The sequence below is a fragment of the Netta rufina genome, assembly GCF_964035555.1.
Source record: "Netta rufina genome assembly, chromosome: 16".
Lineage (NCBI taxonomy): Eukaryota > Metazoa > Chordata > Aves > Anseriformes > Anatidae > Netta > Netta rufina.
In genome coordinates this window covers 1,078,004-1,222,182 of record NC_140140.1, presented here as the reverse complement: position 1 = coordinate 1,222,182, position 144,179 = coordinate 1,078,004, and the positions used below count along the sequence as shown (strand labels likewise).

At 47.1% G+C, this 144,179-nt stretch overlaps 1 protein-coding gene across 1 annotated transcript; it reads right to left on the bottom strand.

Moving 5' to 3' along the window:
* Window positions 1-25,007: 25,007 nt before the first annotated feature.
* Window positions 25,008-138,003, bottom strand: KCNB1 (potassium voltage-gated channel subfamily B member 1; the record flags this gene model as incomplete). Its single annotated transcript, XM_084296501.1, has 2 exons — window positions 25,008-27,029; window positions 137,437-138,003. The coding sequence occupies 2 exons, from the start codon at window positions 138,001-138,003 to the stop codon at window positions 25,008-25,010; spliced, it is 2,589 nt and encodes an 862-aa protein (XP_084152627.1).
* Window positions 138,004-144,179: the final 6,176 nt, after the last annotated feature.

Genomic DNA, 144,179 nt, shown 5'->3' with positions numbered 1-144,179 from the left:
AATTGCTCAGCCCCTCCTGCTGGCGAGGAAAGCGGATGCTTCTCCGGCTCCTCTAATCCTCTGCTTTTCTGCTTATTTGTGAGCTGAGGCTGTTCTGTGAGCATCAGAGCTTGTGTCGGAGAGCACATCTGGACATCCTCCCCTCAGGGTGCAGGTGTGTCTGCAGCTGTCATGGGCCCCCCTGAAACAGAGCCTGTTACCCATGTCTGCATTGTGGGTGCTGGGATGAGCAGTCTGATGGGAGAGCATTTCCAGGAACAATTGCTGATTGTGTTAGAAGGATGCTAGCTGGAGAAACTCTGGGTTTCTCTGGGGTGTCAACAGGATGCTGTTATTGTTTGTGATTTTTTTTGCCTCTCTGTTTTAACACTGTCTAGCAGCTGGATGTAATACAGAAACAGATCTCTGAAGTGCTTTAACAAGAAGGGTGGCTTAAGGCTCGGTTGCAATTCAAGGGGATAAATGAGTGAGTAGTTTCACAAATGGTGCTCAGGCACAGTTCTGAGGCCCGTGAGTTACTTCTCCCACTCAGCTCCCTGCTGCGGGCATTGACAGGGCTCATTTGGGCACAGCAGTGTGAAAACTCAGCCTGTAAGCACAGGTGGAAGAGCTGGTCACGTGGAGTTGTAAAAGCCATGGAGCTTGTGTCCTGCCTGCCTTTTCCTGCTCTGTTTATCTGTCTGAGAGTGAATCCTGACAGGTACGTCGCTCTGTGTGCTCTCTGCATGCTGCCCTCCCAAAATTAATAATATCTGCTCAATATAGGAACCAAGTCATGAGGCATTCATTTTCCAAAACCAGAAAAAAAAGCCTAAGTATTTCCAAGAAAAGCACCACTGTTTATTATGCTGGGTAGAAGGGAAAGTTTTAGCTACACAGTGTCCTGAGGACTGACAGACAACCCAAAAGGACGTAAGCACATGGACGTGAGCCCGTGGAGCACTGCCACCACCCATGGTGACATACTTGTATGGCAGGGGACAAGTGCAGCACAAAAGCTGCCTCTTCTTACCTTTAACAAGGGAACAAACCTTGTTGTGAGAAAGGGAGAGCTCCCTGGGTACTGGGGGGAATATCAGGGCTTGATGCAGGAATAGGTTCCCCTGGAAATGAAGTTGTAACTGTCTGGGAGGTTGCCAAAATGAGCTGCTGATTTCCATGCTGCTTGAGTGTCTGTTGGACAGCTGGCACAGAATGACCCCTTACAGCCGCACGGCTGCTGCCAGCAAGGGGCTGTGAAATAATCACGCTGCTGGTGTCTATCAGTCACTGTTACTTGTTGTGTTCGGAGGTGCCATGCTGCTGGGAGGACGCGTGAAACCGCCCCTGTGCCCTGCCAGAGGTGCGGAGCTGCTGGCTGGCCAGGGCAAACCTCCCCAGCAAGCCCCTGCTGTGTGAGGCATGGTTCAAAGAGAAAAAGGCAGAAAACAAATGGCATGGAAAAGAATCTGCAAAATTTCCACCTTCTGCCATGGAAGAGTGGAGTGGGAGCTGCAGGACTCGGTGAACATAAACATCCCGGCTTCCAAAAACTGGTTAATCTTTTGCCATCAAACAGAGAACGTCAAAGCAGGGAAGTAAGTGTATATGGTAGCACAGGCAGCTCTCGCAGTGCCCCTGCATGTGTCACTGCGTCTTTGTTACCCACTTACACTCTTTCCTTATATGATCATTTTCTTTGAAAATACAATGTACTTGGAGAACAAGCAGGAGATCAGCTCTGTGTCCTATAATACAATGCTTGCCCTTGCGTTGCTGCTCCACTCCTTGCTTTAACAATGCCGTAGCTCTTTCCCCATTCTTCATTTTTGAAGGTCTCAGTGCAAATGAGTAGGGCCTCAAAACTGTAAGGAATTTCTAGCTACTCTGAAAAGTAGTCTTCTTGCCTGTAACAGGACAGCCCATGTTGGTAAAGCTGACTGTGTATCAAGCTAGCAGCAGCAGGGACAGGAGGTGGATGTGTTTGAAGGTCAGGTTGGGCAGTCTCTAATGACCATCAGTTATTCAATATTTATATTACCCTAAATCCACAGTGTATGGGTAGAACTTGCTGTGTGCTTCTCATCTCACAGGTAGCCTGCAAGTCAGTGGCAGACTTGAAAGATGGATCCAGGAGATATGTCTCCTGGTTGAGATGCTGCAAGTGGCAGAGGAAAGGCTGCGTGTGAGCCCTGGGGGGGCTCATGTAGGCGAGCTTTTTTTTTCTTTTTTTTTTTTTTTTCCTTAAAATGCATTTTCTTCAAATGGTTTGATACTATCCCTCATGAACAACAGACCTACCTCTGTAAAATCATAACCAGGCCTTCGGTGCAGGTTCACAGGGCAGGTGTGGGTATTTCTCCAGCATGCCAGCTGTGTGGCTCTGTTTGCGTTATGACACAGCAATTGACTGATGGCAGATGGGAACTTTGGGGCTGAGGATTCAGTCTGCTCCATTAAGTTTGTTGTTTTTTTTTTTTTTTTTTACATTCAGACCTGCATTATTAATGGTGGATCACGACGTTTCCTGGAAACAGAGATGACAATTAAACACCACAGTACAATAAAATTGATATGGTTGTGGGTGTCAGAGGAAGGGGAGTGTTTACCATAACTGGAGTCAGTCATTGATGGTCCTCACATAAAAACGACAATGATTGACGTGTTGTGGTGCACTGCAGCTGCCCTCAGCTGGAGTTTGCAAAAAGCAGTGTAGTGCCAGCAGACCTGAATGCCACCTGCATGTCATCTGCGTGTTACCTGCATGTCACCTGCCTCCTCAGAAGAGAAGGGAGCACAACGAGGGGAGAAGCAGGGTTCAGGGTTCTTCACCACGGAACAGCCACATCAGCCCTGAGCTCAGCAGGGCACTGTAGTGCCCTGGGAGATTTGGGCACTGTCCTGTTGGGTGGCCAGGCAGGGAGGATAGCTGGTGGAACAGGCAGGCAGGGAAGGGCAGGGAAGGAAGTGTCCTGCTAATAGGGACAATGAGAACTGCGCTTGAATATGGTGTATTTCCAAATGCATTTCCATCCGGCATTTCCAACAGCCAGAAATGGCTTCCAAAGCAACAATGCAGGTTGGTTGCTACATTTATGTGTTTGGAATGGTTTATTAAACAGCTGTAATAGTGCAAATGCAATGGCAAATATGTTTGCTTTATGGTAGCACATTGCAGTAAAAATGGCTTAATGAGTGTATTGGAGTCCTTCACTGGGAAATGTGGAAGCCATGCAATTAAGTAAATGCATTTTCCAGGATTATGATCTTTTTTTTTTTTTTCCCTGTATATACTCAGTATGCCTGCACTGGATTCATTCACTCCTGTGTACCTTTGCTAAGAAGTGAATAGATGCAGCATAAATACAGCATTCTCCTTCTAGCTCATGGATATGCAAAAGCAGTTCTCCCTGTCTTCAGCCCAGAAAGTAACTTCACTTACAAGCAAAGATGTGTGAGAGGTTTAGATTTCTTTAAAACTACCCAAATCTTTTAACCCTCTCCACAAATGCACATCCTGGGGCCAAACTGCAGGGCAGTTGCATGGGCTCAGCAGCTTCTGTGGTGCTGGAAGGGAAAACATGGGTGAGACAGACTGCTGCAGAAGAGGCACCTCATTTATTTGTCTCTTGGGCTCTTCTCATTTGCTGTTTTCAGGATTTGATGAAAAAGCTTCAGTGTGTTTAGGGGCTCTGAGGGAAGCTTGGGGGGAGATGATTAGGAGAAGCAGTTTTTACCTAAGATAAGGGAGGAAAAATGTCTTGTGTGGAATTGACAAGTAATGTTCAAATTCCTTATTAGCTGCAGAGGTCTCTAGAATGGAGCAGTTTCTTCTTTCATGCTCTGCGTTCTGCTGTGGATTTCCATTTTAGATTGAATCCCACCGTTCTCAGAAGAATCCAAATTGCTTGGAGCAAATTGCTTGGGAGTGGATTTTCCAAAGGTGCCCAAAGGCTTTGAGGCAGATCAGGCTAAGCCGAGCATTTTGTTGTGTTCAGTGCTTTGAGCAGCCCAGTGCTGTGCAGACAGGACCCCAGAGGGAGGCACTGCTCTCCCCAGGGGCTGCGGCTGGCCATGGGCTGAATTGCAAACGTTGTCACCTCCTGGACATGGAGGCAGCTGCACAGTGGGGTCAGCTCTGTCCACCCTGGATTCACAAGGGGTCTGGAGGGATATAACATGGCTAGATCCACAACAAAGCTGTATGTGCCTAGGATTAGAGAGAAATGTGAGTTAGGGAATGGTTTTGTTGATGTGACTCTATCGCCTGTTGATCAGAAGTGAATGAGAAGGGGCTCAGAGGTGATTTAGGATTCCCAAACTGCAATGACATCTGCTTGCGCTCCGATCCCAGTCCCTTGAGAACAAAGGGATGGGAATCCAAAACAGTTCTCCAAGCAACTCACGTTCAGTCTCCATCTTGCCCTCTGGCATGAGATGGTAAAGGTTAATAAGCAAATTACTTTTAGACAAGATCCTGGGCCTGTAGATAGCTGCGTTATAATTGACTCTGTTAATCTCTGTGCCTATTTTGCTCCTTTTTTAAATCTTTGAGTCTATTAATTATTGTGGAGCAGTTCTTACTGATAACTCCCCAGCAGTTTGCACTGTTGTTCTAAAATTATGAAACGATATAGTTGGCAGAATGGGTGCAGACATGCACAGTTAATTGGGTTTTTGCAGGAGGAAATTACACAGTATAATAACGTGCCCGGGGTGCCATGGGAAGTGCAATTTCTTATTGCTGTAGTAAATAAGATTGGGAGAATAGGATGTCTGGATCGTAAAGTGCCTTGGGATTTATCGTAAAGGTGCAGAGGGTTTGAAAGCCCCATCATTGAGCTGCTCCTGTCCCTGTCACCACAAACCTATTGCTTCCCCACTGCTGCTAGGCCCCTGCAGTTTTTTCTCCAGTTCACCAACTTGGGCAGTGGTTTCGCTGTGGAGTCCCTGGGCAGCAGTTTTGGTTGGGTGCTCACTGCCTGAAGTCACAGGAATCACAAAAAAAAACAAGTCATGGTCCTAATGAGAAGTGGGCTATGAAAACCCAGGGCTTTGTGGGGCGAAGCTGAGAGTTTCTGTTTCTCACCTCTTTTTTAGGAAGTGGGACTGGATAGAAGCAGTTGAGGACACATTTCTAAGTGAGAATGGTTGGTGAGAATTAATGTTTTTCATTTCCTGCTAAATGCAATTCTCAAAACCAAGGCTTTGTTGTTTGTTTCTTTTTGCTTTGTCTTCAACCTGAATGCACAAATTTGGGTCAACTTGAAAGGTATTGCACAAACTGGGTAGCTTTGGTTTCTGCAAAGTCTTTATTAAAAGTGTGAACAATTTGAAGACTAAATAGAGATTTAAAGCTTATTTCTAGCAAAAAGACATTTTCATTGAAAAGAACAACTGCCCCTCCCAGATTTTGAGTAGCAAATCTTGATTATCTGTTACCTTTGCTGGAAATAGCAATAATTTGACAGCTGCCTCAGCACTTGGATGTCTCATGAATGTTTCCAGCTATGGCAGGGCTGGGAGCTGGACCCCAAGTTCAGCTCCTGGCTCCTGCTGCAGCTCTGCTCCTCCCTGCTTCAGCTTTTCAGCCAGGGGGTATATGAGGGGTTACAAACTTTGCCATTTTTGTGAAGGGGTCAGAGTTCCTCAGCAAGGTGCCCTGGATGCAGGCAGCACACTCATTTCACCCTGTGTATACAACGTACAATCCCTTCCAGCCGTCTCCACTAATCTCATTAAAGCTCTGTTTTTACGAGTTGGAGATTTGTAATGTTGTTGTTGTTGTTGTTTCTGCTACCACCGGTGCCTTGCATCAGTGCTCATTCTTATAATTAAAGTGACAGCTCTTGAACTAGGACGTCAAAACAGCACGACTGAGGCAGAGAAATGCTGGGAGGATCATCTTTAATCAGACAACAGTGATTCACATTGAGTGGGGTAGATGGTAAGTCCTGTGGCTGGCTAGCTCGCAGTGAAGTTTCCCCAAGGACAGGGGGTTGTTAGAAGTTTTGAACAACTGCCAAGGCCCCACCACTTGGGCTTTTTGATGGAAACTCTTTAATATGCAGTTTCTTTCAGCATGTCAGCACAATAGCTGGGGAGCTGTGAACCCTAGCAAATCTTTTCAGACTTATTTTCTAGAAGCTGTATGGGAAAAAGAAATGTAAAGGAGGTGATCTTGGTTTGAAGCTCCCAGTGCCAAGCCATGCCAATCAGTTGGAAATTCATTGTTTTTTGGGAGTCCCAGCTCCTTGATCCCCAGAGTCTCCGTGTCCCACAGCCAGGTATGCACATCCAGAGCATCCCAATAAAGTCCCAAATGCTGACGATGTTTATGGCCGCAGCAACCCTGCCTCTTCCACAAGAATTGTGCTGTCATTCCCATGCTTGGTGCCTGCTCTCATTCTCTTCCCACTTTCTTTGCTGTGTGCTCCCCTAGCACTAGCCCATAGGCTGTAGATACTATAATATACATATTTATGTATACCAGGTTTACCCCTGTTCCCTGCCCCAGTCTTGTCCTCCTTTGCAAGTCCCGCTGCTCAGTGTGGCTGCTTTCCTACAAGGGTTTCTCTTTCCTCCATGCCTGGATGTGGGGCTGCAACCAGACAGCTGCAGTCCTTAATGCTGCATTATATTCCAGCTCCAAAGCAGCTGGTAGCATCCAGCTGAGAAGTATTTACCTTCACCTTTGTACTCTAGGGGGGGAGAAGTCCTGTCCCCACCACTAGGGAGCTGCTGTAAGATCCTGGGGCAGCTGGGGACAAATCATGGTGCTGCTAAGACACCACAAGGGCTTGCTGAGCCTTTGGAGACCCTAGGTCTGAGGATAGGGGTTTAGCCTTGGGGCTGACACAGGGAAGACCATAGTCAGCTCTTGCTCTTTGAGGTTCTTATGTCTCTCAAGGTTACTAATGCTTCTTATTATGGATTTGCACCTGAAACTCTTCCCCCTCCTTTGAATTTCTCTATCTTTCTGCAAAGGCTTTGTGAATGGACATATGGAAAATACACAAATCCCTGTGTGTTCAGCTGGGCCTGAGTAACTGATCTTTAACACAGGCCCATGGGAACTGGGAGTATTTTCACTGGACATTTAAGATGCCTTCTGACTCTGCACAGAGCTAGCACATACAGGCAGCCAGTATTTGGGGAAGCTTTTAAGTTTATCCGTCTAGTAATGGCTGCTCTCCAGATTTCTGTTTTTTAGGGTACCAGAACCCTAGATTAATGGTAATATTTTTATATTGCCATAAATAAACTTTTATTCTTGACCAGAGCCCTGTACTTCATTGCATTGGTATGTTAAACACAGTATTTATTGGCTGCACTATTCAGCCTTACAATAATAAGATCTGATGCTGCTTAAGATTGAGGATCTCAGGTTTCAAGAGCTGAAAGCATTCCTAGCTGGCAGGAATTGACCTGCCAGTGCTTAGATACCAGAGCACCAACCTGAGCTAAGGGTGCCCACATAATGCTAACACTGGAGCTGCTGACCTTCATAAGAAGAGCATCGGGGTGTTTAGCCTGGCATTGGGCTGCCACAGCACCTTCTGTGTTACTTCCAAGACCACGTTCTTCCTCTCTCACTCTATACACATGAATGAAATCTTTGATTTCAAAAGCCCCCAAATACTCCTGTTTGGTAAATCTGTATGGTTTAAGTGAAAAAGGGGTGTAAGTGGGCTGCTGCTCTTCCTTATGCATGTGCTGCCCTCTGAAGGTGACTAGAGCGGAGTTTGGTCCTCAAGTGCAGCAGCTGGAGCAGTGCAGTGGGTGCACGGGAAAGCTTTGGGCAATTTGAGCACTGCTCAGATTGCTGCCAGAAGAGAGGCGAACATACATGCCACACTTGTGAATTGCTCGAGGAAATTAGTGGGTGGGAGGGGAAAGAGAAGCAGGGAGGTGGAGCGGCCTTTTTCTACTGCACTCATACAGTGGAAGCTGATGACTGGGAGCTATTAAATGCTTATAATTGTCTCATTATGGACAGAAAATGTAATTAAAAGGGACAGCAATCTTTCTCCAAATTCAAAACACTGCAGTCTATCTTTGAAAGCAATTTCAGCCATTAGCACAGGTGGTAATGGCCCAGCAATTGAACCCAATCTAATTTCAGTGTCAAATCGCTAAGGGAAAAAAATGAGTTCTCTTCCTGATGCCACCCAGCACCGCCACCAGGTCTGGAGGGAGGAATGGGAGAAGAGGCAGGGCGCAGAGCCAGGCTGGGAGTGGGGTGGGCAAGACTCCAAGACAAGACAAGCCTCCAGCATGGGGTGGGCACCCACCAACAAGCAGAGCACCTCATCTCTGCCGGGTCTGTTCCCCTGCCCTGGTGCTGCATGGCCCCAAGATGAGACTACCACAGTGGGCACGCCAAGCAGCGCACACTGCTGTCTGCAGATGGCATCCATCGTGCTGTTTTTGCTGGGGATGAGCCACGTGCTCTCCAGCACAATGCGCTAAAATCACTCTGGTCTTTCTTTGTCTTGCTTTTCGTAGATGTTAAAGCAACTCTGTGTCCTGGGAGAAGGACTGTTCCCTGAATTGGCCAGCAAAGCTGAGACACTCGTGGGAGAGGCAGCTGGGTGGGAGCACGCACTCTGTGCTGTTTTAATGCGGTGGTTTCCCTCTCCTGCTAGGAGAGGGCTGGCTTCAGCTTTGTCCCTTCCATGCAGAAACAACATACATTTCTGCCAAACCCCTTTCTGTGGGCAGCCACTGAGATGTGGGGAGCACGCCTCTGGAAGCCAGAGGCCACTGCTGCAGTTTATCTTCTGCTCCTCAGTTAGGTAGGGACTGGCATTTCAAGAAATGTCAGAAAAAATGCCCATACTGGAGGAAAGTATTGCTATGGGAACTAGTGGAAGGTACCAGCTGATGGTACCTGGCCAAAACTCCTCTGAAATGTGTCTCCGAGGACTCTCAGATGTCGTGTCATGTCTTTGCAACCTGAAGAAAGGATGGGGGTGGTGCTGGAGAAGGCAGTGACTGGAAGGAAGAAAACAACAAGAAAATTAAAATAGCTAATTTTTTTTGTTTATTATTATTTTTTGTTTCGTCTCCCAAGACATGAAGGAAGATTTTTGCAGCTAATGAATTATTTCTGAAAACACTAGTAATAGCTGCAGGCAACATTAACTTCACGATTCCCAGTGAGCAAGCATCATTTATGAACAGATTTAAAATTCTAATGTATTTTCATTTGCAGTAGCTCAACTCCAACACGGCTGGGGTTCTGGATGGAGGCCAGAAGAAGTAGCCACATTGCTGACAATTCGGTAATCTCCTTAGATGCAGCAGTGGCCAGATCCTGTTGAAGCCTGGGGCAACCAATTATCTCAGCAGAGAGGTTCCTGAGCCCTTCGTTAGCACTGGGGACATAGGAAGTTGCTGCAAGCACAATGATGGTTTTGAGCTATGCAAAATAGAATAAAAATAAAAATAAATCAGTTGTGTCATAGGCTAAACAGCTCTGCTGCTGTTAAAAACCCAGGGTGGAACCCCAGTCCTGCTGAGAGTAGTGGAGGTTTTGCTCATGACTTCAGAGACACGAGGTTCCTGCCTTGTCTTCAATAAAGCCCCACTGCTGATCTGGAATTAAAACCCAGCCAGGACCATGGACCGGAATACATCAGGCCATCGGTGTCTGATTCCCTCGCTGTCCCCACATGGGGCTGCGTTGGTTTGAAATCTCACCTCACAGCTGGAGCTGAGCTGGAGGTGATCAGGGGCACGGGGAAGAGAGAAGGAGCTGCTCCGACTAGTTCTCCAGGGTTTGGTTGGCATCTCAGTGGCACTGCTCAGTGACTGAGGGATGTGTCATCCAAGAGAAAATGGGAAACAGATGGTAGAGGGAGTTACAGTGGGAGGAAAACCCAATTAGAAGTCCCAGCATGGTTTGTGGTAGGGATATGGATCTTATACCTTGAGTAACAGCCAGGAAAAGAGTGGCACCCAGCTTTTTCACCCATGGCGGAGAAAATTCTTGTTCCAGGCAGAGGTTGATACTGAAGAAAAGAAACATTTGCAGAGCTTTTTGAGGTATTCTTCTCCACAGAGAGAGAATACAGGCAATACAATGATGACAGACTTAGGTCCGGAATGCAGGTTCAGGATTCCAACACAGGTTGGTTTTATCCCCCTTTTTTTCCACCCTGGAAGGATGCTTAATATTTGAGACAGCAGCCTGGGAGCTGGAAATCTGTATTCCCAAACCCTTCTGACACGAACACCCTGTATCTCTGGAGTCCTTTGCTCTAGTTTGGCCACTAGGCTGTTCATTTTAAGAAGCAGTGAGCATTGGCCTGAGCTGGAGGTGGGCAGCCAGCACCTCTGGGCCTCAGTTTATGTAAAATACCCCATCTGTGACAGTTTTTGCAATGGCCAGGTGCCAGGCACAAGCTGGGAGGTTGTCACAGTGCGGTTCACAGCCTCCAGTGTGGGTTGTGACCAAGCGAGCCCCACGGGCTGCCCATGGTGGGAAGCCCGCAGGGTGCTGCTGGTATACAGGCAACGCTCCTCCCAGGAGAGGTGGCACAGCAAATGCTCAGCCTCTCAGAGTGCACAGGCTGTGAAGAGACTAAAGAAAGCACAGTTCGTGCTCTCAGCACACACTGGGGGAAGCTGGACTCAAAAACCAGCTGGGATAGTGGCTGTGTAAGGAAAACTGTTGTGAACAGGGGCTCCTGAGGAGGTATGTGTACTGGGAGGAGAAACAAAACCCAAGCCCTAGCCAGTTGTGCATCTCAGTGTTATTTAAACTGCAAAATCCAAACCTGGCATTTCAAAAAATACCCACCCTGTGTCCTCCTGTGCAATTCTTGCCTTGTCATCGCCTTGCTCATGCATTAGGATGGAGCACGGCTGCTGCTCCCTGCCTCCAGCCACGCCAAGTGGCCGGGCAGGGGGAGGTACAGCTGCTGGAGGGAAGAGTGTCTGTCTGAGGGTAAATGGTTCTGTCTAAGGATAAATGGTAAAGGGTAAATGTTCTGTGAGCAGGCTGCAAATGAGAGATTGGGTGAGGAAGAGAGAAACTCTGCCAAAAGGGCTAGGGAATAAAGTTAGAAAAATAATTCCCCAAAAGAATGAAATACAGCAGAAGTCTCATACGTTTGTTTATTCTTTATCACTGTGATAATTGCTTTCTTCCCATGAAACTATATTCCTTCTTGGTATTGCACTCCTAATTATCTTGCTGAATACATTATGCATTTTTTCTTATCAGATCAATAACTAATGTTAGCAAATAACTCCTCGCAATACTCTAATGAAATAGATATGGGTTTCCTTCCTACTGAAGAGTGCTCAGGAACAAAGGGTCAGAGTTAAATATAGGACTGGAGCTCAGGCTTCATCATTATGCTCAGGCCATCAAGTCATCCTAGATGCTCATAATAGCAGCAATAGTGGAAATGCATGTCCACACTTAAAGCTTTTTTGCTTTACATAAAGTCCAAGAAATGCTGTTCTGCGAGTTTATTCTGGAACTCTGTGAGAGTACCAATGGCACAGATTACTCGTTGATATAGGCATATATTAAGAAAAATGCGATACAGGATAGGATACTTGCTGTCCTGGAAATCCTCTTTAGGTGCCCAGTATGTCTGTAAAATCTTCTTACAGCTCTGGGTATGGTCCAGTCTAGCTCAGCTTCCATTCATCCACCCTGGCTCCAGAATGCTGAAATCATTTAGTGAGGAAACAGGCACTTGCAATATCCTTCCTTCACTTTCTTAATTTTTGTTATATAAATTCTATATATCCTGGAACAGAGGCTCTGAACTGCTGAACTCAGTCTGAAGTCAACCCAGCTAATGAGCTCATTTATGATAATAGGAAATCAACTGTTCCTTTCTGCTGGATTCCCAGGGGAACAGCTGGTGGTCTGTTTTTTTTCGTGCTGGTCTTCCTACTCCGTGCTGAAGTGCCTCAAAAATATTTGTTTGCTAGAAAATTTTAGTGGAAACCAATATCGCTGATGTGAAAAACAAGCACATGGAGAAAACCACAGATTCTTCTGGTCAATTAGACCTTTGGAAAATGGTCTAATCTTTTGTATACAATTAAACAGCTCTTAATAGCTATCTTCCAACAAACAGCCTCATGGCTTTTGATGACTAATCATTAAAAAAAAGAAAAAGAGAGAGAGAGAGTTAGAGCTATGGTCACATTATTTGGCATGAGCTTGTTTTTAGGAGCTTGGGTGTAGCTGCTGAAGCATATCAGTCCAAGTTTTCTTCTTCTTATCTTGCCCAGCTGGTCAGCACTAGCTCTTTGGGGATGACGTATAAGAAAGGCTACACTGGAGAACTTACAGACTAATTTATTCTTGGGAATTAATCATTTTTGCCTTATAGCAAAGGGTTTATATACTTTCTAGTTTATTGTCCTGTACTGTGATTCACTTCTCCATTTAGTTGCCTTTTTAAGCCCTTCCTAGCTGGGGGACACCCAGACCTGCCAGTGAGTGGGGACCCACCCAGGCCCTCGTTACCATTGTACAATGCTGGAAATCAGCCACGAAGGTTGGGGAACAGGCCATAGAGTAGCTTGGGTTGGAAGGGACCTTAAAGATCATCTAACTCATCTTCCTAAGCCTTGAGCAGGAGGTGCTCTCTTGGGCCTTGTTTCCTGCATGCCCAAGGCACTGTGCTGTTAGGGGGTCCCCGGGCTACCAGGTGGGGTGGCAAACTCAGTGACCCACTCTTCTCTTTGCCTCAGCTGCGATCACCTTCCTCGATGGCTCAGCTGAACGCCCGGCGTCACCCACATCATGTTGGCTGCACAGGGGCTGGAGGAATGCAAGGCAGCTGTTTCTATGTAGCCACATGAACACTGAGTGTTTCCAAAGGTTTGGAAGGTAAGTGCACTTTTCTGTAGCATTGTAAGTGTTTTGACAAGCTCTGCCTCACACTCGTGCACTTTGGGGACTTAAATTATTTTTTTGGCCTTGTCAGTCTCTCATGAATCAGAAAATAATGTCTCCAATTTATTGTATCATCTGGCTATTAAATACCCCTGTAAAGAGGAATAAAACTAGACCATGAACATCTATGGGAATTCATTTTTGTTAAATAATTTAAACTTACACTTTCTCATGCCTGGATCAATCTCATCTGAACATCCCCTCGCGTTTGCCTCTCCGCCATTCCAGAGAATGCTAGAAGCTACCACATTACTGAGGAGGTTGTTTTTAGACTAATTATTATCAAGGCATGAAAGCAGCATTTTACACCACATTTTTTTTTTCTGTTCGGCACATAGACCAATTCATTTTAGTTTCTATTACTGTTAACTACATATCTGCCAACACTACAAAATGCCACTGGGTATAGCAAAGTGTAAGCCTACATTTAGATTAGAGATGCGGGTTCTTTGTTCAATTATATAGGAATTAAATTGCATGATGCTATGTTGTGCAAATTTGCTCTTCTTTTCTACAGCTAAGGTTAATGCTCAGTGCTTGTGTTTCTAACCAGAAACCACAAACTTTCATTGCTGTGACACATTAGTCTCAGCTTCTGCTTGGATGGTTGCAGATGATACTTGAGGGCAAAGTTACCTCTAAATGCTCTTGCTTGCTGAATAATAATGATGTTGCATTTCTTAGTAACTCAATTTCTGTATGGAAGGTAGGAAGGAAGGTAAGTAAGCAGAATGAGACAGTATGGAAGAATCTACTCCATATTTTATAAGCAGAGATTTTCCTACAAAAAACCTTGTAAATTATTAAAATAATTACTGACTTTTCTGTAATGACCGAAATACTGAAAACCCGAACCTTTCCTTGTGTTCATCCATGCTGAAATGCCTGAGTGTCCTCCTAGGTTTCAGTGATACAAGGTGGAGGTACATGGGAACAGAAGTTTCCCCAGAGAAGGCAGTGACATCTGCTTAGGGACGTGGTTTAGTGGGTGATGGTTGGACCAGATGATCTTGGAGCTCTTTTCCAGCCTTAATGAGTCTGTGACTCTGTGATCCCTATGAGAGAGGTCCATGCTGTTTCAGCTGTATTTTCAGCAGCCCAGCTTCCAGCACTGCTGGCCAAGTTAAACTCTGGAAAAACTCCACTGGCTTTATTAAGGAGAGAATTAAAAATAACATACAAAAGAGCCTGTGGCCAAAGCTCCACATGTACTTACTAGAACTTTGCATAGTATACATTTAGTACTTGTGCCAGTGGTTGATGTAGAGCACCCCACAGCCCATGATACAGGCCTTGGGGACCGCTGGTGTATGCAGCAAGGTGCCACAAGGAGGGTGCCAGCAGCACAGGGTCCCCAGCAGCTGGGCTGTCCTCCTGCACCACTCTGCCCTCGATGAAAAGAGCTGGATGAGCCCCACAGGTGTTCAGGGGGGCTGCTGGGGCCCTGGGACCCTGACTCGGGGTGTGTGCTCCTTCGCCAGATGGTTTTGTTTGATTAACCTTCGGGTTTATTGGCTGACTCGGTGCAGGAGGATGCAGGCTTGCTCTGGGTGTTTAGAGAAGCAGTCTTCGTTAAACAGATACAGTGTTGTCGTTTTTTTAATAGGATCAGAGGTTGGTGTGTAACATGGAAAGAAACAAAAACCCTGCTTTGTTTAACATATATAAGAAAAATCACAGGAAAATCTGCAGGTGGGGAGAGAGAGTGAGGTTAATGCCAGTGCAGCCAGGGATGAAGTGGGCTGGAGGCGATGGAGGACATTTGAAATGTGACAAAGCTGCTGCATTTCATTAATCTGTGTAAAGTGACACACTCTCTGTTGTTGGTAGACCAGTAAATCTGCTGCTGTTAGCCATGGTAACTTCGGGTTGCTGTGCCTGAAGGCTGAGGGCAGTGCTAAGCAGGCAGCAACTGCTGAACTGCCACAGGTCACCTCGCAGGGAGGGACCCTGCTTTCCTTGTGGTGCTTCTGTCTTGGGGTTTGGTTCGAGCTACCAGCACATTGCTGGGGCATGAAGTATGTGCAAGTAATGGCTGGGAGTGATGTGGGCTAGGGGTCTAGGCAAAGCAAAGAATAATTTCTATAGTATACTTTAACTAGGACAAAAATATTTAATATCTGAATGGCATACAATAATGAAGCAGCACGCCTGAGGAGATAGATAGGCATTATTTTAATTTACTTGATAAAGTAAATCACTTCATAGAGAAAACCTCCTTGGACAGTATAATTACAGATACTGGATTATAATTCAGGAGCTTGCATGCTCAGTCTGGCAGGCAAATAACAAAAATCTCATTAGTAGAAAGTGGAAGAGGAAGACATATGTTGTAGGAATTTCTCCACTTTCTAGTTCTTCATTTGTAAACTTCCCTTCAAGTTCAGTGCCTTAATCTTATTAGATGTCATTGTCACTGCTTGTTATGAAACACTCAGGTGATCATTTAGATTTTCTGAAAAAGATCTTACTAAACTGAAAATGAACACAAGTAAATGCAGAAACATGCTCTGAAGAGGCTGTGCATGTATTTCTGTGAGGTTTGCCCACTTGCGCACTTAACTTTCCAGTCTCCATTTGCAACCATGGTGGCTATATAAAATAAGATGTATAACTGCATTTCTTAGTCTTTTCCATTTTCTTTGTATATGCAGTTACTCTGCGAGGTTGTGCAGCTTGCAGAACCACGCAAACAAATGGCCAGTCCATGTAGAAACATGTGCTTGCTTGTTCTTTCTACATTTTTAAATTAAAGTGTTTGAGTTAACTCCGAATGTCTCCATAAATCAGGGGGTTCAGATTAAAGCTTTGAGGACTCTTACATAAACTGAATTCCAGTATTAAAAATAAAAAATAAAAAATTATGTAATCAACTCAAAGAAAATATTCCTGAGCAGTTCAAATTACTTTTGCTCTGATGACTTTCATAATTTAACTAGCCCGCTACTTAATCTAATAGAGAAGAAAACTGCAGTGGCTCTATCAGAAACTCCAAGTTTTTGCCTCAAGCAGCAGCAAAAGCAGCCTGTTTATCTACTTTTCACACCCAAAGCTCTTTGTCTCCAAACCTCGGCTGTTCTCCCATATGTGTCTGGTTCTGCATCTGCACGCTCTCACGCCTGAGATGCCGAGGCAAAGGCGCCCTGGAGGTGATGGGCACCTCGCCGCGGCTGCACGGCACAGGGCAGCATACGGGGGGCTGGCAAATTCCCCTGTCCCCGAGCCTCGCCGCAGCCACGGTAGGTGAGGGTGGATCTCGTCCATGCAGGGTGAGGGCTGAAGCACACAGGTTTGTGCACTGAATTCATCAGACTTAGAACAGGCGGTGTCTAGCTCAGCACTGCTTTCCTGAATCACGGCTTTATCCGTGAGCAAATAACATATGTCTATACCTGCTGTCAGCTGCAATGAGCTAAAGCAGAAGCTCAGTGCCAGCTGATGGTAGTTATATTTTTGGCCAGCAAATATGACCATGAAACAGAGCAAATAAAGGCTTTGGTTTTATCCATACCTTTTTATTTATTTCTGTAGTCTGTAGTAAGGGACCATTGCTTTAAAATCCTCAGACATTTGGACATATTTTACAAGACAGTACAGTTTCTGAATGTCACACATTGATCACAGTTTCATACTACTACATGCATATAAAGACATTGATTTTTTTTTAATAATTTGTTTACGGAAACAACTGGAGAGGTCAATAAACTTCAACAAAGAATGACTAAATCAAAGTTACAAAAAATGTAAGACTCTAGGTACACTAGTATATGGCTAATGTTGCTGTAATCACCCCAAAATGCCAGGGGATTGGAAAATTGCTTAAATGAGGAGAAAACATCTGCCGATGCATTGCCCCTTGGGTTGATCCAATATAACCCAAAGATGAGATTGTGCAAGATGTGCAGGATCTGCTGGGCTGTAGGCAGAGGCAGGAGGCTCTGCCCATCATTATATACAAGCTGAACTGGGTTCCCCATTGCTTCCCCATTGTGCAGGGTAAAACATAAGTGAAGTGCGAGGCAATGGAGAAAGCTGTCATGTATTCTGCCCTTTCTCAAGCTGGGTCACAGTTGGTTTCAGCTTCCAGATACAAAAGCAATTCGATCCACACGCACTAGGAGAGTCACAGGAAACCTGCATTTTCCAGTTTTCTATTTGTTGCTGAATATCACATTTCTCTTTGAAAGGAACCCCACAACTTTCTTACCCTTTAGCAACTATGGGCGCTCTGCCCTTTGGAGCTTTCACTGGAAGCACTGGCTGGGGTTCGAGGGCTGGTGGGGCAACGCACGTCAAGCGGCCGTCCTATGCTTTTGGAGAAGGAAGAGCTGAGGCTGCTCCCCAGCGCTGTGAAACGCTGAGCAGCCATGATGTGCAGCACGCAGACAGCCCGCCTGGCACTTGTCTGCGGGCACAGAGGTGTCCTGGAGCAGCATGCGCAGCGCTGCCTTGGGTGGTGTTTTCTCCCCACTTAAGAACTGTTTCACTGGCCTGATGAAAAAGCAGACTTTTTCTGCATTAGTCGGGGCTTTTTTTTTTTTTTTTTTAATGCTAATCTAGTAGAAAAGCGAGTTTGGTTGGTAGCTGTGGATGGCCTTTCTGAGTGCAGTATCATGGCTTCAGAGTTCAAAGGAAGATGGAGATGCTGCCTCCCACCCCCCAAACTCACCAGTGGGGAATGTTTCAATGCAAAAACAATTTTGTGCGCCCACCACCAAAGAGCCAGAAAGAATGGGAAAAAAAAAATGTCCTCTGTCTTGCTCACAAGCCAACAAAATTGGTACAAACAAATCCCGTTGATAGCATGAGCCAAAGTGTGGCTAATGGTACTTGGGAGTAGTGAAAAATAAAAGGATGAGGAGGCAAAATGGGCAGAGATCCTAAATGAAATGCAGTGAGTAGAGGAGAACCGATGGATCCTAAAATGGCCTTAACTGCAGATTGCCGGTAAGACCAGAGGTTGTGACACAGTTGAAGGATGGCCCCTCAGCCAGTATTATCCTCCCAGCATCAGCAAGTCCCTGGACTGAGGGCTGCCAGGGTTGAACTGTGGCTGAGCTTGTGGTGCTGCTGTAGGGACAGTCATCTGTGAACCTGGGGCACTGCTTGCGGTATCAAGCCCACGAAGAGTGAGCTGATACAGAAGGCTGCTCAGTCAAGGCCAGGATGATGAGGATGGTTATTGTCCTCCTGCATGAAGGATTTCCTCCTTTCCCAGGCTTTCACTGACCTGTCTCTGTTCCCCATTCCCTCACCCCACCATTTTCCTCTTAGGTGCTGTGGACAGACACCTCCATCCCTGAGGTTCTGCAGAGCCTGTGGTTTTCCATTAGCTTTTAAAGATAAGGGTCCAAATTCCTTACTGGGCTAAATTGGGCACAGCTCCATTGACCTCAATGGGCATTTATTTATAGCAGCAAAGAATTTGGCATTTTTTTTGCAAATTTGGCTCCCTGGCTTCTCTCAAGGCTCTAGTTTGGGCAGATCTTTGCATTGAGCCCAGGTGGATAATTATTTTTTGAAGGTAGCATCACTACAGTCTTGAAAAGACCCCTTTAAAAATGTTAAAGGTTAATACTTGCTCAGTCCTACTGAATAACAATAGCATTATTTCTGTTTAAAAAGAAAAATGAAGCTTTATTTTCTAAGTCTCTAGACTGAAGACTTCTTGTGCGATGAAACCAGAATCAAGCAAAGCAAAATTCTGAGTAGTATTTACAGATATGAACACTTGTGGCACCCTACCATTGGTGTCAAAGGACACTTATTTGTGGCTCGGGTAACACCAGCAACTAAGGGAATACACATCCTGAATGCAAACGTTCAGTTTCCCTAAGGTTTCCTTTGTCTGGCCAAGACAAAGTTTCAGTGCAAGAGCCTACCTCTGATCAGCATGGGGTGCAAAACATTCTGAAAAATGATCATCTCTTCTTTGATGGGCTGGTTTGTATTTGGGGCATTTCTGTTGTGGTAGGAGGGCTACCTACGGGGGCAAATTTAAGACTAACATGATCAGAAGGTTTCTGTGGTATTGTTGAATATGCTCAGACAAACTTACTGATATGGAAGGTGCCTTTTGAAGAGACTTATGGGATCCTTGCTAATAAATATGATGAGCTATTGCAGTAATTGTGTTAAAAATAAAGAAAATAAAAAATAAAAAATCCCACCCAGTTAATAACCTTGTGTAAATGGCTATTGCTGACACGTAATCACATGCATACCAGTGTCTGCTGCTTACACTGCTCATTTGGGTGGTATCCAGACTTTCTGAACTACGTGTTTCCAAATTAATTCCATTTCAGATTTACTGGCTGGTGTTGTGAGCATGTAAGAAAATCACATAAGGAAATTGCTTTGGGCTAAGAAAAGGAAGTGGGACCAAAATTCCATCTTTGGGGAAAAAAAAAACAAAACAACACCTTGTCACTGACCAGACTGCTGGGCTGAATCAAGCTGCAAATCTGATGTGGAGTTTCAGGACAGTCTGAATCTTTTTGTCATGCTAGACTTCAACAGGCCATAAGATAGCTTCAGTATGCATGTTTGTCTCATGGATGTTTTATTCAATTTATGTGACGGATCAAGTATGAAGGAACAAGAGAGATTACTAACAAGGTACACAGGTAGTATTTACCTTAGCCAAATTCAGATCCAGTCCCTTTCTGAATCTTTTGTTTTGTTTTATTTTTAATATTATTTTATTCCCCGATACTTTTTTTTTTTTTTATCATTTCCTGATTTTATCTGGGACTGAAAGTAGAAATAGAAGTCTCGACCCTTCTGTTTTAACCCAGGGAAACCTCCCCTGGATGTGGGAGCTTTGGATGGACCTTTGCTAGGTCACTGCCCTTAAAATAAGAGTCCGTCTTTTCAGTTTTGATGTTTATCCCAACTCCAAATAATTATTAGGACAGTCAGATTCAAATCCCGTCTCTTTACACTCTCAGCTTAATTGATGTAAATCTGGAAAAACTCCACTGAAGTCCAGACTATGATTAATGCTGGAGCCAGTGGCACTGGCTGGCATTTATGCTGCCATAACCAAGGTCAGAGTGTGGGCCACTTCTTTGTTTCTCAGAAAGAACATCTTAATTTCCATAACCAATCCCTGGTTATTTTTAAGTACCACAAACAGGAAAATACAAAAACACGACAACATCAGACAAACTCAGTGACCTTTCACAGACACACTTCCAGGAGGGATGTTGCGGGTGTTTTCAGAATGAAGGAAAATAATGACAACAAAAAAGTCAGGGGATCAGCTATGTAAATGAATAACAAGAAAGCATCTAATATATTATTCTGTAATACAAAAAGAAGAAATCTGACTTGATTGCCCTATTATAAATTTGCTAAAAATACAGATATATATTTATATTTATATATATATATAATTTTTTTTTATCTGAACAGAAAAATAGACTACTCTGGAATGCATGAAAGTCACATGACTTTTCCATACATCAGATACTTATAAAGCCAACACAATGGCAAACAGAAGGTACAGAGGTAACTAAAACATCTGTACTTTATTCAAGAACTATTTAAAGCCATATTCTCCCCAAGTGGGTGATCCTAAAACAATCTAAGGTAACACCTGTTCAGTTCGATTGCCGTAAGCAGAAGTGACTGGCCAAACATGAGCGCTTTGCTGAAGAAGTTGGAGCTAATTTGGAGTTGCCCCAGAAGCCCACCTCCCCATCTCGCTCCCTACTGAGCTGCACGGAAGGGCGCCAGGGCCACACGGTCTCCATCGCTCTGCTGCTTTACTCAGTAATTCTACTATTTGCTTTAAAATGAGGCGTTAAAAACTATTGGAGATCATGTTACGTGGAGCTTACCAACAGAGAGAGAACTTGGCTTTAGAAACCTTGTCTTTGTAATGAGTTTTAAATACCCTTGTTATTTACTATAAACTGTACCAGTCATAATTCTGTCAAGACATAAATATACAATAGGTACAAATATTAACAATACATTACAATTTTACAGAATTGTTTTCCTTAGAAATGTGTATCTTATTAGCTGCAAGGGAAGAAAAGGCTACAGTTTATCACAGCCATAGTTGCCAAAGAAACCAACCGCCTTGGATTCGTTCCTGCATGCCTTGCACAGACATATATTCCCTGGCATTTGACACACGGCATGTTCAGAAAGGGAATGTGCGTTCCACGGGTTTTCTTTTCCTCGTTTTTCTTCTTTTACCTTTAAAGACTCTCAAACCTTTCAGTAAATGTGGATTTCACAGGAGACTGTTTTGTTTTGTTTCATTTTTCCGTAAGTGTGCTTAGGTGAAGTTTCTAAGAAAAGGCACTGAGAAATCTACTGCATTAAGTGACTGCTGTTTTCCTTTGTTCAAGGCTAAAACTCAAAGTATCTTTGCCTCCTGGTTAAGAAAACTGCACCCATTCCTTCCGCAAATATATATATTCTGTATATATATTTATATATATATATTAAAAATGGTGTTGATGGCGTAAGATACAAGCAAGAGCAGACATCACATGTACATAGTCCTTTCAGATACGATGTCTTCTGCAGCAGCAGGTGGAACTGTCAGCTTGCTCGATACACGATACACAGTAAGTTCACAGACCTGAATGCCAAATATCAGTGATTAAACTGCATACTTTAGCTTGATGCAAGAGATATTGCATATTTTCCCCTACTTTTATGTGTTTTGGGAAACATGTACCAAACGAACTATAAAATGAAATTGTCTTCTATTATCTATAGGATTTGGTGAGCATTATGTTTTCAAAGCACTGCCTTTCCTTTTGTAATGAGTACAGATTTAGTCTACCATAGCTTTATTTTTAGAGTAGATTTCCCAGTGCTTACATTATATATATGTGCATTATGTACACACACACATATATAGATACATACTCATATTCAGACTTTATTTCATTAAAATAAATTAAACATCCTTTTTAACTGGGCACAAAATGAGAGCTACATCTTCATACACAAATAAATGCTCTTCAAGCATATTATATGCTTAATTTTAAATTATTTGCTTTCTATAAGAAATCTATAGGACTTTGGCTATTCAGACTTAAAAGGTAGATTTTTAATGATACTTTTGAATTTGGCTTTCAAAAGTGACTCAATAAAATGCTACTTTAAAGGTAGGACTAAATAGATGATATAAGATGTGTGTCGTAAGTGATCACACAAGGCAGACAGAGGACCTTTGGTTACAAGGAGAGTTGCACCAGTTGATTATCAGATAAAAAATGATAGAATTGTCGATCTATACATTTTTGTCAGTGCCATCTATAAACCAAATACATCAATTTGGATGAAAAAGTGTGGTAAGTACTATACTATATGGCTATATTTAAATATGCTCACTTTTGTGATATGTAAAATATGACTTTTTTTCCACATGAAAGCATCAGCTTTAAAAATATTTAACTTGGAAATCACTATTACTTACTTTATCAAAAAAAATTTCCCTGATTTTTTTTTTCTTTTTACATTTGTGCTGATGGCAGACATGAATGATCACCGAAACATAGAGATTATGTTAAGACTGTTCTCTTTAAAATTTCTCATTGCCGCTCTATGGCCTTGGGAAGCCATAGAATAAATCAGTATTTAAAGCTTATCTGCTGGAAAGTCACTTTACTTCTTCTTAATGACTCAATCTTAACTAGCATCTCAGCAATATGTCAGTTCCTCTAAGTACACTTGTATTTACTATGGCCAAATCCTTAAGTCCTTTGCCAGGCAAAGAGCTCATTTGGACGAATGGTGGTTTTGGCTGAGTGAAGACAGAGTAAAAGCTGAGGAACCTCAGGAATTGGCCCTGCGTAAATACTCTGGAGAGTACAGTTTGCTCGCACAGATACATCTAACTGATTTTGAGTATCTTCTGCATAGCTCTCTGCATGACATGAGGTCTCTTCTGCTGCCAGTGGGCGAATTCGTGAGGTGGTGGCTCAGGTCTCACTTGCGCCTTCCCCAGGGCCTGGCCTTGCAGGAGGCAAGGAGGACTTCTGAGCAGGTGCCTTGGGCTGTGTCCCACTGCCAGGGGACCAGCGGGGACCACTGCTTCAGCATGTGTGCAGGTTTGTGCCAAGGAGAGACCTAACAAAGCTATCATCATAACCCATAACAGTTCCTAAAACAGATATGTGCTTATTGCTTTTGTCCGTACATGCTGCATTCACTATTACGGATTACAGACAGAAGTACTGTACAGCGTGGACGGAGAGACAGTTACATTCAGGACTAACCAACGGCTTTTTCACAGGGGGAAGGAACAAAACGCAGTGGACTCGCGTGGTTACGGTCTTCCTCCAGCGTGCGCCTCCGCTCCTGAGTCCCGTGCCTCTGCACACCCCAAGACCTGTTGCATGCAGGTAGCTACACGCCCCGGCAGGTACTCCGAAATAGGTCAGGAAACGCTTATTGACAGAGTTATTTACAACTGAGTTTTACAGTAGAAACGGATAACAACAAAAAATATTACCATCACAGTTATCACAGGACAGGTTGTGACTTGCTACCAGCGTGTAACAAATCACAGTCACGACAGGAGGCACAAATTAAAATAGTGCTTTGTTAAAGTGCTTGATTGTTACACTCTGCTATCCTACTCCAGCATCGCAACAACAACAACGAAAAGTCAACGTAAAGTGCTTTTCCCCCCCAATATTAAAAACCAAAGACAAATTATTTCCTACACAATTTGACATAACTTTATTGAAACAATGATATTTTAAAAACCTAGGCTGGTGGCTGCTAGTTCTGTTCACTTAAAATGGTCAATTTTTTTTTTTTTTTTCCTCGTTTCGCTTAAAAATGAGTGGATGCTATTAAAACATCAGGCCTGATCCTGCTGTCTCTGGCAGCCGCCCTGTCCTGCCACCACGCGCCAGCGTGGCAGGAGCTGCTCCCGCCCGACCTCCTCACAAGAGAGAGCACGACCAGGCCCGGGATGGGTAGCTAAAGAATCCCTCTTTTTGCATATTTATGTAACGCTTGCATATCTTTCACCACGCCATGTGGGCGCGAAAAGCTTCAGACCAACTGGTTCCTCTCCTACGCCAAGGGCGAGACTTCGGCCGAGGCCTGAAGTCGGGGCGCGGGCGGGAAGGGGAGGCCTGAGGAGCAGGCCCATGCCTCAGGGCTGGCCGCTGCGCCGGGCTGTCCCCGTGGGGCAGAGAGCTGCCACGGTGCAGAGTGGGGAAAGAAGAGGAGCCGAGCTCCCCTTTCAGCCCCGTGCTCCCCTGCTGCGGGAAGGGGCCTGCGATGCCGCCGGAGATCCCTGCTTCTGCATGGCTCCTTCACACCTTCCCAGCGTGGGCTGTGGGTGCCCCGAGGGCCACGCGCTGGCCCAGGGGCAGGTTTCAATTTTAGCAGAGGGTAAGTGCGAGTTTCACTACATCCTAGGGGGTGTTTGGAATTAGATACAAGTGGTGCAACTCACCCTGCTGATGTTTCAAAAGAAAAGGTCAGGTCCTACAGGATATTGTATTGTTAAACACACACAGAGCATTTTAATAATTGGTTTCTCTAGACTGCTATTTGTTTTAAATGGTTTTCACTTGGATTTTCCAATAATGCAAGTGTTCCCTGTTACCTTTAGACATAATATCCATCAGAGAAAGCTGTAGATGGGGAACAGCTGCCCTGAAGCAGAGAGCATTGTGTTTTTGATAGCTTTATACCAACCCCAGCAATTTATTCCAGAGTTCAAATCTGGCTGCCTCGGCATCCTTTATGGAACTAATGCAAATCAGGTGTTAGTATTTCCAAAAGGAGCTCTAGCGTTCAAGGGGAATGGATGGATATTTGGTCACATTGGCTTCACTGGACAACATGAAAGGAGATCAATGTGTGATCATGATTTGCAATCCTTATTTTTGACTGATGTGGGCAATGTCTTTAAAGTTGTTTCAGAGAAGGACATTTTCACAAACCCACACTGGACCTCCCCTCAGACTTTTAGAAACATGTGGCTTGTTTCAGCCAAGTTCATGCCATGCAGAAGCTCTTTTTTTTTTTTTTTTTTTTTTTTTTTGTGTTGACTGTAAAAGACATTCCTTTAAACTTTCAGTAAGTTCTTTTGGAGCCTGTCTCAGATGTTTTGATCATGTGTGTTAGCATGTCCTCCGCTGCCTGGTAATACATGGACTTCTGGAGAAATGTGATTTTCTAGTCTGACAGTCTCCTGATGGCCCTGGGTTCTTCCAGTGATACCTTCCATAGAGTAAATGCAGTTTTGCCCTATCAGCTTAGGGGAGGTGGGTAAAGCAGCAGCTTCTAAATGGTTCTTCTCTGTTCTATAAACATTGTCCTTTTGCTTTAGATAACCACTGTTTGTAACATTGTACTTGGGACTCACATTTCCGGGAGGACTCGAATCGTAAAGCAGCTGACCTTCATCGTCAGTGTCAGCATCTATGTATTTGTGAATACCAGCATCGTGGAAGTTGAAAGCTATGGCTGTCTGTGTCTCTGGTGACTTTGGGGGTGTTCTCGCACTCGCCGTTGTGTAGATCGAGGTTTCTGGGCTCATGAGAGATCTGTCAGAGAGTAAGGAAGTATCTGTGGCAGCAGCAGCAGCTCCCCTGCCCTTGAGAGTGTCTGGATATATTCTCAGGACATTTGATGCTGGTACCAATGTGCTGGTGTCCTCTTCCATGAAGTTGACTTTCAGGGATCTTAGTTTTAAAGGGTTACTGGCCTTTATGGAGCTTTTGGGACTTTCTATGAAAAAAGCAGAATGGTGGCTGCCTTCAGAGCTTGGGTTTATTTCCACAAATCGGGTACCACTTCCCTCCCCTCTGCTCTGCTCCTGAATCACATTAATGCCACCTTTGCAGGGAAGGGTAGCGAGTGGGCTGTGGGAAAATCTCCCAGAGTCGGGGAACTCGGCAGCACAACTTATGAAGCTGTCGATGCTGGACATGCTCCTCATGTCAATGATCCCATCAGCACGAGTTGTCAGCAAGGGCACCATAGGGCCAGGAAGGGTCTCCATTTCTAGCTCTTCCTTTTGCTTTCCAGGCTGATTCGACTCTTTAGTGTTCAGGTTTGGCTGCGACTGAGTCTTTGCCATTTTGTTATACATGTCCTCTAGCTGTTGGACATTCAGGTGCTGGGGACTTGACGATGACCTGGCTTTTTCTGGAGATCCTTGTTCCTTGGTTTCAAAAGATTTACTAGAGCTAGTTTCAGAGAGTGTTCTCTTGGTCCATTTCCATTTGCTGGGAGATAAATGATTGTCCTGAACCTTATCCTTTTTGGCTATGTTTTCTCCATTCTTTTCAACCACAATGTCCATGAGTTCTATACTACGGGCAAATGCATCCTTCATGTTCATGGAGACAATACTACCATTCCTTTTTGCTCTTTCAAGAGCTTCTCTGCGCTTAATGGCTTTCTCCTGCCTCTTCTGCTCTTTGTAGAACTCAGAAAAGTTGTTGACAATAATTGGGATAGGAAGAGCAATCACCAGCACTCCAGCAATACAGCACAGTCCTCCTACTATTTTACCTAAAAGTGTTTTGGGGTAGATGTCTCCATAGCCTACTGTTGTCATGGTGATTGTTGCCCACCAGAAAGAAGCTGGGATGCTCTTGAATTTCGTATCGTCCTCATCCTTTTCTGCAAAAAATACTAAACTGGAAAAGATCATAATGCCCATGGCCAAAAACAAGATGAGTAAGCCAAGCTCATTGTAACTCCTCCTCAGTGTAAACCCCAAGGACTGTAAACCTGTTGAGTGCCGGGCGAGCTTTAGAATCCGAAGTATCCTCATAATCCGAAATATTTGGACCACTCGTCGTACATTTTGGAACTGAAGTACACTTTTATTGGATTCTGTGAGGAAGATAGTGACATAATACGGTAAAATAGCTAGCAAATCAATAGCATTCAGTGGGCCTTTGAAAAACTTCCATTTCTTAGGCGAGGATAGGAACCGCAAGAGGTATTCCATTGTAAACCATGCAATGCACACTGCTTCCACGTGGGCAAGTTGGGGATTATCTGTTGTCTGCCCAAATTCATCCACGCCTTGTAGTTCAGGAAGTGTGTTAAGGGACAAGGCAATTGTAGATAGTACAATAAACATGATGGAAATGATTGCCAAAATCTGGAAAGGAAAGAGAAGACAGTGAGTTCGGCTCAGAATATATTACACTATCTACTGTCATCATTAACACATGGCTTTATTTCCATTTACACATTTCAAGAGTTATTCTGCTCTTAGTACCTGGAAATCAGATGACCAATGCATCCTGAAGTGATTTTATTTTGGAAGCTACTCTTAGTTGTATCAGATGTATAGAGCAGATAAAACAATTACTTCAGCTCCTGTCCGTTCCTCTCAGTGTATTCAAGGAACATGTACCAAGCAGCTAGGATGCCAGGAGGACTGTGAAGCAGTTCACAGCAGGAGCTTTTGATTTGCTGCTAATTAGGTGCCCAACAAAGCCCATCTGGACAACAAGCTCTAAAATCTAAGCAAGAAGGAGAGCAATTGCAAATGCAAGATTCAATCACAGCAATGTTGACCATTTAATGTATGGCTATATCTATAAAATGGGGTGCCTTTGGCTAATTATAGACAGACGTGTACAATTCTACTACATATAAGCATACAAGTAATACACTCTTTCTGAATGACTCATCTCTAATTTGAAACTTGACAGCTATGAAAGACGTGAAAACTTTCCTAGACTTTCTAAAACATCTTGAACTCTGAGCTATTCTGCATGTGACCAGCTGGCCATCCCAGCTCCTCAACACAGCCAGGAGAAAAAACAAACTGAAACCAAATTGCACAGTAGTGAGACAGTCAAGGCAGGGCAGGTCCAGCCACTTAAGAGCTCAGACACCATTAGAAACCAGGTCTTCCGATCCAGAGTGCAATGAGACAAGAAGGGTCTGCAGTGAGAAATTTAAACACATAAATCAGATCCTGGGCCACTGACCTTATGCAGAGCTGGAAAGCATAAAGTGCTGGATTAGTGTATTTGCAGTGTTAGATGCTGTAGGCAGGCTGTCCTTCCATATCTGTTTTATATAGAAATTAATTCTATACTTTCCAGCTTCCCTAATTACATTTTCTTTTAAAGTCATTTGAGGGAGGTTTTGGAGCTGACAGACACTTTGAGGATTTTTTTTTCCTACTGGTGGATTCTTTCTCGAGCTTGTTAATTGGGTAGGAATATATCTAGTTTCTTAGGTTACTGCCAAAACACAGGAATGATTTCAAAACACACGTATATGTGACTAATGTATTATGTATTCATTGCAGTGTAAGCTGGTCCCTTATGCTTGCTTTTCTTCTGCTTGATTGAAAAGAAGCATAAAATCAATTGCAACATGTGTGTGAGATGACTAAATACACAATATGCAGCAACGGATTATAAAATGTATGACGAGTTCTGCATCGTGAATTGCAAATCTGACATGCTCTGAGTCCATGTCCTTCCTTGCCCATGTAACTAGATTTTAGCTTTCCTCACTGTGATGTTTCTCAGCCAGTCTCACAATACCACAATATTCACTGTTACCACCTGGGGCACTGCAGAAAGAAATTCTCACAGGACTTCTTTTCAGCCAAGCCCAGCACTCATATCCTAACAGACCTCTGAAGGGACAGTCCCTACAGTGGAACAAGCCTTGCTTCCTGCAAGAGAAGCATAAATATCCAATATGGTTTGGAAACAGCCTGGTCTTCTCTGGAAGAGTCTCAGCTCTGGAAAAGCTGAAAGGCAGAAGTATTCTGCAAAGGTTGGAAGCTTCACTTGAATTCATATAGTAAGCCTAAGCTATGGTTTTAGGAGAGAAGCTTGCTCATACACCTTCAAAAAATCCAAATGTAATATAAGAGTTTCAACATTGATATTTTGATTTCCAAAAGTGTTTTAAAATCTACTTGCAGTTTAAAACAACCTTGCAAATCAATGTAATAAAAACATTTACCTTCTAACTCACTAAAAGTGTACTATATAACTTTGATTTATACATGACACTGCAGACATAGTAATTTAATCTGAAGAATGAAATCTAACTAGAAACAAACATTACCTCCATTAACAGTCTGGTTTCATTGCTTAAATTGGATTAAATAGAAAAAGTGAATGGTGTAAATGGCCTCCTGTGCAATTCTCTAATACTAGGATTTTTAGAATATCATCACTTTCAGTTACTTAATTCTTACTAGGAGAAATGCTGAGAAGATTCCCTTTCATTTTTAAAGAGATTACTTAAAAGAAAGTTTATTGTTAGCAGTATAAAGAAGCATTCACAGAAGACAATCCACTGATAGGAAACAAATAACCTCAAAATGAAGCTCTACGTTTAAGTGAATTGAGTGTTAGAAAGAGGTCATCAGAAATACAATCTGACTCATGAGCAATCAGAAGAAACAACCATTTAAGCTTATTCATGGATTCTGTATTTATTTGGCTGAAGGGAAAGGTGAAAAATGAGGCAAAACTCACAGAGATATTTTGATATGGGACCTAACCCTGTTGGCTTGCAAAGTGATCAGGAAATGAACCCCTACTGATAGAGAAGCTGTTACTTTTCCCTGTCATCCCCTGCATGAACTAATGGTTTCAAAACCAAGAGAATAAAATGAAAGTAAAGTGTCTCATGCTGAAGTGGTGGGAGAAATTTAGCTGTTTTCAGCACAGTTGGTTGTTTTAGAAGATCATCTGAAAACTAGAAAATATCCCCCAAAGCAGGGAGTCTGATTTGCTTTCCTAGAAGGCTCTTTCAGTGTTTTTTGCTGTGATTTTGTTTACAACCCAAGATGTCTGAAGGTGTTTGGGATGTTTTCAATAGTGATTTCCAATTTCTTGGTGGTTTTTATCTCTGCCGGCTATACACAGAAGGGCTTATTTGTAGACTTAGATGTACCTAGTGTGTTTTATCTCCTTCAATTTCAGTGTAAATATTAACACTTCATCGTTATTCAGTGGATGCCATCCAGCAGCAGTAATTGGTGTCAAACCTTCTGTTTCCTTTGATATACTTTACTGCTTTGAAGATCAAGGCAATGCCAGATGAACATAAATTTGAAAACTAGTAGATCTGAGTGTAAGATTTGTTTTTTGGTTTAGCAGATCTAGCCATGAAGCTAAGCAATAAACAGAGAGAAACGTTTATCATTTCTCCTGCAAGTTGCAGCAAGATGTCACCTGTGCACCTGAGGTACAGATTTTCCCCCTTATTGATCTACTGCAATCATACATCTTTAGAAACTTGTCAGGTTAAGAAAAACTTCTAAATGTGGGTTGACTGCCCTCAAGTACTCAAATCACTTTTCAGTTGGAAAGTACCGAGATGACGGAGGTAAAATCATCCCCACAGGGTGTTTAGAGGGTCCTTCTCTAAGGTATGTCTTATCCTGGTAGCATCCACCACCCAAAAAAGCCACTCGAGGAGCAGTTCTTTGCAGCAAACTGCACCCAGCTGCTGTTGTTGCTGGGCACTAGCAGTGCATTCAGGGGCACAGGGCTCTACTCTGATGTATTTACAGTCTTGGGTTTCAGATTACAGAAGTCACCGTCTGTCCTTCTAATAGGGTTTTCTATCAGAGCCATACTGATTCTCTGCCTTGGCAGCTTTTGTGTTTTCCACTGGCGGTAATGAGGGACAGGAAGCTGCAGGAACGACTCAGACTACCAAGAGCACCTCCAGAGATGCTGGGTGCAGGGGGCAATCTTTCCATTCGATTCCCAGCCCTTCCTCCTTCCTTTGCTCTTCCAGGCTCACCTGTGACCTGTGTGCTTCTGGTCCCACGGTCCTGAGAGCCGATACCCTCTGTCCTCAGCAGGGATCCATCAGAGCTACTGACAGGAGCCCTGGCAGGCCAGGCCTTAGTGGGCAGCTATCCACAGCAGAGCACCACACATGCTCTCTAAACCACCATAAAGCTCATAAGGTTTAAGACCGGTTATCCCCTGCCCAACTTCCAGACCATTTCTTCTAACAGATTGCGTGAAAGTAGCTGGGTAAGTTCTCTTTCTCTGTTTCGGCATTTGCTCTCACGTTTCGCCTGCAGCAGCACACCATAAATTGTGAAATTCCCCCTCAGGTGCTTTTCCAGGTGCCTTGCAGAGGATATTGGACTGGCTTCGAATGACAGCCCTGGCTTGGAGCGCACGCCTCAGTATGGATAGGCAGGATTCCAGAAAAAACTTCTCGTCCACCAAATCGACTGATTCGCAAAGATTTGTATTGAGTGAATCTGGGTTGCTGGTATGGTTCCTTTGTGGAAGCTAAATAACCCAAGGGCAGGCAGGGCAAGGTTTTGAATGAATTTAAAGCATTGCCTCGAAGTGATTAGCATGATTGTACATACAGCCTGGTTATTACATATGCAAATGAGACAAGCAAGCTGATTATGTGAGTAAGTGTAGCCAGTTTGTGTGCAACTGCTGCTTCCTGAGGCAGGATGGATGTGCCAGGCTTGCAAGACACTAACTCCCACCTCCTCCAAAACCCCTCAGATTAGGCAGGTAACAACCACCTTGCAGCAGGAGCTATGCTCCTGCGCTGGGCCTGATCCTGCTTGGGGGATGACAGTGGCCCTGCGAGTCATCCTTGGTGTCAGCAAGGTCTTTGCTTGCCCGTGGACAGGAGAGGGCTCCACAAAGGAGCCAGCATGCTCAGGAATCTCCTGCCTCTCTTCAGAGCGTGACAGCAGAATTCTGTGGGCAGCAAAACTGCGCATGCTACCTCCCAGACAGCTCAGAGTGGGGTAAGTTTAAGGCAGCATTCAGGGCTCGTAATAAACATTACTTGATTTTCTGTTCTTTGCACCGCTAAAGACTCTAACTGAGGTCAAGGCATAAGACTGGAAATTTTCAAAGCCATTAAAACTAATAAGAGTAGGCCGTTCAAATCCCATAGATGGCTCTAAAATCCCAGTGTAAGCATCTGAGATCTCTCTGCTGATGGCAACATGCCCTATACTTTTTCTGTCTTCATGCTCAGTGACGAAGCCGATATAGCAAGGAGAAGGGGTGGTGTGTGGGAGAGAGTGGGAGGGTGTTTGAATATAGATTCAATATTCTTGGAAATACGATGAGGAAATTGTTATGTAATCAAGAAGTTCAATAATGGTTTTGTCTAATGCACTTTTTTAGCTCCATCAGGGTCTTAAGAATAAACTTGGCATCAGGACCAGGCTTCATTCATATGCTCCATTTACCGAGGGATTTTTCCTGCAGCCTTCCTATTTCCCTGAGTGAGCAGTATGCTTTGAGTCAGGCTGTCCAGCTCCCTCCTGCCATGCCTGAGCCATCCCATGTCTCCCCAGGCCCCGAGGAACAGAGCACAGTTTATTTTGAGCACTATCCCACGTGCTGTGCGGTGCAGAAACAGATGGAGGGTTCCTTAATCTCCTCCCCGCTTCCCTGCACGTGGGGTAATGGCTCCCACTCATGGCAGGTATTTATTGACAGGGACTGGCTTTAGGAAACACCTCCTCACTAGAGAATGCCTATCTATTCATAAACTGAAGCAGTCTGCAGAAAGTAGCCACTTCTGATGCTGTGATTCTGACCATTTGAATTGTGTTTTTTTTTTTTTTTTTTTTCTAGAGGCCGTAGTGAAATGTAGCACTTCTTGGATCATGACAAGCAGATGAGACCTAACTTGGGGATAAAGAGGCACAGGATGCACGCAGAACCTTTAGTCTGCTTTTTTTTCTTTTATGGGGAAGGATGCTAACATGCAGCCAAAGACCTTGAATCTCCACAGCCCCAAACCAAACACCAAGTTCCCCTAATTTCTGTGGAAGGTAAGGCCATGCACAAGAGTTCCCCTGATCACAGAATCACGGAATCACAGAATTTCTAGGTTGGAAGAGACCTCAAGGTCATCGAGTCCAACCTCCAACCTAACGCTAACAGCCCTCCACTAAACCATATCCCTAAGCTCTACATCTAAACGTCTTTTGAAGACTTCCAGGGATGGTGACTCCACCACTTCCCTGGGCAGCCTGTTCCAATGTCTAACAACCCTTTCAGTGAAGAAATTCTTCCTAACATCTAACCTAAAACTCCCCTGGCTCAACTTAAGCCCATTCCCCCTCGTCCTGTCACCAGGCACGTGGGAGAACAGGCCAACCCCCACCTCGCTACAGCCTCCCTTGAGGTACCTAAAAAGAGCGATAAGGTCACCCCTGAGCCTCCTCTTCTCCAGGCTGAACAAGCTCAGCTCCCTCAGCCGCTCCTCGTAGGACTTGTTCTCCAGGCCCCTCACCAGCTTCGTCGCCCTTCTCTGCACCCGCTCAAGCACCTCGATGTCCTTCTTGTAGCGAGGGGCCCAAAACTGAACACAGTACTCGAGGTGCGGCCTCACCAGAGCTGAGTACAGGGGGACGATCACCTCCCTCGCCCTGCTGGTCACGCTGTTCCTGATACAAGCCAGGATGCCGTTGGCCTTCTTGGCCACCTGAGCACACTGCTGGCTCATATTCAGCCGACTATCCACCATCACTCCCAGGTCCTTCTCTGCCTGGCAGCTCTCCAACCATTCCTCTCCCAGTCTGTAGCTCTGCTTGGGGTTATTGCGCCCCAGGTGCAGGACCCGGCACTTGGCCTTGTTGAACTTCATGCAGTTGACCTCAGCCCATCGGTGCAGCCTATCCAGATCCTCCTGCAGGGCTTTCCTACCCTCGAGCAGATCGACACACGCACCTAACTTGGTGTCATCTGCGAACTTACTGAGGGTGCACTCGATGCCCTCGTCCAGATCATCGATGAAGATATTAAAGAGGACCGGCCCCAGCACTGAGCCCTGGGGGACACTTTCAGGCACTTTCCGCGCCACTTCTGCACCTTGGCTTGAGGAACCCCTTGAGACCAGCTTGCACCAGATGATCTCTCAGGATCATCTGAGAGGAGATCATCTCAAAGGAGAATCTCCATCCTTTACTGGATGTGGGGGGAAACTTAGTTACAAGAGATGAGGAAAAGGCGGAGGTGCTCAATGCCTTCTTCGCCTCAGTCTTTAGCGGCAATACCGGTTGTTCTCTGGATACCCAGTACCCTGAGCTGGTGGAAGGGGATAGGGAGCAGGATGTGGCCCTCACTGTCCACGAAGAACTGGTTGGTGACCTGCTACGGCACTTGGATGTGCACAAGTCGATGGGTCCAGATGGGATCCACCCAAGGGTACTGAGAGAACTGGCAGAGGAGCTGGCCAAGCCGCTTTCCATCATTTATCAGCAGTCCTGGTGATCGGGGGAGGTCCCAGTTGACTGGCGGCTAGCAAACGTGACGCCCATCTACAAGAAGGGCCGGAGGGCAGACCTGGGGCCTGTCAGTTTGACCTCAGTGCCGGGGAAGCTCATGGAGCAGATCCTCTTGAGAGTCATCATGCAGCACTTGCAGGGCAAACAGGCGATCAGGCCCAGTCAGCATGGGTTTATGAAAGGCAGATCCTGCCTGACGAACCTGATCTCCTTCTATGACAAAGTGATCTGCTGGGTGGATGAGGGAAAGGCTGTGGATGTGGTCTACCTTGACTTCAGCAAGGCTTTTGACACCGTCTTGCACAGCATTCTCCTCAAGAAACTGGCTGCTCTTGGCTTGGACTGGCGCACGCTTCGTTGGGTTAGAAACTGGCTGGATAGCCGGGCCCAAAGAGTCGTGGTGAATGGAGCCAAGTCCAGTTGGAGGCCAGTCACTAGTGGCGTCCCCCAGGGCTCGGTGCTGGGGCCGGTCCTCTTTAATATCTTCATCGATGATCTGGATGAGGGCATCGAGTGCACCCTCAGTAAGTTTGCAGATGACACCAAGTTAGGTGCGTGTGTCGATCTGCTCGAGGGTAGGAAGGCTCTGCAGGAGGATCTGGATAGGCTGCACCGATGGGCTGAGGTCAACTGCATGAAGTTCAACAAGGCCAAGTGCCGGGTCCTGCACCTGGGGTGCAATAACCCCAAGCAGAGCTACAGGCTGGGAGATGAGTGGTTGGAGAGCTGCCAGGCAGAGAAGGACCTGGGAGTGATGGTGGATAGTCGGCTGAATATGAGCCAGCAGTGTGCTCAGGTGGCCAAGAAGGCCAACGGCATCCTGGCTTGTATCAGGAACAGTGTGACCAGCAGGGCTAGGGAGGTGATCGTCCCCCTGTACTCAGCTCTGGTGAGGCCGCACCTCGAGTACTGTGTTCAGTTTTGGGCCCCTCGCTACAAGAAGGACATGGAGGTGCTCGAGCGAGTCCAGAGAAGGGCGACGAAGCTGGTGAGGGGCCTGGAGAACAAGTCCTACGAGGAGCGGCTGAGGGAGCTGGGCTTGTTCAGCCTGGAGAAGAGGAGGCTCAGGGGTGACCTTATCGCTCTCTACAGGTACCTTAAAGGAGGCTGTAGCGAGGTGGGGGTTGGTCTGTTCTCCCACGTGCCTGGTGACAGGATGAGGGGGAATGGGCTTAAGTTGAGCCAGGGGAGTTTTAGGTTGGATGTTAGGAAGAACTTCTTTACCGAAAGGGTTGTTAGACATTGGAACAGGCTGCCCAGGGAAGTGGTGGAGTCACCATCCCTGGAAGTCTTCAAAAGACGTTTAGATGTAGAGCTTAGGGATATGGTTTAGTGGAGGGCTGTTAGCGTTAGGTCAGAGGTTGGACTTGATGATCTTGAGGTCTCTTCCAACCTAGAAATTCTGTGATTCTGTGATTCTGTGATCTGCTCTGTGGAGGGGCAGGACCCTGCACACACCAGCTCACTCACATCCCTGCAGTGCCCCAGGTAGCTGCATCCTCAGGCTGGGAGAGTTCAGATTCCTGTGCTCCTCTGTAAGCATCACTGCATAGCAGGAAATCCATAAAACCAAAATCATGTCTATTTTGCTTTGTAATGCCTGAGATCTCAGTTTTGTCATTGCCTGGCAGGGCCCTGATTGAATATTGGTTAATTATTTGATTTTAGTTATAGCTGTAATAATTTTATCTGCTGGGAGAGTAAGTCTATTTGGTCTAAAAGGGAGTACAATACTTCTGCTGATCATATGCCAGTGCTTTGTTTAGCTGAAGGCACCCAGAAAGCTGCTGCTGCAATGGCTGCTGACTAAGCTAAAGTGGGCAGAAAAGTAGCCTTCAGGCATGGCTGCCTGTAAATTCCTTGGTGCTGTAAAGAACATGTTCAGTTGTCAGAGAGCTATCAAGCCCCGTTAAATGATAAATGGTGTCAGTCTTCCTTCTGAGCAAAGCCCAGATGCAAATGGTGCACAGGAGAAGAAAATGATAAATGAATGAAAACACTGAAAAGGCAAACTTCAAAGACATACACTGCCTTGAGACATCAGCACAGTGATAGTGCTCAAGAACGGATGAGAGGGGAGCATCTGTCCTATTTCTGCTGCTGGGGAAAGTTAAATAAGAAAACAAACACATGCAAGCTCAATGTTCCCATTTTTTTCCTGGCCTTGCCTTTTGTCCGGAAAGACTGCAACGCAGCAAGCAATGCTTGTGCAAGATGCCCAGCCCCAGATATCATCGGACAGACCCAAACTGTTTGCACATCCAAACCTCCTCCCCAGACACAACCATCCCTGGAGCTTCATGCTCCCCTTTCAGGTACCTCTCCTGTCCCGTCCCGTCCCGTCCCGTCCCGTCCCGTCCCGTTTCTATCTTGTATTCAGTTGCCAATGGTTTGAATTTGGAAAATAAAATAAAATAAATAAAAATAAACAAATCAATACCGTAACTCTGAGCAGCAGTGAACATCTGGGAACTGCTCCTCGAGGTGCTTTTGTGCTTTAACCCTGCACTAGGGAAACAAATGCTTGTGAACGACTCCCAGTGTCCCAAGCAGTGTGCTCAGCCTCAGGCACTATTTACAGAGTGTGCTGAGCTTAAATTGTTGGTGTTCACTAGTGTACTTGTGGGAGGTGCTTTTTATTTTATTTTAATGACTGAATTCAATCAGTAATGTGCCAAGATAGCACAAAATCAACTGAATGTAATTAAGCAAAAACTATTAGCTTGATTGCTAAACTAGTCTTCCTCTCATGAATATGCATGAGAATAATTGATATTAATTCTTTTCAAATCTCTGACACATACCAGAGTGTGAAATTTTTTTGGAAGACCAAACCACCGCCACTTCCTCACCGAAAGGTATAATTAGTTGTGCTGCAGGGCGATACACCTCGTCACTGATACCACACTGGGTTATCACCTAGTAAGGAAATTGGAACAGTGCTCAAGTGATATTTTAGCTGCAAAAACTTAACAATTTTTCCAGAAATGCATAAGGAAAAGCAGCAAATCTGTTTTTCAGCATCAGCCATGCTAATAACATGAATAAACAGAGTACCCTTCAATGAACAGCAAATCCCTGCAGATAAAAAGCCGGTGGAAATATCCTCTGCAGCGGTCAGCAGGTGGTGAGCAGCTGTAATCTGCATCACTTGCTTTGTTTATTCTTTTATTTATTTTTTAACTCATTTTCTTTCCATTTTCTTTCCTCCTCTTTGGTATTAAACTGCCCTTATCTCAACCCATGAGCTCTTGTTCTTTTCAATTTTCTCCCCTATCCCACTTTGGGGAGGGGACAAAGTGAGCAAACGGCCATGCAGTGTTTCACCATCTGCTGGGTTAAACCCAGCTGGGCTCCTCCTGCAGCACACGGGAGACTTCTCCATCAGGTTTCAGAGCCTTTTCCCATTCAGTCTTGGGACAAGGACACAACATTCAGGCTGAGGCATTTCTGCTGCCTTACAAGCTGGGGAAGATGATAGACTTCAGCGAGACAAAGCCTCTTGTACGAGGGCTGCAGCCCTAGCCGAGGCTGCCCAGAGCTGCCCACACACTTACAGCCTGATGTAAGAGGAGCTTTAGTTGCATCTCCTGCCTCAATGAGTAAGCTTTGTGCTCACACAAGGGATTACAGATGATAAGCATTTATTCCTTGCCAGTAGCCTACAAATAAGCTGAATACTAGTGCCCTTCTTTTTGCAAGAGGGGCATATGAAGGCCCCAGGTGATAGAAAATATCACTGCAGGGGTTCCTCCAGGCTCGCAGCACCTTCCCCATTCTCAGTCCTTTATTCTCTTGTTTTCCTGATCAGGTTCTCTGCTCTGCCTCACGCCCACCCCCACTTTGTGTTTGCAGAGAACAGGGCTTTGCTGTGGACACACATCCACGTGGGGGTTCATCCCTCCCAAGCCAGGGCTCCCAAGGCTTCCCTTGGGCAGCAGCAGAGCACACAGCCCTTTCAAACACTTCATTCAAGTTGTGTTTGCAGTCTCCAGCACGGATGATTCTTCCCTTTGCAAGCACTAAACACTGGATTAGATATCACATATTTAATAAATAGCAACAACTGTATACAAATCAAAGCAGCTAAAAACTAATCCTTGGCAATTATTCATTCACATCAATCTAAGATTAAGTAGTAAATAGAGACAGTAGATACAGAATCTGTTTGAATGCAAGAGAAAAGACAAGGCAGCTGCACATCAGCATCTCAACAAGAGAGTTTGATCTCAGCTCAGTGAGACAGTTTTGATGCATTCAAGTTATAAATATAGGAAATGGATCCGAGGTGCGGAGATATATATATATATATTTAAAATTCTCTTTTGAGCGCAAGAAAAAGCTCGAGCTCTTTGAAGTGTCAGCTGGCAGTCTGGAGGCTCTCATTACTTCTGTGCTCACTGACTTCTGGGAGCACCGGGCATGACACTTACACAACAGTAAGCCTTTCCTAACCAGACGAAATAAACATCTTCCAGTTTGGATAGCCCTAGGCTTCCTGATAGTTTCAAAATCTCTATTCATAGCCTTTCCTGTGCTGCTCCATCATGACATACCCCCAGCAGAGGCAGTCCAGCAGCACAAAGCACTGTGTCCTTTTTGGATAAGGAGCATACTGTTCCTTAGGGATTTACTTTTTTTTTAATGTCTGTTTTATTGATATTTTGCCCTTCACACTAATAAAAGTCACCTGAAACTGTTTGAAAAATGCAAGTGTGCTGCCTCTTAGTGAATGTCTGTTGGAGAGGGGTAGGTGGGAAGAAGAGGCAAGGTTTGCTGTAAATGGCAGCAGAATGGTGCCAGGTGGTCCATCGTGTGTTAATCCACTTGCAGAATAGCAAAGACCGACACTGAAGATTAAGGGGAATGATGCACTTCACTGTTTTTTAGCATGTTTTCAGTTGCCTGTTCCTGTTCAGGATCTCTATGTTAATATTGGATGACACCACACTACATACTGGCTGGCAGGAATTAATCTTGTCATGAGTGTACTTCTTTGAGTGGCTGAGCCTTCCTGAGCTCTTAATTTGAGCTGATTTGACTGTTTCATTATCATAACAGCAGATTTTGGAATAGCAAAGTTGAACCTTACTCGAACTTGTTGGCTACATGAGCAGTTTTCCCTTCTCCTCCCCACCTCCAGCCATGAATAATAATACCAGTATCACTTTTTTTTTTTTTTTTTTAATGCTACTGAGGCCTCCTAGTAACTGTTTGCTAAACAAATGCAAACTAAGATGGTGTGCTGGGGGAGCGGTGTACTCAGGGGGAGCCTGACTTCTGTTCACCAAAGATAGAACTTGGCATTCCAGGGAAATGCTCGCTTTCAATGTCCTGGGAAACTTGAGCTTTTCTGTCAGGCATGCGGTGCCTTTATCTCACACGTCGACTGGACTGTGAGCATGACAGCTCCATGGTTTGCAAAACACATACCACGTGTGGATGAGGGCCAGGTCACTTTGTGTTTTTTGTTTTTTTTTTTTTTTTTTTTTTTGCCCTGTTCTGAAGTTTGGTTGCAGCTGAGCTGAGCCGTCCCTGCCTCAGCCTGCTGTTTTCATCTCTCTGCTTGCCTCAGCTGTGCCAGCTCCCTGCTCGCTGCTGGGCTGCAGCCCTGGGATTGTTTGGATGTTTCCATTAGGACTGCACTTGGCCAGCAGAAAACAAGCTGTCCCTGTACACACATGGCCCATGACTTGTCTAACCGTGCTGGTTCCTGCAGCAGGGGCATCCGTCCTGCCTCTCCCCGATAACGCTCCTTGGCTAGAGTGCGAGCGGCTGAGAGCTGCTGTGCAGAGCCATGCCTCCGAGGGACACCCTGCGATCCAGTGCAAGGTCAGATGAAAGCCACCCCGTGGGCTCATTTAGCCACTGGATAAAGCTCTGTTTCCGATCAGGCTGCATTATCCCTAACAAGCTCTGGCAGACACTTCAGCACTCTGCTCTTCCAGGGAGACAGAGCGGTAAGACCCACCTTCCCCAGGGCAGTGCTTAACTCTTTCCATGTACGCTTGCTGGCCCATGGGGAAGCCCAGATGTTAGCTGGGTCCTGAACAAAGCACCCATGTGGCTCATGCCAAAATGCCAGAGCAACACAGCTGACTGCTGAACTGGGGATTTACCCTATGGACAAGTGTGAGCCATGGTCTGGTTGCTGCAAGAGGCATTCCTGGGGTCAGCGAGAGCTCAGCATGTCTGCAGAAATGGGCACCTCCTCTTCTGCTTGGCCTCTTGATGGCTACAGCACAAAGTGACAACAATCCCCAACAGAGCAAGGTTTGACAGACATCCCAGCTTGCTCCTAAGTGAATTCAGCATGTTTAGAAATGATATGTGGAAGAAGCCCAGCCCAAGGAGACACACAGTGCAAAGTGGGAAAAACAAACCCAACCTACACTGAGAAACATTTACAAAGGACAAAATACTGAGGAAAAAACCTCCTCAGTATGCCAGGTACACATGTTTACAAGAACTACCAAGGAGATCTAGGAATAACCTTTAAATGGTTGAAATCAGGCACAGAACAGCTGTGAATGAAAGTCCCCAGCAGCTGAGGCTCTCCATGGAGTGAGCTGGCAATTCCCAAGGCAGTCCCGGCCAGCCAGCCTCATCAGGGAAGCTAACATTGCCTTATTGTTTTCCTTTTCCTCTTAGAGAGGAAAAAACATCCCAACAGTAGCTGTACTGGAGCCGTGTGTCCCAATTAACCTGCTGCAGGTAAGGTCAATCTGCTCTCTCCTGTGTCCCCTTCAGAGGGCACAGAGCGTGTCTGTTCCCATGGCCACTGTCCCCTGGGAAGGAGAGGGAGGAAGGAAGGAAGGTGCTGCTCTATTTACGAGATAGTTCTGCTTTATGGCGCTGCCCTTCCTGCTGCCTGGCTGAACGGCCTTTCTATTCTTTTTTTTTTTTTTTTACCCTTCTCTCTCATTTCTCTGTCAGTTGATTGCTTGCTGCCAGAGGGTATTATTGGCTTCAAAAGGTTCATTTTCTGTTTCCTGAATTGCTCATCTTCTCCTGGCTCATTGCTGCTCTTGGAGGTGAGATCTGAGTCCCGGAGTCATTAGGCTGTTTGGGTTTGACCTTGAGAGCTTCCTAAGCTTGCCCCATCACACGAAGAACACCTTTGACAAGCCACTTTGATCACTTCAGACACACAAAATAATCTGATGACCAGAGACTACTTGATTATTTCAGTGGTAGGTAGAAATAAGCTGGAAGCACACCACTGCAAGGCAGGTTTCAGAAATGCCAATGTCTGGGGAGCATTTGTGCACAGCACACAGCTCAGCTTGCTGTAGAGCTGGGAGGCTCTGAGAGCACCCCGACATCCCAGCACATGTGGAAAATGTGATTCAGCACTTACGATCTGGTCCCAGCTTTTGCTATGGGTTAATTCATTGGTTGCAAGGTGCAGCCCTGCAGTTTGCATGAAACCACAGCCTGTCACGATACAGGCCTCTGGGGATGGATTTTCACCTGGACTGGAAATTCCCAAATTCCCAAACTGCAGCATTCAGTGAGCTTCTATTGAAAACACAGAGGAAAAACAAAAAAAAAAACAAATTCTCCATCGGATAGCAACCTTGCTGGCTATGCAGAATTACATCAGCATGAGGGAGATGACAAGCGGGTACGAAACACTGATAGAGCCTCAAAGAAAAGTAAGAGAAAAGAAGGGAATCACCAAGTGGTGACAGGTTACCTCGGCAAGGATGTGGGTCTGTTGCAAGGTGGATGGGGAAGAGGAGGGCCCTGCCCCTCACTGCGGGGGGAATAAAGTGGCTGCAGAACTGCTACCACTGCAGCTACGCGTGGCTGAAGATGCGTGGTTTGGGTTTGTCACTGTTATCTCATTTCCTCTAATGCTGTGTACCTCTGTAGAAAGAATAAATAATGCTCTGCTCTGGATGGTCTCATCCTGTGCCACCGCAGATGTGCCAGGCAGGATCCCAGCTGGAGGCTGTTAAAAGGAGCCCCAGACAGGTCGGGTTGGGTGTGTGCTCCCACTGAAGATGGAGGTGTGATATGCACTCTGTGAACAGTGGGGCTTCAACATCCCCCTCCCCACAGGCTGCAGATGTCAGCTCAAGAAGGATACTGAAGAACTAAAGCCACGAGAGAGACTGTTCTCCTAGGAAGCCTTTTATTTTCTACCAAAGCAGATTTAAACACTGGATCCTGCCTTTGCCACTGCCCTGCCCCACCACCCTGCCCCACAAGACCAGGGAAAACTTTCTGTTTGAATTCTGTTTTTGGGCAAGTTGGATGCCAAACCAGACAGAATTAGGACATCCTGGCTGAAAACCTGCTCCTTAAAGCACAAAGAGCAGCTCAGGCTGCGTTAAAGCTGCGTGTAAGATATGATGCTATTGAAAACCAAATAAAAAATCACAAGTACTTGGTAAGCAGCAGCTGCTTGCTTTTACCCCGGGCAGTTTGGGAAGGGAAGGAATGGCTATTTAAAGATGCCTTAATCAAATCCCATCCTGTCTACACCTCTAGATTTTGTTTCAAAATCCACTTAAACCACTCAGCTAACAAAGACCCCAGTTAGTAAAGAGAGAAGAAAACGAGCCAGCAACCCCATGCCTCTGGATTATTTCACTGCTCTGCGGAGGAGCACTGAAATGCTGACAGTTTACCTTTCAAATCCCCCGAATAAAACAACTCTTGAAAATTCCTAAAATACTATCAACAGCACCAGCAGCATGTCAGCAGGGTTGCTTTGTCAAAGTGGTAGCAGGGGCCGTGTCCCTGCTCACTGCCAGCAGTGGCATCTGACGGCCGTGCCGGGAGGGTTTTGCTGGGGGCAGGGGGCAGAGCCTCCCCGTGCCACTGCACCCCTGTGGGTGGGGGATGGTCAGCCTGGCTCCCACACTGAGCATGCCACAGCCTGAGCAAAACTGGGTTAAACACGGGATTTTTCAAAGATTGTTGTATGTGGTGCAGCAGATCTCCACCTCTCAGTTCGGTCTTTGCACCAAAATTGCACCAAAAAATAATTCTGAAAGCTTAACAAGCTTAAAACTGGTGTGGGAGCATGATCCCTCTGAAAGACAGCATGGAAAAAGGGGTCTGGAGTGCCTGTCGTAGGGTTCACCCATCTCTTCCAGCACTTCAGGTTTGGATGCCCAGAGGAAGACACGTCGGACCCAGTATCCTTCCAAAATTGCTGTTCACAGAAAGTCAATTTGGCAGCCAATTTATTTTTATGTGAAGATGGTGCAAAAATGTAGAAGAAATGGGGAATTCAGAAGGAACTATACTCAAAGAGAAATGACAAGTATAATTGCTAAAAAAGAATCTTTTGAAGAAAAAAATAACAATCCCCAGCTCCCTGTGTTTGCAGCACATTATCTGCTGGTTCAAAATCAGGATCTAGCTGATGTTATTTTGGGGGATTTAAGCCAGACTCTTGCTGTCACCATCTCAACGTTCTTGGCCTTGTTGCTGTTTCTCTGTTTTATTATTCTGAAGAAAATAACTCTTTTAGGGTGTTCTTTTTTTGGCAGATGAGTGGCTGTGTGAGCACCGAGTGGACAGACTCCAGGTGGCACAGTGGCTCAACGCATCGGTTGCTTCCCACTGCTCCAGTCAGGTGCAATGTCACGGGGATTTCCCTCCCGCAGCATGGGGCTTTATGGGCTCTCAGGGTATATCCCCGCATTAAGCACCTGCGCTGAGCTCCAGGCCTGTGGCCAAATCCTGCCAGCAGCTTGTGCAGCCTGGATGTGGCCCCAGGGAGAGGGGAGGTGCGCAGGAGCAAGTGCCTGGGTGCACGTCCCAGCCATCCCTCCACCACTCGTGGCTGGCCAGCCTTCATGAGACCTAGATTTCCCCCCAAAACAGACCCTGTGTCACATCTCAGGGTCCCTCCGTGTACATGCACAGGGCTGCTGAGCCTCTCCCTCACCTCCCACCTGCACAGGGCACTGCAGCTGCTAGTGGGAGCAGAAACTGTGGCTCTGCATGGTGCGAGCACATCCCCGCAGCAGATGGGACTATCCAGAGAACAGGCTGCAAGCTGACCTGGCTCCAGCAAGCTGCTCGTGGCATCACCTGTAAGAGCCTGACAGGGAGCCATGCATGTCCCCTCCCTTGCAGTTTCTCTCCTTTAAGCCCTTATTAGCTGCCCACTGCTGCAGCATAGACCAGCGGTGTTCATGCGCCTGCCTCCAAGCATGCCTTAATTGCCCCCTGAAAGCCTCAGGCCCCACAGGTACCTGGATAATTTACAGGCCAGGTTTCCATGCCTATATTTAAAAAAAGTGACCCTAGTTTGAGAAAGCATTTTTTGGGGAGGAAGGCAATCTGTAATTTGGAAAGGTTTAAACATGTTTTTAAGCAACCCTGCAAAATAATGTGCTGCCAGGCAAGAGCTTTGGGTTAAATTATACCTCCACGAAAATCACAGCATGTAAAGCCAGCTGCTGGAAGTTGACAGGGCCTTAATTATGGCAGCCCCGGTGGGCGATCCAGCAGCAGAACAATCAGCTGGAAGACCTCTGCTGGGAGGCCACTGGTTAACCCTGCGTGCCTTGCACACCTCTGCCTTGCAGCCATGCTGCTGGGGCTGGTTGCCGGGCTCCCACCTCATCTTTGAGGGAAACAGCTTCAGAGAAGCCTAAGGTGCCTGTCTGCTTGCTTGGGTAGGCTTCTGTGTTTTTTTTTTTTTTCCTTATCCTAGTTCAGGCTGCTCCAAAAAATAAACATAGAAACTGCTCTGCTCAATGTTTCTTGACACAGAGCCACCGCTCTGCTGTTTTGCTTTGCGACAGCAGCCCTGCGAAATGCATGCTCCGTGCGCTGTTCTGTGCTGACATGCCCAGCTTGTGACTTAAAAGTTGACATATTCCCCCTCCCCAGCCCTCTCCCACACCATCTCCTATGGAGCCAGGAGTGTAGAAACACTGAGGCTCATTGCTAATGGCCCAGGCAAACGATTTAATCACAGTGATGTAAAAGGAGTGAGGAACATGTAGGATGGAAAAAATGCTGGGTAGACAGTAAGACTAATGAGGTAATGTGTAAACCCTAGTGCTTTCTAACAGACAGAACGTGGTAGAGCTGACATGTATATTGAAAGGGACATAAAAATGTAGACAAAACAATAGCCGTGGTTGGCCACAGCCTGCTTTACGCAGTGGAAATATTTTTTCCTCTGAAGGCGAAAGGGAGAAGCACTGAAGGCTCCTCGAAAGCTCCATTCTTGGTAGTACAGCCACGGCATCGCCATGGGAGATGCAAAATGCTGGTGCACAGGCAGAGCAGCTCCAGGGGCTGTGCCATGTGCCTGTCTCACAGCCCCTGGTGTAACAAGTGTGCCAGGACTCGGCAGGTTGGTCGGCATCTGTCCTCGTTGAGCAAGGGGACCACATGTGTCCCCTTTCGCTGTGGGCTGGGTGAAGAGAAAAGCCAGGAGGTTTGCCTGCTTGCTTTTACTGGAGAAACCCCTTGGAAATTCCTGGGGGTGTCTGCAAAAAAACCCACCAAGCAAAAACTGCAGTCACCTGGTTCAAACTGCCACAGCAACTCCCCCTGCCAGCCTGCCTGAGCCACTGGGCTCTCATGCCTTTTCTCCATTTTCGAGTAGCCACGGAAAATAAAAACAATAATTCCAGATGATTGTTTATGGCAGATACTCAAACTGCAATTATTTGGTCAAATTCTCCTATGGCTGCAGCACAACTTGGGCTTTATATCATCCAGGCAGTAACATCAGCTACAACCAGGCAGCATGCTCTGCCTGCACTGCCACGCACCCTGAGCGTGATTACACAGCTCAGTGCTCTGCAGTAGCTTAGCCAGGGCTAAAAACATAAGAATTTAGTTATTAATGTCATTTCACATTGAGATAGCATGTGAAATCAATCTATCATGCTAAATCTACAAACTCCAAACTGTATACATAGGGTATATTAAGGGATTTGGAAAGCTTAAGAATAGCTCCTAAGTGTCTGCATGTGTGTATAAGCACTGGTTGTTCTATCTGTGAGTTACCTGCCGCTCTGCAGAAACAGCACAGATAAGAAAACCACCCCGCATCGGCCCAGCTGGGAACGGCATTAGCAGGATGATTTGCTTGTCCCTGAGCTCTGTTCCTGTGCTTTGGGGCAATGTGAAAGCCTTGCACAGCATGGTGCTGCTCTGCAGAGCCAGGGAACCCCAGAACCCCCCCCCCATCTCTCCACCCGCTGGCATTTCTCCATGCCCCTGCCCCGAGGCACTGTGTTGAGCCTGGCTGACCCCCAGAGGATCAAGGCACCCCCACATTTCTGCCATCTGCTCTTAGCCTCCTCCTCTAAGAGCTCACTGAAGCACCAATCAACCTGACATTAAAAAAAAAGATGCTAAGGAGCGGGCTGAATGTTGTGGTGAGCAGAGCCAGTGGGAAGAGGTCTCCTGCTTTCCATGGGTGCTATAGATGCCTTCTGGCCCCTCTCCACCAGTTTGGTGCTGCATCCTGATCTGCTAGGGTGTTTTGGTGTAGGCTTTTCAAGCTGGCAGCTCTTTTAAGGACCATAAGGACAGCCCAAGTGAGAGGTCAGCACTTGGTGCTTTTAAAAACATGTCTTGTATTAAGTGCAGCGTGCCCCTTTGTGCTCTGGGGGCATCTCCTGCAACTTCCCCCAGGAATGCAGCCATCGCCTCCTCCATCCATGTTCACTGGAGCTCCAGCCCCAGGATCAGCTGCAGGTGAGGTGACTAAAAGGAAAGACCATGCCACAGGGCAGCAAGCACGACTAGCACCCTCAGTGGGTTTTGTGAAGCCCGTGCTATTGCAGAGCGTTCACCTGGGCTGGTACTGGCAGACCGACATACAGAAGGATGTCTTTCCCCCAAACACTCATAGCGTGCGTAACTGTACAGTTTATAAAAAGCATCCTCTGAAAAGATTTTCCTACAAGGTAAAGGCCCATTATGAGGACTTCCTGGCTTATGTGGCTGTATATAGCAGCAGCAATCCTATTATGCTTATCCTAAACCGTCCTCCACCAAACAGTGAAATGAACTTTACAGAACACTAGAAGCTTAATGAAGCCTCCAAGCCTGCTGTGAGAAGCACAATGCCAGTAAAAACTAGCTGGGTCGCAGCAGCCCCGGTGCTCCCGTGGACCACTTGTGCTGAACATCAGTGCAAGCCTTGTGAGCACCCACGCGCGCCGAGAGCTGAGCAGCTGTGTCCGGCTGTACGGGGGATGTCAGGGCAGATCTGAATGTCCCAGCCACTTTGTTTCAGCTGCATACAGCTAGGTGACAAAATCCATGTTTCTCACCTTTCCCTTTCCGCACATGTAAGCCTTGACAGCCTTTGAATTGCTCTCCCAAAAGCCAAACGCCAGTGGAGCTCCTGGGCAGGAGCCAAGGGTTATGCAGGAGCGCACAGGCTGCGGGGCTGATTGTCCTGCAGTCGCACAAGAGTCTTGCTGTTGCTACTAACAGCATAAATACTGCTGTAACAAACCACAACACAGCTCACAGGGCTCGGTCCTGCAAGCAGCTCACCTCCGAGTGCCACAGCAGTCTGTGTGATGCATGCCCAGCCCCGCACAGGATGAGCCCCGACCTGGTTACATTGCAGCATGTTCAGAGCGCACCAAGCGGTGCTGTACCAGCCGGTGCATGGCTTAGCCACTGACCCTCACCAAATGTGGATTTTTGTGACCTTTTCAGGCCTTTTCCCTGCCTTTTCCTAATGGAGGGTGCCTCTGAGGTTTAGCTGTAGAAATTAATATCTCCAGATCCTTGCTTTTTGGTGTAACAGACAGAGACAAGTGAAATATTTTGTGTTTTTGCCTCGCCTGCCTGGTAACCCAGATACTATTAGCGAAGCACAACTGGGTCATGCGAATTAATATTAGCATCTGCGTTAGCTGCTTTATTTACATCACTGTAGCTGTCAAAAGCTGTAGGTAGCTTAAAGGGGATATGGTTTATTTATGTTGACACGAGTAGGAAAATAGCTAGATCAACGAGGCTGGCTCCTCAGGACCACGGGGCCGGGCAGAGCCCACAGGAGCACAAGGCCAAGGGGGACAAATGCCCAGGGAATGGTCTGGGCAGTGCAGGGGGAGGGCAGAAGCCCATCCCAGCTCACATGGGCCAGTAGCACAACCTAATGACATCTGCTGGTATTCTGTATTGTCCCAAACCAAAGTGTTTTAGAAATAACAGGATGGGGGGAGCCTGATGTTCCAGAGACCTGAGCTCCAGGTGAGCCCCATGAGCACCATCTGGGTGCTGCTGTGTGCAAGACATGAACTGCCTGTGTCCTTTGGGCTGAGCAGGGGGGATAGAGGTGGATACTGATTTCTAAAAGTGAACTCTCATGCTTCCTAATCTACTTTCATGTTTTCCGGGTGGAGATTTAAGTTGCTCCAAGACATGGACCTGGCAGGTCTGCATCAAAGTTCAAGTTGAAACTTTGCTTGATGGCTTTTCCATGGCTCTGGGTGCTGCTGTCACACCAGGGGTAAGGACCCAGGCCTCCTAGCTCCTGCTGCAGCCCATGGGGAAGGAGGAGGCTGCCCTGCAGCCCCCAGGGCACCCACCAGCACTGGTGCCCTGCCCTGGGAGCTCAGATCCTCTCCCAGAATCTCCCTGCACTTCACCAGAGCTGTGCCAGGGCAGGGGCTGCACTGGAGGCATCAGGTAGAAGAGGTTAGTTTTTAAACCTCTGATCACTGTTTTAATGTAATTAAGGAATTTAGGAACATTGCAGCTCAGTAATTATGGAAGCTTCAGCCGTATGAAGCAGTGCCTCTTTCCACAGGTCCCTGTGGCTCTCACAGAGGTCAGTGTCTGGTCCCATTATAGCAGACAGCGATGGGCTGTGGTGTCGGTGCTCAAAGGGATGGCACATGGCATTTGGGAAGAATAACATCTCTGCATCCAAGATGAGTGCTGAAGAAGCTGTCTGTGATGTGTCCTGGTGCCCACCTAGCTGAGTAATCACTACCAGGGCCCATGCAGCAGCACGTAAGCAGCATTCAGCTGGGCAGTCCTGGTAAAGGGGCCAGGGCAGGCTCAAGCGGAGCTTCCTACATCTCTGCAGGAGCTGCAGCCTCACCCGCCAGGTCTCCTCCTGCAGATGTGCCAGGCCTCTGCCTCCACCTTAGAGCCTGCTGCTGTGAGGAGCTGGGGCTGTCAGCTGCTACACCTCCTGGTGGCTTTGTGCCTGAGGCCACTAACACCACAAGTGGGTGCCCTGCCGTGTTCTGTCCCCTTTCCAAAACCCCCTGTGGTCAGGAGCCAACCGTCCTGGAAAAAAAAAACAGCCCTGGACTTTCATTTTATAGGAATTAAGGCAATAAGAATTTCTGAGTAACAGAAATCTCAGCAAGGTGTTATGTAAGTAACTTCTGGTAGGGTGCTTTTTATCAACAGAATTCTTAGAAATTCTTTTTCATATCTGTAGAAATTGTATCACTTTATTTTTTTCCAGTCTGCTCAAAAAACTAAAAGTTTTTCACAGACAGACTTTACTGGGCAACAACCCTGTTAATGCCCAGGGTGCTGAAACTCATTTTAAAACAGCAGAACAAACTTTGAGGGCACCACAGAAGCTTCTCCAGACAGGCAAGGAGGTCAGATTCTGGTGTTGCCAAATGGAGCTGCCTTTGCAGGCAAGGGTCTGTAGGGTGGCAAGAGCTCAGGAGTTCCCATTGCAGTGCCACCCTGCAGTGAACATAGCCTGGACCCCCTCAGTCACCACAACCGGATACTTTATCCTTTCACTGCCTTGATCAGAGAGATCCCCCTGTTCCAAAGACCCGCACCAGAGAGATGCAGTTGTTTGCTGGCTGAAGAGCCCAGTTATCAGTGAACTGACCAAAGCAGAAATGGCATCCTCCCACACAAGCCAAAGAAAACATTATTATAATCCTCTTACATTCCTGTCTCAATTGTTACATGGATAAATTCTCAAGCAACTCTATCACAACAAAGGCAACTGCTATTTCTTTAAAGCGACCTAACAAAAGGAATCAGGCTGTCCTGGAGCCAGAGGTACAGTTCTCTGCTGGATTTGGATACCAACTGTATTGGGTTTCCCTCTGCCTTCAGGAAGCACGAGTAGCTGTCTGGAAGCTTCAGCAACACACAAAAATTGCAGCTATAGTTGTCCTCGTTCAACAAAAGTCAAAATCTGTCCCCAAAAAAGCAAAGCTCTCCCTAGGACTGAGGATGTGGATGCTCCCCGGGCCTGTCAGCAGCCAGCAGTACTGGTGGGAAAAGAAATTGTGGCTGCATGAGAAGCAGAGGGGAAAGCCCCCCTCTACCCAGCTTTGCTGTGTGCTGTCCAGCCTGTGTACTGACCTTATTCCTCTGGCAGCCTGGGCTGGTTTCTGTATAAAGATTCCCTGGCTACAAAATCACACAGCGAGAGGCCACGGCTCTCTCTGAGCACATTTGTTGTTGGTGAGGTGCTGCCAGGCCGTGGCCCACCTAAGGCTGTGCAGAGAAGAGGCAGATGCAGGCAGCTCCACCCCGCTGCCTCACCCTGTGCCTCTGTGCTCCAGGAGCAGTGTGGGGACACCTGACCCATCAGTGGGATTGCTCTGAACGTGACCAGGCCAGAAATATTACAGCAACATTTGTCACAATGTGCTCATTTATCAAAGCAGGAATATTCTGGGAACAAGAGTTGGCTTCTCAAGGTCTGGTTTAAAAACACATGCATATTTTTGAATGTCCAGAACTCTCCCTTTCAACAGTGTTTAATGAAAAGTTCCCCTTTGAGCTCAAAATACCTTATTTTCCTAGTTTTATTAATTAATTTTTAATAAATCAGGATTTTTTTATTTTTTTATTATTTTATTTTATTTTATTTTATTTTATTTTTGAGATAGAGTGGTCTGAAAATACTGAAATAAAATGTCTTGAATACTCAGACTCAAAACATAGGGTCTGTGGGGGAAAATCACCCAATCTGGGAAAGGATAATTTTCAAATCCTTCTATAAATTATTTCAGACAAGAAAAGCGTTTCCTGCACCTCCTCACTCTTAACAGCTATGCCATAAGGATATTGCTCCATTGCCCCCACAGACTCCTCTGCCTTCAGATGGCTTGGTGCCCTTCCCAACTGGACAAGACCTGATCATGCATGTACCTAGAAATGTAGCTCCTGGGTGACACATGGTGCGTATTGTCTTTTCTTACTGTGTTTGAAAAGCTACGTTTTAAATGATGAAAATTTTAATGCAACATGAAAAAAAAAATTTTACATTTTTTGGAACTTAAATTTCTATGGACAGCTTTCAAGAAGACTCAGGAATTACACGGAAATTTCCAAGTTTCACCCCAATTAGCATGTCTCCCAGCAGCCTCTTCAGCCAACCTGTGCTGTCACGCTGTGGGAGCTGCTGGGACTGCGCTGGAGCATTGCACTGCTCCCTGCTGCAGCATTCCCATGAAAGCCTACTGCCTCCAGACTGCGTCTCCTTTTTACTTCACTAATAGCAAAAGGCAAGGCTTTTTTATCCTTAATCAGCTCCTGGCTCCATAGGTGTTCCCCCATCAGTCATTTCCAGCAGTAATCGCAGCGTTAGCCTCTTCTTGCCTCACACTAAATCTAGACAATTCCCTACCAGCCCCATGTCAGCTTTGCTCTTTGATCTCCAAGGGAAGCCTGAAATAATTATGAAATTGTGCTTTCTTTGCTGGCAGGTTTAATAACTCTCTGACTGCCTCTTTGGATGCCGTCCTGCCAGCTGTCACTCATACTTGGTAGAGGCGAATCTGTAAATATTGCCTCACCTTGTCTAAAACCCCATGGAGGATTTTTTAGTGGATGATTTGTTGGTGTTGGTTGCAGAGCCCTTTCCAGCAGAGCCCTTTGAGCTGACTCCTTAAGAGAGGACTGGAAAGGCAGCTTCTGAGTTCCTGGCTTCATCTTGTCTGGTAGCACCTACCAGCCACTGCCCCGGGAAAGGAGAAGGCACTGGTTCTGGAGCTAGTCTGATTTATCTTGCTTGTACACATACCTCAGTGTAAGACACCAGCTATACAGTTTGTTCCTTGTTGTCTTTCCAGAAATCCCACCCCACGTGCCCCCGATTGTCCTCACAGGACACTGAATGTATGTGAAGAAGAAAGTCCAGCAGATACCAAATCACTGTGCTGCATCACCTCCCAAAGGCACCTGCAAATTCCACCCAGCAATTACACAAACCTCTCTCCCAGCGCTAACAACTCCCAGGAGTGCAAAGTAGATGAAATTGGTAGGCTTGGGACTACCAGCAAATGCTGCTCCTTATCTGGGGAAGGAGTTGGAGCTGTTTTGCTGCTCTCTGCATTGCTGTTGGGGAGCCAGGCAGTTGGTTTGGGGGCTGCTCTCCTTGTCCTGAGATCCATGGGAAAGAAAACGCAGGGAGAACAGGAAATGTATGAAGAACTGGTGGAAAAAAAGAGTCAGCTCTGGCTGGTTATTTTTGACCGAGAGCTCTGAGCATCTGCTGGCTTTAGTTTTGCTAACTGTACTTTTTAATTTTGGCAAGGACGCACGGAGCCCAGGAGAGGAATGCTCTGAGTATAAAATTATAAATCAAAATATAATGCAATAAGTAAAATGAGCACTGAAAAACACCACTCACTAACTGTATATGCCATCTACCTAATAGTTCCAGGCCATGAGTCACCACTTGAATTAAAGAGGTGCAGCGAGGCCGAGGGCCAGCTCCACGCAGGTAGTCAGGCTCTACACCTGTCCTTGCTCCTACCGCTTGGTGAAGTCAACAGCTCCTAGATCCTAACCCCCTAGGACCCTGTGCTCATATATGGGTGTCACACCTGGCTGCCCCGTCATGCCAAGCTGTGCCTTCCAATTTCCTGTGTTATACAGGCACAGGGTTAATGGGGTCATGGGCTTGACTAGGCATCAGCAAAATGAACAAAAGAAATCCTGGTCTAGGTTAGGGCTAACCAACACTGTAAAAGGCAGCTGGAACTATCAGGAGATGGACACCTACACCATGGCAGTCCTTTCCTACAGAAAAAAAAAAAAAAAAAAGAAGAAAGAAAGAGGAGCCCTGAGGGCTGCAGCACATGTTTGGGACCGGAAGAGCCAGCCCAAGCTCTAATCCCTGCCCTTCCAGGCTGGGGCAAGCCTTGCAGCAAGAGAGATGATGCCTGCTGTTGGGCTGCAGTCCTGGGGTGCGGGAGGCTGCAGGAGCAGGGTGGCTCTTCAGAAAAGGTGCCTGCAGCTGCATTTTGGAAATGTCCACTCAGTGCATTAGTGAATGAAATGTGAGGGTGAGAGGAGCAAGGATGCAGATGGGAGAGATTTCTACTGCTAGCCTTAACACCCTGAATGCAAGATTAAGTTTCTGTGAAGATAAAGAGCAGGAAAGTGGTGTAAGGGTTTTTCACATGCACATAAGCACTGATTATCCCTGGTGTAACAAAGCACCCACCTACCTAGCTGTAACGCCCAGGCAAAGCCACAGACCAGGGCTAGACCTTCTCTCTGCAACTTGCACTTGTGCAACAGGAACTTACAAAAAAGAGCACTGCAAAATAATTCAGGACTGCTTCGCTGTGAGCTGTCAGGGTCCCGTAGTAATAACTCATGGTGATTTCATAGCAGCTCCAAGCCAGACAGTTTCCATACTGCTGGCAAGGCCATGTGTCCTTGCCTTTGGGCTGCTCTCCTCCCCACTGGAATTCAGCCACCTCCGCACTGGGACACTCTGGGATTTTAATCCTGTAAATGAGGGCACCAACCCTGACCTCAAGGCTTCCCTGGGAGTGAGGGACTTGCTGCAGCATCCTTTGGTTTAGTTTCCAGATGCTCAAGTATTCCTGGGAGTTGTTAATGATTAAGAAATGAGCTGGCTTTGGTCATTGTTACTTAAGTGGAGTGGCTGGCAGAAGGTAGGTACCTGAAACCTTAAGCCAAAAGGTGTGAATATCTCATTCCTCTACCTGTGGTCTGTGGCAAATGCACCAATGGCACAGTCTCTTGCTGTTCTGACTGGCCAAAAAGATAAAAGAAAGCCATTTTGTGACACGTTTTCCTTTACAGACTTCCAGAGAAGCTCTAGGTCTTTTTGAAACATTAGCAACAACTTGAGAAGGCTTCAAGTATTTTCATCCCCGTGATATTTGTTCCTTAAGTGCTTTACATTTCTTATGTTTGTTAAGGGCAATAATAACCATTAAACCTCATAAATCTGGGAGCGAGTCTCCTACCCACCTTGTGTGTAGCTTAAACGAAGCAGATTTGTTTACGGCATATTAAGGGCACTGGGAGGTTGGAACATTTTTTGCCAGCTGCTCCTTGTGATATTTTGGCAGCTCTTGGGACGTCATTGTCATTCCCAGCATATCTCAAGATGGCTCTCAGAAGACCAAGAAAAGGCAGCCAAGCACATCTGCACACTCCTGTGAGGTTCAGAGGGCCTTGCACACCCCTTTTTGTCTGCTAAAGGAAACATGGCTTCGCTGTGCCTTGGGGCAAGGAAGGTCTCCAGGTCACAAAGCTCCTCTCCCTGAATGCAAGCTGCAAAACCAGGGAGAAATAGTACTTTTCTATTTTTTCTTTTTCTTTTCCTTCTTCTTCTTTAACATTTAATCATCCTAAAGTCTCTCATTGGAAGCTTTTGAATTTCTAGGAAATGGTGTTAACTGAGATGCTGGAAATACAGCTCTTTGCTTCCAGGCTGAACATGCATGCGGGCTCTGGAAGGTCACACTACACACCTGGTTCATGCTGATTGCCCTCTAGTTACTGCATCTGGCAAAATTACACCCTGTGCCTGTGATCTTTTTATTTACATGCATTTTCTTTTGCAGGAAGTTAACTTCTAACCCTGGTGATTGCTCCTTCATCTGATAGACCTTTCTGCTTTTCCTAAGACCTTCACCACATCCAGGATTTCATTTGGCTGCTCCCTGTCTTGCACATTAAATTCACTTCTGATTTGATTCTGCAAAAATAATGCCAAAATGTTTTAAAAGTTTGATAATGTATTTTCTTTCCCGACTGACAATGCCTCACAGAAATGTGGCACATTCACCTGCAGACTTTGGCAGTACACCATGTGTTGTGTCCTGTGAAAAGCCTCACCCTGATAAAGCACCAAGGAGTTAGAATTGACCAAGATACTGCTGACGATCATTTGGATGTATTATCTGCTCTTGATGCTTTCACACTTGATTACAGGCAAAAGGGCCCCTGGCAGGGCCACCAGGACAACCTGAGTTATCTCCCACTTCGCCCAGGCAGCTGGAAGTGCACAGGACTGAAAGACTTGAGTGTGGCCATAGACTGAGCTTATCTCTCTGGAAATTTGGGCTGATGAAACAATCAGTTCCACCACTTTACAGAACAAGCTCTTAAAGCCCTGTCGTTATTAAAGGTTAAAAAAAGCTGTAGTCTCTCAGGTAGCTTTTACCAAAGCCAAGTAGAGCACAAATTAGTATAAATTGGCACCTCAACACAAGTGTGTAATTTACATTTAGACTACTAAGAGTCAAATGCAAATCTTACTTTGCCAGACACAATGCTACGAAGCTGGCTGGTTTGTGTGTACTGGAGCACTGCTGAGTCAGGAAGGCAGAAGTGGGATGGGTATGAAATGAGAAAGGGTCCAGAGAGGGGTGCAAGTGGATGACGGCATGCCCGAGGAAGAGAAAGTCACAGCCAGGAGGAAAAATAGCACTTGCTGCTAAAGCACAGGAAGGAGAATCAGGCATTCTGGGTCTTTTTCCTAATTATGGCATTTTGGATTTGTTCTGTGACCTTGGGTAAATAATTTATTCTCTTTGTGCACAGTTTCCCCATCTGTAAAATAAGGTTAATAGCTGCTGCTCAAATAGGTTGGCTTTTCTTGGCTTGGGCAAAGGAATGAGTCAGGGGAGACTTTGGCACACAGCAAGCCTGTGACGTGCTAAGAGACCACAGAAGTGAGAAGAGCAGATAGTTATTGCCTCTTTTACCTGAAGTAGCTGCAAGCCCCCGCTGGACCAGAAGAGCTGCAGCCAGGAGCTGCCAGGGGGCTCCAGGTCGCACCGGAGTGCACTTGGACCAGCCTCTGCTGTGGCTTTTGCATTTTTCTTTACTAGAGAAGCAACATAGAATGAAGCGAAGTGGGCTCTGACAACTTTAGAAGCACCATGAGAGGAATAGCTATTTCTCGCATTGTGCTGCAGCTTCCTCTACCTTCATTTCCACCCTTCATCTTGAAACCCATACTGCTGTTTTTGAAAGTGAAGATTAATGCAACATTGTACTTCTCTGATTTTATTTTATTTTTTTCAGCCAGCTATAGGGCACAGTAGATGTATTCTCCTTGGAAACTTGCTAGCTGGCTGCGAGCGATGTGAAAACACATCAAATGCAGCAGCTTGGGTCTGTCCGTACTCTCAGTCCCTTTTCTGCTGAAGCTGCCATACAACACACCTCCCCAGTATGGGCAACACAACTCCTTATAGAACTTTGTTTGTGTTTTAGAGCCTTGCAAAACTGGTGGCTTAAATGGATTTGTAGGATTAATGAATAACCATCCACACCACAGCCCAGAGCATCTACTCATCTTGGTAACGTGAGAATCACGCGGTGAAATGTGGAATATTCATATCAAATCCAATGACTTGATTAACACCGTGGTTGATGAAGCTGATAGTACGGTTTGATCAAATCACTGAATTTCTGTGAATACTCAACATTTGCACCAACATACCCTAGAAGAGAATTTAATCTAAAAATTATAAGAAACCCTTTTATGACAAGCTATAAATGCTCACATTCTGTGTAACTTTATATTCCCTTCTTGGTTTCTATAATATTGGTAAAGTACAGAGTCTCTTCGAGGTAGGTCCCAGTAGAACATCAACTACAAATTAGTTTTACTGTGCACCCAACTATTTCTTAGTGGTTTTAAAATGCAGCGCCCAACTCATTCATACTATATTAGTGCTGGCCTGAATCCCTGTGAAACTGCTTATTTTAATTTCAGTGCACAATCAAAAGAAAATTCAAGAATTGCACAATTCAGGAAAATTCAGCAAGGTGCCAACGTCCAGCGTTCTCCGTTCCACCAGCAGAAGCAGAACCGCACGCGAGGCAGCTGGGCTGGCTGGGGGCCAGCGGCAGCATGGACCTGGCTCCGGTGGCATGGTGCAGCATTGCTCCCTGCTCTGTTTGCTCAGAAAATAAAATAACCGCTCTGTTCCCCCGCAGGGCACAGTTTTATGCACTGCTAAGGTGAACAATAAACCAGCCTGGACAGCAGATCGGTTCTCCTGGCCATATAACAATGAACAGCATCCATATATTTTTAGTGAATTGCCTGGATTTCTCTATCTTTTATAAAAAAGAAGTGATGTGCACATATAAGGCAGCTCACCTTTTAGGAGTTTCCTATTATAGATGTCATTCCCAATGGTTAATAACTCATCTGAGTATGACTTGAGTAGCCCACATCATCAATATTAAATGTGACATTTACTATCAAGAACAAAGTTTTGGGGCTGCTGCCAGCCCCACTCATAGAGCTGTAAATATTTTGATCATTGAACAGGAAGAAAGAGGAGATGATCAGCCTGTGCTCACGCCTGATCCAGTAGGGAGTAAACGGGAGTAAACGGGTGTTTGCACAGAGCTCCGAGTGGCTCAGCACCTGCAGGAGTGCACCTTGGCAGGAGCATCCCAGCAGTGAGTGGAGCTCCTGTGCCCCCCTGCCCAGGCTGGTACCTGTGCTATGGAGACTGGGCTGCTACTGAGGCTACAAAGGGATGCACGGGGAGAGAGGAAGAAACCCCTCCAGGGTTTTAACAGCACTGCAATTGGGAACACAAATGTTCACGTAAACTGAACACTGCACAGGCTGGGAACTGAGCAACCCTGCTGCCCTGGGGAAGACCTCCTGGCCCCACAGCCACCACTTTCCAACAGGTCCCATGAATGGGATCAGTAGCACATCACCTTTCCTACTGGAAACCAGCAAGTAGGATGTCTGGCAAGTAATTCATGCAATAATTTCACCCTCTTATAATATTTTGCAGCTATAGTTTGCTCATGGCTGTATTCAGCCTGGAGCTCCAGTTGCCCAGGATGCCTAAAAATCAATTAAATCACATGTATCCATTTCTGCCCATAAACATTTTGGTGCCTACATTTTTACTATACATTGCTGTTGCTATAGCTACTTCATGGTCGGATTTGTTTGTTGCAGGGCCATCACTGCTGAATGTTACACACAGGTACAGACTCAAGAAACTGCTGTAGTTTGAAATGCCTTATCACTCTGTCACTATACTTGGCACACAGCTATGACACCACAGAGCTTACAAGAAGAAAAACCCTCGGGAAGGTCCCCCACATTAGAGTTTCTTCCTTGCATTTCACCCTTCCCAACTGAAAAGGCAGCAAGGGAGGCTGAGCCTTCGCTCCAGCTGGGAGGTGGGGATGACAGGAGCAGTGCTGCTGAATAATGGACTGTTCAGCTCAATGAATGTACTGAAAAACAGCACTTTGGCTTGACCCAAAATATTTTGCTTTGCCTAAAGAAAAAATTTTGTTTTGTTCTGGATTACTGAAATTAGGCTTTTATTATTATTGTTGTTGTTGTTGTTACTGTTGTTACTATTGTTGCTATTATTATTTATTTTCTTAACAAGAAAAGTTACCTTAGTACTATTTCAAAAAAAGGGAGGAACCATTTCATTCAGAAAATATCAGAACGAACCACTTCCTTTCACAACTGTCCAGAGAAAATGTGTAGACACCCCTGAATCACACATCTCATTGCTGCAACCTGAACAACTCCCCGTGGCTGCAAGCTGGGCAATGCCCCCAGCTCCTCCTGAACTGGAGTGTTTTGGCAAATACACAATTTGCTAAAAAATGTCACTCAACTACAGCAGTAAGAGAACATCAAACAAATAGCAGTGAATTGTTACTTTGATTTTTTATTTTTATTTTATTTTTCCAGAGACTATTATATTAAGGGGAAGGATTTCTGGAAGAGCACCAAACATGTTTTCATGACTCTGACCCTCTAACTACAAATGACAAGTAAGTATGGAAGGTCTCATTACTATGGAATGGCACTGTATAATACAGACTGCAAATAGCAAACAGCCTCATTACGCCCATTATCATCTTTTATCATTGTTTAATTGTGTGTATCAATTTTTAATAAAGAAACTTCATGTGCCTATGAATTAGACCATACTGAGAGGGGCCTTTATTGATTGCAGAAATATCACCAGGCTAGCTGGGTCATCTGGATTCAGAAGCAAGGTGGAGCAGAAGAAAGCATCTTCGTTATTCTGGGCTGCATGATGAACAGAAACACTTGTTAAACTTTACTCAGTGTCACTTAACGATATTAGCCCTCCTGGACCAGAGTGATTTTACTGCTCCTCCAAATAATGACAAATGGTGCAGCTGGACAGAGCTGAGCTATTCACTCCAGTGATAATTGCTGCACAATGATATTAAAGAAGCATTCACCAAAAACTTCCCGGTTAATGATGTTTAATTCATTATTAAATGCAGCTCATTACTGTTGGAAAGAAGGCCATTTAGCAGCCATCAGCTTTGCTAATATTGCTGAGTGTCTTGCAGTGGCCAGACAGCAGGGGGAATGGTATGTTTTAAAAATGTATTTTCACTTCGGAGTAAAAATGGAAAAATTTCTGGCGGTGTTTGGAGAAGAACTAATGTTGGCCACCATCAGAACCGCGTTTCCCTGTACAACCAGAGCAGGCAGTTGTTTGCTCTGGGAACTAAAATCTCCTTTACTCAAGGTATGAAAGGTGTAATTGCACTGCAGGAAAATCTCCCTGTGGTGGATCTGTGGCCCTCTTGGTGCCCAGCAGCTTCCCTGCACTGCAGGCTCGGGCACTATCACCATGGCCTGGCTGCATGGCCCTCCTCTCTCCAGCCCACGTTTGGCACTGAATTACCGTGTTTCTCTGGGGATTGGTGGTCCTGCTCCCCCAGCTGCTCTCCCCAAAGCAGCAGCCACCCAGGACAAGACTCAAAGCGCAAAGGGCTGAGCTGTGCGGAGGGCCAGGACACTTACCACCCCCCCCCCCCCCCCCCCCCGGGTGCAGCTGAGCACCGCAGGGTGCTGACATAACCCAGGCTGAAGGTGAGGCCAGATGGTGCTCCACTTTCAAAGCTCATTAGGGGAAGGTGTTTGGTGACTCATGTCTAATTCCATGCTAATGTTCCTGCAGGTTTTGATCCCAGCCCCTCTCGCCTGCTGGAGTTCCATTCAGCCCCCAATTGTTGTTGCCCTGAGAGTACTTCAGGTAAAGAACAAGGCTGCAAGATAAGCCCTGAGCCTGGAGAATAAAAACAGCCAGGCTGTAAACTCTCCCAGTAATGTGTCCTTGAGACTCCATTATCACAATGGAGCAGCCATCCTGCCACCACAAAATGTCACTGCTCCTTACAGGGAAGAATGAAGGAGGGGCTGGGATGCAAACCCCCTTCTTGGGGTGGCCGCAGGGGCTCACTGGAGCTGGGTGAATTCAATGATTTTTGTGAAAAATGGATGCGCTGATGCTGCTCCCTCCCTTCTCCCATAACTCATCCTGAAGCAGGTGGAGCGCGCCGTGCGGTCTGTTGCTGTTGTGCAAAGCAAATAGCAGCTGCCCCACTGATGCAGCTTGGGGCTGTTCGCCATATGTTTGCAGCAGGGCCTTCCTAGATACTGCACAAACACTGCTTAATTAAACATCAGGTAATTCTCCTGGAAGAACCGAATAGTGCTATTATCATCAACAGGTGCAGACACGGAGCTGGGAGGTAAAGGCTATCCCGTATCTGCTCAGGGCTGTCTGCAAACACGGGTGTGTGTCTGTGGGGATGGTGGGGACAGCTCCTGAGTCCAACACCCCCTCCGGGTCACAGCCGGCCCCATGTGCTCCTCTTCTCATTTCCCCATTCTGAAATCTGAAGCTTTACCCAAGGACTTTCTCCGTGACAAGCTGAGATAAGTAAGTGATCCAAACGCTCTTATCTTTAGCGGTATAAAAAAAGACCATATAACATTGTCTCTTTGAAATCTTTTCTCCTGTTTTTCCCCTTCTCATCCTCCCAGAAGCCAGATTCTAGAAAGCACTTGAGCAGGGTACAAGCTGTGCCCAGGCATTGTCCAAAACCACTCCAAAGGCCAGAGGACGCAGTGTGGGCAGCCTGCTGCACTCCCTGCTGCTCCCCAGGGATAGTCCCAGCTCCCTCACCCCATGCCTGGGTGCTGAGGTTCACTGCCAGGTGGCAGCTTAGGATGCAGAAATGTGGTTAAAGCTAACAAAACAACCATTAACCCACTGTGCTGTGAGCAGGTTAGGAGATAGATCTGGTAGTCTGCAATACAGTTACCCAAAGCAGCCATACAGCAGCACCAGAGACACTGGGAAGGAACTGGGCTGTGGTGGAGAAGACAGGTTTTGCCTCGTGTGATGGGCATGCCTGAGTGCTCTGCTGGTTTTGGAGCTCAGCCCTCCTCAGACAACCACGTTACCAAGAGTTGAGGGAACCAAGGTGCCAGCTTTCTCCAAGGAGGTATCTCAACACTAATTCACATCTTTGGAGCTCAGAAATTGTACAGGGCAATGTCAGGTTATGGAACAGGCCGCTGATCTGCCCTGGTTTAATTAAGATAATGAGAAGTGTAGGATGATGAGCTATGGTTCTAGACAGCAGGAAAAAAAGGAAGAAAAGGATGAAGAGCAATTACATTTGGAACAAAGAAGCATCTACAGAGTTAGGGGCTGGGGAACAGGCTGTGACAGAGGTGATGTCTGTGGGAGATTTATGGGGACCCAAAATAGACCAGGGCAGGACAGGGCGAATGGATCAGCTTGGTAAAGCAGAGCCTTCTGCATCCAGAATGCAGGTAGCAATGCAGCCTGCCGGGCCTCTCTGAGGGTGTTCGATGTGTGGAGGAAAAACAAGCAGGCAAAGCTCAGCACATTTCCCAGCAGAGACGATCAGAAGCTCAACCGTCCTATGAGCCTGGGGAGGTCCCTGCTGAGGGACTCCTTGCCTTGCTAGCACCACCACACTGCCACCTGCTCGCAAACCTTGCCCAGTGTCAATGTATGGTTTCCAGAGGTGAGGCTGCCAGCTGTAAGAAACCCCAGAGTACATGCCACATGTTGAGCAGACCCATGGGTCTCTGACAAACAGCTCAAGAACGTGTTTAAGTCTCACAGATTTCAACAGGACTTGCGTGGACCCAGCCTGAAGCATCTGTTCAAGTGCTTTGCTGAACTGGGTTTATCCACCTCCAGTACCTGGACACAAAATGGAAAATTTCCTCTTTAATGCAAAATGCTGGGAAACCCTGGATAAAATCAGTCTTACCATGAGGTGTTATTAACTCTGCTCTCTTTGGACCGAACCAGCAGAGGTTCAGTACCTTCTAGGTTAAACACAGTCAGTCTCATTTCTGTCCCAGCCAGGAGCCCACCATGATACAATTCTGATGAATACGTCTGCTAGAGAGAGCCCTGAGCATGTTATTGGTATTTCCTTAAAAGCAGTAGTGACAACAACAATAATGATACCACCACACTGGCACCACAAGTGGCATGCCTGCACGTCCCATTTTGTAGCAAACACTGCTTGCTCTTCCTTTGCCTTCCTTTCAAAACATTGCTTTGAAAAGAGCTCCACACCCCAGACACAGCCTTTCCCTGCAGCATCCCTTTGAGGGCAGCTGAAAGGTAGATTCCAGGAAATCCAGATCACATGCTGCAATGGGAAAGACAGAAAACTCTGAATGGGTCTCTGTGTGCAGGCTACATAATTCACCAGCACCATAATTAATTCAGATCACTTAGTTTTACAAGAAGTCCTTCAGCAGTGTAATTAAGCTTATCAGTGATCAAATTGGGTCTGACTTCAGCATTAGAAGAGCAGCCAGAGAGAGAATCAGTAACAACAGGAGCAAAGAGGATGGAGAGTTTAGACTAGAGACAGTTGGTCAATATCTGGGTGACGTGAGACTCATTACATACCTCCTTAATAAACACGCATTTAATTTCTGTTCCACTGTGTCTAATTCACTTCTCTGATGTTGTATTATCCTGTATTTCTATGCAGTTCTTATAGGTTGAGTCCCAAGAGCCATAATTTATTGACATTAATTCATAAATCTTTAAAAGGGCAAGAGAGACTGACTTAATCAGAACGAATCATTTCCCCCTTTGTTTGGACTTGTTTAAAATCAGTTGCTTTCTACTTGATGCAATTTAAGTGACTAATTATGACTTGATTTTCTCCCCTCCCTATCCTTTTGATTCATAATCAGCGCTTTCAGCTAATGAATTTCCCATTCTCAAAGAGCCATTAAAGACTTGGTCTTTTCCATGAATACTCTTATTTATGCAAGTACCCCATCGGCTTCAGAGAACATCAGAGTGATTAATTCACAAATAAGTTACACAATAAATGTTGGTTCTTCTCCTCCCCCTCCCCACCCTTGCAAACAGCCTGTGGGTGAATCCGAAATTTCTCAATTGTTCAGAGCTACTCATGAATTTTTGTCAGTAAATAATTTTTGGCCCCAAAATTGACTGGACCGATTTACCTATGTGAACACATTTTGTGTTCTGTTGGTCAGCTTCAGGAGCCACACAGCCTCACTTCAGCTCACGAACTGGTGTTTCAATACCTAACCGCCACAGAAGCAATGGAGAACTTTATTTTCTGACATTCAAAATGACAGCTAATTCTGTATTATCTTTAATTATTTACCTGTGAGCACACTTTGAAGTATTTTAGGCAAGAGTTACATAAGAGTGAAGTATTGTTATTCCTTCACGTGCCCTGCTTTTCCCCAGGACGGTGCTCCTCGCTCCCGGGTGTGCAGCGCTGCAGTCGTAGGCATATCATACAATCATCAGGGTTGGAAAATACCTCTAAGTTCATCTCATCCAACCATGCCCCTACAACCAATATTACCCACTAAGCTGTGTCCCTAAGTGCCAGGTCCAACCTTTCCTTGAACACCCTCAGGGATGGTGACTCCACCACTTCCCTGGGCAACCCATCCCACTGCCTGACTGTTCTTTCTGAGAAGAAACGTCTCCTCATTTCCAACCTGAACCTCCCCTGGCAAAAATATTTTGACTTCTGCTTGGGGAGGGGATGGGAGTGCACTGCAGGAATGGCCTCAGGCATTGACATGGGAGGGATTAACTTGATTTCAGAGAGCTGTTCTCCCCCAACCCCTTCCTTCCCCACTTCTTGCCATGATGCCCAGGACACTGCACACCTGTAGTGCTGGGCACACAGAGACTCCCAGAGCCACTCTTCGCATCTTGGGTACTTGAGCCCTGGCAAAGTGAAGATTTTATTAAAGGCAGGCTGTTGTGAGCATCTGCAAGGCCAAGTTAAGTGGAGTGCATGAGCTGTAAAGAGAAGCTTTTTATTTGTTGGGAGATTGGATCATTATCTGACAATGAATTCCAGGCAGCCACTTACTCTCATCTTTCTGTGGAGGGCTTTTCTGCTCTTTGGACTCAATATGTAAATAGAATTGATTTAGCTCCCGAGAAGACGCTCCTCCAGTGAAGGAAGATTTGCTAGGACACATGCCACATCTGTTCTCGAGCAAGGGGCCCTTTTCATGCAAAAATCCTTCACATGCAAGGCTTTCTGGTGGCTAATGGAGCCCCATCTAATGTAACAGAGATGACTTCCTCACTTTGTCTCTCTGACCTTGCTGGTTGCCATAGAAAATGGGCAGATGAAACACAGAAAGAATTTAAAGGAGAACTTACTTAGCTAAATTGAAATTTTAGCTATAGAACCTGTTCGTCAGCCTGGGTTTGACACTACGGATGCTGAGTTTTCTTTGCTGGCCTCACTATTAATAATTGAACAGTGGTATTGATAAAGCATACATTACTAATTGATTTAAGTAAAGGGTCAGATGAATGAAAGCAGCTTGGCAAATGTGACTTTGGTTAGTTACAGGCTCTGTGACTCAGCCTGCATTTAAAGGGCTGCTGGCATCTCCTGGGTGTATTTCCACTGCCCTTCTGCTGTCACTTGTCCCTGACAGATGTAGGGCTGCTCTAAGGGCAGTCATGGGGACTTGAACCAGATCAGCCTAGTAGCAGAGAAAAGAAAAGAGGTCTCAAAGACTTATTAACATGTGTATGGGTCTGGGGGTTTCCTATTCCATTTTATGGCCCCTCTGGCCCTTTCTCCACTTAAAAACATTGAAAAAAAAAGTACATATCTATTATGCATCAATAACCTTGTTGCCATAACAACAGCAGTATCTGCAAGCACTAGGAGTATTGTGAGCTTTTAGGTAAATGAGAAGTGACACCCTGCTCACAAAACGGATCTCCTGGGTTAAGCAGTTGAAGAAGAGCTCATGTCAGCCGCCAAAGGGCAAAGGGCTGGATAGATGTGTTTTCTTTCTTGAAAAAAAAATCCTAATCACAATAGATATTTTATCACCATGCCTTTGGAAAGAAACCAGCCTCTGAGGTGTCAGCTCCATGGGAGAGCATGCAAGACATGCGCCAGTGACAGAGCAGAGGCAGCACTGTGCCATCCATCACAGCTCTTCGACTATCTGCAGCTCACTGCAGTGCATGCCATATGTCTGTCCTGTCCTCATGTCTGCTGCAAAACCAGTCAGTAGTCCAGGGCCTCATTTTCCTAAAAGATTTGGAAAGTTTCCAAGTGCCATTTTTGACTTTCATGAATGAACGGTGAACAATGACTCATCTACCGCAGCGAGAGCCAGCGCGTAAGCACGGACACGAGCACAGACATTCCCCTTCCCAAGGGGTCAGCTGTGGTCCATGCCAGCATGGATCAGTTACACAATGGATCATCCGAGAGGCTGCGTTTGTCGTCAACTCCTGGAACAATCAGGAAAAAACAAGATCATCTGAGGTCTGTACACTTCTGCCTTTCATTTGCAGTTAGCTGCCTTTTTCTTTTCAGCATTCCGTGGAAAGGCAGAAAGGGAGTGCTGCAAGAAGTCAGGGGGCTGCTGAGACTTTGTGCTGGGAGAACTGGCCTCTAGAATCCTTGGTTGTTCATCCTTCATCCATTGTGTGTGTGTGTTTGTGTGTGTGTGTGTGTGTACGTGTGTGCTTATCAAACCCTACACCTTCCAAAAGCAAACCAGAACATGAACACTCAGAAATATTGCTCTGCCTGGTGCACAGTACAGCTGTATCCTGAAGCCTGGATGCTGTTTTTGCCTTGGTAATCCTGTTTTTGAAGTCCAAGGAGCAACAATTTGGGATTTAGTTTGACAAGCTCTTCCCAGCAAGTGGAGGTCTTCTTCCAGCTCAGGTAGCAGCTGAATGCAGGTACCACTGGGACTGGGTTTCCCTTGCCTTCCATACACAGCCTCTGTCTCCAGACACACACCTAATGAGCTTAATGACCCTGATTACATCAGTGCTGATCTGCTATTCAGTGCTGGCAGCAATAGCCGTGTTATCAACCAGCACCAGGAAGAAATCTCCCCTTTATACTGCATGTGAGCAAGCAAGGAAGAAAACACACCAGAGGCTCCCCCTCATCTTTGAAGCTTTGTTTCAGGGATTTTTTCTTCAAAACATTTTTTGAATAGGAGCTGCAAGTACTCAGTCCAACCAAGATTAATGGCCTTGGTTTTATCCCAAATATGCATTGCTCAGTCTCAGTTTTGTGCTTCTGGAAAAGGATTTCTGCATTAATGGGAACTCTGCAATGTTCCCTCCCTCCATCACCGCTCTCCATTACTGTGGCTGTTTCCATGACCATCGTGTCGAGCACTGGCGAACTTGGCCAGTGACTGCTTACAAATTTATTTTTAAAAACCATTTTGCACTGCATGGTCAGTGCTGCCAATGTAAATCTCTGTTGGTGCCAGCTGGGGGACAGAGGCCATGAGGTCATTCCTGTCCTCGGTGTGGGATGAAGAAAAGCCCCAACCCTTCCTTCACTTGCTTCGCTGGCACTGCTGTTCCTGTGAAAGGCTTTGCTGGTGGGGAGTGTACACGTATGCTGAACCCTGAACGTGACCCCTCTCATGTGAACTAATGATTCCCATTTTTCCCTGCAAAGTACTGTAAAAAAAAAATAAAAATCCCTTGCTGACCACTTCTGCCCTCCAGGGAGCAACTCCAAAAATGTTCCACTGAGCAGAGACCCTCAGAAAATCCCTCTCTGGGAATTACTGAAGTAACTAGGAGATATTCTCCCCAGGGAAAAAACAGAGGCTTTTTTTTCGCTAAACCATTTTTAATCCTAACAGAAAAATGCTCCACAACTTGAGTCTCAAAGACAGGGTGTAAATCTTTCTTTTGTGCCATCAACTGCTCCGTGGCTCTTCTTACTTTTCCAACAGTTTCTTAACAACCCAGCCACTGTAAGAAAGGGAACCCTTGGTTCACACCATCTGGATTTGGAGTTGCTCTCACGGCATGCCTTGAGAGCCATAGCTGGATGTGGCTCCCCCTGCTCAGCCTAAGAGCCCAGCACAGCCACCAGGGGACCAGGGAGATGTGCAAGAGGGAGCCTTGGCAAGGAGCTCTTACAGCAGGAGCATGTGGAGGCCTTTGCTGGCCTTTTTGGCCAGTTCTGGAAAGGAAGGGGGATGTGGGTGCAATGTCAGCCTGTAGTTCCCAGCTTGGACATTTGCACTTCATTTTACTGAAAATTGGTGATTGCTGGTACTTTAACTCTGAGACATTTGCGACGCATGCCTCTGTGCTGAGCAGCATGATCCTTAGTGCTACTGTGAGCAATTGGTTTTACAAGACTTGCTTGGGGAAGACAGAGAGAACAGTATCACCTGACTGCACAAAGCACAGACCAGTATGTCCATGGGGATGTCCTACTCATTCCTATGCCTTTCTGGAGCATGAACCACTCCTGAACCAATGAAGAAATGTACTTTCCCTTATTTAAGACAGAAATAATTACACTGACTTAAACACGAAATCTCCAGGATGCCTTTTACAACATTAATATCTCCTTGTATAGGAGATATAACCTTATTATAGCCAGAGATAAGTGACCCCACCACAGCGCTGGCCTTGTTCAGGTTTGTCAGCGAGTATAAGAAGATTACTATATACATCTTATTTCTGTTGCGATAAGTGGCTTAGACAATATGACTAAGGGTCACTCCATACAATAGCACTATGTAAGTATATATAATTTTCTGGTGTGCAGTGAAGTGAGCTGAAGGTTTCCAGTACGCCACTTCATGTCTTTGCCATTAACCAAGCAGCTCCACACTAACACTAGAGCGTTTTGAGAGGCAGGTTTTTTCATTTCCCACAGGAAATAAGGACATTTTGACATTTACTACCTAGTAACATTGCTGAAAATATAATATGTTTCAGATAAATAAAAGCATTTTGAGAATAAAATTTGTTCCAACCATAACCTTAAGAAATGCTGTGTTACCATGGGTGACAGAAAATATGATGCGTCTTGGAAAGAAAAGCCATTTGAAAGGTGAATCAAAGTTGTATTACCTCAACTTCATCAAGAACAGTATCTCCCTTCCTGCTTTCTTCTGAAAACACATCCCCACTGACATTCCCCCTCCAGAAGAGGTGAATACCTCCTCTTAGCCCTGGTGCTTGCACAGGGAGCAGACCCCAGCGTGGGCTGCCCTCTAACACAGACCCACATCCCCCAGCAGAGCTAACCAAACTTAACCAGGGTAGTATCCAAGTATTTTAACAAAATATTTAATATTTTAATCCAGGTATTTTAACAAAACATGAGCTTCTAGAGGCAAAGCACTTTATTGGAAATTACCTGGGCAACTCCGAGACATTAAGTACCGCTGTGGAGCTGTTAATTTCCTGGCGGGGAGCAGTCAGCATGGCTAAACCCACCTTTCCCTGTGTGATCCCTCTGCAGGGGTCCCAGGGAGCTGCTGTACAGGGTGTGATGTGTGGCAGCCCGAGCACTGGGAGGCAGTGAGAGCAAAGCCACAGCAGCATGGGCTCAGTTTCGGCACAGACCCTATACCTGCCTCTTCATGAGACAGAGCAGCCCGAACTGATCCCCACACGGGGAACCACAGGACTTCAGAAAAGCAGTGCAAAGCTTGCCTTTAACATGAACTCAACAGGACTGAGCAGAGGTTTCCAGAGTTCTGTAACTCCTTCACCCAAACCCAAGGAGCAGCCAACAGCCCCTGCATTTCAGCTCCGTCTCTGAAGTGTGTTATCACACCACCAGCTTAGGAGTTTTTCAGAGCTGTGCTTTTATTGTCCAGGAACATTTGTGGTCCACAGTGAGATGCATTAGCAAACAGGTCAAAATGCCATTTACTGAATCTGCCAACGGAAAGACAGTATGACATTAAAGAATTCAATAGATAATGCGTCTCAGGACTCAACTGAAAGTTAAGTGACCCATGCTCTGATTTTGTGAACGCTTGCAAATGTCAAGTTATAGGTTGCAAAAGGAGAACCTGGGGTATTACAAGTGTACCAGCAATTGTCCTAATTGAGGGATTCCCTCAGGTCCCTTAAATGAGGTAGAAGAACCACAGAATTGGTTTTGGTTATAATGAAGGTAAGTACTGTGCACTGCACACCCACACTGACCCCTGAAAATCCGCAGCTCACCCACATCCAGGCAAGTGCAGGCATAAAGAGCAATGCAGGCACCCAATGAACAGCCTAATTCACAAGCAGGATGATACCTGTTTAACATGCAGCCACTTACAATGCACCCTAGCTCGTGTAAGACAACACCTATGTGTAAAGCTGCACCTTCAGAAGGGGAGAAGAAGCAAATTCCTCTCCACTTCCCACCTGCTGCAGGCACGAAGACTGCACCAGGAGCTCTGAGGGACCCAGCAGATCTTGGTTCAGAGGTGTTTGGCTGGTGGGAGCCCTGTGGAGATGCCTCCAAGGAGAGCTTCTCTGGACTGCTGAGCACAGAGCCATGCCTTGCCAACCTGCAGTTTCCACCTTTCTGCACAGGACCCAAAACCTGCTCTGCCTGTGAATCCCTCCTTTACAGGGCAGAGCGTGATGGAGCATCTCAGGGTCCTGTGCTTGTGTTTCTCGCATGCCCTGCTCTGAGCAGACAGCAAATGAGCAACCAGACACGCAGTGCTCCATCCCACGGAGAAGAGAGTTGCAATGTAGAAAAAGTGCCATGCAGGGAAAAGTCACACAGGCCTCCTTGGACAAGCTGGCGAGATACTGGGATGTGTTTTTGCAGGCGTGTCCTGATCATTGGGCACACCACTTCAATAACAGCTGCAGGTAATGAGAGGAATGAAGCCCAGAAGAGACCCCAGACAAGCAACACCTTCGCAGCAGAACTGGAGCACATGTGGACTGCACAGGCTGCTGGTTCGGAAATACTCGGCCAGCACATCCAGATGCCATGGCTCTGACCAGTTCCCACGAGCCTGTAGTTGGCAGGGAGGCTGGGACAGGGTGGTTGGAGCCCCCTGCTCAGCCCCGCTGCCCGACAGGGGCAGGAGGTGCTTCTGAGGAGGGCTGGGGCCTGCCCTGCACCCGCCCAGCTGCAGGCCCAGCCCGGCCAAGCCAGTGGCTCTGCAGCCCTTGCCATCCATGGTATAATTACACACATCATGCATCATTCCACGCAGGTTCCTTTTGAAACCGAGAGCTTAATTGTGACCTACTTTTTAGGCACCGAACTGTGGAAGTTTTCTGAAAGGCCTTTGAAATCTGCTATGCTAAATGGCTCCATGCAGGAGAAGGGAACCCATCTTTTCCATTTTGTTCTGTTCTGCTCGTGCCCTACGTATGACTTTTATTCTCAGCATTGTGTGTCAACATCCCCTTGCATAAAGCAATTGCTAGCACAAGGCTGATGAGGCCTGAGGCACCCTGGCATGGAGCTGAGATGGGAACCCCCCAGTGCTGCCCCATGAGAGCCCCTATATGCATGGGTCCATGAGGTGCCCCTTGAGCCTGGCCACTTCCACACGGGTCCAGGGGTCTGTGAGGGGTCCAGAAGGGTCCGGGGGTCTGTGCCACAGCTGGGGTGGGAGGACAGAGGCAGCATGTGGCCAGTACAGTGCTGGGGCTGTGGGAAGCAGCGATGTATTTGGATTTGGATTTGCAGGCAGCCTATTCTCACCGGGAAGGGGACCGTGTCATTGAGAGGGAGCAAGAAAGGGGAAAGGAGATCATGTTTTCTCAATGCTCTTATCTGAGGCAAACCCTTAATAAGGATTGGGATGAGCTCAGATAGAAGGAGGACTGCTGCGACACAGTGAGAGGCCAGGGGCAGGCAGGGGGCGCGGGGCTCGCCTTTGCGGGGCAGTGCTGGCACGCAGCCCCCCGCCTCCACTCATATGTGCGTGCTGCAGGGCAGGCAGTGCTGAGAGTTTCTCTTACAAACACTGCCTGAAAAGGGAGCAGGAACACAGGACATTTGCAGGGAACCCTGCAGGATACCAGACACTGGACCCAGCCACCCCAGGAGAAGACACTGGGGTGAGGTTTGTTTCTGGCACCATGCACTCAGTTTTTTGCCTCACCCCCACAGCACCAACAGTTAATAACCTCCTTGAGAGCCCAGATTGCCCTTTCAAAGTCTCTCAGGAGGAACTGTGCTGTGCCTGACCCACGGAAGAGAGCTTTAGTAGCAGTGTTAGTGGGGCACAAATGGGAACTGCTCTGCTCGTCCCTCACCCATTAGTGGCTGCTCGCAAAGAAGCGTGGAAAGGGGGATTAAAGGATTGAAAACTCACTGGGTATTAGAGCTACAAAAATACTCACAGTGCATGCTGCTTTGGGGAGCTAGGTGAGAGCGGTCGTCGTAGGGCAGCACAGAGCCTGGCAGGGGTCTCCATTCCTGGGTCAGCCTCTGGGGGATTTTGGTCTCCCCCAAAGTCGCCTTCCAGGCTGCTAAAGCCCTAATGCATCGGGAAACATCAGTCATGGCAGAAATTCCTCTCTGAGGGCTTGGAGAGCTCTGCAGTGCCATTATTTCCTTCACTTAAAACGACTGGTAATCAAAAGCCTTGTTTGGAAAGCCCCATTTGTGCCTCGCGCAACCCCAGGCTCTGATGTATGCTAAAATCCCACTTTAATTATGCATGAAATGTACATCTTTGGCTTTTAGGGACAGAGGAAACAGTTTTGTCTTGGGAATAACTGAGGATTATTTTGGCCTGGAGTCAAGAACACACAGCCCATTTTTTGTTCTTTTCACTTGGTTTTGGGTTACTTTCTAAGTGCAGGCAGCTGTTTGACGAGGGCCCAGTTCATGCAGAAAATAAAAGTTTTTGTGTTCTCGGCAAATTCTCTCAATGCACCATTTCACAACCAGAGCAGTCAGCTCAGTGCCTTGCCCCCAGCCCCAGCACTGTTGTCCCTTGGCTCTGGGGGGACTCCAGACGACACACAACCAGTCCTGAGCTGCAGTCCATCCCTCTACACCTGAAAATCCAGCCATGAATCCTCACATTTGGGGACCTGAGTGGTTTTTAAACAGCCACGCAGCACGGCATGGAGCAGCTTGCAGCCCTTGCTTGGATATGGAGAGCCCAGCTCTGCTGAATGTGTCCGTGCTCTCCTTCTCCTTTCCTCTCTCTTCTCCTCCTTCTGGAGGGCAGTGGGACCTGGGCCAGGTGGTAGCAGCGCTGGGGTCTGACCTGCCACCACAGTTCACGGGGACTGAGAGGGCCACCAGCACCACGCATAGGAGCACACGTGTTGAAGCTGGAGGGGGGACAGGGCTCGATGCTTCAGGGTTTGCTTCCCTGGGAGGGAGGAAGAAGGAAATCTAAGCACCACAGCGCACTGCTGCAGGAGTCTTGCTCACAGCTTGGCTTTCAACTTCAGGAGCATCCCAAGAGCTGCCTATTTCCAGATCATGCTTCCAAGGAAGAGCAAACAATGCTGAGCTGCCATGATATATTTAACAATGAATCATTCTCTTAAAAAAATTATCAGCTGTGAAAGGCTTTCACCACTCTGGGGATAATGCAATAATGTATTTCATGTGAATCAGTGCAGCGCGTATCCATGGCAACCCCAACCCAGCCATTTGCCAACAGTTGGGGTAACCAGCCTGGAAGAGTTGCAGAAAATAAACCTGCATATTATGTTTTTTTTTAGAGGAAAAATTGGGCCTGTTTCGAATGACACGTGGCTTGGTAGGCATATTGTGAGACCTTCAGCAGTGCCAGTGTCTGGGGAGGCAATCCATCCACCCCAGGCAGGGTCCATCCTGCAGAAGCCGCTGGGTACGGAGTCCCACAGGTGCCCGCACAGGCGTGCAGTCGGCCGCGATGCTCACAAGCCGGATTTAGAAGCCTGCAGCCCACTCTCAAGATAGGTGTAGGCACCGCGGGGCAGATCTTTGTATGGCTACAGGCAGCTGAGCTGGAGAGTGGATCCAAAGCCCACCCTGAGGGTGCTGATGAAGCTGCAGCACAGATCTCACCATGGGTGCAGTCTGTCTGTTTGCCAGTGATTTGGGAGCAGCTAAAATGCTCATGATGTGATCAAAGCTGTTTCTAGTGGGTGCTGCAGAGCCTCCAATGCTTGGGGAGAGAGCAGGAAGCACATGCCTCACCAAGAGGTCTTGATCCCCAGGACACACTTTTTGACAGGCTTAGAGAACGTCCTGAGGTGCTCCCCAAGGCAATGTCAGCTCTGGGAGGACGGTTTTTGTAAAACCACTGTGCCTGCCTCCCAGAAATGTATGTGGGGTTGTACTGAGCATCCTCACGCCTGCCTTACTCGGGCGCTGAACTCTGAAGACCATAAAGCTGTGCTGAAAGTCTCAGAGGAAAACATACTTTCCAGTTTGCCCTTTGGCTCTAGCACAGGTTTTAATCTCACAGGTTCAGTAATATGAATACTATTGAAAGGAAAAAAGTTGAATTGTTTTTTATGATAGCAGGATTTTCATGAAGTTGACTAAAAAAGACATCCTGTGAAAGAGTGCCACGGCTTGTTAACCCTCATCAGGTCACTCTGGGTTTTGTGTCAACAAAAGAAAAGGTAGAGAAGGGCAAATTCCCTTAAGGAATGAAATGGCTGTTTTGACACAGATGCCTGGGCAGCAGTGGGCTGAGCTGGAGATGTCTCCTGTGAGCTGAGAGCAGAAATGATCAGCAGTGGGGCGAGCAGCAAGGCTGGAGTGCCTGACCCAGGTGCTGAGCTGCAGCCCACTTCCAGTGCGAGGAGGTGCTGGGACTTGAGCTCTGCTGAGCTCTGCTCTGGGCGGACAGCTAACATGCTTCGTGCCTGCTGTCTGGAGCTTGAAAATCCAGCCTCAGGCAGCATAAAATGTGATTTTCCCCTCAGCATTATGTGGTGAGTGAATCCAGCCCATCTTTATTTTCTCTAAAGCATTATGAAAGACTAAACACTCCAAGAAAATGGCATCCATTCACAGTACGCCAAGGGCCACCGGCAGTGCTAATAAAAATTCTAATTGCAAGAGGATAACTATCAATCTCTCTGACTCATGCTAAGGAAGATGCTGAAATGGCACTCATGTTTTCATCTCTCCGGCACGCTGTCACAACAATGGCGTCTTTATGATAACGTCTATAAAGCACATGCAGTTCTTAATATGTTTTCTAATTTCGCTGAACATATCTTTTATATTTCCCCATAAAAAAATAAGGAGAAAGTAAAGATAAAAGGGATGAAAGGATGAAAAATGGCAAAGAGAAGAAAAGAGATGGAGAAAATTGGACAGGGGAGAGGTAGGAAGAGAAACAGTTCAGCTTGTGCCAACCTGAGATTTTTCAGTCTTCTAAAAAATTAAAACTAAATATTTATCATTTTTACAGTGTTTTTTCCTCTGCAGAACTTCAGCATCCTGCATGCTGCTGTGCCCAGCCCCTGTCCTGGAGCCCAGCTCCTCTCCCACCCAGTGGCCCCAGGCCAGTTGGCTGCAAGCAGTGCTCGGGAGGACTGGTCCTTCTGCCACTTGGAGAAATTCCAGGATGCTGGGATATATCCGAAAACACACCCAAACCCAGTTCGGGGAAGTAAATTTAAGGATGCATCCATTATCATATTAATCCTCCTACTAATTTCCAGCCAAAAGCGTTGTGTCTTGGAACAGGCTCGGAGCTCATGAGCCAGCGCACGTTGTCAGCAGCAGTGCCCCTGCCTCAACCAGGAGCAGACAGTACAGTGCTGAGGAACAAATGTGAACAAAATCTAATTTTCTGCTGGATCAACCTTAATTGTAAATCAATGGTTGACTTTTTCATTGTTTTCCAAGGTGCTTCTGCCCTGGCTAGGATTCAAGTTACGTACAAATTCTGGTGCTGAGCCTGGCACAGGTGGCAGAGCCTGCTGGGCCTGCAGGGCTGAATGGACTGTAAGTACTCAAAGCTGGGAAACTCCTTCTGTGGGCAGTCACTACCCACCCTACTGCACCATGATTATGGAGACAGGTATCCCAGAGAGGCTGACTGTAATCTGAAGAATGTAAAATGGCAGAAACCTGTGTTCTGAGATGTACTGGGAGACACAAATCTGTTCATCTCATGACTACCCATGGCACCTAAACCAGGGAACAGCTCCTGGTTGGTTTTCAGCAATGCCTAGACGTGAAGTGTCTGTCTAGAGAGGGGAGAGAACATAAATTTTTTAAGGCTAACCTGGGTGATGCTTCTTCAGTTGCTAACATGTAAAACCTGGGGCCAGACTCTGCCATGTGAGTCTTCAGTATTTAACATTACTGTATGACATGAGTAGCTGCACAAGCTTGTGTTTGAAGAAGGCTGGAAATGTATGTGTATATAAATGTCTGGTTTCAGAAGAACAGAAGGTCAATCATGCAGGCCATAAGGGGGCTGCAGCGTGCTCTGTCCATGCTCTAGGCCTGGACAATGGCAGAACCAAGATTTCTAGCTTTCCCAGATCCTCTTACAAATGACACAGTCTGGATGTAATTAAAATGATGTGGCAATGCCAGGTTAGAGCCCAGACATGCTGACCCTCAGCATTCTGCTTTGAGGCAAGACTACTCTGGTCCAACTGGGACAAGTGGGTGACAGAGCAGAGTGACAACGACCTGCAGCCAATGTGCCCAGGTAGGTCCAGGTAAGAACTTCGTGCTTTCACACTGAATGAAGGGGACGTCACCTAGAAAACCACGCTGTGACTGGCCAGCTCAGCCCATACCTTAACACAGCCCTCACATCAGGCCCATACATATCTTGGTGTCCAAGAGCAGCAATATGGGACCAAGCTGGCATGCCTGGACCCCCCAGTACTGTGTGTTGGACAAGGAACCTGCAGCGTCCAGACCCACTTCAGAGAGGCTCAGAGGCTCCCTCCCAGGTGCTGGGATGCTGTGTGCTTCTCCTCCTCCTTCCAGTAACACTTGGCTATCTCCGTCTCTCAGCTCATGCCCAAGTGCTATCGATAAAAGCTCGGTCACTCCCACAGATAGCTCAAGAAGTCTGGCTTACAAAGAAGCTTCACCCTTTTTGATTTCACTGTAGCTTGTTTTTTTTTTGTCCATTTTCTCTCTGCACATTTCCTGCAGCCTCAGCTGGACTATGCCTGTCAGCTGGGCTTGGTTATGCTAATGACCAACAGATACACTGAAATCACTCTAATTAGCAACAGGATCTGCAAAGCATTGCCTGTAATTAGCACCCTGCTATCGTGCAATGGCAGTCATGTCCAAAAGGACACATTTTCCTTACCCACATCTGCCAAGAACCATTTTACAGACTTTTTGGAAGCAAAATTAAATCTTGCTGAATAAAGCAGGCCAGGAGACATAAATTCATATGGAGCAACGAAACTTCACTCTCCCCTCCTACAATGTCAGTCCTTTTCTGCAGAGGTAGGGTCAGACCCCTGGCAATACACATATACATAACAGGAACGTGGTCAACGAATCTCTACCACATATGATAGAGTGAACAGAGACTTCTTGGGGAGGGAAAGAGAGATACAGATTTTCTGAAGCCTCAGTCTGCTATAAGGTTGGCTAGTACAGCTGGTATCACCAATAAAAAGAGATCTTACTGACTTTAAGGAGACTCTGCAAAGCACATTGTGATGCAGGATGGGGACCTGCGATGCTATTTTCAGTGCTGTGTTCTTTTTGTATTTGTGCCATTGGTGAATCTGCAGTGTACAGGCAGGCAAGCCACACAGCGGAGGTTAAATATATGTTTTCTGAAAACACAGCCCTAATACCGAGTACTGAATGTCATCCTGTTCAGATAAGCAAACTGAATATGCCATTCTGATAACACTGGTTTGAAGAGGCGAGTTTCCCTCTGAAAGCTGCCACCCTGTTCATGCCCCGTGTCTGTGCCCTACCTCTCATCTCTCGCACTTGGCATCACCAAGTGGCATCTGCGGCAGAGAGAAATTGGCCACTGCCCCAGTTCTGCTGATGGCACCGTGTCTTCCAGGGGTTAAATGGCTTTATCAATGTCCTATTAATAAAGGAGCCATTTACTCCTGATTGCCTGCTTCTTTTTGGGTATCCTGAATCCTTTATTTCTGCCTTGGCTGAGAGCAGAGCCCCCAGGTCCTCAATGCTCAGCTGCCTGGGCAAGCACCGAGGACCCCCTGGCCTCACATTAGAGCAGGCATTAGGTAATTTAACAAAAGATTAATGATATCAACAATATCCTTTTACTGTGTTGCCTTAGTGGCCTGCATTGATGGCTGCAAAATACAATCATGTCTAAATCCCAACTGCTTTTTTCTTTTTAATCCTTCTGATTTTATTCATTTCTGGGCTGTGTATGCACAGGTTGTGTAACTGATTTCTCCCACTGACCCACTGGGAATGGTTGAACAGAGCCCAGGGGTGCTCTGGAGGAAAATGGTCCAGGGGCCTCCATGTGGTCCTCACTGTCACCAAAAGCCAAAACTCTCATGACTTTTCCAATGCCTTCTATAGCCTGAGCCCTGGCAGCTCGAGAATTATCCTTTTCCTCAAAAAACAACTTATGAAAGGACTCATTTTGATAGGTGGCAGGATAACATTGTCCTGTTTTGTAGGAATTTATGTTCTCAAGTGATATGAGTTGAGTTACAAAGTACGGAGAAAACCAGAAAGATATCCACAAACAAATTTACATGGTTGGTATGACAACAGGGATGTATTGTTTAGATAAGGCTGAAAGGCCTTGAGGGGAGAATGAAAGAATACGTACACTCTAAAAAAATGCAAATCTGGAATGGCTTCCCTGAGCTATATAAGAATTTATTAATAATTTCCTTCAGACAGGAGAAAAGGTTGGCACTCTGGAGAATTAACCTGAGAATCATCAGCTAGCAATGAGCTGAAACCAAGTGGTAAACACAATTACATTACAGCTGCATCTGGGAGGGATATCTATTTATTAATTGCTAATCACATGAAGAAGTAAATTACTTTGCCTTCATTAACAACACTCTGTATGTCTGCAGGAAGATGTACAGGCCTTCAGCACTGTGTGCACTCAGACCCTCCCAATTCCAGCTGCCAGTTTGTACATCCCAGGAACCTCCAGAAGTCCCGGTTTTCACTGGTGGAGCCCCAGAGAACTGCTCTCTCTCACGGAGAGGCAAAACCTGGGGAAAACTCACTGCAGGCAGAGTCCCACACTGGAAGTGCAAGAGAAACAGGCCACCGTTTGTGCTAATTTTATTGATTTTTGTTTAAAAGCTCCTACAGGGACCTCCATTTACCTCACAGCTGCAGAACTCCATGGGAACTGCTGCCATTTTCCTACGTGGCATTTGCTTAATGCCATGAAACTATTCCCTGCCTGAGACACACGCAGGACCGACTGCAAGGATGGACAGGTGGTGGAGGAGGCTGTGAGAGCAATGCCTACCTGGCATGGCAGGGGCTGTGCCATCCCAGGCTCCAATAAAACACAGCATGCGCAATTGAATGTCCCCATTTCTTCCCAAATTGCAGCTGGATGGGGCAGTCATGGTGGGATGGCCCTTTGTCCCATGAGTCAGGCTACTTTCCTTTGTAAAACTACTCAATAGCAACAGAGCTGTAAGAAGACAGTAGTTGGGGAAGCTGCTAGCAGAGAACCGCAGAGCATGAGGACTGGAAATAACAGCACATCCAAGTTCAGCTTGAACCAAGAGCCAGCCAATGGCAGGATTTAAAATACTTGTCCAGGATCATTCAGTTTTCCTATGCACAGTAAAGGAAAAAACCCAGAACATGCTGGTAAGCACTTCCCCCAAAGGGCACACTTGCTCTGATGGGGAAAGAGGAACAGCAACAGGCTGCAAATACCCCACTGATACTTCTGAGTCTGTCATTTCATGCACAACAGAGCTTGCAGTTCTCCAGACTCACTGGGTATGATGTTAGATTTATCTCTACGTTAGCAAAGCTAATCAGAAAAAAAATGTTTTGTGGAAACTTTGGTAATCTAGAGCCGTCATTTTCATGTTTTCTCTGGAGTAACAGAAAAGTGAACGTGAGATAGCATGCTTTGATAATGTGGAGTTGTTTTGCTTTGATGAGTTACGATCAAACTTTGCTAAAACTGCAGAGTCATAAGCCACTATAAAATACTGAAGAGCGCTTGTACCTTATACTTTTACAAATTCAAATTTTAAAGGATGCATTTCCATCTGACTCAAAAGCCTAAATGACACAAATTGAAATGATCAAATCAAAGGGAACCATTTTTACCTGAGCAAAATGAAACACCTTTGATGTTATTGAAATTAAATAAGGAAGTCAAAATGATTTGACGTTTCCCATGAAACATTTCACTAGAACTGACACAGCTCTGTGAAATATTTCTGATATGAGAAGGGTTTGGGGAGGCCCCCGACATTGCATCCCTCCAGCACCAGCACTCCTGCTTCTTGCTCCCTCCCCAGGGTGCAGGGTCTGCACCCACTTGTTGGAAATGTGTTATGCCAGTGAAAAATGATGCAGGTTTCCCAGCCAGGACTGATCCCAGAGGCCATGTAGTCTCCCAGAGGAGCAGAACATCTCTACTCCTTCTGCTGGTGAGAAAAGTCATTGAAGAGCCTCAGTGCTTCCCAATTTCATGTGAATCCCTTCCCGTGGCACTCTGTCCTGTCCTTCCCTCTACAAAAGTCTCTTAGAAATCCACAGGGACAAAGCAGGCCAAAGTCAGTTCAGTTTCTGCGGGTGTTATCTTAAGAACCCGCAGGCCTCAATAAAAAGTTTATGGATAGTTTTATGCAGGAACTTACAGGATTCAATTGAGAATTATACTTCATCTAGATCATCTTAGATTCTGGTTTAAGACAGGACATTATCCTTTGTAAAATCATACAAGAGTTTTTATGAGAGACTGTTAAGGAAAGAAACAAGATCTCCATATTCTGATTCATTCAATACCTAGGAAATATTTTAATAAAGAAAACTAGAGAACAATATAGTCCATAGTGGAATACCCTAAACACAATTCAGTGCATGGCTTTCCCAGTACAGATGGAATAAAAAGAGAAATTAATTATAAAGGTCACTTAGAAAGTGATTTTACTCCAAAACATTTGATATTTCTAGATCTGCCCTTTAATATTCTAGGGAGAAGAAATCTTAAACCCTGATTTTTGTGTTTTGACTTCAGGGAATGTGTGTTTACCACCTGCTTATGGAGTGGTGTCTGAGCCACCCAATTATTAAAACACCTAATTATCAAAATAATTTCAAAAAAAATAATTAGAGCCACCTAATTATCAAAAAAATAATTAGAGCCACCTAATTATCAAAACAGAGACATCATCTGTGACTCAATTAAGCTGTTTCTGTATCTTTACAACCCGAGACATCTCCCTCTAGCTCTGGGGGACTTTCTCTCTCTATCCAGTCAAAAGAGAAACAGCGTAGCCCAAAGTAATTTGCTGTGCCCCTTCCAGCCAACTTGCCCATAGGAGAGGAGAGGAAAACTCAATTACTCATTTATCCTTTCAAGCAGCTGAAGGCACCTGGCTGGAGCCAGTACACGGACCAGCCATGGCTGTGCCTGGTGCTAAAGAAACCACCAGTGACCAAAAAGCAGTAATAGCCCACAGCAAGCTGGGCATCCTGGTGGGAGACAACAGGGGCCGAGTGCTAGGGCTCCACTTGGACCAAGCATCCCAAAAGCTGGACCTGAGGCTACCAACAGCACATGGCTCACCCACAGCATCTCACTGCAGGAGGAAATGTCCTCGTGTCTGTCTCTGTGCCTTTCCCCTCCCTTCTCCCATGCCCAGGCTTCCCCAACAACCTCCTCCACATCTTTCTTTCCTTTTTCCTTTCCATCTCCCTGGGGCGGGGAGATGCTCCTGGAGGGATCTCTGTCTCTCCTCCCTTTGACCCCAACCCACCGCCTCCCTGTTCCCTTCCTGCAGTGCCCAGAGGCTGAGCAATGGAGGGCACTGCTCTCCTCCTCACAGATGACAGTATCGCCTATCTTCATCCTCTTGGACGGGGAACAGCATCAAAAATTAATCTCATTCCATACATAGAAGCAGACAGACCCAGAAATGTCACCCAGCCGAGTGTGCAGCCTGGATGAACGTGGCCGGCAGCTTCCAGGTTTCTCAGAGTTCTCATCTCACTGACCTCAAAGCATTTAAATCATCTAAAACCACGGGGCCTTAACTGCTGGGCACATCACTTGCAGAGAACTTGTTTACACAGCAAGGGTCAGAAACAAGGGATGGCAACTCTAGCAGCATGGGAAGTGAAGTAGGGATGGCATAAGAAGGGAAAATTTGGGTGCTTTTTAAACGAGGCTGGTTAGTCTGATGCAGGAAAGGCAGGGGAAGTTGGGTGTCTCGCAGCAGGCAGTTGGAGGAGCCTCCCCTGCCTGAGCCAGAGCTGTGTGCTACAGTGGGGTTTTACACACAGGCAGGAATAAACTCTGAAAAGACACAGACCAAAATGAACTCCTGATGTAAGCAGGCAAAGTCTCCAGTGCCAGGTGCTCACATATCCCAGGCTTTGTGGGGGGTGGATGTAGAGAAGAGGCAGGGAGGAATTTTCCTTTTGCTCCAGCAGTTTCAAAGAGATGTAATGAAACTTTGGACAACACTGAAGCAGCCATGGTATGTTAAAAAACCACCTGCCCTGTTGTTTGTTAAAAAGTTGGTTTTCAGGGTATTGCATGGAGGTAGGAATGATACATCAATATTACAACACTGTTTATTTGATGATAAGTTAGACAATATGATACCAGTAGCTGGTAAGATGTGCTAACCTGAAGCTACTCAAACACATGACAAAAAAATACTTTAAAATAAAATGGAAGAACTTTATGAAAACAAGCAAAGTTTTTAATAGTAGGATTATGGTTTATCCTGGACATGCAGTTTCTTCATGAAAAGTCTAGGCTGCTGGAGAACTACAGGACAAACCACCCACGCTGAGTTCCTTAAGTACAAGTGAAACTTTTGTACCTCCTTGGCCTCTCCCATATGCCATCAGCCTTCTGAAAAGAACCTGTCCATCACCCCCATGTTAAACTGGACGCACCAGGCGTTGAGTTCAAGGAGTAGGAGGAGACAGGCTCTTCTCTGCAGAAGAGTATCGTTCACCTGAGTTCACTAAAAATATTGAGGGAGAGACAAAAATTTATCAGCAGTCTCCATATAACCCCATCTGATAGACTGTGGTGGAAAGAACTGATCCCGAAGTACCAAATAATTACAGCAGATCTATTCAGCATTCAGATTCAGAGGAACAACCTCCAGCTTAGTGTGCTCATTTCTGTTGTGTTTGGTCAGATTGCTGCCTCACTGCCAACTCCTTGCCAAATCTCACTGTTTAGCAAGAGTTATTTATCCCTTTTACTCCCACAAAAAAACTGACCCTTTATATTAACTGTCCCTCTCAACTTTTATGATGAGATGCCTCTAACCCTGTGGGATCCCAAGGTCTGACGTCTTTTGCAAGCACCTCAATGGGTTGCAACTCAGTTTTATCTGCATTTACTGCTTTGAAGAGAGCAGGGCATTTTATGTCTGGCAGATCCATTGGAGTTTTTACTTCAAACATTTTGCAAGATAAACTCAGAGCAAAGGGTTGAGTTATACAGCTGGAAACATGCTCACAGAAAAAGATCCCACAAACATAAAACACATCCGGAGCTAATTGCTTTCTTAGGGCATCATTTTGTGGTCTGAGACAGCCACAGAAGGAAGTGATGAGAGCCCCATCCTTCCCCAGGCCCTTTTCCACTCGTTACCCTTATGAGTGAGAGCTGCCCAGGCAGTTCTCTCCCCTCACTAAACAGCTCAAGGAAACTCCTCACATTTGTGACTCGTCTTAGGAGCAGACATCCGCGAGACTGCAGATGAAATGCTGCTCAGGCTTGTCAGGTTTGGCATGCTATGGGACCTTCGTGGTATGGTGATTTCTCCCATCAGACTCCTGCCAAGGAAGCTGACTGAATGGCAATGTTTCTGCCTTCTCTTGTCTCAGAGAGCATGACTTGAATTGTGAATATATTCATAGCTCCAGAGTAACTTATCATACACATATATTTCAAGCCTTTATTTTTTCATATCTGTACATTTCAATGGTCATCCTGTCTGAGAGCCCGATGGGATCCCTTAGAGGCCACATGTGCTGGACTAACATCACCGACAGATTTAGCACTTTGGGATCCTCAGTCCTTTCCCCCAAATTTACTCATCAAAGTTGGAAGCTCAGGCTGCCACCATGCTCCTCGCTAGACAACAACCGATTCAGCACTTTTCATTTCTGACCCCAAAACACTGCAGAAAAAAAAGGACTAGCAAAATCCCAGACTGACAGAAAAGAGGACTTTATCCTCCTGTAGGATAGTTACACGGTAATTTGGACATCAGAAGAAAACAGCTTTCACGTCTTGACTCCTAGGGCCTTTGGCACTGTCCCATATTCCTTGTCTGTGGATCAAGCAATAAACCAAACAATAGATCGGTCCCTCCTAACTACATCAAAAACTTCCTGATGTTTGGCAAAAGGTCACAAAGGAGGGAGTGGGGGATGACATATTTTAGATGTCTTTGTCCTGTAGATTTGGCTGATCTGAGTTGGATCACCACAGTCAGTAGATGTTCTCAAAGCTTTTCACAGCCATGTTTGAAAAACAGACATGCTGGGAGTCTTATGGGAAAAATGCTATTCCAAATTTGAAGATTGTTTTGGAGACGTTTACAAGAGCAAGGTAGTGATCCACTGGACAATTTTCTAAAAGCAACATTTGGATGCTGGAACCAACTAAAGGCTTGGCCATTCAAGGTAGCTGAAGGCAACTTGATATCAGCTTGGGATAAGGTCTGAAGCGATTCGCTTATCATTTCCATGAAACCAAGCAGGACTGACTGTGCTGCAGTTAACAGGAAAAGGGTAGAGCAAAATGGGTGCAACAGTGAGGTCAGAGTCAGACCTTAAACCATTGTTAGATAACGAGCCATGCAGGCTTTGTTAGTTCCTTTAATGACACATGAACTATGGAGGTGTGGGAGTAGAAAATGAATATCTGAAAAAGCCAAGATTCAAATGAAAACATTTCATCCAGATAAAGATTCCTTTCCTTTCTTTGACAAAGCTAAAAAAAGAAGAGGGAAATATCCAGAATAATTAGCCTAAATAATGCCATTAATCCTAAGCAGAAAAATACACTTATACTGCTTGCATCCCTCGAGTAGGATGATAACATTTATTCCTATGCAGTGTAGTGATTTTCCTTGTTTATTTGTTGCACATTGTATGCTCCTCTCCTAACAAGCAGCAGCCAGTTTCAGTGCTTCAGCAGAGCCTACCCTAAGCATTCATATTGTATTCATCCGTGTTCCAGATCCAAATGCTCTAAATAATCTAGCACTCAAACTTAGTATTATCATGACTGCCAAAGCCAGCTGCTCTTCATGCTTAGCATCCCTTTTCAAAGGAAACACATTGTTTCTTCCAGCTTTGGGTCTCCCCTCACACACTAGAGAAAGCAGGAACAGCTTGTAGAGGTGTAAAGCTTGGGGCTTGTATGAAGGAATTTATTGCTGTCATGTTGTCTGCTTCCATAACTCTCCCAGCCTCTCAATCCAATGTGCTCCAGTTGTGCTGGGGGCTGTACAACATCCTTGCAGCATCCTCAAAACAAGCCTGTTTTGTTTTCTCTCTTGTTTATTCCATTTATGTGGGTGCTCCTGTGAAGCCGGGGGCATGAATACAACGTGTGATGCTACTCAGACCTTGAAGAATTACTTGATCTTGAAAAGGACAGTAAGAGCCCCACCACCTTAAATAGGATGCTTCTTATTATATTGTTAGCTGCTCCATGATCAATTCACCCTCGAGACAGAAGGTGAGACGATGAGATTTACCTCCCTAGAAGAAGGTTTGGGTCTTATCCAAAGATCTCCAGTACAATATATGTTGCTTACAACATCTGAATATTTCATGCACCTTGCAAAGGAGATGTGGAAACAACATGATGCAGAGAGTGGAAAATACATGACTTTACAAAGCAAACCCCTTTCCATGACATTTTTTTCACCTGCTAAGTTTTGCCTTCTTTTCACACATGACCACTATTCACCAAACAACAGGGTCCTGGGTAACAGGATTAGAAACTGGGAGCTGGGAGCTGAGCTAAGCTCCAGCGCTGCTGCAGGAAAACAGCCTGCAGGCTTGGAAGGAGACAGGGAGAAGGAGGAGGAGAACTTCTGGAAAAGTGCAGGGAAGTCCTGCAGTGCCTCCCCCCTGAGGAAATGCCAAATGGGGCTTTGCAGACCTGTCGAATGGCCCTCAAGCTATTTGTGGGCATTTTGGTTTTTAGCAAAGGGCCTCACTGAACATGTTCTGGGTGACAGAATGCAGTCAGGTGGGTTGGCACCCACAGCAGTGGGTGCTGCCTGCCTCCCTGCACAGTATCTGCTGGGGTATCTGCTTGTGTCATGCAGGCAACATGACCAGCAAGGGCAAGCGGTTGTGACTTGTGAAGAGTGGACCTAATGAAGTGGCTCTGCTGGGGCAGGAATGGGAAATGAACCTGGTGCTTTAGCAAAGTCCCCCAGAAAATGCCAGGCACTTGTCTGCTCTGTCTGACCACTCAGCATGAGACACTCCTGCTACACCCAGAGCACACGTGGTTTGGAAGGCTTGCAGAGCTCCAACAGCATTTGCACCAGGTGCTGAGAAATTAAATTCATCAAAAGAGGGAGAGGAACATTCTGGCATCCTTTCAGTCTGCCTGCCTCTCTCTGCTGCAGCGATGCTCTTTTGCAGAGCATAGGATGTCTCTCACACCTGCTGCTTAATGCACGCTCCGCGTGTTCATCATGCAGATTGCCAGTTAGAAGCTTGAAAAGCAAAAATTTTTGATTTATTTGTCTCACTTCAAGGTGCCTGGAGGTAGTTCCCTGGGCGCATGCACAACACTGTTCACACATGACATCTACTGGATATTCAATAGATTATGGGGCAGGGCAAGGAAATGAAGTTTGTTCTGTAGCACTAGCTCACCTCTTCAAGCAGGCAATGAAACAAGGGGACTCATTATCGACTATTTCAGCTCACTGCTGTTCAGACTAGAAGAGGTACTATAAGATCATAAACCAGTCACAAGCCTGATGCTACACCCTGAATTGTTCCTAGAAATGAGTGGAAGCTGATGTATAGACGACAGGCAGACAGAGGTGAGGCCTGGGTTTCCCGTTCTGTATACAAAAACACAGCTGGGACACACAGATCTAGCATTAAAACCAAGAGCATCCGCAGTGACCACTGGTAATTGTGCTCATCCCTTCTGACGTCTGTGGAAGGATACTTCTGCTCATTTGATGGCTTTTCAGCTGTGCCAGACATCTTCATCTTGGAACACAATTTAACACATTAAGTAGGATATAGGGGCTTAACAGAGGTTTTAAGTGAGATTTCCTGAATATCTGTCTGTTTTCCTATTTTTTTTATCATGAGCTGGCTAACACTGCAACCCTAAACTCCTTGGCTAATGCATCTCCGAAGCATCTAGAGTGTTATGACAGAGCCTGGAGTCTCTTGGTTCAGGTTTGGGGCAAAAGCAACCACAGCACAGCATCAGTAGCTGAAAAACTTCACTCCCCTGTGACCTTTTGTCATGTCTGTCTATTTGTTGCATCCTTTCATTGATCACTCTTCCCTCGTTTGTTCCTGTGCTGGCACTGCTGTGGTGTTGGACGTACAGCCTCAGAGCTGCAGCCTCCAGCCCCAGCCTCAGGGAGGGAAGCAGCCCTGGCACGGTGCTCCCGCCCACAGAGGCAAGGTTTGGATTTGCTGGAAGTCTGCTCTGCAGTATCTTCCTTGTTCTTATTATCTGCACTAACTACATCGGAGATAAGCCTAAGCCATGCTGTGGTCCCCATGGAAACAGGTGCAAAGAGCTTCGGTTGATTATTAATCAAGGTATCCAAATGCCCTTCCTCCTTCAAAGGTCTTGAGGAAAGGGCTGCCACTGGGGGCCCCTGGAGCAGAGGGACTTGCAGCAAGACGTGCCCAGGAGGGCTCAGCCTGGGGCTGGTGGGGGATTTTGCTTCCTTTTCCTACAGCGGGTGGAAAGGAAGAAACCTGCCTGAGTCTGCAGTGAGCCCCTTTCCTGCTACCCCACAATGTGCTGCGAAGAGACCGCTTAGAGACATGAAGTCACACTTTGTCTCCTTGGTGCTTGGAGGCCAGCAGTGGCATTTCCAGGACTGGCATTTGGGATGATAAAGTGTTTGCAAGCAGGGGTGAATCATTTCCCTGAGGACACCCTCAGACTCGCTGCAGCACATTCAGGAGGAGAAAATGTTCTGCCTTTGGCCTTGACAGTCTTTTAGTGTCTTTGAAGTCCACCTGTCAGACCTGCAGACACACACACACGAGGCTGGTTGTGTCTGTGACCTTAGCTGTCACTGTTGCTCCTGCTAAGTCTCCCTGAGCAAACACAAGCCCCTTGGGAAACCTTGAGCTCCACATTCACCAGTGGGCATGGCCAACAAGTGTGCAGCATTCCTTGGGTGCTGGGAGCCCTGCCACTTCCCAGCTAGCCCCGCTCACCACCCCACCTCTGTGCTACGGGAGGCTCTCCATGATGGAAACTGAAAGTGGTAGGAATCACCACCAGCACAGCTGGAACTGGAAGCTCTTTGCCATTTCTGCCCAATTACACCTTGGTAGAGCACAGCTTCTTCTCTGGGCCTCCTAACACTGAAACCCCTGGTTCCCCGAGGTAGGCACTTGTCCTCCGTTCCATGCTTGTGAGCCAGGGAACCATATGGCCTCTCCAATCTGCCCTTCCTAAAAATGAAAGCAGTACATTTTCCTCCTCCCTCACCCTGTGTATTTTCTCACATAAAGCATGCCCTGAGGGGCGATAAGATAAATTTCTTCTCTGCCACTTTCCTGACTATCTACAGTCGTATTTGCTCACGAGTTGCCACAAACCATATATACAGGCTGCCACAGAAATATGCAATTAGAGCACGTCTACACCAAACATAGTTAAGAGTCCTGGGAGTTGCAGGATAGGAAAACTTTTGCACTCAGACCCAGGACAACAACAGAAGAAACCAGACGGCTGGGGTTGTGGCCGAAATGCTGCTTGTTGTCTCCAAAGCTGCACTGTGTGCTCTCTGCTGTGGCAGCAGGAGGGGGCATTGAATCCATTGGAAACTTGGTGGGATCTCATTGTTAGCTCGCAGTCCATTTCTTCTGTAGCTCTGGGGACAGCCAAAATGTTACAAGATGGCAAAGTCACTGATCACATCCCTCTCCTGGGAGTTTAGCAAGCTTTAAGTGCTTAAAACAAACAATACAAATAGAGTTGCAATTATGTACTAGAAGTTTCCTTTTTCGACTTGCATTAAAGAAAGCCTTTTTTCTCCTTTTTTCTCTCCTTCTGCTTTGGAAGATTCAGGATCCTGGGGAGGCACTGGAGAGAGCTGCACACCCCTGCCCATGACCACAGAGGGGTGCAACCATGATGACCCAGGGCCATCAGCTGCTTGGAGGTCACACAAAGAGCAGGACAGGGACTTTAATCCCTAAGACTTCTCTCCAAAGTCTTCCCAGCTGCCAGAATTCCTTCTCTGAGCCATTAGCTGTTCTTTAAGCAGTGACACTGAAAATAAGACTGTGACGGGAGACTCAAAGGGAAAATATCAATTAATGCCAAGGATGTTCCTTCACTTGGGTTCAGAAATGCCTGCTCAGAAGACACACACAATTCCTGGATCTATCCTCCAACCAAATGCAAACAAACTCTCTGACCTCCAGTGGGTGACTTTATTTAGCACAGTTTCTAGAAAAACTCTGAGCTAGAGGCCTTTTTACAAAGAAAGGAAAAGTCCTATCACCATCTCGTGGACCAGAAATGGAAACCTGGGCAGTTTTGTGAGTATGCAAAGACCAGGGTCAGAACAGATCCGTGTGAGTTTTCTATTTCTAGTCAAAAGCTTCACAGAGTAACTCTGTGCCAGCAGCTCCCATAACCTTCCTTGCATGGAAAGGGCAATGACCTCCTGACATGCTGAAAAATGAAAACATCCAGGGTCCTTCTGACCTCGTTCCTTCCTCGTAGAAGAAAAAAAGGCTGGGGAGAGGGAATGGAGATGGAAATCACAGTGCCCAAGGGGCTTTCAGGATGCCCTGTCTCAGCAGCATGACCTCTTTGCAAATGACTCCTGACTTCAGCCAGGCTCCAGCTTTTCACTGCAGCTTCAGCACAGTCACAGTGAAATACAGGGGTTAATCCTCAGAGACAGCAGCTGAAATAACTGCAGGTCAGACAGCCAGATCTGTCCTGGTATGTTTTACCCTTTCTGAGTCTTATGAAGTTTTCCATAGAAAGAAAATGCTACATGAGTACCTGTCTTGGCCAGAATTAAGGTGCCCTGGTCCCACCTCACCACACTCTGCAGGCAGCCAAAATTGAACAGATAGGCCAAGAAACATCTAAATACTCAGATTAGTAATTCCCATTTGGGCTAATAGATATGGGCTGTTAGGTATTTGCATATGCATTGAGAGCCTTAGAGTTTTGTGAAACTGGACTTAATTGTTTTACCCTTAATGAACCAGGAGGCATGTAGCTTCATCATGAGAACAAATCACACGAGAGCTGGCCATTTTCCACTTCACTGCCCTGTCCCCTGGGTACTAACAACTTTGAAAATTCATGGGAAAACACACATAGAAAATCACTTTGGGCAAAAATCTCCTGCCTTAAAGAACAGACAGCAGTAAATGATGATTTCAGCGTGACCTGAGAATGTTTTCAGCTTTTCTTGCCACAATGATGAATTCACAGATGAACTAATACAGGCAGTGGACAAATGGTTAATGTTCCCCTGCTGATGGTCACAGTTTATTACTATTATTACTATATTATTAACATAATGATCCAGAGAGTGACAGAAAGAACCTGATTAACGGCTCAAAATCTCTTGGAGGTGAATCTCACTTTTCTGTTCCTTGAGAACTTCCTCTTCTTTAGAGCACTCTAATTGTTATTCCTGCCTGTGCCAAGAGTCCTCCATAAAACTACGGGTATCATTAGCTTGCCTTGCCTTAAGGAAACACAAACTGGAACTTTGGGGTTTGGCAGTACCAGTGCCAGTGTCTGAGTTTTACAGATGAATTGATGCTCAGGGCAAAGAAGCTTTTGTGTAAAATTACTTAAGTTGTGGTCTAATTTCTTACTCCAACATCTCAGATGGCATCTTCCCTGACTTTCCCCATTCCTTGCACAGTATCTCCTCCTAGATTTACTTACTTGACTTTGAGCAAGGCAAAAGTTTGTAATACAACCAAGGAGCACCAGGAAACCTCTACGTGTTCATGGAGGTAAGCCAACCACTGGGACACACAGGTGCTATTTCCATTGCTGCCGGCAGCCAGAAGAGCACAGGGATCTGCGAGCTGCAGACACCGAAAGCAGCGGTGCTGCCAAGGGGGACACAGGCACCCTCCGACTTTGCAGCCACAGCATTGGATGGGACAGACCCAACGCCAGAGCAAACCAGCAGACACCATGCACATCAAAGCAAAGGCTCTGACACCACAGACTTAATTTCTCCTGCTCCATTACCTTCCCATTAAACCCAAATCATGCCTGATACATCTGTCTGCTAGAGATGGGCAGCCCGTGTCCCCAAACAGCTGGCCAGCCTCTCTTAAGTGAGCAGGCAGATGGACCATCGGCTTGCACTGCATGACCCATTCAATGACATTCAGTGTATTTGCCATATTGTCTCCAGGACTCCATTTGTTGCATTAAGAATAAGGAGGAAACAACATGCAAAACAATAAATAAAACAAAGCTGATTTTTAGTGCTCCAGGGATTTCAGCTTGGTAGGACCGTGTACAACAAGTGGCCATAAAACGTTGCATTAAAACCAGATGATATTACAAGAGGGTATGTTACAGGATAAGAGCAGGAGATAAAAAGCCAGCTGTAATTTTAGCAATCTTGTCCATAACATTAAAGCACACAACAGCACTCCTCAGACTCTGGAGGAGCATGATGCATATTTTACAGCCATGTTTTTATTGACTATAATTTATACCCTGAAGTATTATTGCCTATGTATGAAAAGAGCAATTCTGTTTTCCAGCAAGCCACCAGCTAACCAGAAGGTAACCAAGTCCTCCGGAGAGAGGTACACGCAGCAAAATGCTTAAGGCAGAGTGAAGAATTCACTGCTGGACCGACAAAGACTATGACCTCGTTTGCCAGGGATCTTTGCTGAACAATGTCAATAAGACATAAATGCTTGAGTGCCTGACAATCCTCTGCTTGAATGTATATTGTCTGAGGGAACAGAAAACTCGCTTTCCATGGAAAATAGGATGCATCCTCTGCAAACACCAACTCTTCCTGGCTGCCATGTGTGATGGCAGACCTACACAATTGCACACGCTGCTCTTACTCAACTGAGAAAGCCCCTGGCATGCCAGGAGAGCTACTGCTCTCCTGCTCCCCTTCATCATCCAGGGTGTGCTTCAGCCCCCCCAGGAGGTCTGTCCCCTGACCTTCCCATGAGCTTTGTGGGGCCAGGTGGAAAGAGATCTCCCCGCATACATAATGGCCACGGGGTGACAGGTGAGCAGCATTAGGGGATCCTCGCCGAATGGCTCAATTAAAATGTTCACCTGCAGCATAGCAAGACAAAAGAAATCTGCAGAACCCAAACCAATCACTTTTTCCCCCAAGGCCCGTGGTAAAAATGAATTTCTCTCACATTAATTGTCCAGCCCTAATAAGCCATTTGAGCTTTTACTAATAAAGAAGTGAAAAACTTTCATTTCAAATACTCCTGTTTCACAAAAATGCACCTAATTTATGTGCATTTAATTACTGCAATTGCAGAACAAAACAGCCCTTGCCTGTGCAGGCAGGGTAATTGCATTTGAACATTAGCATAATCTATGCGTTAAGGAGCATCTTAATATTCAGTGGTTAAAAATAGTGTCAGATCTGGAGATGGCATAAATGAATGGCTACAAAGCTGTCACAGTTTACTTTCAGCAGGCATTGGTCTGTAATTTTTCTCCAATCAGCGCCTTTTCGGTTGACAAATGTTAACTGATATGTATCATGTTGCCTTGTGAGGCTGAAAATAGATTTTGCAAATATGTTTCTGGGTGCGGAGGTGGTTCATACAAGTGAAGCCAAAGATGAGGAGAGAAAAGACAGACACATCTTGGTTCCCAGGGCTAGATTTGAGGCTGTCTCATCTGCCCGTGTTCATTAATCAGTCCAGTAAGGAAACCGATTGTATTTGCAGAGTGCATGGCTTGTACTCAGAGCAGAGAATGGAGCCTGGCAGTGACAGGGATACACATTCATACAAGAGGATACAGCAGAAACGTCTCCTAACCTGTCCTACCATGTGACACTGTCAGAGAGAGAAAAGAGCAGGCACTTGCACACAGATTCTTACAGGCACATTGCAGATGAAGTCCATGGGATTTTCCAAATTGCATTGACCAGTGGTTGAAATCTAGAGGCTAACGGGGAAATAGCTAGAAGAAAGTTTGAAAACAATCCCTTTTGTTTGCACTTACATTCTGCACATATGAAAAAAAAAAAGGAGAAGAGCTCTGCTGAGGTTTCCCACATGCTCACAAGTGTGACTCAGTCGGACTTCTCGCTGTCTGGGTGGCTGCAATCCTTCACTCTTTCCTCTGGCTCTGGGCACTGGGTCCTGGAGAAAGTGAGCATGGAGCCGGGGGCGATGCGGCATTTGTATACACATGGAGGAGGATGAGGCTTTGCCTCCCATCCTCTCTGATCCCTGAACCAGCAACACCATGGCACATACTGGCACCTCAGGATCAAAGTCCTCGGCCAGAGGGGCTGCAAAGGGTGAGGACGGAGGGCTGAAATGCAGGCCACCAGCACCACCCAATTTACTGTCCATCAGCAGCCCTAAGTGCTCAGAAATCTGGTATTTAAGGCATATGCATCTCAAACCTACAGTTCTTAAAACTTAATTTTCAAGGTAGTACTAATGTTCACCCAACTCAAATGGAAGCTGCATGTCTGATTGGTTTTTAAGTGGAAGACAGTTTGAGGATATAAATCTCCATTACCACTTAATATTTTTGTCATTCTCAGTCTTTTCAGTTCTTCTAACAGAAAAGAGCCACTTCACTGACTTGCTCATTCATTGCAGGAAGAACGATATTTGAGATCTCTGAAAACTGTTCAAGAGCAACTTATCTGAAGAGCTGTAACAGCTGGGGAGGAACCATTACTTGTCCAAAACTACAATTTGCTACAACCGTATGATTTTTGGTCTGGCAAAATAGAGTAAAATCATTGCATAATAAATTACTTACAACTGACCTATTTTTACTTAGAGCAAGCAGACAAAAAGTGTCTGCAGCTCAGCTGGAGGAGGAGGGGCAAGAAGAAAAGATACAAGTAAAACAATGGCCAGTCTGTGCCTCAGGGGCAGAGGTGGCCTTCATGCTCAGGAGGATGAGGATGGGCACTTGAGGGTGCCTGCAGCACGCCAAGTCCAGATGAACCAGGGACGGGGGGAGATAGTACTTGCATTAAAAATTCAGCTCATGAGACTGGCATGAATACGGCTGTTTCAGGCTTTTCATTCACTTTCTGTTTTTTTTAACCTTTAGATTTTGTATCTTTAGGCTTTTTTTTTTTTTTTTTTTTTTTTTTTTTTTTTTTTGGCATTCATGAGGACCTGAGACCTTCTTTTTCTTCCTTTAAACAAAGCTGAGACCTCCATATACTCCCAGTTTTGGCAGGGGAGGCTTTAAGAAGAGCACAACCAAGCCACAAGACAACATGCACCAAAGTCCTGTCTGTTTATTCAGTCACTATAACGTTTGATTTGCTGTAGTTTGATAGGTTGTTCCTTAGCTGCAAAGTGCCCACCTTCTTGCTACCAATATGCAGAGAGAAGAGAGCTGAAATACATTCTGGAGTTATCTGCCAGGGATATCCGTGCATGTTTCTAAGTTTTTATCTTAAGCAACCACATACTGTTCTGTCCCTAAAGGACATCTACACAATGAATCACAGTATATGTTCTCAAATAAAGCAGCAATTTTCTCCCTTTCTCCTGTTACTCAGACTAATATAGAATCTAAATGAACATTTGTAAAATATCTTAAAATTGCCCTGTTATTCACCAGCATCCACTTCTGCCTTTTAGCTTGGCTTTCCTCAAGATCAAAGACGATCTTAATCCCATTGAAGTCAAGACAAAATTCCCATTTCAAAGGCTGGCATTACATCCTTTTTGCTTACTCTGCCAATGTGATAGGAGCCGATACAATACAAGAGGAGGGAAGATATGTTATGCCAAGAACTATCCTGATGGGAAATATGCCTTTTCAAATACAAAAAAGGTTAAAGAAGGTAAAATTTTACCCAAACATCGTCCACTGAAAAAAGCTCCTGTTCATTTGATTTCCAACAAAGCCCAGTGCTCCCATTCACTCAGACTGCTGCACAGAGTCACCCATGGTATACCAAGTGATAAACTCCCACAACGAGAGCAGTAACACAAAGCAAGCTGACACAAGATGAGACAGGTTGTCACAAGAGGGCTACATCAAAAAGCTGGGGAAAGGAAATACCAAGAGACTCTTTGCAGATGTCTGGACTGAGGTTTGGAGGCATAGCTGTTTATGTGTCACAGGGGCAAAAACTCTTAATCAGGTTTGTACAGAGTGCATATCCTTCTATTACTGGCAATAATCTACCAGAATTAGATGTGCTCTTCTCCATGGCTTCTTTCTTCTCCTGGGTATTTATAGCCCCTTTCAATGCAGATAATGTGGCTGACAAAGCAGGATTGATTTGATTAGCATGTAAATAAAGCCTCGTTGCTGCTCCTGGCTTGTCTGTCATGGTTATGTTTTGATGGGATTTCTGTCTTTTCTATTTACATCTGCTGCTTGCTTGCTGTGTTTCGGAGCCCATGTGTTCAGAGGGCTCAGGCCTCCAGGAGCTCCAGCTGGAGCCTCCTTGTCCAGCAGCTCCACCAGGGCTGTGGGATACCATCGGAGGGAGATCCACGACCCAATCCCACTGGGCTGTGAGCCACCAAGGGCATGGTGGCGCTCAGCACTTCCCCACATCAGCCTTTACCGGTTTGGTGGGGAATGAGCAGGGATCAGCCAAGAAAAGCGTGTATGAAATGGAGAACTCCAGGACATGGCCAAGTCTGGGCACCACCTAGAAGGATGCTAAAGCCCTTGGGGTGTTTTACCCAGGGCCTGTGGACACCTGGACACCACAGAGGCAGGAGGCACGTACAGATGTATCTAACCAGGCTGGCCTCAGGAAGCAAGGAGTGACTGAGAAAATGTCTTACACCAAGATAGGCCTCAGCTTTCAGCCCACAAGACCACAAAATGTATTGTTTTTTGCCTACTAGCCATGAAACTGGTTTGGTACCATCTGTGTGCAGCAGCTGGTGTGGGAACAGCCTGGAAAACAGCTGGACCCCAGCTTAGCCGCTCCTGTTCTGGTGTCCCAGCAAAAGGCTGGTGAGCACTGTGCTCCAGTGGGTCATGCACAGCTCATGCCAGGGACACATGATGACTTCTGGCCATGCAGATGACTTCATGGCCCTTGCACTGCCATGCAGGATCCCATTTTTTTTTTGGGGGGCTGCTCAGCCTCAATTCAGAGCAGAAGTCCCCATCGAAGAACGAAAGGCTCCATCCTGAGCACATGGCACTTGCTCCTGACATGGCGGCAGGAGCAGGACTGCATCAAACCCATTCTGCATCTCCCTCCTCATCAGGGAGCAGAAAATATCTCTATAGTCTCATCTCATTTTTCAAGCAAAACAGATCTGGACAGCTTATGGGAGAAGGAAAGAAAGAACTCCAGCACACTCCACTGAAGCCTGGGCCATATAACAGTGTGCAGCTCCAGGAACAGAGCAGGAGTTGCAGATGGAGAGACTCCAGATTGAACGGTTCAAGTAATGGTTAAATTTTTGTTCCACAGAACCAAACAAACACATCCCAGGTCCAAATAAATTCTACCACTCCCCTGTCACTTAACAAGAGGGGGCTGTTTTCAGTCACTCTAGCAAGGAGAGATAAATCCGCAGAATTTTGTGCTAAAGGTAACAGCTACAGGACTGGGTTCTGACAATGAAAGATGTGGTGCAGTAACACACTAACAGGAGGCATCATCCCAATAAATGAAAGTGGCAGAAATTCACAGTACAAAGTAACAGACTGCAAGCTAAAATTGATCGCCAGATAAATCACTACCATCAAAACAGGACTTAAATAAACATAGAAATCCCATTGCACAGCTAACCAAAGAGCTGCCAGGTGAAGGATGATAGCACATATGTAGGCACATATATATAAGGTGACATGCACAAAAGCCTGGGTGCCTATATATCCATGTGTGCAAGAGCACAGGTGTGCACGCCTGAATTTATGGATTACAGATCTGGTGCCTCAGGGCATCAACATCCCAAGGATGCACCAGGGATGCTCACACACCTCCAGTAGCACAGAACCACCAGGCCCTGATGTCACACCATGTCAGCACAAGGGATAAGGTTGCCTTCAGCCAGGAGAAGTCCTGCTTTCCCCAGAGTGCACGCAGCAATCAAAGGAGGATTGCTTTGCCTTCCCCTGAGCAGACCAGAGCAGAATTTTGTTAATGACACAAGGCTGCTCATAGGATGTTCCCTTTGCTTCTCAAGATGAAAACCTATCTCTTTTGCACAAAACGAGCACAGGGAACGCAGACGGCTCGTTTGAGGCCAAAACATCCATTCAGATCTCAGGCGCGGAAGGCTTGGCCCTGACAAAGTGGTGTGCCCCTCTGATCTCCCCAGGCTGCCATCAGACAGGAGCGGTTCTACTGATATTCAGATTTTGATCTTGTGATAGTCCTGGAGCACTGCAAGTATATTTGGTCATTCATGGCAGACAAGGAGAATAATGCTCCCCCGATGGCTGTCCGTTGTCTAGGACAGGCCTGTCTCTGGTGATGGGCCCCTGGAACTAGGCCTGTGGACAGCCATTGGGGGAGCAAGGCTGGCTGGCCATCTGAGAAAAATGAGAAAAAGACATTTTTGAAGTTCACCACAGGCCAGAAGTAAAGAAAAGTTTGGCTAGAGCAATGCCACATGGGTTTGTTTCGCTGTGCTGAAGCAGCCAAGGAACCAGCAGGCCACAGCACCATGCTGCCAGCACCTGCACATCAAGCCTTCTACCTCCCGGACGTGTTTCATCAGCACATGAACAAGAGAAGCGCGAAAATCTAATTGAATTGATGTCTCACTGCATTAATTCAACAAAGCTGTGCCTTTGGATGGAGGACTGTTCTGAGAACATCTTTGCTGTGTGTTTAAAATGCCTCCCTTGCCACCAGGGAAGAGGCAGAGGGGAAGCCTCTGGCCCCTCTCTGGGTGCCTCCAGTGGCCTGGGCAAAGCAAGTGTGGGGACCATGGTCCCCCCAAAGGTGGGATCATGGCATCCCTGTGGGCAAATCAGTTCAGTCATGGACAGCATGCAGCAAGCATGCTGCTGGCTGAGGGCTGAGGAACCTTGGACCTCCATCCCCTGAGCTGCTGTTAGCAGTGGCTGGGCTGCCTGCCATCCCGCTTGCCTTGCTTCGGGGATCTTCTCCTTTATTACTATTATCAATGCTCTTTAGAAGCTTTCATTTTTGTCCACATTCTGGGGCTGAGGAAAGTAATGGCATTTTTTTTAATTTTAGAAGCAGAAGCATCCCTAGCAGGGTGCTCCCTGCCCAGGTGCAGGATCAGTGCCATGCCTGGTGCTCCTGACCCAGGTTTAACAACCCTCACACCACAGCAGCTTCCAGCTCTGCTGTATGAGCCCTCAGAAACTCTGGATGCTGATCCGTTTTATTATGAGATAAATGCCAATATATCAGATGAATCTCTCCATTCGTGGCAGTGGGGTTAGACTGCGGGCTGACAGGCTGCACAGTTAGATCATATTATGCAAAGGAAGCACCATCCAAACGCTGTCTAATTTAATTTTCCCACATTAGGAGCTTATTAGTTATCCCACTGATAGGGCTGTACTATGCATGACACCCTGACACTCAGCGGCATTTCAGGGGAGTATTTACTGCTTGAATTTATGGGAAAAGGGAAAAGATAAAGCTCATGATCATGAATGCAACCTGTGGTTTTGGCAGAGCATTATCACCTGCTGAGCTGCAGGTGATAATGTTCTGATTATAGGAAATGGTGTGGTAGGGCACAAACCCTACACACGCAGGACCAGGTCCTCTTTGCCCCACTCTGCCACTCTGGGTGGCTCGAGCAGTGCTGTTGCTGCAGAAATAGCACCCAGGACATGGCGGCAGCAGTTTTCTATTGAGCCATGTGGGCAGGAACCAGAATTTCCATCTGCAGGAAATCCCAGTTATTATAGGTTTTTGCAACACAATCCTTCTGCCTTGCAAGAAAAAAAAAGCCTCAAATCTTGAAATGTGCTATGGAATGGAGAAAAAGTCAACTCACTGAAATGCTATGCTTTAAAGAGATCAATACACTCGATAGGATTATTAACTCTAATAGAGAAATTATAGCTAAATATAATACATGCATTTAACAAAGTTAAACAAAACAAGACCATGTGTTCATTTGGGTTGTTCCTGTGGGGGATTCAGACAAAATTAACATGGCCCACAAAGCATTTTAATTCGACCATGACTGAAATGTTGTTGTTCTGCTGGGAGCTTTCTGAACAAAACCCAAGTTTTTAGCTTTGTGAAGTGGCTTTGATGATAAAACCCCTTTTCCTGGGGCACAGTCCTGCCCTAGCAAAAACCCTGATGAGATGTGAAACCCTCCAAGGCCCGGGGCTGTTCCCGGCTGGTGGGGGCATGGCTTTGCTGCCCTGCAGCCTCCTGGGTGCTCGCTGAGCTTGCAGACACTCAGCAAACCACCATCTTTAAGCAAACACTCTCCAATTCCTCTCCAGAATCTCTTCTGCTCTCCTCCCAAGGGACTGGCACCACTAATCACTTCCATGTTTTGAAGCCCTCCTTTAAAAAGCCGAATCTTCCTCCCCTCGGCAGCCATCTGCCAGAGGCACTGCTCTCATAAGGCGCAGGACACAAACCAGGACACCAATTCTTTGGGCAGGCACAGCTCTGTCTCTCTTCTATCAGCTATTTATACCCATTACAGAGATCTAAAAAAAAAAAAAAAAGAAAAGAAAAGAAAAGATAGATAGATAGATAGATATCTTTTTTTTTTTTTTTTTTTTTTTTTCTCAAAAAGTACTTCAGGAAAACAGAGGATCTGCCCTGAATCCTGCAGTTACCCCCAGCAGCTCAGCCCCCCCTGTGTCCCCAGCCCCTTCCCCTGCTCAGCAGGGCTGCCCGCGGGCTGTCCCAGTGCTCGTGTGCCCAGCACCAGGCTCTGCTGTTCCTCTGCAGACTGTGCTATCAGCGCGCCCCAGTGCTGCTTGCCATTTTTGGCAGTCGAGCCCAGAAATATGCACGAGACATAAATAATTCCTTTTTAGAAGCTGGCCAAGGGGATGCAGCGCCGAGCCCTGTCAGCAGCATGCTACGGGCTGGGGTGAGCCTGCGCCCGCTGGAGAGGGGCTGGCATGTGTCCCCTGCTGCAGGACAGCCACAGTATCCTGCTCCCCCCAAAACAGGGGGCTCTACCTCTCTTTTTGTGGGTGATGGGAAGGAGAGGAAAAGAGAGATCTGGTGGCAGCCCTCAGGCAGGACGTGGTTTTAATGCTACTTATTGCAAGGAGTGCAGGGGGAGCACAGCAGAGTGCTGATCCAAGGGCTCTGCAGGCACCGGATTGCAAACATTCCCTGCTCTGAGGGGCTTCCAGCTCGGGTATTGGGGTAACTGTGCCCTCCTCATCACTGCCAGCCTGTTTTATATGGAGGCTGCTGGAGCCCGGGGCAGCTCGCGGCACTCTGCGGGCAGCATAAGCTGGGGACTCAACACAGCAGCGTAAAATGCACAATCAGACCCATTCTCTCCTTACAGAGAACCCAAGTGAGGATGTGGCAGGAGTGATCCTGAGCAGAGCTGCATCCTGCAGGGCAGGACAGGAGCCCCCGAGCTGCCTGCTTGTCTCCTGCACTCTGCCCAGGCTGCAGAGGTGCTGCATTGCCCCTTGGCTGATCACTTGGAAATTCCCCCTACAGCAAGCATTCTGTACCTGGATGCCGCCATCCTTTTGGTCCTCAGCTTCCCTGCTGCTGCTGCCAGCCAAGAGCCCACAGATCACAGGCAGCCTTATTGTTAAGACCCACTTACCGGGGAAACAACAATTTCTCAGGCACGTTACAACAGGGCTGAGTCTCACAGCAATATTCAAGTGTTGCCGGTCTCCTGAGAGTTTGGGAGCTCCATTCCCCCTTTGTGAGGCTGCTGACTCCACCACCCAAAGAGGAGCCCTGCAGGCCGGACAGAACCTCTGCGGCAGGGCTCAGGACGAGGTTTCAGCCCTGAGGAAGAAGAGCAGAAGCCGTGGCAGAGGCCAGGTTGGGCAGGAGGCCCTCTCCCCACCGTGGGGGTCCTCTGCCCAGCAGGGCTGTGCTCCCCTTGTGGAAACTGCCACTGGTGTTAGAGCTCATCCTGCCTCAGAAAGGTCTAAAGAGAAATGTCTGAGCAGGGTCAATAAACCCGGCCTGTGCGCCCATCTCCTACTGAGAAACACCCTGCCCCCTCGAAACACTCTGGGATTTCATCAGCTGAAAAACAACCTGCCCAGCAGAGTCCGCAGCACCGAGACAGCTGCTTTACTCCAGTAGTTACTTCAGCACTCCAGCTGAAATTAGAATAAATAAATAAATAAAAAATTTAAAAGGCTGAAAAATTCTCCCAGTGCCCTGAAAACAAAACACTCCAGAGTTCTGGCACCAGAGGCCGACCCTTGGTAGGAGGGGATTTGCACGGACTCCAGCTGAGCTCTGCTCTTTGACATCAGCGCGAGAACTCGCCTGTGTCTGCAAATGCCACGCTTATGCAATGCTGCTAAATCCATCCCCACTCCGCTACTCACATCGGCCTGTAAACACAACCCACCCCAGCCGCCCGGCTTGCTCGTTCAACCAGACAGCACCATGTGCTGACAGGTGCCCAAAAGGTGGCTTTGGTTCTAAAAATGCATCCTATTCTCTGTAAAAGGCCCTGAGAGGGCTTTTCCCACCTCCTGCTTGGCAGCATGCAGTGAAGTGCCAGTTCCCCCTGTCTGCGCTGAGCCTCTCCCTGCCCACCAAGGCCTCACAGAGCTGCACAGAGGAAGAAATCTGAAGTCTAGTCACTGCGGGTGGAAAAATGTTTGCTGGAGGGCCCTGTTTAATAAATAACGAGTGGATAAAAAGGCTCCAGCAATCCCAGTAAATCTGCTTCATGCTCAGTGCTTCCTTTTTTTTCATCGCAATCTCTGCTCTTGCTGGATGCCACTGGCACTGACAGACTGCTTTGTTTCCTGTACAAATCGCACGTGATCGTACGCTGCCCATGCAATGGATGGGAAATAACTCAGAGACACAGGGGGGAGGGATGCTCGGGGCCCCCTTCCACCCCACGCAAACAGGGATTTCCCCAGCCTCTTCTAAGGGAGCACTGGCCCTGCACAGTGCCCCCGTTGCTGGTCCTTCCTGCTCTCCTGCTGCAGGCAGCTCCCAAGGCTGCAAATGAAGGGGGTGCCCGGGTTTTCCTTCTCGTGCTTTTAGAGCATCCCCAGCCGCAGCTTGCAGCTCCAGCAGTGGGAATCAGCTGCCATGGAAACCTTGCAGATGCCCTTTTCAAACAGCGACTGCCTAAAGCACAGCTGAAGAGCATTCCCCCTCCCAAGGAGCACCACACTGAAAACACCCCTGCTAGCCCTTACGGGATCCTCTGGGCACCTGCAATGTTAAGATAAATGGTTTGGAAAGCTGTCATGGAGCAAATGCACTGCAAATGAGACTGGGCACAAAAGCCAGAAACTCAAAGGGATTCAGAAATGCGCCGCTACAATTCAGCCTCATCCTGTGCTAATGAGATTCTGTCGATGGCATCCGCCGCCACAAAGGGTATTTCCTGGCGCTGTGAGGCTTGCAAGGAAAGAAACAGTTCCGTCTCCGGCAGGTAGACCGCAGCTCAGACCGTCTCCCATCCACGTCTCTTCCATTAGGGTATCGCACCTCCAATAACCCACCAGCAGCCCAGCTGGGTGAGCGGACGGAGGCAGGAAGCTGTGCTCGGCAGGGCTGAGCGGCAGCGAGGCGGTGGGAGGCAGGAGTCGCAGAGCCTACAGCTCCTGCAGTGCTGCTGCCAGCGTGGGCTTGAAAGAGTGTGTGAGCACCCCGGAACACGAGCGCAACAGAAACCCCACACACTGCCCTGACTCACTGAAAATTTAAGTGGTAATGAGGCAGCTTGAAAGCTACCAGCCTGGGAATGTTATTTAAGAAAAGTCATTTATTTTAACCCGATGCCCGAGGTTTTGGTGCCCAGAAGCTGTTTGGAATCTGGCCTAGAGTTAGGGGCTTGGAGTGGCAGGAGGCTACCGGTGGCACAGCGGCCAGCCTAGATGCCCATCTCCTGCTCTGGACACAAAAATGCTCCCTTGAGGGGTGGTAGGTGACCCAGAAATGCAAACACCCAAACCTTTCCCTGTCGTGGAAGCCTCCTGATGGCATCCCTGCTGCCAGAGCTGAGTTCTTACACCAGCCACGCTGACTCCCAAGTTGAATTTCCCATTCTGCTATTTGTTGTTTTAATAAGTTTCACAGAGGAACGAAAGAAGAACGGCAGATAAGATCTTTGCAAGTTAACTTGAACAGCCATTAAGGGGAATTTTGACAAACCGATAAGTGACTAAATGTAATTCTTGCAATGAGAGCTATCAGACATTAAAGATTAAGCAACAGCACCAGCCCCTGGGAGAGAAGCCTCCAGAGCTGCAGGACGCTTCCAGATGACAGCGTGCCACATCCAGGGAATGCCAAACAGCAAAAACAGGGACAGAGGTGGGGAAGGAGCAGTGGCTACAAGCCCTGTACAGGTCATTCGCTGCCCAGCTAAGCTTTAGGCTTCCTCTGCTTGCTATTCAGGCCATTTGACTTGCCTGCTTCTCTGATGAGGGGATGGAGGGTGTCAAGAGGCACTAGACAAGATTTTGACCAAAACCACTTCAGTGCTGCCTCAGAGCATCACGGAGAGAGCCAAGGGGGCTGGAAGGGAGAGGAGAGGGCTTTGTTCACTCGCTGTGCTTGGCTAATCCATCTTTACTTGCTTCCCATTATCTGGCATTCGAGCAAGATGCCATTTATAGGCTCTAATTGCCAGGCTCCTACTAGTTTTTCTTGCCATAAAGCCCTGGTGCTGCCAGTCAGAAGGTGCCTTGTTGTAAGATTGCATCTCTTAATTTCGCTGTACAGAAAGACAGACCTCGTGCAAGACTGGAATTTAATTACCAGAAAAAAAAAAGAAAAAAAAAAAGAAAAAAAAAAGAAAAAAAAAAAGTGTTAATATCTCTATCAAAGTACGGTTTGACATCCAGAATAACCACGGCTTAGTGCCCCCTGGCATTTCACCACATTACTACATTACAGCCCAAGTCTGCAGGTCCTGGACACCAGCTCAGCTGCAAGGAGACATTTCCCACCCTGTACCTGGGAAAAACCATCACTGTCCCTGCCACCTCCGGCAGCTAGCCCTCACCCCAAAGCTCTCAGTGCTTTCCCAGAACAGAGCTGTGCCTGCATTTCCCCAGCTCTACCCCTTTTCCCTGCAGCTTGTCCCACGTGGAGCTGAAGCAGGGACGTGCAGGCAGCAGTGCCCTGGCCAGCTCCAGGCGCTGCCTGCAGAGGGAAGATCAGGCTCTGCTGCAAACCCCACTGGCCTCCCCATCACAAAACCCAACCCAGCAAGCATCCCCTGGTCCACGTCACTTGGGAAAGCCCCCCTGGAAAAGTCAGGAATACAGGAATTCACCCCCTTTCTAATCTTCAAGTCCTATATCTGTGTTCCGGTCAGTGCAGCTCAGCAGCCCGGGCCTGCTCGAGTGGAGATGGCCTGACCTTGTCCTCGATGCCTCTGTGGCTTGGCAGAAAGAAAAGTGCAACAAATTCCCAGCCTGGAGCTCCTCCAGGCTCCGTTTCAGCCAGCGACTGATCTCTGCCTGCTTTGTTTCTCTTTTGGAGGTGGATTTTCAGCCCCTTCATTCTCGCTGCAGCTCCCCTTGGCTGACCCAGCCTGCAGACTCCCCTCCTGCCCAGCCACCTTGCGGTGCCACCGGCTGGCTGCTCTTTGTTCCTCTGCCCAGCACAAGTTTCATCTCTGCCCAGGGGAGGACATCTTGCAGCCTCTCTGGGAAACTTTGAGATGTTTCTTTAACTCCTTTATTTATTTATTTACTTACTTATTTATTTATTGAGTCTGGTCTTGGTCTTTTATTAGAATTTGGTCTAATCGCATTTTAATTCCTTTTGCAAAGTCTCTAGCTGCTTTAGATCTGCTTTAATTCCTTTTGCAAGTTCTTCACCTCTTGTTCTAAGCCTTCATTTAAAGTCTTTTGGCCTAAGGTCCTGGGCTGGGTGCACAGCTGAGTTATTTGCTGTTGGACTCAGCAGTGATACCAGTGCAGAGCTTGTTCCTCTGAGGCTGGGTCCTGCTCCCGACATCTCGGCTTGTCCCTGCGTGATCTGCATCAAAGTCTGGGGCACCACTACATAGCCCAGCTAATAGGAAAAACTGACAAAAGGACTTAGGCATTTCTCTGATGAAATCCTACTACTTATTTATGCATAATGAGCGGCCCTGGCTCCCTGAAACAGGAAGGAAGTTTACTTTTTTGTACAGCTCCAGCACGCACCAGCCAGGATTTAGCCCCCTGCTGCCCATTTGCACTTCTCTGGGACCCCCTGTCCTAGGCCAGGAAAGCCCTCCTCCCCTCCTCCCCTCCCTGGCCCTGTTTCTCCAGCCTTTGCTCTCCTGAGAAATGGAAATTCATCACAGGGCTGCCAGAAGGTCCTTTCCCCAGACTGCAGCAGAGAAAGAGTGCGGATGTGTACGGGAGAAGAGCGTGTACCAGAGGCAGAAACAGAGGGGTTGGCTCCTGCTGACCCTGTGGTTGCTGCTAGCACAGCCGGGGCTGTCGTTTGTTCTCTTTGAATTGCGTTGTCCCATTTCTGAAATGAGGGCATGATAAAGCCATCAAGAAAAAATTTGCCCCGGCTCAGATGGAAATCACAGCCTTGGTACAGACACAGCCTGCCTGGCACAGCAGCCCCGGCAGAGTCCTGCACAAGCACACATCACTCCCACTGCTTTGAGAAGCTCCACATTGCTTCTAAAGCCAGAATCTCCTCAAAACATCCCTGGCTGCCTTTGCCTACTGCCCTTTTTGAGCTGGAAGGGGTTGCAGGGTGAGCCCAGCCAACCTGCTGCTGCGGGAGCTTAGAAAGAGGGGAGGAAGGAGCTTGTTTTTTCTGCTTGTCATCTTTTGGAAGCAAAACCAGTGGGAATGAGAATTGCATTGGCAGACAGAAAGATAAGTTTTCACTCTTGGTAAGACCTTAAAAACCAATTGTTTATTTAAACTAAGCTGAGGTCACAGAGATGTCCAGCTGGAGAGACCAATTTTTTTTTCTCCCAAATCCTGCATCTGAAATTGCTCACAAGATGAAGGAGGACAGTATGTGCACGTGACTCCTCCTGATAGTGGGAGGGCAAAGGAGGACTGGGGAAGATGCTGGAATCTGAAGAAAAGCAGAAACTCTTTGTGAAAGAGCACAGAGCTGGGCAGCATGGAAAAGTCAGTGCTCCCTCCCAACAGGAGCAAATCAGAGACAGCCAGAGGACTTCATGGTCTCTTCTAGTTTCAGAAAAAAAATATCAACCTCTATCTTTTGATAAGGGAGGATTGAAACTGCATTTCCTAAGTACCAGAGCATATTGTCCCGGTTCTATTCAGTGACAGAGGGGCTGGGCACTGCCATTGCTGTTACAACTGTGGCTGTAATATGTCCGGGACGTGGTACATCCCTCAGAGGTGTTCCTGAGCAGCCAAGGATCAGCGGGCAGCCAAAGACAAACCATTCTTGTGATCCCATGGTTCACCCGAGCCTGGGGAAACCATGGCATCCCTGCGTGCTGTGCCCTCCTCCTGTACCTGTGCAGGGACACAGGGCCTCTGGCAGCGGTGCCATGGGCAGAGCTGGCTGCCTGGGGCACGGGCATGGGGCCAGCATCCAAACGATGGATAGATGGATGGACAGATCCTGTCCTGGTTTGCTCATGGCACCGAGCACTGGCAGCTCCTTTGCTGGCAGCTCCAAGCTGGGTCTCGGATCCCATTTGATGCAGGAGGCTTTTGAAGATCCATAGAAGTGCCACATCTACAAAGCTGGCATCTCCATGGCAGGAGGGAGAAAAGTTGGAGGAGTCACCTGGCAGAGAAGTTGAAGCTGTTCTGTTTGAAGACACTCCACCTGAAGTGTCAGAACGAGGAGGTGCCTAGGGACAGCTTTGAAATTCAAATCTTGATCGTAAGCACAACCACAGAGAAGGTTTATAATATAACAGAAAAAAAACAAAACTGTCAAAACTCTTGAGATTCATGGCCACTTGAAACCACCTCCCAGCTATTCTCTAAATTGCTTCTCTCTGAAGCCAAAAGAAAGCTCGGTCTGCAGAGACTTTGCTGAAGAGCAAAATCACAGTACTTGGGATTTAATTCTGCTTTCGTTTTCTCTGGGATTGTGTGATATTTTTCACCTCGTCCAATACAACAGCAATTGATTGAAGTCAATACCACAGGAAATAGAAAAGCCCGGTTTGTAAGAACACAACATTTTTTCTCAAGCTCCTTCCAACATGCATTCATTGGCCTGTGACCACATGCCCAGCTGACCAGGGTTTAGTCACTTCTCTGAGTCTGCCCTGTGGGTAAAATACCTTTTCCATCCTGCTTTTCCATGATGCAGAAACAAAATCTCCTGACAGCTGGCATGAAGCAAACAGGTGGCTCAGTGCCCAGATGAGATTCCCACCCCTGGGGACACCCCACCCATGGGCAGCACACTCCTGTGGTGCTCCCAGCCCCATGACCAAGCCCTGGGGCACCTCCAAAAACACTGCTTTTGTTTTGAGACCTTTTTGCTCTGCTTTTATGAGGGTGTGCTTCCCATAGTGCTGCCTGTGCTGATTTTCATCGGGAAAGACATGAGCAGTCCTCACAGCGCACTGCTGCTACACCGCGCATGCCAGTCAAAGGCAGAGAAGACGTGAGAGGTTCCCAGACATGGGAGGGTGAAGGAGAGGGATAATTAAAAGTTTTGGAGCCATCAAGTCTCTCAAAGGTGTTTCATATGTTTTCAGGAGAAAGCAAAATTATTCCAAACTGGAAGTAGTGATGCATTCTCTTGCCAAAGACCATGTGCAGTTTTGGACCCAGCTTTCACCTACGTCTGGTCAAATATCCCTCTATATATCAATCTGCGCTTGCAGCTCCAAGTGGCTCTGTGCAGGCGCTGTAGAAGAGCTTGTACTTACCAGGTAGGTCTAGGGGGTGAAGAGAGCCCGTGTGCCACAGCTGGTCAGCAGGCATTTGGTACCTGCAGATAGGGGCATTATACATGCACTACACGTGCTGTTTTGTTCCTATGTGAAGAACCACCTCAAAGCAAGCTCCATTGTAAGAAGCTTAGGAGATGACCAAGACACCCAAATTCAGATGGACAGAATTTCAAGGATGGTTGGGTTGCATGAAAGGGAATGTGTAAGCAATTTCTTCTGCAGTCATGATTCTTCATAGCCTGCAGTCCCAGGGCAGCAGAACCTAGAGGAGAGGTGTTTTTTGTCATGCAAGTGACCAAGAGGGGGTGAATCAATTAAGGGCACCTGTGGCTGCCTCGGGATCCTGCCCTGCTTTGGACCAGGGCTGCTAGCTCAGCAAAATGATATGAAAAACAAACAAACAAACAAAAAAACCTACAACAACAAAACCATCTACAGCTGGCCATTTTGGTGCAAAAACAGGAATTGCAAAATCTTGCTGAAGACAGGGTGAGGTTTGCTTCCCCGCTCTGTCCAGTGCTGTTGGAGACACTGAAACTTCCTAACCGGGAACCACAACTGCTTCATTTTCCAGTCCTGACCTCTCCCAGCCTTTTGAGCACTCCCAAGAGCCACACTCCTATCGAGATCACAGGGGGCTTGTGTTTTTCATCCTCATGCGATTAATAAATTATGCGCTACAGATATTTAAGCAGCTTATGTTTATTTTTCCATCAATGGAAAGAGAATGTTTACGTGTTCTGGGAATCCTATTTTCCATTGTCTGAATTTAAAGTTCAAAACAAAATTTGCAGTCATTGGGTGATTTATTTGCCTCGGGATGGGCTCTGCTGAAAATAGCTCAGCCTGCTCTTGTCAGCGAATCTCCCCTTTTGCTGGGCTCCAGTATCCCAGCAAAGCAATGGATGAGAGAGCACCAGGATTAACTGGTAACACCAGCTACCACTGGGTTTGTCATAAATGCCTCCTGCTTTAATCTTCATTTCTGGATCATGGCTTCCCAACCAATGCATGGTTTCCTCTCCTGATAAAACACACAGGGCATCACAGAGGGGTTTTCTGTCCTGGGAGTTCAGGAGTTCAGAGCAAAGGGAAAGGCAGGGATGAGAGGCACTAGACTACAACTCCCAGAAATCGTTGCAAAACATTTTCAAAACATTTCAGTGAAGGAAAAAAAAAAAAAAAAAAAGCAAATACAAATTCAAAATAGCCTGTGGGAAAATCAAAACCAAATGCTGGCAGAAAAGAAAATCATTTTGCTGAAACACAGTTTTCAGTCAGAAAATGGCTTTGCTGGAAATGTTTCCAGCTCTCTCACCATAGCTGAAGGGCAATGTGTTCATGGGCCCTGGGAGAGGAGAGCACAGGAGCAGCCCATACACTGATCTGATGCCAGCAGGACGGAAGGCATGGGCACCGCGGGCATCAGCCCCTGCACTCTCCTGGGACACAAACTGGCAGTGCAGGTGAACTCCTGCACGTGTGGTCCTGCTCTCTGTGGGGCCAGAGGTAGGAACATGGGCTGTTTGGACAGGCTGACCTCTCTCACCCACCGGTAATACCCAAATGCTTCATTCACCTTGATGTGGGGAGCTGGAGCAAGAAACCCTTGGTTCCTCCCGTGCAAGGCATCCCCTCTGCTCCAGGGTGGCTCAGAGTGCTTCTCACCTACATACCATGGCTCCTGTGTCCTGTCATGCTGAGCACACCAGTGTTGGAGACCTGGCAGTGTGCTGCAGGGATAGCAGTGAACTGCCAGAATGCTGTAGAGGTGGCAGCACCAGGGGAGCACCACAGCCAGGCACTGGCCACACGAGATGTGTCTGCCCACGCTGCCCTCCTGGGGAGAGGATTTACTTTCCACTGTCCCTTCACTTCTCTAAACCCCTTCTTGATGCAGAGAGGCAGGAGCTGTGAAATGACCAAACTTACACCGTGCCCTGCCAGGAGACAGAGAAGCATGGGTGTGCACAGCCCGGGGCTCCCCAGGCAGCACAGAGCAGCAACCCTGGGTGCACACACAGCTCCCCAGCACCCAACTGGGCTCCCCAGGCCAATTTTCTGGGTAAAGAGCAAAAGGACAGCTGGTACTGACAGTGTAAGCGAGGTCTCTAAGGTTACGAATTAGGGGATAAAGGATGAAAAGCAAATAAACCAGAGCCCATCAGCAGAGTGGACAGAGCCAACGCAGGAAGAACAAACTTTGGCTGTGCTATATAAAGGGCTCAGAAGGGAAGTGCTGGGATCAAAATGGTGCTGGGAGGAAAGACCAGTTTGCTCAGGTGGTGGGACCACTGCCCCATGAGCCACAGGCTGCGCTTTTCTCTCATGGGGATGCTCAACAGGTCTTGGGGGGGTTCAGCTCCCACCCTGCTATCTCCAAAAACCTGTCTTCATTGATACCAGCTCCTTTTTCCTGTTGGACACCTAATGCCGTGGTGACAGGGCTCCCATCACACCAAGTCATTGCTGCAGGGGTGGTCAGACCCTACACAGGGAGGGGGATTCAGCTGGCACTGCCCAAGCCATCCACGAGCACCCCAAGTTCCCAGCTCTCCTCGGTGGCTCATTGCTGGAGCCCGTTGCAGAAGTATAATTAAGGAGCCCTTCCCTTCTGGTGGAAGTCTGCTTGTGTCAACAGAGAGACGGGATTATTTAGCAGACTTCTTTTTTTTCCACTCTGCTAATTTTAGCCCCTTATATAACATTTCTTTTCAATACAACCCAGTTTCCCTAGCCCACTGAAGGAACGGCACTTCTCATTTGTCTTACACCAGCGCCTAAAATACTCCAAAGAGCCCGAGGGCTCCCTGTGTGCTCTCCACTACACAAGGCTGAGCTCTGCCCACTGGGCAGCGGGCACAAGAGAGGAAATGTCCCATGGGGGGGACAGAAGGGGACAAAGCCAGTTCCCCTGTGTGACCACAGGGCCACGATTTTGGCTCCCTCACACATGAAGACCAGCAGAAAAGGGCATTGCTGTGCAACACGCCACCCACTGGGGATGGAGACCCCCTCTCCAGCTCTGCACTGATCCCAAAGCTCCTGCCAGGACTGGAGGTGGCTGCTCCATGTGCAGGCTACTCGGCTGTTGGCCTCTGCTGTGAACCGTGAAGCCTACTTCCTGGCCTGCCACCAGCCGTCACCTCTGCCACAGCATCACTTGCCTTCCTGCACAAGCATGTTGTATTGTGGTGGCAAAGAGTGTGTCAAAAACACATCAAAATAACTCAAACTGCCAAGACCACGTGAAATTTGCAATTAGTTTTTCAAAGCCATGATTGGGCTTGGAAGGGAAAGGCAGGGGAGGAGGCAGCAGATGCCCAGACCCATCCATCAACCAGCTGATCTGTGCCAAAGGCTGGGTAAAAAGCCTCGGCCGTCCCGGCTGCTCGGCCACCACTGCAGTCAGTACCTTTGCATGTGTCCTGTGGTTTGAGCTCTGTATGTGATTTTTCATGGGAAGTTTGGTTAGCAAGTTCTGCCTGGCTGGGCAGCCTCACAGGGCATGGGAGGAACACAGCCACAACTCAACAGGGCCCCGTTCTGTTAACTGGTTAAGGAGCTAGCTGCATTCGCTGCCACGAAGGTGAAAAAGCAGGAGCTGCCTGCAACTTACATGTATGTAGATGCCACCAGCATGACAAGTGTAAAAACGGTGTCAGCAGTGGGAGCACGGGAACCTGCAGTGATTCCCTGTGCGAGAGCAGGACCTGGCACGTCCCACATGGGGAGCATCCATCTGTCCTGCATCCATCTGTCCCGCGTCTGACCCTCCCTCCATGCAGGGAAGCTGCTGCGGTCCTTTTCCTTTGAGCTCAGTGCTAAAGCAGTGGTTCCTCCATCCTGTCAGGTCTCTGAGCTCAGTATCCTCCAAGGATTTCTAGTGAAACTTTGGATAAATAACGAGCACCTTATTTCGCTTTACAGTAATTAACCTAGGGGATAATGTACTAATTTGCCAATGCTGTAGGCATTTGTCTTTTCCTCCCAAAGAATTTTTGCTCTTAAAGTTTTACTCTATGCTGATAAAAACAGGTCCTGGTTCCTGCCCTGTGCTAACAGCAGGTTTGGGCACCTTGAGAGGTAACATTTTCTGTGCAGCATGGTGCTATAGCCCACCCCCCTGCCCAGGAAAGCCAAAACCCCTCTCTCTTTTCCAGAATCATCTATGAAGACCTGGTAAGAACAAGACCACTCATGCTCTCCAGTCATTGGCTACAGCCGCTGCCCTCACCCATTCCCTTCTCTTTGTCCCAAAAGTGATAGGAAAGCCCATGGGCGTCTGCGCAGCACCCAGCACAGCAGCTCCTGGCACAGGACAAGACCTCCCAAGCACTGCCGCAGTGTAAATAAATGTGATTCATAAGCTCTAACTTTAAGTTTGGCAACTGATCCTCCGAGCCAAGCTGGTGAGTAAAGCCCTGAAGAGGTGTAAGCAGCTGCAGCCTGCATGGCTGCATTAGTCAGTACGGAGGGAATCATGTCGCTTGCTCCAGTGTGTGAATTCAGCGCTGCTGATCTCAGCGTTGGCAGAAAATTATTTTCTTCATAGGCTCGAACCATTTGACCTTCTCATTTAAAATGATACCAAAGAACATTTGTTTTTGGCTGCCCTGGTGCCAGATCCTGAGCTGGCACTGATCAGCACAGATCCAACCGGCACAAAAGGGCTGCAGCAACCCCAGCCCACTGGGAGGCTGCGCCGCAGGTGCACGAGGACGAACTCGGCAGGGCCAAACGTCAGCAGGGCCAAACGTCAGCGTCTCCAACACCTCGTGGGCCAGAATTAGAAGAAGTGATAAAGTAAGTGTGGCTTTTGTGTTAGCCTACCCAGTTTTGGTTCAAATCATGGGTAGCGTGTTACATATTGCTGTTAATAGCTGTAACGTAAGCACACGAATGCAGCCATCCCTGAATATTTGGCACCCGGTGGGCAGTGCTGCCCATGGACCCAAGGGAGTGTGGCTGGTTAGGTATGGGCACTGCGATGGCTGGGCTGGCTCAGCCCATGAGGCTGCCCAGTGCTCTGCTCTCAGCCTTCCTCCCCCTGCAGCACAGCCCTACTATCGTGACATCCCCAGTCACGCGAGCTCTGCTAAAGACGAAAAGTTTAGTCTTTGGCGTGGTCTGCAGGGCTTCTCCCCAGGAGCGCAAATCTGGGAAGTGTGGGGCTTGGCCTTATCCCAGACCCTGCCAACTCTCCCTCCTTTCCCTTGGCTCAGGTAGGGCTTGGGATGCCACGGATATCTGCAGGGCAGCTTTCCTTGAGACACTCACTCCTAGCCAACATCAGAAACACCCCCGCGTCTCCTCTACTCATACTTCTTACATTCCTTGAGATCCATGTCCTCACTTCCTTCAGGCAAAAGTACCAAAATCTCCCTGGTTCCTTGCTCTTGCAAAACCAAAGCAGACATACCACTGCAGAGTACCTCTGCCCTTGGTAGAGCAAAGCAGCCTCATGCGGGAGGCTCATGGGGATTTGCTGTTCCCAGAGGAATCGGGACAGGCAATGGCAGGGACCTGTGCTGCTGGCGACAGGTGTCTTGAGGGCAGAGGAGCAAAAAAAAAGGGGGAGAAATTACATCCAGGGCAGAAAGCTCTACTCACAGCATGAAAAAGAAACAACTCTCATCTTGCAGCCTGAATGGTGCGAAGTGCTTCAGTCAGGCTTCTCTCTCACCTTACAGCAATCCACCCCAACCTTGAACACAATCCACCTGTATTTACATTCCTATAAAGATCCCCAATCCCAACCAGCTCAGCACAAGGTAGCAAAAAGAGTCTCCCCCTTACCCAGGTCCCACAAGAAGAGGGGAGGGAAGCTCTCTGTAAATTAGCATTGCCTACATTTTATACAGCAAGAAGGAAAGAAATATATGCATTTCTCCTTACTATATATATCAATGGGAAAGGAGGGAGGGAGGGGGTTTAGGAGCCTGTAACTGGGGAAAGCACGGCACAGTTTTAGCAATGCTATTTTGAACAGCCCCATGCGGGTGTCACTGAAAGGAGGTGGCACCAGATGGGGTTATGGGAGAGCAGCCGACGTGTGAGCCAGGAGAAACCCCTCGCCAGGGGGAGGTGACCGTGGCCTGGGCTTGGGAATGCCAAGATGAAGGAGACACCAGTGTGGGAGGGTGGTGAGGAGAGCCAAGGGAAAATAAAGGAGAGCACGGATAGGGGAGTTGGCAGAGGGGATGCAACACAGCACCAGCCGGAGGCTCAGGCTAACCGTGGCCGATTTCCAATCCTAAAGGGTTCAGACAGGGATCTGAAGGGGATCCCCCTTCAGGGTGGATGTGCTGGAATCGCAGCTGTCAGTACAGACACCTCTGCAGGGAAACCCCGCGGGGCCGTGCCTGCGCAAGGCAGGTCGCAGCGCTGGGGGGAAGCCGCTGTGCTTCGTGCCTCTGCCGAGGTTCCTATTGTGACAAGTGAATCATAGGGAACGAAGCTAACAGAGATAGTGTCGCAAACTTAACAGAAAAATTATATCCCTCTGGATACGTGTTATATTTGGAGAATAAACTGAAGAACAAATCATTCTGCAGCTTAAGCCATCTCCTGTGTTTTCCTGGAAAAAAAAAAAAAAAACCCTACAAGCCTCGTCTTCTCATTTCCAGGTAGCTTGCCTTTCTGAAATCTGAAAAGAAGACAGCCCTTGTTAACCTTGCTCCCTTAGGAACTTTCAGAAGCACAGTCTGGCTGTGGATTTGTTTTCTCTGCCTCCTCAAAGAGCTCTCTTGGAAGGGGTGCAAGGTCCAGACTGATGTCACAAAGCTGGTGCCATAAATCCCACTCACCTGAGGCTTGTGACCTCAGTGACCAACACACTCCTTGCACTGCTGCAGGTCATGTTCACTTCAGCACCTTTCTAACATTCATCCTGGGGCTGTTGGTCTCTTCTGGCCATTGCACACAGGAAACCAAACGTGCTCTGTGCTGGGGAGCCAGGTTTCAGCTCAGCCTGAAGGGGCAGGAGAACCCCCAGCACCCTCAGATCTGGATGTGCATTGTCACATCCTCCCTTCCCCATTGAAAAGGAGCTCCAAAACCCAGGGCTTTGTGTGCCGGGATGCCACAAATTGCCTGTGGAAAAACATCTGGCTTACTCACAGGGATTGAAGAAGAATAGGATTGCAGGGGGCAGAGCAGGAAGAGCCCAGTTCCGTGGTGAGTGTTTCTGATTTCCCGGCCATGTACCTCACCACGTGCATGTGTGCAGTGTGCCAGGCAGCCCTGTGATGCGATGGAGGCGAGCACAACCACAGACCCAAAGTTTCCATACTCTAGGAGTCTTATGGGAGCTGACTTCAAGCCTCACAGCCCCTTAAAGCTCCTTTAGCCTCTCCCTTAATATTTATGTGGCTCAATAACTGTACTCAGTTCTGCACAAGGGGTGGACAAATAAGCACCAGGTCCAGAGGGAGCAGCATGCAGGGGGCAGCTCTTCCTCCAGGTGCAGGAGGGCACCCATGTGGCTGCCCCCATAACCACACAGGCTGAGAGCACAGGAGGCAAAATTTCAGCCCTGGGCATTTAATCTGGGCTCTGTGTACAAGGACATTGGCATAACGAGATGGCAGGCAGGATAAACCTCTGGGCACAGCAGCTGAGCTGCCAAAACAGAGATAAACGCTGCCACATTGTTAATACCAAAATCCTGGAAATCAAGCCAAGAAAGTGGACGTCAGGGAAAGATCAAAGGATAAGTACATCTCAGCAACTTGTTTCCTTTCCTTTCCTTTCCTTTCCTTTCCTTTCCTTTCCTTTCCTTTCCTTTCCTTTCCTTTCCTTTCCTTTCCTTTCCTTTCCTTTCCTTTCCTTTCCTTTCCTTTCCTTTCCTTTCCTTTCCTTTCCTTTCCTTTCCTTTCCTTTCCTTTCCTTTCCAATCAGATTTGCCAGGGTGGAAATGCATTTCCAAGCCGAGAGAACAGGCTGCCGCTCCAGAGGACTCTGCCCTGCTCCGGAGCAGCATTAGCTGTATCTAAAAGAAGGAGCCGTGGCATGACTCATACTTTCCAGTCCCCATAATCCCTCACAGTAGGTTTCAGATTTAAGAGTTTTCCTCTCTCTGACTTCACTTTTGCTATAATTTATGCACCTGCTTTGAAGAAGCCTTTGAAAAATCTGACAGTGGAGAAAAGAGAGCCTGTTTTATCTGTCTGATGGACAGGCTGCAAGGAGAAAAAAAAAAAAAGAAAAAAGAAACAACACCACCACAGCTGAATTGTGTTACCAGGAAAATAACATCTGCATGTATAACTTTCTACCAGGCTGTGAGCAATCAAAAATAAACTACTAGAAACCCTTTGTCAGAACAATGGCAGGGCTTAAGTGAAAGAATAAGCAGTTCAGCAGGCAGAAGTGCGCGGCTGACATAAGACAGAGCAAATGTGATCTTAAAAAACAACAACACGCTAATGAATTATGTACGAATGCAAACCGAGGGCCAGGATCTCGTGCCCGGCTCCTGGGGACAGAGCGGTGGCCGCGCTGTGTCCCCGCGCTGCCTGAGCCCCCACAGTCAGGTGTGAAGCTTGGTTATCCTGCAAAGGATTTTTTATGGAGTTTTGGAAAGATCAATAAATAAAATATATACTTTGACATGCCTATTATTTTAGAAAATGTGTTTTTGTCCCTGCTGCTTTGGAGCTGCAGTTTCAGACACAACCACAGACTGTGTCTTGGGACACCCAAAGCCCTGCAGTGCCCTGACTGCAAGCCCTGCCCCATCCCTCCCCAGCTCTGCACCCTGTGGGTTCTGCCCCCAGCTTTCCATGCCTGTCCCACACACTGCCAGCCCCTGTCTATGTCCCCATCAGTCACCCTCTTTGCCTGCCTGCCTCAGCTGGCATCTGGCACTGGTGCTTTCAGAAGTTAAAAACCCCTTCCTGGGCTCAGATGTCTCCTTCCTGCTCTGTTTCCTTTTCTGCACTGCACGTTGCTGCAGAAGGGAAAATACAAACAGTCTCCTTGCCGGTTTCCACAAGAGCTGAGCTGCTATAGAGGACAGATTTCTGTGCTCCCATCCCATAATACAGAGCCACGGGGGTGAACAAAGCCGCCTCAGACTCACAGAGCCAAGAGGTGATGCCTGGCTCTTTCTGCAGGACCTCCAGACCCATCACCCAGACCCCACATCACTGTCCTGCATAGCTCCCTGCTCAAAGGTCAGTAAGAAAAGCAAAATCAGAGGAAAAAAAGTGTCAGGCTTTCACCAGGAGCTGCCTGGGTGTATTCCCACCTGGCCTGCATTTGGTGTCCTGGCTGCAAAGAGAGATTTCAAAGTTTGTGCAATGCTGCCTAGCACACGCCCTCAAATAAAATTCTTCCCTACAACCTTTTCTCCCTCACACCTAGGACACAGCTGTAAATTAGGAAGATTTCCTTGGATTACTTTTGTTTGTTTGTTTGTTTTGTTTTACAGCTCTAAGATCTAAGTCGTGTATTTTTTTAACTTCTCCTAGATTGCTCCCTCCAGAGAGATGGCGACAAGTGCATGGCGTGTGCTGGAAAAACAAACACTTTTACTGCTGTCTTTCGGGAAGCTTTTGGTAAACAGCTGCATCTGTTTCTAAGTTGACTTCTTCTAAAGTGGTGATAGTATCTACCTGCCTGATGTGGTGCTTCTTAGGCTGCTAATTAACAACACTGAGTTTTATTGGTGTTTGTGCTTGTGGCTGCATTTTGGGTGTATGAATGAATGGTGCCCCTGGGGAAAATTTTTATTTCTGCTGGCATGCAAAGCTTAGAAATATGTGAATAATAGAGACAGACCCTCTTAAAACAGCTCAGATTATCTGATGCATTTCTAGAAAGTCATATTAGCCAGCTGAGAGTATAAAGGATGCAAAATTGCCAGGCGGTTGAGCTATCTCAGGATATTCCAAACCCCAGTGATAATATCTTGGTACTCCTGTGATGGATTTATCTCCTGGCAATCCTTCTGCAACCCCCCTTATTCTGCAGTCAATGACTAGCTCTGCTCAGGAAGGCTCAGGAGCCTTTACCATCCATCATCTTGATGACTGCAAACATCTCTTTAATGGTGTGAGCAACAGGCATGATCTGCACCTCTATGAGCATGAAATTTTAAGAATGCTCCTTCCCCTGGAGCTGCCCTGAATGTCAATAGTGGGAAGAAGATGCTGGGGGTGTGAGAACTGGTTTAGAAGGTGGCTGGTCTACATTTAAGATGAGTCTCATAGTAACATCTCCAGCTTACTTGTGAGCTTCACCATTCATTGTGCTGCTAATACAAATGCCTTACTCCATGCAAATCTTTTATCATTGAACAAATTAAAAAGGAGCAAATTTGATCTGCCTGCACTTTTAAACCCTTCCCTCGGCAGTGGGGGGAAGCATTCACCTGGAAATCTCAATTATACCGCAGCTGTCAGCTCTATAATTAGAGCAGTTAGGTCATTCTGAGCATAGTGTGTACTACTCACCTCCAGTGACAAATAACCTGCCACCTGACGCACACCTCGTGCACCTTTCCAGAGGCTTACAAATACACAGACAGTCCAGCTGCCTGCATGCTGCCATAAAATGAACCCCTGCTGCTCTGACAGTCCTGGGGTGGAGAGCTAGTTGTGGGTCCTGCATCGACAGAATTTGCTCTTACCCCTCTTACCATCTCACATGAAACCTCACAAACCACCAGAGAGCTCTGTAAATGGCAGGGAGAATACAAACAAGGCCAAATCACATGCTGTAGCCTAATGCTGGTATATCCTCAACTTCTGAACACCCGCTCTCCCCTCCCCATAAATCCCTTTTGGAGGCACCAGACAATCCCACAGCAACCAGCCTGTCTGACTGACTGGCATTTGGCTGATACAGATGAAGGCGTCAATCAGAAAACCAGGCCCAGTAGCCTAATCTATTTCTTTAAAAAGAAATAATTTGGGCCCTACATATGCTGTGGAACTGCCACACAGCCAAGTTATTTGGGGATATTGTGCAGGAGGGTCACAGAGCACTGGTGATACACTGTTTGCTACAAAATCCTTTCTTCCAGCCACTGGTGACTAACCCTGATGACAAACACGAGGCAGCCTTTGCCATCCACAGTCTCCATGGCTTCAAACACACAAATCAAGGAGTAAATTTGCTTACAAGTAGCCCCCACAAAAGCACCCTGGTGGCGAGTTAGTGCAAAGCTGGTGTATGTTAAACTCCAGTCCTGGCTTCCAGCAACCCAGCGTCTGCACCTAGGCAAGCTCCCAGCTAAGCCTTCCCTGTGCCTGAGCTAATACAACCACTTGCTGTTGAGAAAATAACATAATTGCACACCAAGCACTAAGCCTAATGAAACCGTATTGATTTTGTTGTTAAGGCCTATGTTTCTAGGATTGCTGGGCTAACAAAATATGTTTTCTGAGCGGTACAGAGACAGAAAAGTGCAAAGAAATCCCATTAACGATATAACAAATAACCCGGCCAAGCAACAGTCCTCATTTCACATTCAAATCCTAGAAGTGATAGGTTTTAATGTGCTTAGTATCTTGCCTTCTGCTTGATGACGGGTAGTTTCATATGGCACTAGGTCACTGGGCATTAATCAGATAAATCCTTCATAATGTAACCTGTACCTACAGCAGAGGGAGGGGGCTCACAATACCAAAGCTCTGTAAATGAACGCTGTGACTGAATGCACAGAAAGGGGGAGGACAGTGAAGAGGGAAGAGCTGGCGTGTCAGGAAGAGGAAAAGTGTGGTGCTGTGAGAAGTTTCTTGCTAGAGCTGGATGATGTTGAGTGGGGATTTCCTAGGTGGGGGGATGCCCAGGCTGAAAGCCTGTGCCCAGATCAAATGCTGGGATCATGATCCCCCAGGACAATGAAAAATAAGTTTCTCTTCCATTTCTGGTTTTTTTTTTTTGTTTGTTTGTTTTGTTTTTTTTGTTTGTTTTGTTTTGTTTTTTTCTCTTTAATTTATTAATTATTTCTCAAAGTTTTAGAGTGCAGAGTTGTAAAGAAACATGCAGAGCTGTTGCAAGAAGAAGACCTGAGTGTGAATGACAAATAAGACCTACCTGAGCGTGCAGGTAGCAGCTCCAGGGGTGGCAGCTCCTGCACTCACCTCTGGGTGCAAACACCTGGAGGAGGACAACGAAGGACACTGGTGTCCTTCCAAGAAAAGTCCTCAAGAGGAAGAAATAAAATGGGACTTTAGCCAGCACTGGAGGACAGGAGGCGAATGGAGGCAGCATGATCTATTCTCATCTGGTCCCTTGCTTCTCCAGAGCACAATGGGACCCTGCTGCCTGCCCTATTCCTAGGAGGCTTTGCTGGTAATAAATCTCATGTCCTCGCCCTTCTGTGTCACCACAGCACTCTGGATTGCCCAAATAGAAACCTGGCCATCCCATGGCACTGATCTGCTTCAGGAGAGCACGAGCACACCCGCAGCCAGCTTTGGTGTGATGTGAGCAAGTTATGAAAGTACATGCTGAGAGTGGAGCCTACATTTAAATGCTCTGCTGAATGAGATGAGTAAATTAGCAGCAGAGAAATTGCACTGAGAGGTTTGGTGTAGGTATTTGTACCTATGGGGAACAGCTGTCATGTCTAAAACTCCCACAGTGGGGCAGGGAACTGGAGAGTACCTTACTGGAGAGTAAGCAGGCAGCAGAAGGTCTCTCCAGAGAATTCTTAATCTCAGTATAGGCAGAAACTATTGCAAACACTGACTGTCCTTGGGATAACCACTGCCCAAAGACTCATTGCCAGCTACCTGGAGGCTTTAAGCATGCTGGGGAAGTTCTACTCTCACAAATTTGGCCATTCACCATCACTTCCATGCAATCTGCAGGGCATTAGCTTTCCAGCACAGCCTCCCCAGGACAGTCTCTTCCCTCAGAGGATGGCAGACTTTCATGCTTGCAGCCTAAAACATAAGCGTGCAAGAGTACACTGTCCAGAAGGAAAACAGAGCCCAGGATGCATTTTAATTACTGGTGGCATAAAGCCCAGGCAAGGTTGCTGCTCCATAGTCAAGCCATAAATCTGTCCAAATAGGATTCTGACTACGTCTGCCGTGTTTATATTACAGAGTTTTATGGCCATGTGATTCTTCACCTGGAGAGGAATAGTGTCGCTGTGCAGCCAGTTAACGAGGAAGATTTATTAACTGGTGACGAAGACCTGGCTGCTGCCTGCATGTCTAACTCCATGTGGCCTGGCGGTGTGTGCCCCCAGCACCGGCTCCATGGGGAGGGCTGGGCACTGCCAGCTTGGTTTGGGACACATTTGCCTCTGCTTCAGACCTGGACTAGAAAGCTGCTAGTGTCTCAGCGTGCCTCAGTTTCCCTGTGGGTGTGGAGGGCTGGAAGGGAACCTCGCGGAGTGCTCTGTGATGCCCTCAGGAGGAGCCTGATCAGAGCAGTGGGCTGGTTTCCCCTGTTCTGAAGGAGCTGAATTCTGAGAGTAGAGGGGAGAAAGAGCCCAAACTGACAGCAAAATAAAACGCAGATTGTGGAACATCTGTTCCACAGAAACAATCTCTCCAGGCCTCTCAGATGCTGCAGATGACATATTAACCTTAAGCACCAAGGAATTCTAACTGAAGGAGGAAAATGTCCTTATTTTCATGGAAACGTAGCTAGCAGGTGCTTCCAGCCTTCTCGGTGAAATGGGGCTTTTAATTGCACAACAACTCACTCCCTCTTTGCTATGAGCTTTGCGTTAACCAGATGCTTATGGCTCATTGACTTGAGTGAGGCCGCTTGCATGCTGGCAGCGTGCACGTGCTGAAGCCTTCCACCCGCAGCAAGTTTTCCCCTTGCTTCTAGCCAGACCCAGTGGCAGGCTCTGGCTGGATGTGAGCACTGTGTACATCCCAAGGCAGCGAGGGAGGATCAGCTGTCTGTTTTGATACTCACCTTAATAGAGAAATTTTAAAAAAGGCGGGGGAAGGCATCTCCCGTTCCTTGTTCATGCACCGACATATAGCTCCCCAAATCTCCCTCCTCTACTTGGTCCCAGAGGAAAATTTTTGAAATAATCCATATTCATTAGAGTTTTTAATCCCTCACATGCCAGAATTCAGCGGGCTGCTAATGAAGAAGACAATTATACAGCACTTCAGAAAAAAAAAAAAAGGCAAATCAGAACAGGTGCAAAGATCTGGAGCTCTGCCATATTCGCTCTCTGTTCTTTGGCACAGTGCATCATTATTTTACTTAAAATGTATTGAAACATCCAAACAGTTTAAGGCATCAGTCTGAAAGGGAAAGAGGTGACATTTAAGATTAATCATTAGCTGTTGACCACCTAAGACACTAAATCAAAAAGAAAACAGCTGGCCAAACTGAGCTTTGTGTTCCTTCTGAAGAACACAAGCTCCAGTGACGGTGCACCAGCAGAGTGGTAAAAAGGCAGATTGTGTTTGCTTTGCCCCTTGAATTATGGCTTTAATGTACATGTACATGTACAGAGCTAAAAAAAAAAAAAAAAAAAAAAAAAGTGGTGCCTGAAGGATTTATGTCCTGCCAAAGACAGCATGGGAAAAGCAAAGAAAGATTTTCTGCCTTTTACAGATGTGGGCCAGGGGCACAAGAGAGAAGATGACCTTCATGAGTCTGCGCAGAAATCTGGGGGCAAAGCCATGCCCCCCATGTGCTGATACCAGCCCTGTCACTGACAACAGACTGCCAGCTCTCAGCTTGGAGCTTTCCTACCCAATTTTGGGGGTGGGAGCACACACCAGAGCAGGACAATGCCACAGGGCTGATTTCAGGAACAGCAAGCTGAATTTGGGCTCTTTGGACACACCAGAAACACTTTGGGAAAGACTGCAGCGAGGAGGTCAATGGTGAAGGATGTTGAATGATGAAGAAATGGTCTGTGAATGATGAAGAAATGGTCTTTTAAAGAAGGGTCCTTTTGGTGCAACGGATCATTCTGCAGGCAGGAAGATGGAGCCCATTACCATGGTTATGGCTCATTCCCCCAAAAATAATAAGGAAAAGAAACATCCCAGCAGGTAGGTGATAACGTGGGGAATAAGGGATGAAACAACAGCAGAGATTTAAGTGGAGCTCAACTGTTTAGGGACATGGTGGAAAAATAAAAAAATAAAATAAATTTAGGAGAAGATTCAGTGTTTCATTTCCTTTAGGATATAAATTCACAAATTACCAATAGAAAGAATCTGACCTGCTGACCATGTAGACATGCAGCCACACCACGTGCAATGACACATCTAATTTGCACACTATTATCCTGTTTTTCCACATGCAGATTGAGTAATTGCTTGTATCAACTGCAAGATCCATTTGCATATTCCAGCTGCCTGCTTTGCATGCTAAATCACAGCAAATGCGTGCACAAAATTGAACTGCTCGCCCTGCTCTGCGCACACGTCTGCCTGAGTCTGTTCAAACCAAACCCACGGATTATGTCCGTGTGGAAAGTATCAGCAACAAACTCATGTACTGAAACTAGCACAGGGCACCTGGGGGCTTGGGTCTGAGTTACTTTGGGATTAGTTTATAGCAACAAAACCCATGATGCAACCAGCTTAGGTAAATCAAGCAGGGGCAGCCAAAGGAATAACTTTCTCTGCTTACTCCTTTGGAGGATGCTGCCTCTGCGGGGAGGGACAAGCAGGCAGGGCATCAGATCCCCGCTGCGCCTCACTGCTTGCAGCCCTGCCGCAGACTGGGATCCCAGCGAGTGCTGGGGAGGCAAGCAGAGCAGCTGCAGAGCAGGCAAAGGCAGTTGTGTTTGCTTCACTCTACTTCACTGAGCAGCCTAGCTTGCACCTAGACCAAGCATTGTGGATGCAGGTTGACCCAAACCAATAACGATGTTTCCTTGCCAAAGGGAGAGAAACATGTCCGGTTTCTCACTCTTTCCCTCAGCATCCATTGCTGTTTACCATCAGAGACAGGACACTGTGCTCAGAGGGATGCTTGGTCATACTGATTTGCACTGACCTGTCAAGAAAAAGGCCAGTCTGGGCAAGCGATTAACAGTGATGGAGACTAAACACCACACCTTTCAAGAGCAGTTTTTGTGTTCTCTGTGAAATGTATTTATGGCTTGTTTTGGGGTAGCATACATGAGCCGTGAGTCAGGGCAGTATTGCACTTAGTGGTATATAAACACACAACAAAAAGATGGAACTTCCTACAAAGAGTTTATGAATTCAATAAATTACACCTATAACTCCTGGAAGTGGCATTCTCCATGCCCAAGTTTTCTGGACCATGGAGCAAGTTTCTCAGAAGTTAGTGCAAACGAAGTATTTCACAGCCGCTTTACAAGAAGCTCTTAAGAGCATCTTTAAAAATAACCACTAAGTCAAGAGGGATTCATTCATGGCCATTCATAGCCAGAAACTTTAACAAGTTTGTTCAGTAGCTTAACAGGCATGCAAAAATAATGGAATTACACCTGCCCTTGTGTTAAGCAGAGACAAAAGAGAGGGCAGGCATCACTCGAGTGAGACCTTTTGCATTTGCCTGGCACGATGAAAGTCTCATATTTCAGCAGGCAGATTTCATATGCTGAAGCTGGCTTTGGCCAGGGCTGCAGGTGTTGAATGAGCTCATTCCCTTGGGTTGCGAGAGCTCTACAGTTACTCTTATAGAATAACATTGTGTGCAAACACAGGCAGAAGGCACTAACGTGTCAATTAGCAAAATGAACTCTGGTACCCAATGTGATCTAGAATGCAGAACAGCTTGTGTCTGGTGGAAACATCTCCGCACCAGTACAGGAGAAAAGCACCCTATGGTGTCCTGCTGAACCACCCACAGGACTCTGGAGTCAGGAAGGGATCAAAGTACACACAGAGAGGGCTGGGTCTGCTCGTGCCTTGGGAAGCAAGAAGGTCTCGGTCCTGAAGTGCTCCCATTGAGATCTGCTTCAGTCAAGGCAGGTCTAGCAGGCCCAGGGCACTGGGAATTAACCGCACATGCTACACCTCATCTACTTTAAATTTAAGAAAGAAAATTAAGAAATAAAATAAGAATTAAGAAATTAAAAATTAGTTAAAAAGAAATTAAAATAAGGATTAAGAAATAATTTAAAATAAATTAAGAAATAAGAAAATTAAGAAATAAAATAGCAATAAATAGGACCCAATATACCTGGGACCAGCTTCCAGGCCCACAACAAAATAAACCAGAAGTGCGAGTCATGCCCTTGGGTGTCTCCTGCTGAAGGCACAGCAAGGGGCTGACCCATCTGGGAGCTCTCATGGTGCCAGAGGAGCATCAGCACTGCTGGGGAAGAGGGGCCACACCACCTTCATGGGGCACCTCCCAACACTGACATAACCTGTCCTAATGCACTGCAAACACCGGCAGGTGCTCAATGGCAAAACCCCAGACTGCAGCTGTGTGAGCCTTCTGTTCTTGTAGGAACAGGTAACACATTCAAAAGACTTGGTTGGCTTTTCTCGGCTGAATGCTGCAAAACCTGCTGAGATCAATCAGACTTTTACCTGAGGAGGATTAGGGGCTAAGAATAGCTGCACGTTAACTGAGTTTAATTCTGCTCGCTGGCAACAAGTGCGAGGTATAGCTGTAAAGGCAGAGGACATTTGCTGCCACAACTTTGGCATTTATTTATTTCTAATCTCCATCCCAGCCTAACAGAAGCTATTCTTTCTGAGAACAAACTCATTCCTGAGTGACACCAGTCAAGATAATAAGATGCAGATGCTTGTGCAACACTTGGTCCAAGGACTGAGAGGGAAGAACTAAAGTGAGCTTTGTTGTCCACCCTGCCTAGGACTTCCTAAAGCCTTGTGCATGAAGGGACATTTGATGGGCAAGGGCTGCTCTAGGTGGGCACACCACAAAATCCCCTTCCCCAGCCTGAGGGCAGCTTTGCAGAGGCTCGCTGTGAAAGAGGAGAGCAGGGGAGCCATAAGAGAAGAAAGGTCCCCACACGGTGACACCGTGGGACTGGCCATGCCATGCCGGCAGTGCTGGGTCCCCTGCACCCCCCTGGGGCAGGCATCGGAGGAGACCCCATCGCTGTGAGAGCTAGGACAGCCAGTGGGGTCTGCTGAGGGATGGAGAGACTTCCTGGGACACTAAATAAGCTATATGGACTGCACCTTGGGGACTGCCTCCTAACCAACAACAGAGGAAGGCTCTCTTGAAGCAAGGATCACTAAATTCCATCCCTGAGAATATTTCAGAGCAAGCTCCCTGCTGTCAGCTCCTTTGCTTTCAGCCAAGGACATGAGCTCTACTGCCAACCCCTTCCTCCCGCCAGCACTGATAATACCACTGTGGTCTAGAAAATCGCCTACCCATGGTCCTTGCTCTGTGCCCAGCACCAGCCAACCCCAAATATAATGGCACCTGTGCATTGACAGGCAGGTGGGTGGCTTCCCTTGCACAAAACAGAGCTGCAGAATTATGATCTCTGCTCCAGATTCCCTTACCTTGCTGGGCCAGGCTTGCTCTTGGCTGTATCTTGGGGATTTTCTTGTTTACGATTTCTTCTGCATTGTTATATTTAAGTGTAGATTGATAATAATAGTTACTGCACCAGGCAGTCTTGAGGATTACTTAATTAATGTTTGTGAAGCACTTTAAGATCCTCAGATGAAAGAAACTAAGAAATGCAAAGTATAATTATTATGTATTATTAATAAACTTCTGGCACATTGACAAGAGAGGAGACAACATTTTTTTTTCTTTTCTAAAAAGACTTAACTTTTATGCTACAAAAGACAGGTATACCAAAAAAAAAAAAAATCACAAATAAGTAGACAAGGAGCAACAGCTCCATAATTCCACTAGGATGGATTCTTCTGATGGCAGAGGGCAAAGTGCCTCCAAAAGTGAGCTACACTCCTCCATCCAGACACGTGGAGCTTTGCGAATAGCCAGATATGGAGAAGTACAGAGATGTTACAGCAATTTCAAATAGTGGAAGTGCTCAGATGCACTAGTGATGAGGAACAGGAGAGAGTTTCGTGCATGATCACTACAATTAGTAAAAGCACAGGATACAAAAGGAATTATGCATGCAAAGCAATGGATGGACATTTGGAAACGAACATTACAGCTGTATGAATAAAGTGTTTCAGATCTGAGAAAGGTCCAGATACAAATGAGATTTCCAGAAACCTGAAAAAAGCCCTGATCTGAGATGGGCTCCTAGGCATTTTCAATGAATTGTTAAACCACAGCTGCCTCCTGGACGCTCTTGGCTGGGATCCAGCTGCAGCAGAGGAAAAAGCAGTGCAGGGATTAGGGCTGGCTTGGGGCTCTGGTCCTTGATGCATCACAGACCCTGAGGAGCCAGGCAGCCCCTCTGTACTTCTCCATGTAACTCAGGATAATTGCGCTGCTCTCCACAGCACAACCAGGAGGACAAACACATTGCAAGGCACTCAGATGCCATGGCAGAGAAAGCTGGGGACCAACAGCTGACAAATTGTTGTAGATAAGGATGCAGTCCTGTTAAAGAGGCTCCTCAGAGAGCCAGGGAGCTGCTCCCGGTGCTCTGTGCAACAACACATTCCCAGTCCTGCTTTACACTCGCAACAGCCTGAGAGTAAACCCAGCAGGACACGGAGCACGTGTCCAGCACCTCCTCTGTAAAGCAGCCAAGGATGGTGCTTCCCGCGAGCACCCGGTGCAACAGCAGCATGCAGATGGGTACGAGGGGCTTGGTCGTGCTTGGAGAGGAGAGGAGAGCAGAGCAGAGCAGAGCAGAGCAGAGCACTCAGATATCACTGAAACCAGCCAAAGAAAGCATATACAGCATGTGGAGAAGAATTCATGTGTCACGGAAAATATGCTTACTATAGATAATACTACACAAGATTTTAAGTACTGAGACTGCAAGATGTACCTCACTGCTCACATCAATTTGTTCTTTTAAGAACACAAGTTTTTTTTTGTTTGTTTGTTTGTTTTTTTTTTTTTTTTTTTTTTTGTTTTTTTTTTAAGAAATACCCACAAGGAATCTTATGTCTATAATAGAGTTTGGTAAGGATAATCATGTCATAGAAACATTTCATCCATCAGTACCAATCAGAGAGTATTTTTGGCTTTAATGCTGTTTATGTAATGCAAATGAGATTTAAAGCTTCATTTTGTTCAAAAACGAGCAAGAGCAAATGGACTTAAAACTAATCTGAGCTTTTGGCTAGAGACTCTGCATGAACCCTAGTCCAAACAGGTCTGAATAAGTTGAACTCATAACTGAAAATGATGGTGTACCACAGGAAAAATGAATTTTAATATATATTTTTTTCCATGACTGTTCACCCTACTTTATTGACACAAATTTCTGATTGCATTAGCTGGATGCCCAATGGATGTTGTGTTTCATCAGCATGATATCCAGGCACAGACAAGCACTTTGGTTTGTATCCTTTGCTACTGATTTCTCTTGTCCAAACCCAGGTCTGAGACGCCATCAAGAAGCAGGGTGGTGACCTAAGGCACCTTCCCTGCACTGCACCTCTGGGGAAGAGTCACAAAATGGTCATAGCTGGGATATTATTGCACCACAATGGCTGCAAGCTTCAGCAGGCAGCAGAAACGCTCACAGAGTTTATGAAATGTCTGGACGAGACTTGTGAACGGGGAAAGGGGCAACATTCATAACAGTGCTGGTGAGTCCTCAAGGCCAGGCAGAGGCTGAATGCCAAGGGAAGGGCTGGCTGCCATCGTGTTACTTGGAGGTGGCATGGGACAGGTCACAGGGTAGGGAGGGGGCAGTGGTGCAACCTTGTGCTCCCAGGAGGAAGCAAACCATGGGGCCTCCCCTCTCCAAAAATCCACATGATGCTGCAGGGGCTGGACCCCTGGGTTTGAAAGACGCATTCAGGGTGTTTTGGGAGTTTCAGTGGGGAAAGAGGCTGCTGCTCCCCTGAAGATCCCTATCCATGCAAGAGCTTTCCTGCTGCTGCCTAAAATATGTTGGAGGAAGATCCCAAAGCAACAAAAAGCCCATGCTCTGACCAGCTACTGTCCCTTGTGTTCATGTGAATATTGTTAGTGCCAAAGGCAGCACTTGCTTTGTCTGAGGAGATATTATTCCTGTTGAGTAATGCTTGAGTTGCTCACTACATTTTCTGTATTTGTTGAAGAGAGGAGGTGGTTGTTAGGACCAGTTCTTAACTGCAAACACCTTCCTTCTACTGGGTAATTTTGCTGCAAAGGAATTTCCATACTTATATGTACATACATATAGATATATAATGCATTGGATATTTGGTATGATGATATCATTTCACTGTATAATTATATATATATATTGCCTAATATTGGCACTCAGTACATTTTACCAGAATCCCTTTCCCACAGTCAGAACTGCACCAGAAATTGCCCCAGGCCAGACCTTGTGCTTTTAGACCTTATGGAGAAAACCTTTCCACTTTTCTGTAACCACTCATTCCTCTAACACGACAGAGCTCTCTAGGACCTTCCCACACAGACTGGGCTCATCAAACAGGAATACCCCTGCTGAAACGAAGAGGTTTGGTTTCTCACCCCAACCACTTCAATAAACTGCCGAAGGGCTGCCAGCCCCCTTTGCACTGTGATGAAATGTTTGTTACAGGGGGAGCAGGCAAGGGCAGCTGGAAGCTCACCTCCAGCACAGGAACACACCAATGACTTGGACAAGCCAGGGTCATTCCCCCCAGCTCTGCCCTGGCCTCCCTCACCGACCTTGGGCAATTATCACCTCTTCACTTTAAGATGGGGATAATACATATACTGCAGGTTTGTCCTGGCCTTAAGTAATCCATCTTTTCAAAGCACTTTGAGAGCTTTGCTTGATGAGTATAGACATTATAATACTCGTCTGTTCCCATTACATTCCATGGGAGTTTTGCCCTCCACAGAGGCAAGGCTGGGGCTGCCAGTGTTACTGTGGGATCTAGAAAACAAACATGCTTGAGATACTTGAGTGTTAGCATTTTGGTAAGGGGCTATAGCAGGTATAAAGGCACAGTGCTTGCGTAGGGATGCTTGAAAATCTTATAGAGTTGCTGTAAATGAGTAGATTTTTCCCATTAAAAAAAGTCAGGAGACCTCATTGACACCTGCTGGTAAACACGCTTGGCTCATGCCAGATAAAGGAGACAGGAGAGGCCAGGAAGAGCTAGGACAGCAGAGAGAAATAAACCAGTCAGACCCAGGAAGAAGCTTACTTCCAAGATTTGCCCCTACTGTACCAAGTGGGAGAGTGTGTGCAGATACCTCCCCAGGGACTAACCTAGGAGCAAGGTCATCCTAAGGATAAAGGGTGCCAGAGCTAAAGCAGCTCAGGTCCCCAGCCCTAAGCGATGGGGCAGGGATCCCAGGGCTGTTGCCAGCTTGTAGGTGCACAGCCCAGAGCAAGGTGAAGCCGCTCTGCCCTTGAAGCAGCTCAGCACCATCAGGCCAGCAAGCTCTGTGCTACTACAACTGCGAAGCCAACCCAGCCCATGCAGGGAGCAAAGTGGGCAACTCTTGTGGCAACATGATCTCTCTGATCCCTGCCTGCCTCCATTTAGTAGAAGCAGGGACAACATATAGCTTCTTCAGGGAAAGCTAATATTAGTGCCTTGCTCACATTCACTGGCCCCATCATCTTTTCTGTTGCTGCCAGAGATCTCCATGGAGTAAATCATATTGACTGTGTTTATTATAAGAACTAAGCGATCGGCTGTGAACTTTCTTTGACATAAATATTTTGCCATTAGTAATGAAAAATAGCAACGCTTGTGTTGTAAAAGTAGCATTGGATTGTTTCTCTCAGTGGGGGCTTCATGTTGAAAGAAATCAGAAGGAAATTGTGAACTGCAGGATCAAGAGGAACAGACAGAAGGAGGAACCAAGAGCTAAACACCCCATTCCCTCCCACAGGTTGATGGCCAGGACACTTATCCCACTGTATAAAAACAGTTAAAAGAAGAGAGCATTTAAAAAAAAAAAAAAAAAGGAAGAATTGTTTTTTCACAAGACTCTGGAGCACATCTGCATAGCTAGCTCTGGCTGCTGCTGCAGTAGGTGCACCCCAGTTGGGGACAACGTGCCTGATGCTGGCTTTGTTTGCATGTGTACCAGCTGAAGCTTCACTCACGCTTTGTGAGCATCATACCATGCCTGCATTTCCTGCACAGATCAGGCCCAGCACTTGTCTTCTGAACCATTATTCCTAAGCCTCTGCAGTTACAGCTGAAAAAAAAAAAAAAAAAAAAAAAAACAAAAAACAGGGATTTTCCGTTCTCGCACCATTTCCTATATTTTTGACTGGTGATGGCACCTTAAATCATATCTGTTCACAGGCTGAGCAACTGAGAGGAGGGGAGAATACTGAGCAGCAAGGGGAATGAATCTCAGACAGATTTTTCAAAGGTACAAATGAGAGTTGGTGCTTTAAAAATAAAATCAACTATACCTCCACAGAATTCATCCCGAGCATGGTAGCTTGTCGCTTCCTTCCTGAGGCAGGCACTCTCATACAGATGTGGATAACTGCCCTCAAGGAAGACCACAAACATGGTCCAGGCTCTCCTAACAAAGTTACAAATAAGCTAAAAATGCAGCGGTATGCCTACACACATTTATCTACACCATACAGTTCAAGAAGCATAGTATGTACATCAAGAGGACTACTAAGCTTAACAATTTTAACTTTTTTTTTTTTTTTTTTTAATGCTTTAAGAGACTGCATGCCTGCAGGTTTGTTTGTAAGCTGCTGAACCCAAAACATTATGGCAGCAAATGCCAGGCAGCTGTCTGCCTGGATCCTGGGGGTGCTCAGTGATGCAGTAATAGGCCTGGGGAAAGGATCACCTTTGACAGGCGAGAATCCCACCTGGAGAGCTCACAATAAGCTTGCTGTTGGCAGATGTGCACCAGGAAATAACAGGAGATGTTGAGTTGGGGATGTGGGAGGCTGAGAAGCTGATGCCATGGTGCCTCCTATGCTAGAGGGATCATTGGCAAGATTCTTCAGAGCCAACAAAGAACCACAGGAAACAGCTGCTGACCTGGCAGCATTATATTTTTTTTTGCCCTAAAATGGGGGCTTAGGGAGGCTGTCATGCGGGGGAGTTTTGGGAAGTGGTGGCACAGCCATACATTGCAGAAAGGTCATCAGCGAGACAGAAGCAAAGGACACACTGCAGGGAATGGCTGGAGGAATTAGGACTCCCCAGGCAAGAGGTATTATAAACTCACTGGAAGGACAGGCACCCAGAAAAGAGCTGCAGGATGAAATGAGACTGATACAGAACAGCAATTGTTTGTGTATCCACAGGACAGTGCTGTGCTAGAAACCCAGCGATAAGCTATAAACCAAAGTGGCAAATCCCTCAGCCCATGGGAAAGGCTTTGGAATGAGGCTCTGCTTTTGATGTTCTCCAAAGGCAGAAGTTTACTTTGGATGAAGGGACTGTTCTCCTATATGTAGCAGGAAAGCCAAGGCAGTAGTTGCATCAGAAAAAAAAATGAAAGAGACAGCTGCCAGCAAAATGTGGGTAATCTAGCTGTAACAGTCACAGTCAACACCTGCCCTGAGATGGGAGCCTGAGAGACAGAAGACACGGCTGAGACGCAACCCCAACAATTAGGGAGAGGGGTTTCCTCTGCTGAATGCCTCGGAGATGAATGAAAATGGCACGCCATAAGGGAGGGACAGGAATAGAAAGCCCATGTGGGGGAAGAACGCTCTAGATGTAGCAAATGCATCTCCAAGAGGCTTTATCATTCTTATTTTGTCCCTACTATCAATAATAATAAGGAGAGAGCTTACAGAGCAACCTCTTCAATCCTAAGCAATGCTCCCAGAGATTAGCAGCAGAGAGCAGCGGGCAGCTCGAGAAAAGCTGTTCAACAAATGTAGAGGCATGCATAATAAGATTACTGAATTGGAGTTGCATGTTTTCAAGGATAAATGTGATATTGAACTGGCAAAGGCATTGTTGGACCAGGGCAAAAAGATGAGAAGTAGCCTGCCAGAATGGAGGGACTGCTGCAGCTGAGCTCCCAACGAGACAGGAACAAGCGAGAAGTGGAAGCAGCCCTCCAGAGCAGAGAGGAAGTGCATAGCCTACTTGACATGCAGATATGCAGAGCAGCTTTTTGCAAAGTGGATGATGTCATCCTGTTTTTCTCAGCCTTCAGGACAGCAAGAGAAAAATAGATGAACCCAGCACATGCACAGGAGTCTGTAAGACAAGCAGGCTTTTCCCCTCCTGTCCCCCACTGTGCAACACTAATTGCTCAGATATTGATCAGGAAAATAATTTGTAAGAACTCAAAGTAGGAAGGATTTCTTTTCTCCCTAAGATGCAAAAAGGGTGATGCTGGATCTTTCCAGCACTTCTGCAAGTGATCAGAGGATTTCCAATACCATATAAGCTAATTAAGGTGTTGAGTGGCTCTGATTTGTTTTGTGTTTATACCGGAAAGCAGGAAACAACTGCAGCCTGGGATTTTTCAGGATGCTCTGAAGTCTACTTGGATTTACAGCTAGGCTGGCTGCCCCAAGGGACATGAATGCCTCTCCAGGCAGATAGACCCACAGATCCTAACTAGTTTCACTAGTAAAAACAACAGCTATGGGAAGGACTTGTACTCTGGAAATCCAGGGCTGCTAACTGGGTTGCAGCTGGCAGAAACCAGCTGCTCAGGCTTAGCCTTGGTGAGGGAAAGGCCAATTCAGATAAACCCCCAAACCAGAGTGCTGGAGAGGCACTAGCCACTGCTGCTCCAAGACTTATACCAAGTCCCAAGGAAAAGCAGCAGCAGTTTGGCTTCTGGAGAGCTGGTTTCCTTCCCTAAGGGAACTACAAGGGAAAACAACCACACAACAAAATGTAATAACTATTCCAGAAAATATCCATACTTGTCTTCTTCAGAAGTAAATCCAGACAGAAGTGAACACTAGAGTCCTTCATGGTCAAAAATTGATTTTGTGAGTACACCAAAGTACAGGAGAAATGTTATAAAAACAAACAAACTACTGGGAGAATTACAGAAATTAGCAGGAACACACAGAGACAGCAATCACAGGAAGAGAAGGAAGCATACACGTAGATTGCAGTGGGTATTTCACGGGGATATACAGGCAAGTAAAGTCACAGAAAGCAGGAGAAACTGATCCTTTGTCTTGTGAGGTAAGAAAGGGAGAAATGAGTTTAATTAAATTAATGTCTACTCAATATTTTTTCATTTGCTATGGAGTCCCTCCTCATGCTGAGTTTTGTGCATGTGAGTTTCGACACTGAGTGAAGTGAGCTCAGCAGTGCAACAGAGCCTCAGAGTCAAGCAGCCCAGTGGGTTAGAGGGCTCGTGTGCCTGTGGCACTGCCTGATGCCAGGGAAGGGCACTCTATGTGCAGGGATGATCAGCCAGAGTACTGCCATGCAGCCCTTCAGGCCCTCTCACGAGGACAGTGCAGCTTTGGTCACAGCCACGAGGGGATGAAGTGTTATAGGGAAGGAGCAAACACCCCTCTGCTAGCACAGGCTGGTGACAAGTAACCCTGGGGCTTCAACAGCCATCTAATTCCTCGTCTGAGAGATCTGGAGGCTCTCAAGGAGTGGGTAATACAGGATCTAATAGAATGTTCTTTCTGGTCACGTACAGGGTGTAACATCGGACATAAATAAGTCAGTACTTGCCATGAGGTGGTTAGTTTAAAAGCCAGACAGATAAGTCAAAAGGTACAGGCAAATCCCCACTGGATAACAGAGCAACAAAAACGATGGGCTGGGGGATTCTTCTTCCCTTATTTTAAGGCTGTTTTCCACCCTGAGGTACTTCACCTATAATTCCTTTTTAAAACAAATAAGACAATGACTCGCCCTCTCAGGATTTAGTTCATCCCAGTATCACCATGAGAAGTTCTGCAGCAAGCTGTTATGGAGGGATCTGGTTAGGTGTTGTGCAGAAAGTGTTAAAATACAAACAATGCTGACAGCCAACAAGAAAACCCACCTTGCCAGAGCAGGAGTTAAATAATGGTGCATGGCTTACTAGGACACTGTGCTGGGTTTAGGGAGAACATGCATTTGTAGCCATTTTCTAGATTCCTTACAGAGAACATGAAGGGGGCCTGTACATGTTATATTTAAATGAGAAAAACAAAACAAAACAAAAACACCTTTTGCATTGAGTGGTACAATCTGGAGAAAAAGAGTAAGTGAAAGGAAAATAATTTGGGGGAAAATTGATACTAGGTCATCCAGTGACAGTCATTAAACCTCAGAAAGGGAACAAAGCATTCTATTCTATAGGAACAGTTGGAGCACCCAGACCTGGCAAAGCAGGTCAAATCTGGCTCTAGGAAAGATGACAGAAGTTCCTGGAGACCTGTAGTCTCAGCAAAAGTGCTCCACTGAACAGACAGCTTCTGGACAGCTTTTTTCAGCCATCAGGCTCAGATTTAGAGAATGCAGCCTGAAGTGGAGCCTGGGCACAGCTGGTTAGGTCAGATAACAGGTCAGGCTGCCAAGTCCCTATCCCTGTGCCCATCTATCAGAAGATGAAGACTGGGCCCAGCCTATTCAATATGTAGAATTCTCATGAAGGTGATGAAAGCAAAGGGCACACTGGCACGAGAGAAAAGCTATCTACCAGCAGGGAGAATAACGGATAAAGAATAGGCTTACCAGCTCTCCTGTCCCTGCCTGGTAAGCTAATTGTTCATCACGCCCATTTTTCTTGCTACACTTGAAACGAGTCAAAATCAGTGCTTGAGAACTGCTGAAATATTTGAGGTCTGAGAACATACAGCAACCATTTTCATTACAGTAAAGAACCCATAGAATGGGAGCTTTAAATGGGAAGAGTAATAATGCATTACAGTTCACTCTCAATTAATCCAGAGCCTGCAATTCCGAATGCACTTACTCCGAGAATTTTCTCAGAAAATGAAGCTAGAGTGTATTTCATTTATAAATCACAAAAGACACTTATTTGGCAAGGATGACCCCCTACTCATATACAATAAATCATGAACATCAACAGTCTCTAATGGATTTTGAGTCAGTGCCACAGACAGCGAAGCCTGGGGCCTGTGTTTCAGGATTCCAGGACTGTGCCAAAGGATCCTTATAAATGATTAATGCATTCAGCACAGTGTCATCTGGAGAGAAAAAGACGTTCTGGGGCTCCGTTTGTCATTAAAAAAAGTGATAATCGGTTCAGTAGCAGACCATGCCTCTTCCTTCCCCTGCGAGAATGAGCCATTTAGCTCCACACTTAATAAAATACCTTCCCAAAACTTCATACATGCTCTCCATTCATGGTATGCAAAATTTCCGGGAGAGAAGACAGGGAAAGGAAAAGCCTGTTTTCATAAGTAGCCCTCCAAACCCAAGCTTCCTGAGGGATGGAGCCAGGGTTTGCAGTTGCAAATGCACGTACAAAAGAGATAGGCCTCAGCCACCTCTATAATGTCACTTTCTACTTCTTTGCCAAACTGTGAGGATGCTGGTACATAGAAAATGCAAGTTTTGGTCCCTGCTGCTCAGTCTCTCATGCTTTCCGGTTATCCATCCTACAGTTTTCAACCTCTCCCCCTTTACTTTTGTCCCCATGGTTACTGAATCACTGTGTTCACAGAGATTTTCCTCAGTGAAGAATATGTGACTAACATGAGACAGCTAAATTACCAGAGCCAACTCTGACATTGGTTTCTCCTAACGAGGATCTTATCTTCCAAATGCTTTCAAATAGATCTGTTGCACTGGCACCAACTTCAGAGTTGCAGCACTTCAACTATTGAGAGACAGAGCTGCAGCAGCTTTGTACAGGGAGACTTAAAATAGGCTGGAATCAGGTAAAGGAAGAAATTCAGATGCTAGCTTTAGCAGACCTGCAGCCTAAGAGTATGTGATACACATATCTAGGAGATGCACTTCACAAAATTTTGAAGTCATCCTAAAAAGGAATGCATTATTTCTGAACTGGACCTGGGTCTAGGAGTTTAAGTAGATTTCCTCATTTAAAAACCAGTTTGGTTAAGCAGTAGGATACACACATGTTTTGGGCCCAAAGCAATCTCTGTTACACAATGCATCAGGACAGACCACTAAATAACAAACCTACCAACCTCCAGTCCCAGCAATCAGCATATGCTGACCCAGGACTCGGTGGAGCTGCTCCCACACTGACCAGCCTACGTGGCCCTCAGAGAAGCACAAACCAGATACCTTCCAAACTACCCAAAAAGCATATGTTAAGCCTCATTCACATCTGGGAGGTCTTTCTCCCCTTCGATCACAGCATCTATTGAGCCACAATTGCCCAGACACTAAAGCAAGGGCAGGAGGGCAACACCTCATGTAACCATCACTGCAGTCATGAGCCAATATACACAAGACTTGAGAAGAGGTGGAGATCTTACCTTGGCCGCTACGGAGGAGTTGGGCTTCTCCAGGAGGTCCCAGAGCTTTTTCCTTTTGTCAGCGCAGCAAGTGTTATCAAATTCCTCCCCTTCCCTTTCCCTCAGTGTCTCAGCTTCTCTCTTCAGCTCCTCATTCATCTGTTCCTTCTTCTGGTGGTAGCGGGCCTGGCAGCAGGACTCCAGGTAGATCTCATCCACCCCCCAGTAGTCCAGCTCTTGGCTGAAGGACAAGGCGCACATCTCCTCCATCATGTGCAGCTTGCCAGTACGGTAGAAGTTCAAGATTGAGGTGAATGCCCCGGGATGCCTGTCGAAGAAGTACTCGTTCTCCTCCAGGTTGTAGTCATCGCAGATCTCCATGAGGGAGTCATGCGTGTTGCAGTCTCTGAGCTTACCCAGCCTGGTCCGTGGCAACCTGTCCAAGGTCCGCCAGAGAACCTCGTGGGCCAACCCCCCCACGTTGAGCTTGACCCGGCGGGAGCAGGCCTTGCTCCTGATGATCTCCGTGGGGTCCGGAGGCAAAGAGGTAGTAGAGCGAGATCCATGCTTATTCATCCCCAGAGGCATCTCTGGTCCCCCTCAGGCTGGCTGCTCCAAGGCGCGGTGCGGAGCGAGGGCTGGCGGGGGAGGGAAGGGGAGGGGGGGGCCGGCTTCTCCTCACCTCTCCTTCCCCTCCATGCCCCGGAGCTGTAAGAGAAGCCAACCATGGGGCCCGAGGCCGGCCTTATCCCCGCGGGGCAGCGCCCGGCCCCGTTAATCAGCTCAGGGGGCGCGGCGGGCGCTGTCCGCCCCCGTGGTGCTGAACCACGCTCCGCGCCCCGGCGGGCGGCCGCGGGCAAGCGCTGTCCGCGCCCGTGGTGCTGAACGCGGCGCCCGCGCCCACGTGGCCGCCGGAGGAGCCGCCGCTGAGCTCCCCCGGGTGGCGGATGGGTGATGCCCCCCCACCCCTAAATCCGTGGATCTGATTCCCCCCCCACGCCACCCACCACCTTGGGACCCACGAGCTCTGCGGGAGGGTCGACTGCACGCGCGGTGCTGGGGGAGAGGAGGTAGGGCACGGCAGTGGTGCGGGTTTTTGTGGGTTTTGCTTCTGGAAGAAAGGCTGGGAATTGGTGGATTAAAGGGCTCTGCACGGTACTGCGAGGGGAAGCTCCCCGAAAGGAGCCGGACCGACAGCCACCGGGGGTACTGGCGCCTTGGCCCCCCATCCCGGAGAGAAGCGGCCCTGCCACCGCCGGCCCCCGGCCGCCCCTTGCGACCCTCCCGGGGCAACTCCCCTCCGCGTAGGAGCCAGGGAGAAGCTGAAGCTTTTTATAACTCCAGCCTCGCAAATTTTCCCGAGGAAAGCGTCGGGGAAGGGAACGGGGGAGTATTTCCAGCCACTCTACCTCTCCGGGCTACCCAGGGACACCCACCCCCCCACTCCACGCAGCCCTCTGCATAAGAGGGAAACCAACGAAAACGGGAATAAGAACCACCCCCGAGCCTTCCTCGCAAAGCCAGCGGCTTAGAACAGCCCCGAGCACTGTTGCTTACACAAGATGGCACGAAGAGAAACCCCGGCGCAGCAAGGAACGGCTTCTCCCTGCCCAGCCGCGCAGCTCCGGGGGGGCTCTGCCCCTCTCCCCGCCGATCTAGGTGCCCCCCACCCTGGCACCGAAACGCGGCCGCTGCTCCTCAGCCGGGGGAAGGCTCCCCTCCTCCGGGCCGAGCCCGGCCCGCACCTACCTCCTCCTGCGGGCTCCCAGCGAGGCGGTGCGGGGCTGTGCGGGGCCGAGGGCGGCTACATGGTGCGGCGGGGCGGGCAGCCGGGGCGGCCCCGCTCGCATCCCCCCGCGGACAGCCTCGAGGCGCAGGGATGGCGGCCGCGCTCCCGTCTGTCCGCGAAGCCCAGGGGGAGGGGAAGCGAAAGGAGGTAAATCGGATCCCTCGGCAGGAAGCTTTTCCGAGGCCTTCCCTCGGCTGCGGCTCCTCGCTCCTGCCTGCCGTCAACGCCGAAGCCGCATCTGCCCCCCTTCCCCCGCCCTTCTCCCGGCGAGGACACAAAGGAAAGCTCCGGTGCTTCCTTCTGCTGCCTCGTAAACGGAGATCAACAAGTCGAGGCTGAACCTCCAGCTTTTCCCTGTAATTCTGTCCCGGAGTTGTTTGGAGTGAATTGGAAGTTGGGGGTGGAAGAGAGGAAGGCAGCTCCACCGTGAGCTGGGATGCAGCATTGCAGGGAAGGTTAACGCTTTCCTGGCCTCGCCCCTCTGCCCCAGGCCGATTTGCAGCGGGGGAAGGCGCCCGAAGCAGCCCTAGCACCGAGGGGAGAACCGCAGCATCCGTCCGTAGCGGGACAGGGTTGTCCCCACCGTGCTCCGGCTCCCGGTGGTACCAGCCGTGAAAGCAGGAACAGGGATGGGAGCCAGGAGAAGAAGGATGAGCAGAGTGCTGATGAGCCCAGCAGGGCCCTCAGTGCTTTCTAGGCCCTGCTTGCTGAGCTAGGAGCAGCTGAGCTCAACGAGGCCACACATCAATCCCTGTGCTGGGGGTGAGCTGGGTCCTCATCCTCACCCCAGCAGTCTCTCATCAAAGGCAAGAGCCTGTTCTCAGGATTGTTGCATGCATTTGCAGATAGAGACGGGAGGAATATAAATGGATCTCTGTTGTTGATTAGGGATCTACATGTAATAATAATAATAAATAATAATAATAATAATAAAAGAGCATCTTCTAACCGGAAAACACAGAAAAGGCAACACTGCAACTTTCAAAGTCTCTCTCTACCACTTTCCTCCTTCCCTCCTGACAGGAGAAAACAGACCTCACCTGGAGCCTGTAGCTCCATTAACGCTGTTTAATGGGTACATTAGCACCACTTAACGCAGCTCACCTGCTTAGGCCGGGGTAGCAGAGGTGCACAGCTGTGCTCTTTAGCCTTTTCTCCTCTTTACATTGATTGACCGTGGCTCCTGGAATCCTTAGTGACAATTCCCACTTCAGGGTTTCTAAAACAGGAGCCTGATGTCTGGCTTCGTGTGATTAACTTGGGAAAGGCTTCTCCTTGCTTTCCATGCTTCTCCCTTTACCCAGCTCCCCTTTCCTAGTGTACACAGTATCGATGTTATGCTGCTATTTTTGGCATTTGAATGTTCATGTCTTCTTAAGAGATGACCTTCTGAAATCCCAAACAGTATTTTTCTGGCTCGATCCTATTCTCCATACCTCCCACAACAGCACATATCATCTGTATATCTCAGAAGTTTTTACAAGGAGAAGAGGGCCCCTGCTTTCCTTCTGCAGATGGGGAAGTAAAGGCATAGAGAAGCACTCAGTGGGGAGGCGGGAGGAAGAGTTGGGAGCAAAGATTGTTGACCAGCTTAATCCCAGCCCAGTGCCCTTCCACTGATGTAGCTCCCCCACATCATGCAAGCCTACAACCAGTACTCAGAGCACTTCATTTCTCCTCTCGCTTTCCCACAATTTCACCTCCAGACCCTACTTTACCCTTCTCACAATAGAGATGAAAATTCCTGACCAGGGCTGTAATCATCTGTTAATGATTACAAAGAGCCTTGAAACGTCCAGCTGGCAGGCGCTGCATGAGAGCAGGTTGTTTGTTAGCACTGGCATCCAGGGTGCATTATCTCCTGTTGTGACAAATGCAGGATGCTCTCCTGTGGAAAGAGAATGGTGGGAGGGAAAATGACAAGTAGCGTAATACAGGGACATGCATCAGATTCAGTACAGTTAAATCACTGGAAAAGAAGCAAATCAGTTTTATTAGCAGGGTGTTTGTATCTTTCTACATTGTTCTTGATACACTGCCCATGTCATGCACATGCTCTGTCAAGAGACCAGAGAACCAGCTATGGGTGGGGGGACATGAAGGGGCAGCATGGAGGTGCAGGCTCCTGCGCTGCTGTGTGTTTGCCCTTCCACAAAAGCTGGGGATAAAAAATCATACTCAAGCCTCAGGTGGAAGCAGCAGGAAGAAGCCCAGCAGCCCCTCCAGCTGGCTGTGCCTGGAGTGATCAAGCAGCCTGGGTGGGAGGAAAGGATGTTCCCCCGGGGATGTCCATTCTGTGCAGCACTTCTTGTTCCACGGCTGGCGAGTTTGTCAGCAAGGGGCAGTGCAGGCCTGAGGATGCAGGAATGTGCAGCTTGCCCTCTCTTCCCCAAGGTTATCTAACCCGCTCTTGCTTTGGATATTCCTTTTGATTGATATTTTTTGTACCCTGAGCTTCTGCATACTTAATTTGTGGTTTGTTATTACCACAGCCTATGGAGCCAGCCAAATGCCCGAATGCAGTCTGTTGCAAACCCACTTCCTTCCCAGCTATTACAGCACTTATTGACAAGGGAATACCTTCAATCTCAAGTACTTAAGAGGAAATGCACAGAGTATGGCTTAAGTGTGTTCTCCTGGGCCCACAGTCAGGGGTGTACACCGATATGGATTTCACCTGCCAGCCAGAAAATGTGTGGAAGGCAGGATTTGTTGGTCTGCAGCGTGATAGCGTAGCAGGCTGAGCCTGGATGTGGAGCTATCCCTCTGCTGATCCGCAGTGACTCCTCTGCCTGCATAAGGAAAAGTATCACAGCTTCACAAACACCCACGCCCGTACAACAGTCTGGCATCTTCCGTCCATCCTGCGAAGCAAGAGGGGAGGCTGATTTACATTGTTTTCCTGGTCACAGCAAACAAATGGCTGGGAGGAAGAGAGGATCCTCGCGCACAAACAAGCCTGTGACCATCACAGCAATGGCATTCAGAACAATGGGTTTCCAGCAGAGAGCGGCATGGCAGCTCTGGTGGCCCACGAGTTTTGGCTGGTTCCCAATGCTGAGGGGATGCTGGTTTTCATGTTCTAAAAGGAGCTAGAAGATGTCACAATAACCCATATTGTTCTCGCAGCCCTGGGGCCCTGTACTTGTACTTGTGAGCGTAAAGACAGCCGCACACAATGAGCTGTCTCAGTTACAGTGTGTTTCCCATTACGTCTCTTTAAGGATTCCCTGAGTTTTCAGGGATTTTCTTTCCAGCCACGTTGGATATAATGGACATTTTCTTTTATAGTCTCAGATCCTTTCCCTTAAAAGTGGAAAAAGAATTATCAGGTTTCTTGGCAGAGGTCTGTAACAAGTGCTGAAAAGCACAGAAAGAACTGGGATGCGTGGTGCAGAGTGCTTGTACTACCGAGAGCCCAGGAGCATGAAAATATTGGAGTACCAGGGAAAAATGCTGGAAGCAGATAGCAAGACACAGTCCAAAAATGAACTTTAAAGAGCCATGCCCTCCCTGGAACACCCAAGCAGAGCTTGGAAGGCCGTGTCAGGAACAGCTGGGCTCCATCACCATTACATTCTCTGCTGCTGAAAGCCCTTTTAGGAGGGTTTTGGCCGTAGCTGCAAGCCCACAGTGCTTTGGGGGCAGCAGGCTCTGCCTGCCCTGAGAAGGTTTGGTAGCAGTGGTTCTGTCCCTCAGCCTGTCCCCATGCTCCACGGTTCACCTTGCCCTCTACCACCCCAGCTCACACCATGGCACAAGGAAGCCTTTCCTGAGTTTTTCATTTACATTTGTAAGTCCACAGCAGTAGGTCCAAAAAGCAGAGTCTCAGCTCTGACAGCTCCCTGGGGTCCTCAGAGAAGCACTGAAGGGTCTGGGAGGGCTGAGCTGTGGGACTGGGTGTCTGTAAAACTGGAGGTGGAGAGAGGTCTCAGCAGAGACCAGGAACAGAGGGCAAACACTCCTTGGCAGAGGGCAAAGTCTCTGTAGACTCAGATGTAGAAGAGAAAGGAGAGGTGAGAGCAGACCTCTCATATCTGGGAAAGCAGTAGCCACATGGGGACCCTGTCCTGCAAAGATGTGATGTTTTCAGCTTGTCCAGACTTCTCAGACACATTTGTGAAGTCTCAGGGGTGCCCAAAGACATCGCATGGACCCCAGGTGCCAGGCAGGCTTCCCCTCACCCCGCTGTGAGCAGGGCTCAGGCAGAGCCGTGCTCTTGCCTTCCTGGGGCCAGCTGGGCTCTGGTGGCTCTGGGAACAGGGCAGGAAATACACCTGTACAAACAGGGGGCAGAGAACTTTCTGATTGAGGTTCCCAAAGCACATTCAGAGCTATCCCCATTGGCTTCAGCTTCCTGTCCCTCCCAGGATGTGCATTTCCTCCCTTGTAGCTCTTAAGCAGCCTCTGTGCTCTCTGATCACGAGCACACGGCGCTGCTCCTCTCCCCAAGGATGGCTCCAGCAGACCCCCCCCCCCCCATGCCAAAGACAATTATTTCAGGGAGAAAAAATGCCCAGGCTTTTCTGCTGGTTGAGGAATAAATGCCCACAGCTGGGCAATTTGTCCCTGTCACCTCTCTGCTAAGGAATTTGCAAAATGATCTGAGAAAGTAATTTTCTCCTAGCTGTCAGCACCACAGACTGAATCCTGGGGCCCTGCAGCAGTGCTCGGTCCTGGGACAGGTGGCACAGGGGTGCTGCTGTCCCCTGCACCCTATGCTGGGGCCGGGGGCGGACCCTTTATCTTCCCTGCTTGTGCTGTGCAGGCAGAGCTTGCACAGTCCTGGCAGCCACCTGTAACAAGTTACCTAACACTCAGCTTTAAGCAGGGAATTCGGTAAGGCAATTTGACCTGCTGTATTATTCAGCAGCTGGGGATTTATTAGGCCCCGGGGGCCTGGAGGTTCCTATTTGTCATCCCAGCACCTGTCAGGAGAGAGGGCCGCGGAGCCAGGGCCTTTGGCTGGTTCTTG